The following is a 144,179-nucleotide window of genomic DNA, read 5'->3' on the forward strand; positions in this document are numbered from 1 at the left end:
ATCCGCTTTGTCTGGTTACCTGGGCATTCGGGCGTCTATTTCAACGAGGTGGCTGATTTATTGGCAAGGTCAGCTCTAAGCGCTCCTGTAACCTATCCCGTCCCTCACCTCATTCTGTTAGAAACATCACGTTTCCAGCCCTTCCAACATATTTCAGCCAACTTGAGTGATCCATTGCTCAATACCGCGGATTTTCACCACTTAAAGTACCCATGGAATATCCGGTGGCGTAAATCAAGGCTTTGTGAGGTGTCAGTGACGCTTCTGCGATGCAGAATCTCTCACTTAAATTTGTACTTATGCAGATGTGGGTTCGCTGCGACAAACCTTTCTGTAGCATGTTGGCTAGTTGAAACAATAGATCATTTTCTCCTCTCTTGCCGGCGGTTCGCAGTTCAGAGAAAACAGTATTTGGAGGTCCCTCTTTCGAGGTTAGGACTCCCTCTGTCTCTTCTAGTTCTTCTCTCGTTCGGTGCGAGCGCAAAGGGATTCCCGTTAAGCAGTGTGCGGCTACCTTCATGATTACATAAGTGCAACTGATCGATTACCTTGTTAGCTGTATACAAAATTTTGTCGCATGTCCATAAATGGTCTGTTCCATTCCTAGTAATTCATATTTCTTTAATTCATTAGACTATTCCAATTTATATCTTAAATCAGTCTTCTCACGCCTATTTTTCCCCGCGCAAATACCTCATTGGGATTATCTACTGAACCTTGGCCAATCCCCCTGCGTGGGTATGTGCCATGCTTACTAAGGAGAAGAAGAAGATCTTGATGTGCGCCTATGTGCCCTTGGATGCCCGGATAGCAACAACATAAACAGCTAACGAGTGGTGTGTTTTAGAATAACGCATCAAGTCCAGTGACACCACAAGATGGACGTCATCGGTGGCACAGTGTTCCGGCCCCAATACAGGGGGAGTTGCCGACCGGTGCTCACGGTGAGTCAAGCGGCACCAGTTGCCTTTTTGTGTTCCTTCTTGCCGACAACTATGTTCCAAGAAACAGAGGCAGAAAGGCTTTGTTTTCAAAGAAAGGCGAATACATTGTCTACGGCACATTCTTCAGACAAGGTTCTCCGGCCAAAGGAACAGGGCGAAAAAAACGAGAGACTATGATTGTAGTTGAGTAGAAGTGAGGCAAGACTAATTCTTCTGTTCAAACTCGAGACCGCCACTGGCTCGAGGTACTAAAGTAAGTCATGTGTACGCATCCCCCCCCCCCCTCCCCCAAAAAATATTGTTGTGTATTTCAGCTCTAGACACTCAGTTCTGTAGAACAGGCGACGCTCTGGAGCGGAAATTTTCAGCACTCTCTCCAAGGTTAACACCTCGCCTGTAACTAACAGTCTACGAAGAAATATGCCAGTGGCCTTTTGACCAGCTGGCCCTCGGACAGAGTAATGCAAATATTATATTCCAATTCTTGTCAGTTCTTATCATTTCAGCCGCTCCTCGTTGGCGCCAGCGGTGCCAAGCCTCCGCTATCACCGGGATCTGGCAGTCGGCACAAAGGACTACGGGATTGGAATAGATAGAGTGATAATGATGGTTAAATTATACGGTGCCAGGATAGGAAGCACCCGGACACCGTCTAACAGCAGTTACTCATGTAATACTAGAATCATTGCAGCCTCTGTCGGCATGAGGAAACCTCAATTTTTCAATGAAATCTGCGAAGTGGCGCAGTCATGTCAAGTCGTGTATACGATAGTAAGTTTGAACAGAATCGGCTTGAGCGCTGAGTTCAGCCTGGTCGTTAAACTCTCATTGCATTGGTGGATGGAAAGCGCGACGACCTGTAGAAGGCCACCGAAAATTGTTCTCGTATTACGCTGTTTTTAATTGTCAAGCGTTTTTGATGCGTCTGACATGGACTGTGATGAATGAAGGTTCCATGAGATAGCCTCTGCAAGAAAGGCTGAAGCCTCGGCGTCTACGACAGCGCTAAATGGGCTCACCTAATCGCGCAACAAACGGCACACAGATGTACATAGCATAGAAGACATGCGCGATTTTTTCCCCGCCGGTAAGCGGCTAGTGGCGTACGGAAAGTTATCAGTTATACCTACAAGGGGAACCGAAACGCATATGAAGCCGGAACACAATAAACTTCTCGTTTTGCTTTCAGGGTAAACCTTGGAAGTTAACTAAAGGTCGCAGTGTAAGCTCGAAGGGATCAGTTGAACCACTGACGATTCGGCATTGAGTAGGGACACGCTATAGATAATGGTGATCTGATTGCATATAGTGAACGAAGGGATGGCAAATCTTTTCGGATTGTCATCATGGCATAACCTTTTTATCGATCGTCAGCGCACCTTTTACGTCTATCTCTTATCCGCAACGCTCGATACAATCATGTTCAAAATTTTTGGACAAAAATTTCGAATAGTAGAAAACTGTAAGGTGTTGTTATGGAAATATTGAAGCTAATGGTTCATTCTTTCGATCTGTAGCAAAATCTTTCTTTTAAACTATTTTCATAGCTCGCATCGACCATTTCAGACTTCCATGAGGAATGCTTTTGATGGCAAAACTACGTTAATAAACAAATAAGAGTAAGCCTGCCAACGTGAGATCTGCGGATATATTGATTCGAATAGTGAAATATTTCAATATATGAAAAAATTGCGTCCATAAACTCTTTTCCGTTCAAAAATGTCCAGAATTGTTGAGTACGAACTGTTTGTGTTTTTGTTGGTGCATACTTATTACGGAGATTCTGGGGTTTCTCTGCGTCCCCTCACTGCACGTGTCCCTCCTCGCGCCACAATCTTCTCATCGGAGAACACCTGACCCCCCGTTTCATGTCGATTTCCTCCTTTTAGTCCCCTAATCCCTCTTCCCCAGTGCAGGGTAGCCAACCGGAACCCCTTTCTGGTTAACATACCTGCCTTTCCCTCCTCCTCTTTATCTATCTATTCGGTGGTTGGCTTCGCCGCATCAGCGTTGAGGACGGGGCCTTAAAAGGCGCCAAGTATACTCTTAGCCTTTTTCATTTTACCCAAATCTCAAGTGACGGCGACAGTTGTAACGTCTTCCGAGAATGCTTCATGAGCGTCAGACGTTCTTTACCTGAACACCCTTCATTCTCGTAAACGAGGTTGGGAGGGTATACCTGGAACCCGTACTGTCTGTGCACTATGATATGATTAGCATTTATTTCATTCTTGATAGAGGTGTCCCTATAAGTCACGGCACATGCCGCTTCTTTCATGTATGCCTTCTCGTTGTTGGACATAACGCAAATCATGACAAATGCCTTTTCTGTTTTACGCATGTAAGAGCAAGTGCTGCGTTGCCCAATTGTTCATGCATTAATGACTCTTGTATGGTTAGCTGTCAGACGATTCATAAGGCTGTGATTAGTAGCACAGCGCCAGTGGAATAACGAGTAGTGCCGGAGCACATGGCCTTGTCTATCGTGCGGTGGTTCCTGGAATTTACATAACCCCCGAAGAGCGCGGCGCTACTCGAGCCAGCGATGTATCTGCAGTGTGGGATCGCCGTTTCCTGAGCTCATGACGAGGCAACGGCGCTTGGTTGCACTTAGAGCAACCTTAGAGTTAGTCCGAGCTTGTAGCTAATCACGAATGAGGCCTCGCAAATCTAAGGTTCAGTACCTTCGTCAGCGTCTTGAGGAAGAGCAGTCCTGCCAGGGTTTACCCTTGGCTATTTTCCAATAAGCGTCTATTGTTCAATGTAGCGTGGATATAAGTGTTCAGTAGTAAGTATGTTAAACGGTTTTGCCTGTGAAGAAGTCACAGCGGCAATTGTACGTTCCCAGCCCTCCTCAGTTTCTATGTCGTGCACTGAATCCCACGCCCTTCACTGCCGCACGATCACAGATTGTAGTAGTCCTGATATCGCCACACCCTGGCCCACATGTCCTTAGTTCAGAGCTCGGCATGACCTAGAAAACATTGTCTTTTGCACTTAGTTGGATCGAGTAATTGGGTAACACATATGCGCCTCGCGTCCCACATAGAACACCATTTTTTTTTCTTGCACAGTAGCTTTAAAATTTATGGTGCAAAAGTTTGCGCCCGCTGGAGTAGGCTCTAGCGGATCTAAACTTTCCCTGTGCAAGGTTTGTGTTATGTGCGTTCATTTTTGCGCATTGTGTGCGTTCAGAAGGGTCCGCCAGTCTTCCCTGGACGCCATTTTTGAAACTCGACCTCATCGACTACATTTTAATTCTGCAATAAAAACAACCATTTTGCACATTGTCAGAAGACGCCCCCCCCCCCCTCCCCCACTCCCCATGTGATGAGAACTGTGATTTTAAGGTCGATTTCTAGTGTCTGAAGCTTTACCACACGTAACAGGTAGCGAACTTGCCTAGTATCCAACACTGTAGCACGGCTCAAAAGTTGGTGTTGCGAAAATTATTTCCATGAATAAAAGAATAATTCTGCACTGGCATGTGAAATAAACATTTTATATCGGAAAATATGATTTTTTCTCATTTTTTGAGATTTCGGCATATCCACCACCGAAATCCAATTCCAGCACCTACACTGTTTAACCCCGAAAATGTCCCTCACGAAACTGTCGTTGTAACATATATTGTGTCCGGGTGGATAATCCTGCCGGGAACCTTTGATTGGAAGCCCAATACTCTGCATTTCGTGTGTACAACTTTAACACGAGGCGAAAAAGGGCTGCCCAGTTTGTTTCTTCAATTGCAAAGTTACTGCGTTCAGGGCCTCGCTGACTTTCACAGTGGACGCTTCGCGTCAAGGCGCAGCTCTCGGAAGTCTTATGAGGGGTTACCTATATGTACTGTGATTCATACATGGCAAGAAACGCAGCGGATGCTGCAGACATAGTGTGTCCGCGAAACCATATTTCTCCGCCACGTATCATTTGAGCGTCTCCAAACCTCGGTGGCTGTATGGATGAAAACAAAGAGCGATATAAAACGAAGTGGTAGCATTGAGAATTACGGTCGAAGCTTTGAGGGAATCAGTGCTCGGACCCTCTGGCTATAATTTGCGACGAGTGCGAACTATTTTTTTAAGCGCGGTTCGACTAAGGGCGACTCGCCCTACCAACCGAGTATCAGACCTCCAAAGTAATTCTTACTTTTCGAAGTCTCGCTGAGTTGGAGGACGAAAAGTGGCAAGAGGTAAAACGAAGTCCAGGAGATTGTCATTCACGGCACTTAAGATCTGTCGCAACGAAATATGCTGGTGCTCATTTTTGTTGCATGGCGAAGTACTTTTTTGAGAGCGAGACTTAGCCTGCGCGAACAGGCAGGCCAGCTTTGGCAGCGTTGCCTGCTATGTATGAAACGGAATATAGAATGCCTTTGGAAGGTACCGCAGAAACAATAACCCCCCCCCCCCCCCCACCCGCACACTTTTTGGTCATGCACGCATGTCCAACCAATGAAGGATTTAAGGAAGAGAAACCGGAAGACACCCCCCTTCCCCTTCTCACAAACAAGAAATTGCCTGTGTGAAAACCGCACTTGCTTCCATTTTTATTTTGTGTTATTACGAAGACAGTTGAAAAAATGCATTGTGCAGTTAGGACCACCCCTTTCTCCACTCTCCCAACTGCTTGTTTCAAGAGTTGCACATAAATCTGCTTCAACATCTAACCGGCGTCGCTGATTTGCTATAGCCCTTGACAATTAGCCGCGACTGCTCGGTACTTGAAGACTCCAGGTGAATGCAGAAAATGCGGCGAAGGTTGATTTAGTGGCGCCATCTATCGTGCATGAGAGTAAATCTCCACCAGTGGAGTTTCCCGGCACAGGCTGATTAATTTGGTCGTGGTTGTCACAGCGAGGTTTTGGGCAGCCTGAATACGACGCGAGGCTTTAAAGGAAATCTTATTCTTCACCTGCTGCGGTGTCATTAAATGAACAGTGCTAATTTCTTACATACCGTCACTGGGCTGCTGCACGCCGCGTTGTCGAAAGCAAGTATTCACTTAAAAATAAGCAAGTGCTTCTGAAAAATATCAATGCCAGCCATTACATATTCCTTTCATGCCAATGTGGGCAAACATTCAGTGCAGAAACCAAAATGATGGGTTTGATCGACGTGTGCCTGCAGCAAACGAGCTCCTCACTTGTTTTTTTTTTTTCATTTACACGAGATCAGGAGAACTTAATATTACTCATTAATGCCAAAAATTGAGAAGGAATAATAAAACCATTGCATCCACGTTATTCTAGCTAATGTACCCACATTCAAAAGCCAACATCAAGAATTTGTCAGCGCGGTGAGGATTTGAGAAATCGGTACGCCGACAATTAGTACATTTTGTGCTGCTATTCAGATCGGTGTAAAAGATCAAATCGAAGGTCTCGAGCCAAATTGAAGGTCCAAAGATATTAAATGATGTTTTATCCGACAAATATATTTCTATTTTTCCTGCAACAGTTGCAATACAACTCTCTTTCTCACTCTCGCCAACTTATTTACTCCAAAAAGAAAAGATTAAAGTACGTGAAATTCAATTTTCGAAATCACGTTCTGACCGTAAAATGCTAGCAAAACGGTATCCTTGGCGAGCACGCCACAACTAGCGGTCTTACTGGTTAGATGTTACACTCAGTCAAAGGAGGAAATAAAGTACGGAAGTCAGAGGCGGGGTCAGATGGGTGTGGCTTAACTCAGTTAATAAGTAACTCAGTTGTGCATTCTGGGGCATGAACCGTTACCTTACGTCTTTGCAGAACGGGATGCTTCCTCTAGTAACCAAGCGCAGTCTTCCAATGTAACGCTATTCGTTAACAGCATAAGCGTCTCGAATGAAAGAGTGTCGTATTCTAGCTACCGCGACGATTTATCGACATTCCCATCGTTACAATCAATGCAGAGACCACGTGATGCGTCGCCCTCTTGATAATCCCAGCGCAACAACCCAAATAAAACATGAAAAATCAATCAGTCTTTAAAAGCAAACAGGGAATCGTTTTTTTTTGTTTTCTGTCGGTCACATAAGTGAACCCCCATTACTTTTTTAATGTTCATGTACAAGCACAGCTTTATGTACAAGTGGTTCTTCTTTTTTGACAGTTAATAACCGGTAAATATACTGCTCGTACTCATAAAAACGCTAAGCTAATCTCTAAATGACTTTTGACAGCACATGATGACAATATTATATCACTGAAAAACACAAATAATTCATCCATAGATAATAACCTATCTGGAAAAAAAGATCAAAGCTGCGGTCTGAAATAAACGCCGGAAAAAGTTGGCCGCATTTTCAAAACTCACAATCTGAAACGTCCAACCCCTAGACATACTCAAGCTTTGCGTCATACCGGCCTGTCATTCTGTCTTGAACAGATCAAGCATTTCGGAGCGGCCTTCTAGTGGGACAACCTCTATTTCTGGTTGCGTCACGAAGTGAGGTGAGCCCGCTGTTATGTACGCTCACGTCGCATCGTACTACGCGAGTGCCCCCAAACGCTGGTCATATGCCATAAACGTTTTGCCGTAAGTTCAGCGGCAGCTCAACCTTTATCTGTTCCTCGCGTCTTAGTGCATCACACTGTGTGCCTTGGCAACAGGGCCTCAAGAAGGAGGCCTTCTACTGCGCCCCGCTCTCCATTAAGACTTCACCTTGGTTCCAGAAACGCCATTCTAATAATGCCTCGGTTAGTTTTTCTTCCGTATCGTATCTCTCTCTGTGTTCACTTTTCGAGCAGGGTCGGCTGTTCAATGCGTATTATCTGCAAGGAGGCGGCTATACATTTTTCTTTTTTTTTTCTTTGAGGACAGGAGGTAGTAACTTCCTAGTCCACATGTTTGCCTGCCTTAAGTAACTGCACGACTTCTACGCCCGGGCCGGAGAAAGAATCGAAATGGTCATAAGCAGCCAGAACGCTGCGCTGCCATCTCCCAGGTCCCCTGTTTCTCCATTTCCGGATAGTTCAAGACCAAAGTAGGTCAATACGGTCTGCGTGGAGAGAAGTCCTCGTTGGCTTGGCTTCTCCTGTCGTATCTGTGCGCTGGGTGAAGCCAGCTTTAAGGATTGAAATGCGGGCCAGTTGGTTCATAGTAACTTGAAAAAAACCAGTCACAAAAGACAAGGGACAAGAGAAGGAGTGTACACGCCACGACTGGGGCTTTATCAGCCAGCCGGTGTACGGTGGCGAGCATCTCATGGCCCCTTAAGCTTGGTGTAAGGCTGTACTTAGGGTCATTTTTCAGCATGTCATCAGCAGCTTTTGGCACTGTCGCACCTTCCAAGTATATCACTGTGCCTTTGTTCACCTTCACCCTTTCTTTTTTTGGCAGATGTGCTCTGAGCTGATTCCAGAATACTTCCGTTGCCTGGCCTGCCAAACGTGGCGTGTATACTCCTTCTCTTGTCCCTTGTCTTTTGTGACTGTTTTTTTTTCAAGCCAGCTTTAAGTTTAAACGCTTACCGGGATGTTGTGGGAATCGCGTGTGAAGCCACTGGCTGGGCTCTCACGTTTCTGTGCATCCGGCTAATATCCTCCCCCTCCCCTCCCCTGCATCAGCGCGTGTAATATGAATTAGATTAGCGATACATTAGTTCGGCAGCGGCGCCCGTAATTTTGTCTAAATCTGTTTTATGTTTGTACGTGTTCGTTAGTTCGTAATTTGTCATCCTGTCATTTGTTAATTGGCTTGTCCAAACTCTGCAACCCGGTCAATTCTGATGACGCATAGCCGAAATTGCACACTCATTTTGCTCCGTTCACCACTAATGTCAACTGCTTCTTCAGGATTTGGTAGGTGGTTTACTCGTTCATTTCTTCTTTTTTTTGGGGGGGCGGGGGGGGGGGGGGGTATGGGTGTATGGGGGTTTAACGTGCCAAAAAAACTGAGGCTATGAGGGACGCCGTAGTGAAGGCCTCCGGAAATTTCGACCACCTGGGTTTCCGTAACGTGCACTGACATCGCACAGTACACGGTCCTTCTAGAATTTCGCCTCCATCGAAATTCGACCACCGCGGCCGGGATCGAACCCACGTCTTCCGGGCCAGCAGCCGAGCGCGGTAACCACTCGGCCACCGCGGCGTTTTCTCTCGTATTCTACTGCTGCGGTACCGGAATATTTGTCAATAAAATACAACAATCACCAAAAACGTTATCAGCACCGGACGGCTCGTTTTTTTTTTTAATACGAAGTTCGTTGCGAAGTGGATAGACGTGGGTTGTTATTTCCATGCGTACAGAAACGACAACTCTGTTGCTATTTTAAACGATAGCAAAAGGAGGGAATCGCTTTGGCTCTCTTCAGCGTTTTTTTCCTCGCCGTTTCATCTACGCTCAACCACCCGGTATTGTTTTCTTGCTACGATTAAATGTGAAGATTTTAAATTTTTGTACCGTTTTATTGACGCTCGGTAAATGGCCGTCGGAGGTGTCTTGCAGCGCAGCGAAGGTACTACTAACACCTTACCGGCTGCTTCCTGTCAAACACAGAGCACGCAAAGGCAGGTGGCAGAAAGATGTACTGCAAGTTGCCTCTGTCCTATCTCTCGAATTCGCAATGCCGTACCCTTACTCCTTACTCTGTGCATCGTTCCTCGAAAAGAGTTCATAGCCTCTTCAATAAATGGACTCCCAAATGCAGCAAAAAACTTGAGTGGGGATCAGTGGCTGAGAAGGACGGAAAGGGTAAGGTGATAGCCGAAACAGGATCTACAGATATATAGCCTCAAAAAAATTCCAGCGTTGTCTCCGGGGACCATCGGCTTCAGCAACCGTTGCAGGAGCTCTGCTGATTTGAGGATGGCTCCAACAACGCCCCGATACTGCATAATTACGGTAAAACCACGCTAACGCTATACTGCTTACCGGCTCGATGGGGCAAGGATTTCCTGTTCGGAGCTATCTACTTAAATCGAGTCATTCCGAAGCAACTTTCAAAAACCTGCTTGCCAGCGAACTCCACAGCATGCAGCGATTAGGGGCACTTTCGGAAGTCTTTGTAAGCAGCACTGGCCAGCGCGTCTTCCGGTGGCAGACGCCACTCTTGTTGTGGGGTGGGAGCTTCGGTTCGCTGTTCAGCGCCAACACCTCTCCGCTTCTTTCATTTGCCTTCGCCCACGGAACCTTACTTTCGCACTATTTGTGTGCTGCCGACATATTTCACTCCGCTTGTACGCCGGTCTCGAACGGCGCCGCTTTCGGTCACTCCTTCCCGGACACGCTCGTATCCAAGCTGATCCACACATCCGCTGCTCGTGTGTCCGAAACAGCCCCTTCACTTTTATTTTTCCTTTTTCCCTTTCTCGTTTTCGTACATCCGCCGGACACCATTTCGGGGAGCCATCCCCTCGCCTTACCACCCGAAACGCGTCACATGATCTAGAGCTCGCAGACGACGTTGTCGCCAGCAGACGACGCCGGCCCGTGGTGGCTAGGGGAGGGGGCTATCGATAGCCACAACGGCGTGTCGTCAGCGACGAGGCCCTTTTCAATTTGCCCGCCAAATGACGCTTGAAATGAAGACGCCGTCCGGCGTTTTTCTCCCACACACGAGCCACCGCAGTAACGGTCGTCGGCGGAAAAACCTGCAAGAGGAAGGGGAGGAGAGGGAGAGGGGTTATCTTCCGGAAAGTCGGTGACAAATCGCTCGACGTAAATATAGCCAAGACGAGCCGTGGCGCAGATTGTCTCTGCCGGCTGCGGGCATCCGTGGCGGCACGGGGCTACGACGAGGCCGTTTCGGTGGCATTTGAGGAAGGAGTGTGGGATAAAGAGGCGCGTCCCGCTCTTGACATCGTTCGCTTTTGTTTTTGACGCTACGCGCGTGCAACGTAGCCGGTCCTAATTGGCGCGGAAGGCCCGAGGGAGAGTGGATCGTGGCTCGAGCTCGGGCTTGGTGCGCTATAGCGTCAGATAGCAGCGAAGCTTTGGCTCTATAAGCGGGAGCATTTCCGCACGAGACAGGAAGGGATGCATAGCGCATAGCTCGCTGCAACTAATGGGCCGAGTGCGTGCACACGCTCGTCGCTTACTAGGCCGGCCATTGCACACACGCTGTATCACGACGCGTACGGCGTGGCTTTGGAAGCAAATATCTGTGGAAGAACTCATGCGAGTACGCCTCTCGCACGTGGTGTACAAAGGTAAACAGCAACGAGCGTTTAGAATGCTCAAGTCTGATGTACGAGGGCGCGGTATTTATGGAAACAACTTAGAGGAGCGCGTCGTAGTAGAAAGCACTAACAAGGCGCAACGTAAGCATTCGCTTTCTGATAAACCGGGTATTGCATGAAGAATGGCCCAGTGCTCAGAACCTCGTACTGTAAAGTGTTTTAGACGCGTTTGTGGCATCGATCAGTTTATACTGGGTGGCTAGATTTAAACCAAATTAAAGCAATTTTGAGGTGGAACTCAGCCCACGGTAATGCTGATACGAAAATAGGGCCAAATAGTCGTCTATTGTTCCCCCCGGCCATTCTCAGGTCATGCCCGCACAGGACAACATCAACGCGGGCATAACGTCAGACTGCAAGAGAGTAAGAGGAAAAATACTTCTTATTTGGACACCAGTTCGGGGCCTATTTCGTTTAACCCGTGAGCTCGTAGATAGCATGATAGCATCAGTCATGTAAAAGCTGTTTGACAGCAAACAGCCAAAGCAGAAATAGAAAGCACTCGGGATCGTTCTGAATCGTAAGTGTAAAAAACTCTCGAAGATGAAATGGCTCTCGTACTTCTAGCACCGTGCTCCCCCTGACAAAGTTCCAGACGTTCGGCTTAGACGCAGAGTCCTCAGGCTCTATACTTTTGAGGCTGCACATGCAGAAATGATCTCCCTCATTCAATTTCGCAGCGTGCCATCCCTTCAACCAGCCCCTGCGAAATAACCACCACAGTGTAAAGGCGGAATTTACCAAAATCGAGGGGTCGTGAATAAAATATAAAAATACAGACACAGAATTGCACGAATTCGACGTTCATTAGAAACAAAGCTTGCCATGAACAGTATTGCTCAATAACAATCGTAAGAGCAACTGCGCCTATTAATGTGGCATTGTGGATGCTAGTCGCTGTGCGGCAAAGCGGAGCGCTCAAATTTTCTTTGGAAGACTGATTCCGATAATAAATTTTGCCAAGAGAACAGGTAGGAAATTATTCTGTAATGAAAAAAAGTAAGGTATACTAAATTATATAGCTGCATGTACGATAAACTTGGGCGTGAGGGGTGCAGTCTCTTGAAGTATGAAATATGCGCAACAAATTGCAATAAGACTGAGCTCCCCGCTAGACATGCTTATTCTAGTCTTTATCGATCGGGTTATGCATTGTAGCTGACCGTTGCTGATGCTGCGTGGACTATAACGACTTTGCATCCGACTAATCTTCCTCCGCATGAGCGGCCCAGAAAGCATGGATCATCTCTGCAAAACTATCAGCACAATTAGATCCTATCTAAATTTTCTCTGTTATGATGTGCGAACAGCCTGCATCGACGCGTGCTTTGATAGCTCTTATGTATTTAGGTAACGTTTGCTTAAATTAGCAACGGTAAAACTGATTCAAAAGATCGCGCTGAGGAGACAGGGCCAAAAAGGCACATGAAAACAACGATTCCCGCTGTTTTCACGTTCCTTCTTTGTGCGTGTCTCTTTCGCGCAGTGTTTAGAATGAGTTTCAGCTATGAACCAACTAGCGTAAATTAAAGTACTACTTCAGCAATGTTAATGGGGTAAAATATAGGGGCACTGCTTCCGCACTCGTACCCTTAGAGTCCAACTATATACCGCGAGAGATAGCCTCAATTTTACCCATATTACATCAATCACGAAACAATGTCACACGATAAGATGGGACACAAAGAACGACTTAAGAGACAGGACGAGCACATGCTCTTCCTCGGAACCCTTCTTTACCACCTTGTAAAGAATTTTTTTGCTGTCCAAAGGTACCTTTTTTTTTCATTGAAGCTTGCGAGCTTTCCCAGGTGAAAATGCATGCTAACTGGTCAAAATGGCTTAAGGAACTATTTCCTGTTAATTCCACTTGATTCTCAGCTGAGCACCAGTTGAAATCAATTAACAAACTGGAAAATCAACTGGAAATTGCGCTTTAAACCTGTTCGAACAGTTAGGATTTTCGCACGGGTCCGTAATTCGTTATATATATATATATATATATATATATATATATATATATATATATATATATATATATATATATATATATATATATATATATATATATATATATCAATCAAGCCAACCGTCTCCGAAATCAAGGTTCAAAGGAGGGGAATGTTTCTATTTTTTTTGTAGTGCTCACCAGTGAGAGAATACGTCTATTAATCTGTCGCTTAAAGAAAATTACTTATAAAGCAGCAGAGCCAACGGCGCTGGTGAACACTCTCAAGGTTCGCTTACACGCAAAACATAAATACCCACGAGAGCAGCAGGTTGGACAGCCGTCGCCGTTGCTCAGTTGGTAGAGCACCGGACGCGATATTCGGAGGTCATGAGTTCGGATCCCACCGGCGGTATGGTTGTTTTTTCTGCTGCTTAATAAGTAATTTTCTTTAAGCGATAGATTAATTGAAGTATTACCCCATTGATGAGCACTAGAAATTAAAAAAAGATAGCAACATCTCCTGTGCACCTTGGTTTCGGTGACTGTTGGCGTGCTTCATATGTTTGTCAAGCCTGTCATTTCCTTTGCCTTGTCTGCTAATATATATATATATATATATATATATATATATATATATATATATATATATATATATATATATATATATATATATATGTATATATATATATATATATTCGGAGGTCGTGGGTTTGGATCCCACCGGCGGCATGGTTGTTTTTTCTGCTGCTTTATAAGTAATTTTCTTTAAGCGATTTATTAATCTAAGTATTATTATCCCACTGATAAGCATAACACATTAAAAAAAAATTAACGTTCCCCTATGCACCTTTGTTTCGGTGACTGTTGGCGCCCTTCATAAATTTGTCAAACGGGCCCCTCATTTCCTTTAACTTGTCTGCTAATAGCTTAACGAGGGTCTCGGTTCTGGCAGTCTTGATGCCATAGGTAGCATAAGAGGGCTCTCGCACAGTTTCCGCCCTCACCGTTAATTGACGTTCTACGTCACGCTCGCGGTATTACAGGATGTGCTACGTCCGCCGCTATGGTCGATGGTGGCGCTGGTGAACACTCTCAAGGCTCGCTTACACCCAGTAAACATGAATACCCACGAGAGCAGCAGATTGGACAGCCGTCGCCGTAGCTCAGTTGGTAAGAGCACCGGACGCGATATTCGGAGGTCGTGGGTTCGGATCCCACCGGCGGCATGGTTGTTTTTTCTGCTGCTTTATAAGTAATTTTCTTTAAGCGATTTATTAATCTAAGTATTATTATCCCACTGATAAGCATAACACATAAAAAAAAAAATGAACGTTCCCCTATGCACCTTCGTTTCGGTGACTGTTGGCGCCCTTCATATATATATATATGTATATATATATATATATATATATATATATATATATATATATATATATATATATATATATATATATATATATATATATATATATATATATATATATATATATATATTGGGGGTTTATTGAAAAGAGCCGGGAGGACGGAGGCAGCGGCGAGAACAGTCCGAGGGCGACCTGGTCGGGCACAGACTCTCGTGGCGATAGCAATACGACTGACGCGCAGGACCATCTTCTTTGTTGTCACGAGTGATCTACTTTGTATTTGTCGTCTTCTTCTTTACAATATATATTTATATATACACTAAAATTGATTTCTTGGCAGCTGTTTGATCAATATAATATATAGCCATAGAACTTGAAAAACATAACAGGATTCAATTAGCGACGTTGAGGACCAGCCTTCTTCGAAAAAGGCTGGTCCTCCAGCCGAAACGTCGTGAATTAAATCCTGTTATGTTTTTTCAAGTTCCGGTGACCATATATATATATATATATATATATATATATATATATATATATATATATATATATATATATATATATATATATATATATATATATATATATATATATATATATATATATATATATATATATATATAGCAATATCTAATAGAAAATCGAATATCCTCCCATTCGAGTCAGATGGTGAAGGTTTAAAAATATTCGAAACGAATCGAATACACGTTCAAGTTCTCGAATAGTTTTCGAATAATTTTCTTCGAAAATAAAGGAGCTCTGAATGGGGCTCTAATAAAGATGCGGCGTGCCTGGGATATTGAAGCACGCCGCTTCAGGAATATTGTCCAGCAAGAATTTTTTAATGTTTTTTGAGTTTTGTAGAAGCTGAATTACTTGTCAAAATTTGAATTTCAACGTCTTCGCGCCCTTCCCTCTCCTCTCATCACTTTTTGCACTCTGGAAGGTCGGCGCTCCACTGCCAGCTCCACTTCCGGGAGCGGAGCTTCCTTCCCTGTATGCTTATTGGCCGCGGCCTTGGTATCTGCCTGACGTCTCAAATAATCTCACCAATAGCCGCCTCTCGACTTGTTTACGCAGGTGCGAGCGTCGGAGGAGGGTGCGAGAATAGAGACTTTTAGTATAGCGTATGAGCACTTGCGTACGCTATACGCAAGCATTTAGCGGGAGGTAACAGAGGAGGCCGCACGACCACTTTTAGTTTATCGTATGCCAACCTGAACGCAACGATAGCGTAGGTTGCAGTGGCGCCATCTGGTGTTAAATTGTGAAAATATGTTGCGACAAAGATTTTTCTATTTAGCCAAGGCATGACCAATGTTATCCAAGTCGCATCACGCAGATAGCCGGTTGCGTGGCCAAATGGTTTCCAAACATTTCCTGAAGAATCCAAATCAAGGCAATCCACAGTCGGTTCTGTCTTGTTAGGGTTAAGAGCTGCGGAATTGTTACACAGAATCGTAAGTTGGGCAAGTTTATCCCTCTTTCTTTATGCTGTTGGCGAGGCGAGGCAAAGCAAATATCCCGTGTGCCATTTAAAGCAATGAATATGCCTAAAAACCCAATAACATTGACGAATTCTCTCCGAAGCGGGGGACGTGGGCGCCGCCATCTTGAAAACGCTATTTTTCCCAGCGTACGCAAGAGCACGCACGCTAAATTCGAGAAATAGCGTACGTAACGCGCACGTACGCTAAACCTCGGTTTGGAATAGCGTTTAGCGCATGCGCAGTACGAAGCACGCTATTTCATAGCGTACGCTATGTCTTTGCGTATGTCTGCGTACGCTATACTAAAAGTCTCTAATGAAAAAGTCGCCGGGAAGAGCTCGCCAACTTTCGCGCGTCATTGTGGGTTCTCTGCTGCGTGTAGAAGTGAATTGTTTGGCTCATGTTTTCAAGACAACAAAATACAGTGATTGAGCAAGTTGACGTGCTCTTCTCGGAAGGCGTTTCAGAGCCCCTTTAATAGGTCAGCGCCCGTATATGCACAAGTGGCAATTCTCAACTTTACATTCAGTGATCACTGGTAGTCCTCATACCACTCATGACGCAGTGGTTTTGTGGCCTCCATAGCAGTGGTGCAGCGAGCGGTTAAGCGGTGCGCCACTGCCCCGTGATGGCAGGTGCTGCTACCGGTGGGGTTTGTGAGACCCAGGTTGCTCTTCCCGAGCAACCTATCGCGCCCAATCATTAATTTAACTGCCACCTGCCACAGTGGTCAGTTTGCTCATAATCCAGTACGCAGGTTGTGATGACGTCACAAGTTCACGTGACATGCGTGGCCCTCCTAGGTTGCCCCAGCGGCCGGTTGCTCCGACCGTTGATGCTGCAAGGCTTGAAATGGTCGCCAATGCCGACGCCGGACAATTTTTTCTCACATAGTGGTACTGACGCTCTCGCGTTTAAATAGGGTCGACTCTGGCTGCGCACAGCATGCTGCAGCGATTGTTCTACGCTCCGCGACATGGTCCATTCGTGCGGTGGCATGTATAACTAATGCTCGTGTACATGGCCTACATGATTGGGTGAACTGGCAGTACTCCGGTAGGTTTGGCAAACCGCATACCTTGATACGGGACCTCAGAGACCTTGGTTCACCCCATCTCATCTACTGAAATCTGGCGCTAGTTTTCCCTTTCTCATCAGCAGAAAACTGTCCGATACTTATGTCATGACGGTCATTAATTAATGCGCAGACCAATAGCTACGAGGTCTGTAAATAAAGTAACGAGACCTTTTCAGTGAATAAGGAATTTATTAGTCCAGCCGCGGACCACCGAGACAGCGCGCGCTTCGGGACGGCCCATCGTGATCCTCCGGTCGATGGAATGTCGCAGTGCCCGGTGAACAAACTGTGTTCTGTTTTGTTTGCCTCTCTCCTGTGTTAGTGCACTTTAGGTAGCACGAACTGAGATATGAGACGTCTTCAAATGAAATATCTCAAACGAAAACAAAATTTGCTAGAAAACGTGTCTGGAAATGCGCTTTCAGCTGGTTAACGTCTTAAATCAATCATATAGCTCGACTAATGTCCGGGTCAAAAGACGTTTCAGAATCTGTATTCTGGGCGCAGTCAAGAAATTTCCAAAAATAGTCTACAGAATACCTCTTCCAAACGTCGTAAAAAACGCATAGAAATAAGCAACAGGAGGACCTTTTCTCGTTTATAAGAAGTTTGAAATACGATTTCTAGCTCGCATTTTGTTCCCGCGAATTTTGTTCGTTTTGTTCTGCAAAAGAGCAGGCGCACTGTGCGCCCACATCAAGCTTGTGCTGTACACTGCACAACCACCCTGCTGCACGCTGCAAGCTTGATGCTGGCGCCAACTGTTGCTATTCCGCGTAAATGAAGAGAAAAAAAAGTCAAAATAACGCCCTTTATTACTATGAATGAAATATTTTTTTTCGAAAACAAATGGCACAAGCAGCATCTAAGCTGGTTGCTTATACTAAATGGGGTAGCGGAGAAAAAAGAAGAAAGAGAGAAATAAATCATATCACCAGCATCTGGTGCAGACGAATGGCGCATCAGAAAAATAAACAAGCAGCATTACGACACAAGCAACTAAGATCCCATTCGGAATCTCCTGAGACGTGCTACTTAGTCGCGGTGACATGCACATGTATGCACGCGCTTGTTATGCCGCGAAACATTCGTTAGATGGTGGGCAGCACAAGAAAAAAATAAAAATGGTACTGACCGCACCATTCATGGCGCAACGGCCTAAATCAATTTAGTATAATAATGTGGCAACAGATCGTGAATTTCCCCGTCTCATTACACAGACTGCGTGGCGCATCGATTGTACTTTAAACCCGCAATAGCTTCTATACGCCGCAAAGTTATTGACCAACAGGCTGCAACTCAAAAACAGAACAGCTAAGCGAAACATGCGCATGGAAATGCGTCGACATTGTTTTAACTGAGATTTTGAATGCGCCCTCTGCTTGGCGTGCACATGGTTTTGGTCTATGAGCAAAAAAAAGTAATAGCGCTTTTGTACGGCTCCGGTTCAGTGTAAATAATGTGTCCGCACATTCTTCGCCCGTACGGAAAGCAAGGAGACTGCATAAGCACTGTGCATAAATTGTCTTAGCAAAAGCAAAATAGATTCTGTACACTAACTCGATAAAAGAAGCGAATCAGGCCATACCCACGCATGCGAACAAGACAGGAAGAGTACTGTGACAATATCAGGGCATAAAGACTCTGCTGGCCTTTAAAAGGAGCACTGCAGGGAACACGAGATTGGAGAACAAGATTGTGAGGGGACTGGGTGCGTAATGACACACAGACAGAGGGAGATGAAGAGCGAGTAGGAGGGAATGTAGTTCCAGAGTGCTAATCCAGGACACGTGGGAGATATGGGTCGAATGACACACTTTGCGCCGCGCACCCCAGCTGGTACAGAACAATGACAACGGGCAGCGAGACGGGTGGTGGCAGGTGAGTCCATATGACACCCGCATGAACAGAGGGGCCCCCAGGTCCTCACACCGCACCCGGTGGTGTCTGCTGCATTTGGCTGGCAACTTCATCGGTTGCAGCGACACCAGCCCTCGAAGACATTGTAGAGTCGCTGCCGCCAATCCGGGAACCTTGATCTACCACTACAGTCAGCACCACCAGCTTCTCCCAGGTAGCAGCAGAATGTGGAGGCACCGTAAGTCCAGTGAGGCGCTGCAGCTGCAACAGCTCCAGGGAAGGGGAGGTGAGGGACCATTGAAACGCGCGTAGAGGGGGTCACAGTTTCCTGAGGTCGGACGACAGCACTGGAAAATGGTTTACACTCAGAGGCACGCGAACTGGAAGCAGCACGGTGAACACTCCTCGCGAGCAGAGGAAGATCGCTGAGGAATTACCGCACAACGATGGTGCGAAGAGGTGGGCTATCTGGATGGTCGCTGCACGGTGGCGAGGTCGAACAGTGACAGAGAGTCCGCTGGATACCACCGCGCAGTGGTGGCGCGAAGGGAAGAACGCGCTTATCCATCGTGAGCGAGGACACCGCACGAAGGACAAAGGAACCACTGATATAAACTTGCTATGGTACATAGGCAGCGACGAGGATAGCGCTGCAGGCAGGCAAAGGTTCGCGCGAAGAATGCCAAAGGACGAGTATCGGCCGACGATGAGAGGTCCACTGGCGCTCACACACAGCGGTGGCGCGGAGAGCAGGGCGAGCGCACGAATTGGCACAAGCAATGGCTGCCGTGCAGCTGGGAGGCCGGACGAGCGACGAGGGATCCGCTGCTGAAAAATCGGCATAGTTGCGGCAAAGGTTGCGTGCGTTAGCACCCCGCGTTAGCACCCAGCGTTAGCACCACGATGAGGAACCTACACATCACGAATCAGGCTTCGTGCAGGAATTCAGAAGAGCGCGCTCCGCTTCAGGCGTGCATTACACTATAGCAGCGTCGAGACAGGCAACTGCCCACTGAGAATAGTGCTGAGCCGAAACAGTCCGCCGGAATTAGATGCGCCCTCCTGCAGACACATCTATCGTCTTTTGTCTTGCTTGAAGAGGGCAGCAATAGAACTCGTCTTCAACCCCTCACGCCATAAGACCGAAAAGCCCGCCAAAATTGAATGCTTTCCAGCAAAAACTTCTGTCGTCTATAAGATGTTTTAAATAGGGCTGACATAGAACCAGTTTTCTGCCGGCCGTTTCCATACCGAGGCGAAAAAACCCTCCAAATAAAGATGCCTTCCTCGCCAAAACTTCAATCGCGTTCAAGGCGCCTTTGAGAGGGCAGAGATAGGATAGGAGCTGCCTTCTTCTAAATTCCTCTTTTAAGGGTATCGTTAGCACAGATCGAATCCTAACAGTAAAAAAACATCCTGAAAGCGTTTCTTTTGGTCGAATATCCCTGTCATCCGTTTTATCCCTGAAATAAACATTTTGAGACCTTGCGTACCAGCTGGGGAGTGACTAGAAATTCCTCTATATCGTTTCTTTGCTGTATAAGCTTTGTTTTGTTTGTGAACTTTTGTTCGTGAACTTTTGGCTCCAACCCATTCTCTGGCTTGCGACCGGCGAAAGCTGGGCACCAAACGACCACCCCCCATGTCACTTGGTAGCTGGTCTCCGGCTGAGCTTGCCACGCTTTGTCGAGGGCATCTCCTTTGCGACGGAGACCGCTAAAGCACGCGACAAGTGCGCACAGGTGACAGGTGTTTCTGATGATGAATGCCAAGGTGCTGGTGCTATATTATTCTTAATGTGAAGCCCCTTGACTGAATGCGGTATGTTACGTAACGATGAAATACACTTAAACATGCCACGCGCAATTTTTCAATTCTGAAATGCTTTCTTGCTAAATTAATGTGGCGCAGGCTAATTAGGTTAATTTCTTCCACAATGGGCCTATACGTGAGGAGCCCAATTAAGAGATTCGCCTTAGATTATTGCTAAATACTTGCAATACGTTTTTGTTTTACACGAATATCCGCAACACTAGAAAGGCTACATGTTATTCAAGTTCGATTCGGTTGTGAAAAGTGCTATTCTCCCTACTAATTAAATTGTCTTCTTTTACGTTGTTGTCGAAAAAAGAGAGTTCAGAACACTCGACTCTATGTGCTGTGGACATCGTATTGTGTTTCTGTCATTTCTGTTTCTCGACGGAACGTAAAACGTGGCCTTGAGACATGACTATATAGGCATGAAGCGCGCGGATAATCTCACGTACTGGCAGCGTGCACATCAACTTGCCGCTCTACGTGTGCGGTCACTTTCTTTGCAGTTCTGGACTGTGTCTGTTTTCTGAGCGGACACTTTTCTCGCGACGAAGTTAAAAAAAAAAAACTCCCTGCTTTCTTTTCGCGATCCTGGTATATGCTGGTTCAAATAGTCGCGGTGAGCAGGCAGCCATGTACTTTTCTTGCGCTGCTGTCAACCGAAACGCTAACAGTGGCTCAGTGGTTAGGGCGCTCGACTACTGAACCGGAGTTCCAAGGTTCGAACCCGACCGCGGCGGCTGCGTTTTTATGGAGGAAAAACGCTAAGGCGCCCCTGTGCTGTGCGATGTCAGTGCACGTTAAAGATCCCCCAGGTGGTCGAAATTATTCCGGAGCCCTCCACTACGGCACCTCTTCTCCCTTTCTTCTTTCAGTCCCTCCTTTATCCCTTCCCTTACGGCGCGGTTCAGGTGTCCAACGATATATGAGACAGATACTGCGCCATTTCCTTTTCCCCCCCAAAAAACCAATTAAAAAATTGACTCATAAAAAAAATACCACATCCAATGTACAGAACAAGGCTGGCTTCGTCATGGATTCTGTCTTTCATGGATATGTATTTATACGAGTTTACCATGTATCCCACGATAAAGAAATAGCGTACCAATGAAAGAGCCGGTGTTCATGTTATATGTATTGTTTGCGTTTCATTTGGCGCGACGATGTTGTGGCTCCACGGCGAGACAAGCGTCACATAATTTCAACAAACCAGCTTTTGTATCCAACCAATCAGAAGGTTTTTATTTTTTCATAGACCGTATTGCACATGTACTAAAAAAAATGCAAAAACATATTTCCGACACCGGGAATCGAACCCGGGCCTCCTGGGTGAGAGCCAGGTATCCTAACCACTAGACCATGCCGGAACACGTGAAGTAGCATATTGCCCAGGCAGTTGTTCATAAGGGAGGTATTGTACTAATTTTGAGGCATTGTACAGTCGAAAGCAATAGTTTATGCTCGAAAACATACTGAGCATTATTATTATTATTATTACAGAAAAAAGTATTACAACAAATTATCACGGCCTAACATGCTGAAATTACGCACTGAGGTAGTATTTGGCGGTCAGCTTGTTTTTTGTCACGTTTGGATGGAGTTCTTGCCTGATTAGCTCAAACTCTCATCGAGTGCGGCGACGACGCTACAGTGCTCTCGAATACTGTAACGGCCAACGTTGGTAACCACGAACTACCACAATTTCTCGCAGAGTGGGACTGGTATTGCCATCTTACGTCGACTGAAGGAACGAATGCTCTACCGTGTTACAGTACCGTGGGCCGTGGACAGGGTCGTGAAGGAATAGTTTTGTAGAGGCGGTAGAGGCTGCGACAACCACCAACATTCTTCTACTCTAATTCTTCCAAGCCTGCAGTAATAAAGCGCTTGTTATTCCAGTTGGCAGGAGATGTCGCCACCTGTCCAAAACTGCGAATAATTATTGCAGACGATGGGCATTAAACGAATGATTCTAATAAAACAAGATTAAGTACCCCATACAAACAGAATGCAAAACAAAACTGGCCGCCAAAATCCACCTGTGCGATATTCTGAGCTCGAAGAAGAGAGTGGTGAGGCGGGATAATTTTTTTTTTGTCGATTCTCTCCGAGCGACGCATCATGCTGCCTCGCAACTCAGTATTGATACTAGCGAATGAAAGCTTTTCAGGCAATCTGCTTGTTTCACTTCATAAATATATTTTTTTCCGCACGCACACACTCATGCCGTTGGCCGACAATGACACTGCCTAGAGTCACTGCCAACTGAACTTTCCGGTTAGTCGACATCCAGAAGCGGGATCAGGTCGACTACACACTTAACTCAAAATGCACAATTAACCACTAATTATAACCATATAAATATAGTGATACTTCACTGTCACCAACCGCTTTCATAACGCACGACAAAAGCTTTAGCGAACTCTTAACTCATCCTGGCAACAATGTTTCAAACAACAAAACGCGCATAAACATCGCGATGGCGGGTACAGCTGGTAGTGCGGTACAGTTTTCGGTGAGTATTTCTCTTACTTTTGCCTCTTTACATAAACATGAGAGTCAAAGTTACATTGCAACAAATTCAAAATCGAACATTCAGCGATGAACCCACTTCAGCGCACCTTGCACAGTGTCATGCCGGTGTTTTTCGCCTCTATCACGTGTTTGGCAAGTAACGTGACAGCAGTTGTTCCTACAGTTTGAAAAAATGCCGTTACACGTTGCTCGACAATTTTATCTCGCTTATAGTGCGTATCGATCACGATAAACGGACAACGGTCGTAGCGCTGGACTAGAAGGCACTCGCGCGCGATTTAAACCTGCCGCTGGCGGCCGTAAAAGGAGGCTACCTTGGACGCAGCTGCGAGCCGCTTATCATTGGCCGTCGACTTGCGCTGACGGGGCTTCCGGCCCCGCAATCGGTAGGGGCACATTTGTTTGGAGCGCTGCACCTACGCTAACGTAATGCGGTATGTTTCGGCAATGCCCCCGCTACCCGCGGGCTTCGACGGTAAACTCTCAATGGTGCTGAGGAACGCCTTTAACTTGTTCTCCTTCAGCCCGCAGTCGCCCCTGCCCTACCAACAGTACCAGGTTTGTTTCGTTCCGGAAGGTGTTCCCGTTCCGTACTTGCCGCGCGCTAATTTTGCATTGGGGTGGAGCACCAGACGGAGCGCCGTGGCTTGAACCGCTGCTTGTCAGGTGCGCTGCCAGTGCAGACGCGCGCATTTGTTGCATGCGCATGCCTTGACTGCATGCGCTGTTCGCCTGCTGTATGAGCGCGGTGCTTTTTCTCGATTCTGCTTAGTTCTTGATTTCATTTCGCAATCTGCGCTCCGTATTTGCGGGCGCCCATTGCACGTGGTGAGCGATTGCACGCACGAGATGTGCTAGTTCCCACCAGCGTGCGGGCGGTCGGTATTGGTCACGTATGTCGCGCTGTCACCGCGGACGTGCGCTTAAAAAATAACTTGGAGGGCAGCGAGGGTTGTAACAGGTAAAACGAAGCCAGGCAATAACTTAACGCAGACGAGTCATGCCAGTAGTGGTCGTGCTGTTACCGGGTGTAACGTTATTTCGAACTGCATTTTGTTCTCGAGAAGCATTGGGATTTTAGACCACGCTCACAGGTCGCGTTATATTTTGCCTGATGTTGAGGCTTATCTGAGCAAAACTTTTTAATGGCGTCATCCCTGTAAAAATTATTTAATGTGCCCATAGTTTCCATTATCAAAATTCTGTGCTTCACCATGTTGCATGCAAGTCAGCATATTCTGAGCCTACTAAGTGCGTTTTTCTTGGTAAATGTGAATTAGTGAAAGTGCTGTGGGGATTATTTTCTTTTAGAAATTTTATGTGAGGTTATAATGGCCCTTCAAACTCTGTTGTTGCATGTTTTGTTTTGCCATCATATGATGAATAAATGTTTTCAAGTGTTCAGCTGCACATACAGGTTTTTGAGGATGCCCTTTATAATTCTATACTTTTAGTATGATAACAAGCAGTCCAAAAGCGAGATGTGGTGATTGCTTTTGTCCCATTCCCCGTGATTCACTAAGTCATCAGCCCATATTCTGCACTCATCGTTTAGTTGTGACTGTTTGTGCAAGCAAATGTCCAGTTGTGAGGTGGCACCAAACAAGGCAATAGCATGCCATAAACTAAACCCGTTTGTTGGGCAATAGCATGTCGTAAACTAAACCTGTTATTTTAATTGCTACACATCTATAGAGTCATTATTCAGTTGTAAACCTAACTGCAGCTGAGCTTATGCCCTCCTGTGCAGCCACAGGCCTTATGGTCTTGCCTATAATAAATGACTCGGGCCATGACCTGTTCTGTTAAGAGCCAGCCCAATTGCAGTGTCTGCTTTCAACCGTGATGCCTTTAGAGACACCTGAAGCTGGCGCATTGCATGGTCCAAGGCGCAGTTGTGAAAGATGCAGTGCCATGCTCTTTGTGACTTCCAAATTTTGTTGGAGGCACAGGGCAGATGGCATTGTGTGGGCTCATTTAGTATCAGTGCTCCAGGGAGTGTGAAAAAATTGAGACAGGTTCGCTGCCTCCCATTGCATTTACTCAAGGATGTTAGCGTGGAAGCTTCCTGGCATTTAAAAATAAGTATAAAAGAAAAAAAAATGATGGCTTCTTTAGTGGCACATGAAATGCATCTAAATATCACATTCATTAAAACCATGTTTTTGAAATCTGCTAGAAAGTGTGAGCTGTAGTGAGACATAGCAGACTGTTCTGAAATAACCTTCAGCCATTGATTTTAGCTTCCGGCATTGCTTGGGATGCTGTAGAAAGCTGGTTCACTTTGGTGAATCAGAACTGCATGTTAGCACACAGGCAAAGTGCAACCTGCATTGATACACAGACGAGTTTTCATGTGCGACACTGCAGGCGCGCTGTCTTTACTCAACATAATACTTCTGCCACTCAACACACTTTAAAATGCTATTGAGTTGAAAGCCTTCGAAATTTCTTAGTCGCTATTGAACCTCAAAGGAGTTGTGCCGCTGCCACACAGTAAACTTGATCACCGCCGAGACGTTGTCATCTCACACCAGGGTGTTTTAATGCCACCGATAATTTTACAGGGATGCTAGCAATTAGCCAACAAGTTAAACGTGAAAAGGTTAAAAGCAAAATCTTCAATTGTTAAATTAATATTAATCACTCTTCAAATGAACTTCGTTGTCTTGGACAGGCTATAGTATTAATCGTACACTTTTAAGGAAGCTGGTGTTGGTCGTTTTTGTATTGCTGGCAGCATTGGTACAATGCATACTGAAGTGTTTTCCTGCACAGTAAGTTGTATGTTTTGAAGTTTCATGATTTTCAAGAATTATACTGCTCTGATTTTATTCCCCCGCGCTTTGCTGCAAGCACTCAGAGTCTAAGAGTGCACGAGGCTGTTGCTCGAACACCCTGGAGATCTCAGTAAAGTTCTGTGCTGCTTCGTTGACTCAGTGGCCGTTGAAACCGCCCATGTAGCAGCACTAGGTGGCCTTTGATACGACAGAGGTATAAGAACTTTTATATTCACTTTGAAAAGCAAGTGGTACTTACTAGGGAATGCAATGAGGCTTGGGTAGCTGATACATCAGTATACTGTGAAAAAACAATATATATGGGCATGTTCAGATAAGAACGGTAATCAAGGTCCCAGGACCAGTTTTTGTTTTAAATGAAATTCATATATGTGATGGGTAAACGTGTCCACACAAAGGAATGAACCTCACTTTTGCAAAAAACTTCGTAGTTTTCCCGGGAAAAAATCGTGTGTCACAAGAGGTGAAAAATGTCGTTTTCGCCACTTCGCAAAGTTGCAAGTTTGGAGCCTTACTGCGTGCACAGTAAATTGTTTCCGCGCATCAGTATTTTTTCAGTACCTCTTTGCAACTTGTCCTATGCGAAAAAATAAAAAAAACGTTTTCTTGCTGTGTTAATCTTCTGAGTAAAAAATCGCAAACTTCGCTTCCGGAGCTATGCGATGCCAAAAAGGCACTTTTCAGGACAGCTTTAGGGCAAGATGCGTAAAGATCTCCCCACTGAATCTTTTTCTTTGTATTTTTCAGCCACTTTTAATCACTTCAGGCAAGCTTTGTAGCTCTACACTTGACAGATATTTTTCAATATGGCCTCAAAATTGGCAGAAGTTCAAAAGCGTAAAAAAAGTGACAACTTTGACTTGGATGTAAAAAAAAAAAATGTCGTCATCGAATTTTGTTAAAATTTGCCTGAATAATCCTCAATAATTTATAATTTCAAGGCACCAAAAAAGTGTTGCATTGTATTGTTTTAAAGTTTGAAAATAACTGCAAAACAGAATTCATGATTTTAATCCTTACAACTGCTCAGTATTCCCTCTTAGGATGCGCAATCGTCAGAAGCTGGATTTAGTATTGGTTTTTTGTGGGTAAGTTTTAAACGCTACAGTTGCTGAGTTCATGAGTGTAATTTGTAAGTGTTTTTTTCTGTTACAATCAAAGGTCTAAAGCTTCTATTCACTTTCGTACTGTTCTAACAGTGGGACTTAAATTACTGTAAGCCTATTTTAGCACGTTATTTTCGAGTGACGTGTGCTTAGGAATAGTTTATGCAAACAATTAATGCACCCGTCGCTACTCTCAAGATGCCTTTAATTGCTGCCGCCGCTCCAGGGATGAACCGCGCTTGGCAGCTGCTCCTATAGCTATATAACACCCGGCGCGACCCTGAATTTTATAGCACCATGTGTGCCGCCGCCGCTATCATCTTTCCATCGCAACGCGTCGAACGCCTGGCAGTTATGCCTCAGCCTTCGACCTTCCAACGAGATAGCCCTGGTGAGCGGATGTTGTTTGGATCTCGAGTTTCGCGTGTCGTTTTCCAGCCGTGGTAGACCCGGTGGGGTCATTTTCTGTACTCACGTGTTTTCTCTGCGCTGGAGGGCTCTCTCGACAAGCATACTTGTTATCTCAGTCTGTGCTTGTACGCCAGACCGAAACAGCATCAGTGTGGACGGTGGGCAGCCTGTGTTAAAAATCCATCCATCTGTCCATCTCCTTTTTTTTGGAAAAGCAGCCCTGGGCCCTGCATCTGTCACCTGCTCTTCTGTCCCGCGATAATCTTCGGAAGCGGTGAGCTTTTGCATTTGTGAAGAGATTTCCGCGGCGAACATTTTGTGCCGACTACTCAAAAAGGCAACAACAGAGAATTGATAAAGGATGTAATTTTCGTAGTGTAAAGACACTCAATGTCGCTGCTCTCAAAAAAATCCTACTTCCCGAAGAAGCTCTCCGAGTACGAGAAAGTGACTTCATCTATCAGAATTGCTACTGTCGGTTCAAGGAAGACATAGATAATAAGTAGGCAGAGTCAACCGAAACATTCGAAGAATTCCGCCGTGGGGAAGAAATCATAGAAAATTTAAACTTCAGTGTCAGCCTTGCCTCCGAAATCTCGCCCCTAAAGCCACCGAGCGCTCTAAAAAAACACCTCAGACTTTCCTATGCAAAGCGCAAGCAGGAAGAGGTGGCTAGAGCTATGGTGACGAAAATCCGATCGGGGATACAGGCAGCATATTGTAACAGTTGTTACACTGAAAAGGAGCTGCAGCGGCTGAACGAGGGCACCAGAGAAAACGGACCTACACTTCAGCGTCATCTACTTCTAGAGGCTGCGATCTCTTTCTTCTTCTACTTCCAATCCTCGTGTCAATATAATATCCCAGAGACTTCGCGTGCTTCAGAGGAAAAGTGTGCGCAATGCAGCAGCTGGGAAGACAACCTACATGCTGCCTACAATAGGTGTACGTCCTTTCAAAAGCGCTGCCAGCTGCTGACACTGCTACCACGCAACCTAACCGTGAAATATGTCCAGGAAGTTATTCCAGAGGCAACGAGGTACGTTATAAATAAATTGGAGAAGATGGTAGATGAAGGCGTATGGTCAACACAGAAAAGATATACAAGACGTAAACTACAATAGGAATACATTACCACCGTTTTAGAATATTACACCATGGATGAACTCGATTGCTCTAGACAGACTCCGAACAAAAAGGATGTTGTGAGAATCGAAAAGGAGGGAGAGAAAGAATGGATACCGAAACGCTTCATGACGCGGTCCTTGCGAGAAGCATTCCGCCTCTACAAGCAAGCTCACCCTGCCTCCTAGGTTGGCCTCACAAAATTCATATCCTTGCGTCCTAAGTGGGTGGAATGCTCGCCACTGTGGCAAGTGTATGTTTGTGTGTGCGGTGCAAACTTTCAGTTGTGCCTTGTGGGACTGCAGAACACGTCCGGAAGGTCGCTTTGTCCCGAAGATATGCAGAATCTCTGCGTATACCAAGAACCTACTGCATCATGTTTCCTCAGGAATTGTGAGCACTGTCCACAGGAGGGCATTTTCACTTCGGAAAATTTTGAAATGAGCAGCGAGGACGAGGTGTTGATTGCTTCATGGGAATACGGTGAGCTCGTTAAAAAAACTCTGACCGCTTCACCATTTATGAGAGAATTTCTAAGAATGACTATGAAATGGATTCCCCACAACTATATTAGATCTGTGCAAGCAAGAGCAATACATGAAAAACACAGCTGCAAGAGAGGTGCAATTGTTTTGCATTTTGATTTCGCCAAAAACTGGACAGTTGTGCTTCCAGATGCAGTACAAGCTTTCCATTGGCAGAAAAAGCAGGTCACCGTGTTTACCCGCGTTGTCACATCAAGAAAATCGACTCAGAACTAGTACGCCATTATTTCCGATGATATGTGTCGTGATTCAGCTCATGTATGCTTGACTCTGTCGAAAATCAAAGCACACCTCGAAGACAACACTCCAATCTACACCAACATAACATGTGAGTGACGGGGCTCCCGCTCACTTCAAGAATAAGCATGTTTCATGAGCTACAACGCAGTTTCAAGAAGCTACAACGCAATAGACGAAATGAATGTTTTCGGCCACTGGACACGGCAAAAATGCTTGAGACAGCATTGGTGGGCTTGTGAAACATCGAGCATCATGCCACAACTTGCGGAGGTCTGCAAGTGAGGCCATACAAACAGCCAGCGGCTTCGTAGACACAATTCAAGGAACGCTAAAGAACATCACCATTCTGGAGCTCCCACAGAGGGAGCTTGCAGACTTTCGCGAAACGAAGAAGGAAGAATGGAAAATGGCAAAGAAAGTGCCTGGAGTTCAGACGCTCCATATGTGGAAGTACGTTCAAACAAATGAAGGCAGTGCATCCTATGTTGCCTCCACCGCTGCTTCGGAATGGAAGAGACTGTGATCTGGTTTGTGCTTCGTGCTGAACAATATACTGTGCGCATGCCGAAATCAACTGCTGCCGTTTATTTCTTGTTACGATTTTGTGAATTGCAATCTGCACATAAAGCGGCATCTCGTTTGTCAATTGCGTCCCGATTAAAACTCCTCCTGATTAAAAACCTTGCAGATAATCTGTTCCTCTCGGAAGACGACGTTCTGTCTCGTGACAGTGCCCTGTAGAACCATTTGAACACAGAGGTAAGCAGATGCAGGTACGGAAACGTCAGCTTCAGAAACACATTAATATTAACTTTTATATATAAAAATTTTTCTAAGAACCGAGAAATGAACTAATATTTTTAAAGAATCGATTGGGTACCAATGTACCTTACGATGATAAATTAGAGAATTCAAAAAAACGTTGCACCGCCACCAGCCAGTTCTTGAGACATCAGGTGAAATAGCGAATTTGTTCCCATTTTGACGCATTAAGAAAGCCACTAACAAGCAAGTAGAAGCTGTACAAACATTCAAGATGGTTCGCATATTGTGGTAAATGAAATGTAACCACGTTCAGTGAGTGCTAAATCAAATTTCTGACAGTTACTATTTCTAAAAGGCAGTAATAAGCAATTCTAGATAACAAAAACATTAACTCAGTTTCGTATTTATTTTCATACTTTAAAACAATATAATGCAACACTTTTTTGATGCCTTAAAATTATCAAGTATTGAGGATTATTTAAACAAATTTTAATGAAATTTGATGATGATGTTTTTTTTTAAATCTAAGTCAAAGTTGTCACTTTTTTGACGTTTTTGAACCTCGGCCAATTTTGAGGCCATATTGAAAAATATCTGAAGTGTAGAGCTACCAAACTTGCCTGAAGTGATTAAAAGTAGCTGAAGAATACTGAGAAAAAGGTTCAGTGGGGAGATCTTTACGCATCTTTCCCTAAGGCTGCCCTGAAAAGTGCCTTTCTGGCATCGCATAGCTCCGGAAGCGAAGTTTGTGATTTTTTACTCGGAAGATTGACACAGCAAGAAAACGTTTTCTTATTTGTTCGGATAATCCAAGTTGTAATGAGGTACTGAAAAAATACTCATGTGCGGAAACAATTTATTGTGCATGCAGTGAGGCTCCAAACTTGCAACTTTGTGAAGTGGCAAAAATGACATTCTCCACCTCTTGTGACACGATTTTTTTTCCGAGAAAACTAGTGTTTTTTTGCAAAACTAAGGCTCGTTCCTTTGTGTGGACACATTTACCTATCACATAAAAATTTCACTGAAAACAAAAAATGGTCATGGGACCTCGATTACCGTTTTCTTATCTGAATGCGTGCGTGCGTGCGTGCGTGCGTGCGCGCGTGTGTGTGTGTGTGTGTGGGGGGGGGGGCTTCGGATTAATTTAGAGCACCTGGGGTCCTTCAACATGCTCTGACATAGTAGCGCACACAAGCACCTTTTGCGTTTCACCTCCATTGAAGCAATGGACATGCATAATGTAGATATGTGGAGTGCAAGGTACCTTGCAGTGCACGCCAATTGTGTTTACTACCATCGTTCACTTCTAATGCAGCCTGTATGGCTGCCATGGTGCCGCCTTGCAAGAGGCTGGCATCAATAGGACAGTAGGCTGTATTCTTATCAAAGCAGGTATAATAAAACAACAGCATGTATTATACAGCTGTACATGCACCACTAAGCCTTATACCTGTGCCAGTAATCGTGGCCCTTTCATGCTCATGTCTGCCAGAGACCATTGCCACATACACATGAAATCAGCGGTATTTATGACAGTGTGTTTTCATAATGCGCTGAGGCTCATAATGCTAAAACGTGTGAGGTGGGTGTGCTGAAACAACTTATACAGATCTTATGAGGCGTTGTCTAAGATTGACCATGGGCCAAGGAATAATTTGTTGTTCATAAGCAAGGGGTTGGAGATAACTGTTTGTATCATGAAAATGCTGCGGCAGAGAGAAGACTGTTCTCGCCGCATGGTACCCCGTGCTGAACCTCTGCCCCCCATGGCCTTGTCCGAGTGTGCTCCGCTTGTGTGGTGCGAAGCAGGAAATGCTGAAATTGTGTTTTACCGTGGCCGGCGTATACCTGAGGTCAGCACTTACAGGATTATAGACACCTAATTTTAGTTGCCTGTTTTCTTTCAAATGATTCGTTCTTTCAAATGATTCGTTAGACATTGGAATACGTGGATCACCATTTGCCTATGACTACTAAATAGTTTATAACTAAATTTCTTCTCTCATGCTGTTTTGGCTTCATTAATCAAATGATGGCTGCGACGTGTAGTAGTTGGCCCTTAGGTCAAGTGAGACCAGGGAATCTGCAGTATAAATGCTGATATGTGGTTTTAATTTAATATAACACTTAAACCAGCCTGCTTCATGAGTTGGAAGAACAACAAATGACATATCAGCAGTTATATTGTCGTTTTTTTTTAATGTGTCACTTGAACTGAAGGTTAACTACACATCATAGCCATCGTTCGGTTGATGAAACCAAAAGAGCGTCAAGAAGAAATTCAAGTAAAAATTATTTAGCGGTCCTAGGTGAATATCACATGGTGATCGGTGTATATTGATGTCTAATGCATTGTTCAAAAGAAGAAAACACGCTAGCAAAAATTGAGTATTTATAGTCCGTTAAGTAAAGCGTCAGCATCAGCTTACTTTATTGACCATGGCATTAGCTTGACAAAAGTCTGGCTGATGCATGGCCGGCATTGCTGAAGATGGGCACTCCAATGAAGCCTCAGTATGACTTTATCTCACTGTATCATCTTGACTGTAAACCATTGCATGTATAATCATGGTTGGCTTTGCCGAATATTAGCACTCCAGTAGAGCATGACTTTGCACCATTGAGCTCAAGGTCTGCTCCAAATAAATTCTCTGAAGGTGAGTTGTGGGGATGCTGAGGTCGCTGGTGAACATCATTTGTGCTCTACTCGAATAGCTAGACAGGTATTGGACATTCTCAGTCCAGTGCCTCAAGCCTTGAGTAAAACCATGGTTTCTCATTTCGGGAGGAATCCAGAAGCAGGGAAGATTCTCAAAAGCTGAGGGCTTGAGCAGACACCTGTAGACAAATTGTGGGCATTTTTTTTTTGTTTTGCCATGACTGGTCCACTGCCGTGGTCAAATGTCGCAGACATGATGAAGGGAACTTTTCTTCTTTATTCTTCTGTCTCTTTCTTGCTTGCCATATATTTGGTTTGCTAGGTCTTGTTGAAGTGTTACAAATTTCTCTGAACTCTTGTCTGTAAACCTGTATGGCAGAACATCTGGCCTGATGCATTATATATTATAGTTTGTCATTGCAGCCGTGGGCATCTGGGAGAAAGTTGATTAAATTGTTGAAGTAGCGCCAAGTGTTAAATTTATTACACAATGCTTATTGAGTGTTAGCATTGATCATGAAAAAAATTTTATTTATTCAAGTTGCATCGCGATTCGTGATTCAGAGCATTGCCTGAATTGGAGGGAGGTTACATAAATGGAGTCAATAAAGTTTGATGGCTACCTAAATGTTTGGAACAATGCCTAGTCTGTTCAATTCATTTTTTTTTTGCTTTTATCATACTCCTGAGCCTATATTTTGGCTTTTGTATTTGTTCACTTTTCATAATTTTGACAGGTCTCTTCGTGCATGAGCCTGTCATGAACTTATACAAAGGGTAGCAGGAACCTTTTATCTTGGCCACCTCTTGTGGACGATGCATCTGAAATGCACTTGAAAACAATTGACCAGTAGGCTTTAAAAGCTGAACTTATGTTGCATGAGTGCGTTGTGCACTCAATGCCATCAATTTTGCTCATGACAAGCTGAGCTGCCCAGGGTGGTGGCTTCACTGTAAATTTGTTTGCAGCTATGGGGCTCACCTCATTTCACTTAACCTCTGGACTTGCCTGGGCGTTTCGAAGAATGATCCCTTTGTCCCCTGGCACTGGTTCTTTAATGCAAAATTGCATAACCATTCCCATATGTAGGAGCTGAGGCTTTTCTGACATTCATCGTTTCCTGCTACTTCTGTATCACATGTCTGAACGTCTTCTTATTTTTGTTAGTATTTAATGCGTGCACGTTTTCGATGACACCTTTAATAATCGGTTTCTGCTTATTGCCATTAAAGGCGGGATTAACCTGTCAGATTCTACTGTACTTGGAATCAGTCAACTGAAATTCAGACATCTTGCTATGGCTGGTCTCAAAATCTCATAGAAAACCTGCTCATTTTACTCTTAAATTGCTCTTTAATTTACTAGGGCCTGTCATAAGCCTGTGTGTTCTTAGTCAGTTTTCATATGACCTGTCCTAGCTCATGCTTTGCCTGCACTGGGCCGTTAAGTGATGATAATTGGTTGTAATAAAGATGGTTACAGATATCCCTGCCCTGAATTTTACTGAGTTTACATTCTTTTTTTTAATAGGACATGCCATTTGGCATAATGTGTTGCTGCTCGCAGTTGGACAGGTTCAACATTTGGCACTTCAGTTTTGAAAAATACTAAGCTGCCTTCCTCTTGTACTTAATTAGAATGGAAGTATACCATTTTGCATAGATTTGTACATTAAAGGTGCACTAAAGAGGAATCTGAACTAGTCTTAGCGCGGGAACTCCATCTACACGTTCTGGGCATTCTCAGAAACTTTGAATTATTGTCCTGTGTGGCCGATTGCCCTAATTAAATCGGATTAAACGTCCCAGCTCCGGCCTTTGTTTTTAACTCAATGCGGTCAGTAGGAGGAGCCAACCAACGCTTCAGCCAGTCCTGTGGCGGCTTGCCACTCTGCCATCGGCAGAGTGATACGTAAATAAGAGTCCACGTGTATTTATTTCCGTTGGCCTAATTTGCGGCTATATTGTCAGTGACTGAAGCTGTTTATTCACAGAAACCTAAAAACAAAATAAAAGCGAAAGCGAAGCATGCACTGGACTGGCTGAAAGGCACTCCACGCGTTGGTTGACTCCGCCTACCTACCGCGTTCAGTTCAAGAAAAGGCAGGAGCCGAGACGTTTTAATTTGATTTATTTAGGGCAATCGGCCACACAGGACAATAATTCGAAGTTTCTAAGAATGCTCGGAACGTGTAGATAGAGTTGTCGCGTTTAAAAGACGAGTTCAGATTCCTTTTGGTGCACCTTTAATGTATACTTTCCTGTGGGAAAAAAAAAAAATATTGAGCCAGTTTTACAAGGGGTAAAAATGTTAAGAGAAGCATTTTACCTGCCGTAGTGACAGGTAGTGACTTTCTTGTTTAACAGTGAACTTGCCAAGATTTTGTTTGCTCTCACCAGGAGTAATGGGCCTTGATTTTGTTTTTGGACATACCAGAAAAATGGCATAACCAGAAATGCACAGAAAGAGCTGTACAGATAGTGCTGCCTAGCATGGTCTAGAGGTGATGTCAAACTTGCAACTTGCGCTGCTACAGCTGTTTTTCGAGCATGCTCATTCCCTGCCATTTCATCATTTATCATTTACTTTCACTGTGTAATATGCTGGGCTCGCTGTTTACTAAATGTGGCTGCAAAATCTAACAAATAAAAAGGCGCGTCCACAGGAGTGTTACATGCTGTGCATGTCTGGCAACAAGTATTGGTACCGTGTTTTGTTTTTTGTCATGCACCTAGAATGTCCTTCGTGGCCTTCAAACATCCCTGAACCAGCTGCACCCTTTCAAGTCTCTTGCACTCTACCAACGACATGGCGAGGTTGTGGTAGCTGAGGACTTTTGCGCTAGGGTAGCAGGACCATCCACTTCATCCACAAGGCTGCATTGCAGCGATGTTCCCGCTTCTCGGAATTCTTGGATGGACCTTCCCTTCTCACGGGAGGAACTTGATGCCGCGCTGGTTTGTTGCAGACTGTCATCATCGCCGAGACCCGATGGTGTGCCGTACTCTGCACTTGTAAATCTTGGACAAGAAGCTAGGCGTGTCCTTTTGGAGTATTACAACAAATCATGGAATAAGGGCACAGTTCCAGACGAGTGGAAGTCCAGTCATCTAGTTCCGCTCTTGAAACTAGGGAAATCACCTCTTGACCTGACATCATACCGTCCAATTGCACTGGCTAGCTGCGTTGGCCAAGTACTGAAAAGGATGGTGCTTACACATATTGAGTGGTACCTGGAGCGCTACCGTATATATCCGGCTGTAATGTCCTGGTTTCGACATGGACGCTCTTCAATTGACAATGTGGTTGACCTGGTGTCATCCGTCCAATGCCAAAAACATTTGAAGCGCTTGACCGTGGCATTTTTCCTGGGTATAAAGGGCACATACAACAATGTAACTCACCAGGCTATTTTGGACGCTCTGCAAGTTGCTGAACTTGGTGGTCACGTATTCTGCTGGATATGCAGTTTTTTATCCAAAAGATCTTTCTTTGTGCAGACTGAGGATGGCCCAACATCTCATTTCACTTCCCGCGGAGTCCTGCAGGGTGGAGTGCTTAGCCCAACGCTGTTCAGCCTTACACTTGTCGGGCTTGTCAACTTATTCCCACAGTCGGTGCAACTCTCAGTCTATGCAGATGACATCTGCATCTGGTCATCCGGAGTCACACGCCCTCAAGTTCGAGCGAGACTTCAAAAGCCGTCAAGTATTCTTGCGACCTACCTCCACCGGCAAGGCCTACAGATTTCAGCCGAAAAGTGCTCGCTTGTTGCCTTTACACACAAGAACATGTCTCGTAATACCGTATGTATAAACGGCACAGCAATGCCCTACGAAAAGGGTCATCGGTTTCTGGGAGTAATCATCTACTGAAATCTATCATGGACCCCCCATATTTCATATATGAAAAAGAGATTGACAGCGATTGCTCACGTTCTTGCCTTTCTAGGGGGAAAGTCGTGGGGAGCGTCAGTGCGGTCTGTGATGCAGCTGTTCATGGGATTTCTTTGTTACAGCCTCCCTGCACTTGGAAACATTCAAAAAACCAACATGCGAAGTCTACAAATCGTTCAAGCTCAAGCTTTCTGGGCCTACCTAGGATTGCCGAAATGTGCCTCTACGGCCACATCTGTAATCATCGCCCAGGAGCATCCAATCCCTACCTACCTAACAGTTATCACACTAGGGGCACATTTTCAACACATCTCCCGGGTTCCCTCTCACCATCTTGCTAGTCTTCCTATTACCAGGCCGTGCACATCGTTTACAAACACCATTGGTGCACATCACGCCATTCTGCCCTCCTAGTTTACAGACGCCTGTAGACCGTCCTCGCCACTTTGGAGCCTGCACAATCCCCGTGTACATTTTTCAGTACATGGCATCAGGAAAAAGATCGACTTATCACTGATAGAACTAAAACAAGTCACTCTTGATTATTTCCATGAGATTATTTCCATGAGCACCATGCAATCCGATTGCACGTCTGCACCTATGGCTCAGTGGACCCCATCAGTTCTTCGGGCTCTGTAGTCTTCCCCGCAAGGACTACAGAAATCAGTTAGGATAGCTCACCAGACTTCTTCGACGGGTGCAGAACTCTCCACTCTTCGTGTCACCCTTGAACACATCAATCAGCAGCGCCCTCAGCAGTGGTCCATTTTCACCGATTCCAGGGCTTACAAGCTGCTCTTCGTTATGGAGCCCATGAACAACTGGTCGCAGAAATCCGACAACTGCATCACTCTGCCATTAATAAAGGGCACGAAATTATCTACTAGTGACTACCCAGACACAGCGGCATAGCAGGCAATCACCTCTGAGACAAGGTCGCGCGAACTGCTTACCACAACGGCGATTATGTGGCGATCCCCATTTCGAGATCAGATGCAGCAGGTAGGCTTCGCGCACTTGCGCGGGACATCACGCTTGCCACGTGGAATTCTGGCCAAATTTTGAATTCACGTTTAAAATCCTTGGACACAGATCTGAAGCTCCGTCTTCCATCCGGCCTACCACGACGTGAATAAACTTTACTGTGTCGTCTGTGGCTTGGGATGGCTTTCACCAACTGTTACTCTTTCTTAATCGGCATGGCTGGTAGTCCTGCATGTGCCATCTGCGGGTGTGATGAGACTATAGCCCACATTCTTTGTGAATGGCCTGCCTACAGCGCCGAAAGGCAGTCTCTCTGCTGTGCGCTGGAACGCCTGGATCGTCGCTAGCTGACGGAAATGAACATTGTTGGCCGCTGGCCGCGTCGATCGTCAGCGGTGAAGGCCCCCAAGGCACTGCTCCGCTTCTTGAGAACTTCTGGCATGCACGATAGGCAGTGACTTTACCGAACACTGTGACTTTGCATAGTGACTTCAATTTTCTGCTACTCTCTTTTCTCCATTCTTTTGATTCCCCCGTGTAGGGTAGCAAATGGTTTGTTGGGGTAGCAAACCGATTATTCTTCCGGTTAACCTCCCTGCCTTTCCTCTTCCGCCTCCTCCTCACTCCGGTGAACACGTGTGTCTGAGATCCTGGCATTTTTGTAACATGAAGCGTCCTGCCTGGGTGGCTCAAAAGCGCCATACGATTATTGCTCTCGCCATGCATGCCAGTGTGACCAGACAGTCTTTCATGTCCCTGCCTTTGTCATCAGCAGGTGTAGCAGGTAGCCCATGTGTGCTGGCTGGGAGCATGTCCACTTGTGTTGCAGCCATAGCCGCACAAATCACTCGCATTACATCGCTCACAGTGCACGCTAGGCTGTGACTCTTTGTACAGAGGACATACTTTTTCGTGTTCATATTCATAAATCTCATGACTGTACGTACCTGTACGTACCAGAAAATGGACTGTTTCGCGCCACCTGTGCATGAAATCTAAGCACTTGTTTCCATGAGTGTTGCACGGTGGACTGTGCTTACGTTGGGTTCTTTCTATGTGAAAATTGCTGTCTCAAAGCATAAGCGTTTCTGTGGAGGCGAAATGCAAAGGCGCCCATGTGCTATGGGATGCCAGTGCACATTAAAGATCCTCAGGTGGTTTAAAATATTCAGGAAAATATTCACTACAGCACCTCTTTCTTCCTTCTCTCAGTACCTTTTTTATCCCTTCCCTTAAGGGCCAGTACTAGGCCATTTGCTTTCCCCAAAAACCAATTTTCAATTTTTTTTTTAAGCATAAATGTGATGAATTGTCTGGTGTCTTTTTTCTATGCAGGGCTGTCTAGTCACTGCGTTGGACACATATCCGTTGGAGAAGCGGTGCCATGAGTTGAACCACCTCTTTCAGGAGCTGCCCCTTAAAGTGAGTGAGAAAAAAAAATTGACATTTCACCCGAAGTTGATTTTCCACACTTTTTTTTCTTCACACTACTTCTAGGAAATTTTTGCGCTGGACTCTTATTGCACCAGTTTTATTTCTACAGGTGTGCTTTCAAAGCTGTGTGTGGACTGCTCATGCCTGAGGGGATTTTGGATCTGTAAACTGGTAGCCATTAGTGAAATGAGCAGTTCATAGCACAGGGCTTGCCCTGTCCTGTGTCATTCTCTTATTGTGCTGCAATGACCACATAGCACAGAATTCTGGCTGCAGCAGCTGCTTGTTGTTGATTTCCTCCATGTGGCGTTTTGAATGGGTACTGAGGACTATGCCATACAGTTATTGTTGTCAGTGAAAATTGATTTTCTGGTTCTTTCCAGCTATTTTGACGTTTATTCTGCAGCAAAAGGTGTATTTATTGGCAAGAATTGGATTTAGAAATCTTCCTGCAGTCGATCCAAACTCGTGACGTCCTTACCGGAAAGGATAGTTTGCCACCATTTTGAAGTGAATGATGGGGTAGCATGGCCTCTGGTATCTGCGTCCAAATATCTGTGTCGACGCCCGCATTTTACTTGTGTGATCTCTTCTAGCTTGTAAAAGCTCAGTTTTCGGTGAGAGTGGCCTCTCTGTGATTAGAACGCGGTACCCTTTGAATACAGGCCAACTTCTATTTTTCCTCAGTGTTCCTTACATAGGTGTTGGAAAATGTGGTCTGGCAGCGTACGAGTTTAAGCTAGCGTTCAACCCTTGTGACGTTCATGATGAAAGAAGAAACATTGATGAAAAAGGAAACGCACAAAATTTGTCTGAATTCCCCTTTGCAAATGTTTTAGTATCTCGTTGCTGGAGACATCCGCAGGGAAGTTTGTGGCATCAAAACTGAGGAAATGGCTGGACATGCATACTCTCGTTGTTGTTGTAGTGCTTGTTGCAGTAGCAGCTATCAAGCTCTAGCAAAATGTAGCGTTGCAACTCTGGCAGTGTTGTCATGTGTGTATTGCAGGAAAAAAAAACAGTGAATGAAATAATTTGTACTAACTTGCAGCAAACTAGCATGTGTTACGAAGAAATGAACAGTCGTGCATACCCAGTTTCATGGTATCTAAAATGTCGGAGGTAACAGGTGGAAGGCGCGAGGGGGCTGGGGAGATGGTTCTGGGGTCCTTTAACGGTTAACCCATAAGACTGCCACGTGCTGATGGCTGGCGTAATTTTTTTGATGTTTCAACTGTACTTAGTCATTGTGTTCACTTGAATGTTGAGCTTGCATAAGCCGACTTGAGGACAAGTGACGACTTACTAGAACGTAGTTGAACACATATTTTAGGGGAATAAATGAAAGCTTGATATGTTTTCCCATCCTGTGGGTCCCCCTGCTTTTAGTTTTCCTTCAAATGGTCCCATTTTGATGACAAGACTAGATCAATGGTGGAGCAGAAAAAAAGAGGGGGGGGGGGAATGCGGCAACTGTGACGCAATTGCAAGCATGGTTGCAAAGAAAGCAGCCCTTGCTTTATTATGCATGACATCTTGCTGCGAGGTGTCATGTTTATATTGTAAATTATACCACCACCTCAAATGGTGAAATAAAGTCATCCCCTAAAAATATCACGGGCCACATTGCATTGACTACCGCCATCAAGTAACAGCTAGGCTTGACATCCAAAGAAGTTCTCCAAACCATTTTAACATTTGTTTTGAAAAGTGCAACTGCCTTCTGCAAAGTGCTGGAACTATTGTGAACAATCATTTGTGAGGAGCATTAGTGAACATTTTTAATTAGCAGTTGCTGGTAACTTAGCTGCTTGTTGTACTTACTATGGTTGTTGTACTTACCAAGTGTTCTGTGTTATTTTTATGCATTGCTTTGTGTCCACTTTTATATGTGATGTTTCTGGCATCGAGTGTACTGTAATAAGTAACAATAACCTTCCAAAGGAGGTTAAATGTTCAGATGCTCTGTTGTGTCCAGAGCACGTTTAAAAACCCTCAGTTTGATTCATGAGCCCCCGTTGCCATCTCCAACCTTATAATGTGCCTGCTGTTATTCTGTATCTACCATTCCCATTGGATGGGTCATACTGGTTGCGAAGCCTGCACATGTGTTACTAAGGCCTTCATAATAAGTTCAGGCTGAAGTACATTGTCTCCTCCTTTCAAGGAGGGAATGTTCTATCTCAAAACATTTACTTTCGACCAGGAAGTTGACGAGTCGGCGAGTTTTTCTTTGTTCCCATAATGCACATCATTTGTTTGTTTCTGTGGCCAAATCCTGCAGGAGCTTCAGCACTACCTACCCACAGTGTTGGAGCATGTGTTTGGCTTTGGGACGAACCTTGGCTGGGGTCTGCAGTGTGTCCAGCATGGCCAGCAAGGGTTCGACACGATCCGCTACTTCCTCGGCCCAGAGGGTCCGCTTCTGCGGCTCGTCTATCGGCTGCTGTCGGATGCGGGCCTCAAGTATGACTTCCCCGTCTCCTGCCTACCTGTGAGTGTTAATTGATCACCTTTGTGGTTTATGATATTGCTGCAAAGCTTTTCACTGTTTACTTGTTCATCCTCAAAACTTCTGGTGCACATCTTTATTGCTCGGTGTCTGACGAGAGATGCTGCCAAATTTATTTGGAATGTTTGTAGCCCAGCACAACTGATTCTACGTTGTTCGCAGCTGTCGTGGGCGATTTCTGGGCCTTATTTGAAAGTTCTTTGTCAGCTTTGAATTGAGAGTGGCAAGGATTCTGCTCTTAAACAATTGCCGAGCACGTTTGTTGCTTTTGCTGCCGCCGAGTTGTTAGATTCTTTGTGGACGCAAATCAGCTCAATGAATTTTACCTATCATTACCTCTGTCTGCCGGTCCTTTTTTCATGGTGGTGTTGGCACCACCACATGACAGGGTGATGCTGTGCTTAGAAAGCTTTGAACAGCAGTTCTGCATAGAGCACACAGCGCCTACTATGAGCTCTTGATAAACAAAAGGAAGGCCGTGGAGCTTCAGCAAATCAACCGTTCTTACTGTATTTACTCGCTTAATTTGCACACTTTCTGAGGAGGAGCAATTTAATTTTTCGTTGGTTTATAGGGCGTCGTCAACAGAATGTGCGACCTACATAGGGCACTCACTTTGGTGGCGGGTCTTTGGCAGGACTGGGTCTGCCTGTGTGCTTTCCAGTGCCCTCCCTAAAAAAAAACACTTGCCTGGTTCTAAGGAAACTTTTAAAACACTTTTCGTGATACTTGTTGAGAATACAGATTAGGCACTCTGTCGGGCTGTTCACGGTTTGTTTATTTGTTTGAAATTGCAGTACCCTGAATTCTGACCTAGTGTGGTGAGTGTACGAATCTGCAGGCTGCCTTTGCAATTGTGGCCTTGGAGCAGAATATATTAAAAGAAAATATATTAAAGAATTAAAGAAAGAAGACATATTAAGAGAATGTATTAAAAGCTCATGCAGCAGAGCACAATATTGTGACAAAGAATTTCATCTTCTCAGCTGGCTGTGTGCAGATAGGAGGGCTGGCTTTTGGCTGCTTGTTTGACTGCCAGTTTGCTGTGTTTTTTTTTTCCTCCCTCTTCTGCCAGTCGGATGCTCGGCGCAGCCTGAGTTCAGGGCCAGTGCCACCCTTCTGGGCCGCAAAGATCCCATCGTACCCTGTCACCGGGGTCGGTTCTCAAGGACCCACCGCTCTACAGCTCAGTATCCTCTTTCGAAAAGCGTGAAATTGTCTTCCATTGCACCAAGGCCAAACTTTCTTATTGGCATGCCTTCTTGTTGGCATACGTGCAACTTGTCCTTTTAGCAGGGAGGGCGGTAAGATTTTCTGTTGAACATTACTATTGGGGAGGTGGTGGACCAATCGGCAGTGTGCCAGCGGTGTTTTGTAACTTTTGCTGCCCTATTTTGCTAACGCTGTCAATGATAAATGCGTTTCCTTGTGAAACTATGTTCACTCATGAAATAATGTGCCATGCAAACTGATTGCAGATTTAAAACTAAAGCGTGATGACAAGCGTAGCTCTCTTGCTTGCTGTATTTTGTTTTTATTCTGCTGTAAATTTAAGTCAGGCTTTGGACGTAAGTGCATGATTCTGATTTTTAGGTTACATGCTGGTAATATTCACGGCAAGGCTCAAGCACCATGCTCAGGGCCCGCTTTGGAAGTCAGTGCGCTCTGAGTGCAGTAGAACCCCTCTGTTACGTTCCTGGAGGCTGCGTTTTCTCAGCTGCTTTTCCTGGCTGGTACGTTTTTTTCGCGCAGTCTTGTAAAAAATTTAACAACGGAGTTCTGCTGTATAAGGGACATCAGTGACCCATTGTAATTGCTAACAAGCGTCGTTAGGAATTTAGGAATTATTCACACACTTTTGGATATTTCAGTGCACAATGGCAAGAATTAGGCACAGAAATTGGTGGCTCATTTTACATTTCTATAATTAATGCAAGCCACCTGAAAGTTTTTTCAGTTTCTTAGTTTGTTTGCAGGAACTGGGGAGTATTGCTGCAAATGAATGAAGGAAAAAGCAAAATGTTTTTTGCGAGTAAAGACTTTCTTTCAGTTTCTTGTTATGGGTTTGTCGAAGACTTTAGTTGGACCAAGATGAATTTCTTTTTTCCTGCGTCATATGCTGTTTCCCTTGACTGTGCTGTGTGTTTGTACCTCCCTAAGATGCATTCGAGCTCTACATGTTTCATTTTGCCTACCTTGTCGTCAATCCTTCTCAATCGGTGAGTCTGAAATTGCCTGCCTGAAATTAAGTTCTGCTGCATACTTCACACGAGAAGTTATCCTTTCCATACATGTTGCATGCAGTTTTCTGGCAGGTTTCTTTCACTTCTCTGTGTGAATACCTTTCAATGCCTCTGTCCATTGCACAGTTCATTAAAACCTTGATCATTCAAAATCTGTTCTCTTGGAATCCCAGGTAAGACAAACATTTTCGGGAGTCCCAAAATTTACTGTGCAGATTTTGTTTCCTGGTGACTTGTGCAGCCAGTGCATCGTGGGTTCGGTAGTTTGCTAACTGGGGTTGTGGTTCCCAAAACCGCGACGCAGAAGAGTGCTTGCCGCTCATCTCAGAGTCCGGCCGCCGCAGTGGATTAACGGTTATGGTGCTCGGCTGCTGACCCGAAAGACACAGGTTCAATCCTGACCACGGCGGTTGCGTTTCGGTGCAGGCAAAATGCTAGAAGTCCATGTGCTGTGCGATGTCGGTGCACGTTAAAGAATCCCAGGTGGTCGAAATTTGGAGCCCTCAACTATGGCATCCCTTATAGCCCGAGTCGCTGTGGGTCGTTAAAGCCCATAAAATCAAATCATTTCAGAGCCCCACAGTTCCACTTCCCTCAGCCCACAATTTGATTAATGCAAATGATGCTTCTGGTTTGCCGTGCACTGTAACGGAGACAATGGCTTTCCTCTGTGCAGTGCAAGCTAGGCACTGAGGTGTCACGGCAGCCAAAGCAAAACCTTCTACACTACAGCTGTGCTTGATTTTAAGCACAATGAGCAGCTCATGGTGTGCCCTGGCCGTCCTGAGAGCACTCTTTTGCATGCTGCGACACCTGTGTCGACGCGATGCATTGTGTTGGCTCTTGATTTCACAAATCGACATTGCTTGCACTCGTCTTGCGACGGCTTCATCTGACTTCCATCTGCTACCATGGGATTACATTGTGAGATTGATGGCAGTCGGCAAGCTAGCCACGGGATATTTTGCACATGCTCTTTGGTTCTTGTTTAGGAAAAGGTGCGGAGTGCATTGGTATGAACGGAAATTTGTCTGCCTTGGCTAGAGCCCTAAATTTTCGCTGGAAAAATTTTACACTCCACAGATTGAAAGCATGCCCGGAAGCGACCGGCAACCTTGCAAATGTTAGGCACCTGCCTGCTGTTGTCCACCTTCATTCTTGAATGGTCTGATAGGACGACCAGAGGAAGCCCACAGATCGCATGCTAGGCATTGCCGAAACGAGAAGCAGTTTTTGCCGCTACTATTAACCTTGCTTTGAAAGGCCACCAGTATCGTGACCCTTGCCGTAGAGGTGTAGAGTTAGCAAACACATTGAGGTATGAGCAAAGCTTCGTTTGTTACCTAATTCAAGCTTTCTGTGGCGTCCACCTAAATAACTGGTCACATTGCATTTGTTTTGCCATGCCTGCTGATCTTTTCAGCAACAAAACGTGAGGAAAAAAATGTGTCTGTTAAGTGAACATACAATTGCCTGAAAAACACCCAAGCAAGTAATTTTTTTCGACACGAAGCTAGGGGCCCGAGCCATGGCAATGTTTTTTGGTCACTGTTCAAAGGTGGTGTGAAGTTTTGGAGCCATATTTTCTTGTGTCCACTTCACACATTCTTTTCAGGTATTGCAAAGAACAAACTCGGACTTTCGTCCCCCTTCTTGCTGCTACTGCAACTACTACCTGTTTGCAAAGCGTTGTCACTTTGCAAAGTTCTTGGCAGCAGTTGTCACCCTGCTTTCGGGCAAAACACGTGCCTTTAGTTGACTGAACTTGTGGCCACTTGTGTCGCCCGCATTGCTTGCTTTACCTATCCAGAGAAATGCAAAAATTCTTACGTTTAATGAGTATTTTTTCCGAGAGAGGCAAAATAATCCAGGTGGCACTTTTGTAGCGAAAGCTACATTTTCCACGAACTCGCAGTCGCAGTTTCGCGGTGCCCGCATTCCCACCGTGGTCGCACTGCACCACGTGATTGGACACATGACCAACCAACCACGTGACGAACCACGTCACAACAGCTAGCCAGACAACCAGACTAACCTGGACTTGCAATCAAGATTAACCAAGGCTAACCAAGCTATGCCTTAGCTTTTGCTACATGCAGTCGAAACCTGCCATAGCGAAATCCCGAGGCAACAAAGTTCTCGCGGCAACAAAATATTTTCGAATCCCCGACGAACGCCCATAGGAGTCAATGCATTTCATATCTCGCGGCAGCGAAAGTTTTTTGAACACCAGTCTCTCAGTAACAAAATTATCTGAAACGGCAGTCCGCACATTATGTACTTACATAATGCTTTGTCCAAAAATAGGTTAAATGCTTTCCTTGCGCCCGTAAATTGCGTAAACTACCGCCACAGCACATTGCTGTGGCAGCCGCCATTATTGTTTACTTAAAAAAAGCTGCAGTGGAGACCCATAGTAGAGCAGTTGTATATCCTGCGCTGTATATCCTGACCAGAAATGCAATTAAATGTATATAAAGTATTTAAATTATGAAAATATACTTTAAAAAATCAGACAATGCGAAGGCGACATCGCAGTGGGCAGATATATTATTTAATGTGTGCCATCACGACATAAGCAAACGTGGAGCGGAGCGCCCGCATCACATGCCTACTGACTTGGTAATTGCTTGCTAGCCAAATCCACATCCACGCGTGAAGACAGGCTCCGACCATACTCCGACTGCCGACGCGCGACCTGTAGGGCCTGACGACATTTTGAGCTTTGTGCACCACCGCACGTTGTCGACGTTGGTGTGTGTGCTTCGTGGAATATATGCGCAAACCCACTTCGCGTTGTTTATCTTCGCATTGAACATCCACCGATTTCTCCCAGACGATAATCATAGCTCTCGGCGCTTTGTATGTGGACTGTGTAGCGCGCATATACTGTTTGGTGATCGGACCATCTGCTTAGCCAGCCCGCTAAGATACCGCCTCCAGCCAAGAAGTGGAAATTTATGACTTTACAAGATAAGGCTGCAATTATTGCCCAGGTTGAAAAGGGCAGGAAAAAAAAATGGATATCTCCGACGAATTTGGCGTTGCATGCAGCTCACTATCCACAATTTTGAAGAACAAGGCTTCTATTCTCAGCGCGCTCGGAAATGGTGAAAGTGGAAGTAACACAATGGTGATGGCTGCGGCGTTCCCAGATGTCGAACAGGCGGTGCTTGCATGGTTTTGCGAACAACGTGCAAATAAAGTGTCCCTGTCTGGCAGAATGCTTCAGCAGAAGGCGCTGGACTTCGCGTGCATGCTCGGGCACAATAACTTCAAGGCGAGCCCTGGCCGGTTAAGCCATTTCAAAGCTCGCCACGACATAGTCGCCAAAGTCATCTCCGGGGAGGCAGCAGCCGTCGACCGAGTGACAACGTTGTCGTGGCTGCTGGCCAACCAAGTATTGGACCTGTACAAGTCCTCAGACATTTACAGCGCGGATGAGACGGCTGCTACGAGATGCTTCCATCGAAGACCCTGGACTTAAAAGGACAGAAGTGTCACTGGGGAAATCACAGCAAGCGGCTTGTTAGGATTTTGCTGTGCGCAAACATGGACGGCTCAGACAAATGGCCGCTGCTAGTAATTGGCAGAAGCAAGAAGCCCTGCTGCTTCAAGGGAAATCGTAAGCTGCCTGTCCAATACACCGCAAACCTTAAGTCATTGATGACCAGGGCTATATTTGGCAGCTGGCTCGAGGCCTTCGATGCTGACATGCGGAAGGCCGGCAGGTCAGTTTGCCTTTTTCTAGACAATTATAGCGGCCATCACGTTGAGGTGGAGCTCACAAATGTGCGGATAATTTTTTTCCCCCCAAACTGCACTTCCGTGCTGCAGCCGCTGGATCAGGGCGTCATTCGTAGCGTGAAGTGTGCCTACAGGGAGAGGCTGATCCAGCGTCTGCTCCTGAACCTCCAGCTCAAGCGTCCCACCGACGTGGACATGTTCATGGCGCTTGAGATGGTGGCCACTGCATGGGTTGCGACACGTCCTGTCGTGATTGCCAATCCGCCTTTTTCACGACGCGACTGCGCATGCGCCCATCCCCTGGCGGCGGTGTCGCGAAACATATTGGAAGGGTCGCGCGCTCCACTCGAGACCGGCCGTGGAAGTGTAAACAAACCGGCTTCCTACGCGGGGTGCGTTGCTGCAGCCGTCGGGCGTTCAGCGCGACGCATTTGGCGATACCAACGAAATATGTTGCATACGGCTGCAATGCCCAATATGTAAAGGGACGCAAACTCGGATTTTCTCGCTTTCCGAGCGCTTCCCGGGACAGCCTTCGACGCGAAGCGTGGATAAAAGCAGTTCGCCGGCTCGACGATCGTGGCCGCCCTTGGGCACCGTCAAGCACGTCAAGACTGTGCGGGAATCACTTTGTGACAGATACCGGCGAGGTACTGTGTTTAAATGCGTGTGCAGTCTATCGCGAAGTGTTTTATTCATGGGCAGGAAGGCCTCGAATGTCACCGCAAACACCCAGACTTCGTTCCGACGTTTTTTGCTTTCTCAAGCAAGAAAGCCAAATGGGCTAGTGCTGTGAGCCGCTTTCAACGCGCGATGGAGCGGGCAACGAAAAAGAAGCTACGAGAGCATTCACGCATGGTGCTAAAATTTTGTCGTCTCCTATGGAAATTTCCTTGTTAATGCCACTACACCCTGGCCAATCCCCCCGTGTGGGTATGTGCCATGTATTAAGAGGCAGAAGAAGGTGCGTTATGCGTGTGTTCGAATCATATCCATGATGAAGAGCTCTGCGTGGTATTACCGGTATGGATCAATGTGCGCCCCTCACGCTCGTCTTTCTGGACGCGCATGCTTGTTTAACCTATGCAGCGGTGTGCTGTGGGAAAATACAGTGAAATGCTAGCAGATCTGCTTTGTTGCGAGTACGCTTGTGCTTTTATAGCTCGTGTAGCTATGCTGCAGCGCTTGAGCACAGTGATTGTTTGTGAAAACAGTTGTCCCCAGTCGTTTTCTGTACTACAGCGTGCACGATGTAGTATCCACCTTTCATGAATGGCAGGCATATACAGCGGAAAACGCCAACCTCACTGATCGGGGATATTTCATTGAACATTATGTTCCGAATGTAGCCTTCATCTCTGAAGCGGCGGCCCTTGCTCAGCTGGTGTTCGCATCGCATGCCGGATGATCGGAGATACTGAAGAATTTGCTCTTCGGTGGGCACTGCAGCCTGCCTCGGACTTCGCACCCAGCCATCAGTCAATCCTAGAAATTCTCCAGGTACCAGGTGCTGCCCCGGACACGCCATCGTCGACAGATTCCAACAAAACGTGCTCCGGAGCGGCACTCAGTCCGGCCGGGTTGGGCGCGCAGTACCCTACCAGTGAGCTTTCAGCGTTGTACGCGAGGTGGCAGCACAGGAAAATGAAAAAGGCGGATTGCTTCAAGCATGCCGGCTTGATTGTCGCACAGCAGGCATCATGCGCTGATCCAGCGGTGCCAGAAGATTTGCCCGAAGGCACACTCGATGATGGTGCTGACGGCGCAGTGCCGCCATCGCTGTTCAACGCATGGGATGAACTTTGCGGCGTGGCAAACGAAGTCCCAGGTGGCCTCAGCGTCGATGAATTCGTTGGCGCGGACGAAGTCGTTGTTGTGCACGAGGAGATGACCGATGAAGCCATCATAAGTAGCGTGTGTGAAACTGACAACACCAACGATCAAATACCAAAACATCAAAAGAAGACGAACCCACAGGATGTGTTAGATGCCTTAGACACACTGCGTTCGTTTTTCGGTGAGCACGACGACGACGTTGCTATGGATCACTTTTTGCAGTACGAAGGCAGAGCTTTCAAACTGCTGCAGGGCAAGGTTCGACAAAGCAAGCTTACTGACTTTTGGCAATAAATTTTTTTTTCCATTTTCTTGTCTTTTCTATCATTCTCGCATCAACAAAATTTCCACAGAAGTGAAATTATTTGATTTCCCCCGCGATTTCGTTTTTGCTGGTTTCAGCTGTATATCCTGGCATAGCTGAGCTAAGCCACTGCCAATTTTTTGCTACTGTCACAGGCTAGAAATCAGTTATTCCACTGAAAATTACCATTTTGAGTATCTAGTAACAACACAGGCAACCTTCATGGGTGTGGAAAGTGTAGGCAGCTTATATCGCAGAAATTTGCTTATAATCCTGGGAACGCTTCCCACAAAATGATGCGATCCACAAAATGATGCGATGAGCTGTTGAACATCATCCAACAGTCGTACGCATGCACCCCCTTTTGCTTTAAAGAGCTTGCTCACAGCGGCACCGTTTTTTTTTAAGTAGAAATTGCTGCATGCTTGGGAATGTAGTGACACTGATATTTTCTTCCAAGCTCCCTGTGTGAATGAGCATAAGGTGGGCATTTGCTACTTCCGGATTTCAGAACCGACCCACATTCCAAATGGTGAAGGCTTGCATAGAGATAGTGCAGTGAAGTCTTTTTTACGAAGAAATGCACCAATCATTAGTATACCGTATAAACGCGTGTAAGGGCCACACTTTTTTTTCCAAATTTGAGGGCCAATTTTCGGGGTGTGGCCCATGCATGCGATTTGCGAAAAAAAACTTTTTTAAGTAAACACACATGCTGAACGTAAAAGCGCAAAAAACAACGACGTAGAATAAGACACACAACACGAGCGCTCGTGTTGTGTGTCTTATTCTACGTCGTTGTTTTTTGCGCTTTTACGTTCAGCATGGTAAACCAACTCGCCCAAACTCGGCCTTTATTGTAAAAACACACTGACCAGGAAATCAGTGGCAGTAATTCTACGTTCAATCGCCACTCGCAGTGTGTTCTGACTCCGAGCTGGTGCTGTGCTCCGGTGCACGCTCATCCCACAAGGAGTCTCACAGCACGTCCACTGTCAACGCGTAGCCGTTATGTGCTTCCATCACTTAGCAGAGCAGCTCTTCTTCTGGTTTGGGAAACTTTCACGGCTTGCCCCAGAAAGTGCGCTGTTCGCAGCTTGTGTTCCTCAATGCATCCTTTTGGTTGCACCATCGTCGGACGCACGCCTGCCCGCCGCACGCTTGCCGTGTTCTACAGCAAACTCCCAGCCGTGTAGCTATTAAAGTGCTTGCCCATCGTGCTAAAACTGCTAAAACTAAAACGCTTGGCAGCAGCATGTGAAAGCCACAACTACAGGGACCACAACTCCCATGCCTTTGACAGCCACAAAATGATTTGGATGTGGGAGCTGGTGATACTGATGCCGATATGGATAGCGGGAGCTCGTGTCAGAGGAAAATGTTAACGATGATGAGCCGCGGCATCTGGCGCCATCCGTGGGCGGCACCTGGACGCCCCTGTGCGCATGCGTCACCTCTGCAATCAAGCGCGCCGTTGCTCGCAGCCAGAGCTGATCGCGGAGGCCACGGCACGTGCATTTCAAAGGCTATTCCCGCGTGGGTCGTGTGGAAAGTTCATGTGCGGCCCTTACTGGGTTATTATTTTTTTTCTAATATTTCCTTCTACAAAACAGGGTGCGGCCCTTACACGCATTTATATGGCAGACCGTTTACAGAGAGCAATTCGCTCTGTCCACGGCAGGTGGCGCAACTAGGACGGCCGCGATTCCTGGCCTTAGGAGCCATCATTAACAGCATCGGTGCGAAGTGCGGGCCACTACTGCGCAGCTTGTGTAGAAATGTCAAGTGTCTCTTAAGCAACCCGGCTGTGGTGTGGATGTCGTGTATTATTGAATTAATATGTAGGGCTGATCCCTGTGGTCCAGTGGTGTACAAAAAAAAAAGCCCTTATAGACATGGGGAACTTCACAGCACGAGCTGCCATTTTTTTTGAAGAGCTGTCTTGTGAGCTATTGCTGCTTTCTGGGAGGACAGAATGTTAATGTGTTGTAAGAAAAAAAAAAAAACTCCGCATATCACAAACCCCACACGGCAGTTTATTCTAGCGCCAGCAGTAGCTGCGGGAATGCCAGAACTAGCTTGTGATGTCCTCACAGCAGTAATATGTTATTTATTTTATTTATTTACTTATCGCGTACTGCGGACCTAATACGGTCCAAGAGGAAAATACAGGAAAGAAGAAAAGCACACATGACGACGAAACAAGTGCTAAAAATGGACGACCAGCACTTATACAACGCTAAATAGACACAGGAAGAAAGAAGCAACACGCAGTGTCAACAACATAGCGCGTCACAGGCAGTGCCAACTGACGTTTGAAATTACTCAGGGGAGGCAAGCAAAAGAAAATCATGAGGCAGTGCGTCCCAGTCAGTAATCGTATTAGGAAAAAATGAATACTTATAGGTATTCGTGGGGGCAAAAATGGGTTCAATGTAGTGTTCATGCATATGACGAGATTTCTTAGATATTGTACTGTTGTAATGTCACCACGTTATTTTCACAGCATAATTCTGTCTAGATTGTCTGGGCTAATGTGTCTGGACTAGGTTCTTCATCTAAACGATCACACAGCTAACGCAGCAGTTTTGTTTCGGTGCTTGGAGTCCCTGAGGTGGTGCTCTTGCCGCCACCCTCATCTCTGTCTCCTCGTCATCACCAGGGTACGCTGAACCAGCAGCTGCTGATGGACGTCGCTGGTGGTGAAGGCCAGAGGGCGAACAGCAGAACCATGGAGTGCTTGTACGTGGCCCTTCTCCAGGACTACCTGCACTATTTCCTGCCATTCATGCACAACCATCCCCCTGCCCTGGACGGGTACCACCCGCATCAGAGTGCCTTTGCTGGCACCTCAGCACCCAGGTGAGTGTGGCTGCTTTGCTGGGCCTCCTCACATTCTTCGTTCGCTTGATACTGTCGCTTGTTCGTCGGACTGTGCTGTGCATTTGTCAGTTGAGGCTTTGTAGTGAATGCAGCATCACTGCTGTGCAAAGGTAATTTTTATTTTTAAGAATGAGTCTTTACAGTCAAACTCAATTATAACGAACAGTGTGATTCAACGCGATTTGTTCGCTATATGGAATAATTCAATATACCGAACACACTTATAAAGAACTTTAGTACGATATCCATTGTATATGAGGTCGCAGGCAGTGGAGCGAAAATGCGCTGATGGAAGAAAAACCATTCCACTCATCATGAATGCTACTCCAACAGTAATTGATTCGCGAGAAATGTAACCTGTTTGCAGTAGGTAGTGATCTTTTTTCCTGAATTCTGTGTTTTCCAATGGCCAACCAAAGGTGCAGTGGAATCAAAGAGGGAAGAAGTTCGAAGGCAGGAGGAGAAGGATAAACATTTATTTCGTCAGCCTGTAGAGCCATTGTGGGTGGTCTAGAGTCCGTGCTAGGGGGCCGGAAGTCTTTGGTCCTCGGCAACATTGAGAGCCCACTCCATGGCCTGGAGTTTGGCCTCCGGGCTGGAGTGAGCGTTACGGCTGCCCATCGCTTGGAGGTTTGGCGCTGCATTTAGTCTGGAGGAGCCGTCCCCTGTGGACAGGCCGCCCGGAGCCTCCCTCCCTGTGTCAACTACGGAAGCACCGTCAAACTGGCGGACATTTTGTAGCGATAGCTACATTATAGTAGCATTTCGAGCCTTCAGTGAGGCGGCGCCATTGGCGGTGGCGGTGCCGCCACGCTGTCACGTGACCAAGTTCCACTCAGCCGGCTGTAGCTATCGCGTCACTCCAGGTTTAAGCAAAGCTAAACCACCGCCAATTTTTTTCTGCCATCCTATTTTAACGCGTTAGCGTTAAGGTTCTCATTGCACATAAAATCTCGCATCGTCAGCATTGTGAGTGAAAAATTCCTGGGAGAAGCAATCTAGGTGGGCAACCTAGGTGTCGTGACCTTGTGGTGTCATCACAACCTGCCCACCGGATTGTGAGCAAACTGAACACCATGGCAGTTGGGAGTGAAATTAATGATTGGTCGCACAAGACCTACCGATGCAGCACCTGCCATTGCAGGGCCATAGTTTAACCGCTGCACTACCGCGTGAGGAGTGGTGTACGTTTTGCTTGAATATTTCAATCAATCAAAGGAAGCTTTATTTCATAATTCAAGGAAAATTTGTACAAAATATTTGGACCGATAGCCTACGTAGCTAGTGTCCGGTCCAATACAAAACAAAACGTTTAGGCAACCGCAAAAATACGTAAACTAAGAAAAATAAAAAAAATGATAACAGCGAAATAAGACAGCAAAAGCATCCAGTGTCCGATTGGATGCAAAACAAGGCATTTGGGCAAACGTATAAGGAAGCTACACACCAGCATTTCAACGGTCTGTACGCATCGAAATCACATCATTACTTAATTATGCAATATAATCTCGAAGACAGTTTAAAATTTCTGGCAAGCTTAACTTTCTGTAGTAGCGAATATTGCATAAGTAATCTATTTGTATTTGATTCAGTCCTTTCACTATTTGATTCATATTTGATTTGAAGTTTCACTACACTATTCGTGCTTGATTCGGTAGCAAAGTTAGCTTGTTCATATTTCACTCGGTTCCACAGAAGTACTACAGTCGACGACAAAAATTCGGATGCCTGATTTTTTCGGACATGCTTGATTATTCCGATTTTTTTCGCGGCACCTCGACATGGCCCACAGAGCCAATGTATAAGAGCGCCTGAAATTTCGGACGCACCGCAACTGGCTGCTTGATTTTTCGGACCTCATTCGCACTCGCCGCCAATACGGAAGCCGCCATATAATGTGTACGGTGGAACCTCATTAATTCATAACTGCAGGACATCGAAAACTTTATCAAACAAAACGAAATTCAAGCTTAAAGGGAGCCTCTTAACTTGCGATGCTGAAATTCTGTGCGAGTCGGCACATTGCGCCCGCATGGTTTCGAATTCGTACTGTTCTTGAATGTCTTCCGCCACACAAACTTGAAGAGTAGTTAGACTTCGCAGAACTCATCTATGCCGAGCCTTGCGTCTCGAATATGAGAAGAGGTAGCAGCGAAGCACGTGGGAGGTGTATGGTTTCACGGAAGCTGCGAGCACAGGAGGAAATGGTGGTGCATTTCAAAGCGAGGTCAGCGTACCCGCGGCCAAACGCACTGCAAACCTCACTATTCTATTGTAAAACTGTAAACAACTGGTGTTTCGATGACAGCAAGCCACCGCAGAGTGCATATCGTCGGATACGATGCCGATTTTGGCTCTAGTCGCTAGGCCTAAGGACGAGGACAATGCCTACGGAGCGCTTGCTTAGGCTGTTTCTCAGTTCTTATTGTTTCACCATCTTCGCGTTCTCGTCCCGGTCCTATCGTATTTCGGGCGCAGCGCAGTTCCTGCAGCAGCATGTTTGTTTTCTTGTTTATATTTTATCCCAACCCGTACGTTCATCGGAGACATGCCAAGGGCAGCACAGCCAGGCCAAGCTCATGAAAGCGGTCGCCACCCGTTGTCTGTGTTCACGTCACGCAGCGAAATTTATTTAGTCATGAAAAGCTCTATATTGTGTGCAATACAACTGACCCCTTCCTCCGGCCTATTGGTAATAAGTTCGTAATTTTTTTAGTGAAATTTGATTTTCTGGACTGCCTGGTTTTTCGGTCGTTTTCGTGGTGCCTAGAGAATCCGAAAAATCTGTCGTCGACTGTATTTGCACGCACTTGAGAAAGTTTTGATGAATTGTAGTTACTAATGTACAGGGTACATCTGTAATGCGGACGTGCTAGTTATCTGGATAAATACAGGCTATATCAGCCACAGCAGTCACATTTCAATGATGAGGCTGAAATTTTATGTGCTAAGATTTTTGTGCTAGTGCATATTTGGTCATCGAAATTAATTCAGTGCCCTATAGTTCCCCTGTAGCCTTGACACGTACAGATGCATTAATTAATTGCCCACTCGCAATGCAGCTCACTGTGCCGAGATGCGGGCTCCAGCTTTTGGAACGGGTCACTGTCACTCCCCAACAGCGGCAGCCTCGGCTACTATGGTAGTCCCGGTGGTCTTCCACGCCACCAACTCTCCCTCTTCCGCAAAGATGTCGTGGACGACCTTCTGGGGAGCTCTCGGAGCGGTGGTGCGTTGACTGGTGCAGCATCGCCCGCCGTTGGCAGCCCGGCAGTTATGGGGGGGCACAGTGGTAGCAACCCATATGTGCGTGTCTCGGAGGCCTTCCTGGAGATCCTGCTCCAGTTTTGGCTGGGCCGGCAGCAGGCGGCACCAGCCGGACTAAGCATGCCTTCATCGACGCTGACATCAACAGCGTATGGGATGAGTCCGAGCGCCACAGCTGGATCCACGTCTTTCCACCACTCATTCAGCAGCATGGCTGAGGTGAGGCAGCTTGTTTTGCTGTTAGGCTTTTGAGAAGTTGCTGCGGTAATTGGTTGATTGAGGTAGAGTTTCAGGTGGTTGTGAAATGTTTTCGAGCAGGGGTGCTACCAGGTTGAACTCTGAGTCTGCGGAATCTTGTCGGCCACATACCGTATTTACACGATTGTAAAATGACTCGAATGTAAGTCGACCCCCCCAAATCACATTTTCGAAAAAAAAAAAAAAGCTTGGCCTTGAATAGATGAACGCGACAGCATTGTCCAACAGCCGCCGTTTATCACCAGCCGCTATCTGCTGCTGAGCGCAGGAGCACCCGTAGGCACATTCCAAAATGAAAATGTATTAGTCACTGGACTACTCGTCCACACTTGTGGCATCGTCCTCACTAGCGCTGCCGTCGTGATCACTGCTGCGGTCCCCACAGCATGTCCTTCTAACGTCGTCGTCCAGCCAAATTCCGCACTTCGCAAACAGCCACATCACGACATCGCGTGGAACAGCTGAAAATTTTCCTCGCTGCAGCTGCCACACCTGTATCACCCGTTACGAACGTCGAACTTGCGGCATGGCGTGCAGCTGTTCATTTCTTCGGCGTAAGAATGGCAGCCATCTTGAATGTAGCCGTGAAGGAGCGCCGGTTTCTTGCCAGACCTGTAGCAGAAATGACAACTGACAAAGCACTACATTAAAAACTTGGGAAACGCGGGCGGCAGTAGTCAAATGCATCAGAGCCAAAGAGAAACTGCGTTAATGGCGATGGCTCGTCCGTCGGCTACTGACACTCCCCGGCACCGCTACCGTTCAGAGTGGGGGTGCCGCCTAGATTGGAACAGCGGCCCTTCCATCAACTATCAACTCTCCCTTGAGCGCAGAGCGCGCATTTGGAAGTAAAAAGAGAACTTTGTTGGACGCTTGAGCTCCCCGTAGAATGCGATTGCGTTATTGGGCGATGCGACAGAGCCGCATGGCAAAAAGGCAACCACGCTGTAGCATGGCCGATATCTCGTTTCTCGCCTTTAAAATTGCAAATGCGATGTTTTCGTTTCGATTGTAAGTCTACCCCCCCCCCCCCCCCCCCACTTCGGATTTTAAAATTTTGAAAGATAGGTCGACTTACAATCATGTTAATACGGTGTGTTCATTCAGCAATGAAAACTTAGTCACCCAATGAAGATATTCCCTTCCGTCATGATGTCACCATAATGTGCACATAACCTTGGTGCCGGTTATGGTTGCTGTTGGGATGGAACAGGCCACGAATGGCTGGAGCTGATGTTTCGAACCATTTGTGACAAGCTGTATACGGCAAAACCTCGTTCAATCGGAATTCAAGGGAGTGGAAAGAATGTCCAAATTTATTCTGTGGGAACCTGTGCAATTTTCTCCTCTTAAGGGGAGATGCAGCTCCTGAAATGAGCAAAAAATGCGAAAATTGCGATTTTGCAAAAATGGCATATTCGGGATCAATACTGTCAAGTTCCTGCCTAAAAGTTTCCTCCAAGGTCTACAATCGGCCTGCAACTACTAAATTATGTATATATTTTGCGTCTATGAAGCCCAGAAATGGAGATTTCAGAGCGAAATGCAGCAGGAGTTCACTCCCGTCACTTCTCACAACTGCGTCTTCGATCGCTGCCATCTTAGTTTTGTTTGAAAGCTGGGTCCCTTCCCTGCCACCTGGTATTACTCACTGCTGTGAAATATTTTCGTGTCTGCATTCCGCTGTTTTTTGAGGCCTCTGCAACGACTTCCAAAAGGCTGGTGCGCACATTTCAAATGCGATTTTGATTTTCTCAGCTCCATATCTTTTGTCAACATGACTTACGGTAGTTTTTGTTTTTATGGCAATGTTTCAATTAATCTTATACCATTAAATTCAGAAAGAACTAAACTGTGCAGCTATGCTGTTTTTGTTTCGTAGAGTCAATTCCAAATTTTGGCCTGCCATCGACACTTTGACTCCGCCCCCCTTTGGCAGCTTCATTTGAAATTCTGCAAGAGGGTTTCCCACATACATAGTTGACCAAAACGAGGTGATGGAGCTCACGTTGGAAGAATTATAGAGGCGACACAATGACGGCCATATACAGTAAAAGCTCGTTAATTCGAACTCGATGGGGACCAGGAAATCGTTTGAATTAAGCGAAGTTCGAATTATCGAATGGGCACTAGAATGAGCGGTCATAGCGCCCTGCCACATGGGCAGAACCTGAAGCAGTCAAATCTAGACTCGTTATCACAAACTAGCCGCTACTACACGTTTGTGGCGGGCATATTCTGAGAATTTGATTCAACCGGTCCTAATGGCAAATGAAATAAATTGATTGGTCAGTTATGCACCAGAAACAAGTATCGGAATGCGTTCGTGTGAGCAGCGAGCTTTAGTGCTGGAATATACGACGCTATTTATGCTCCAAATCATGTTTATTTACGAGGAAGGGTTGTGAAAATTAAAAGTAATCGGTGAAGTGAATTTGCTTGCGTTTCTTCTGCCGAGACTCTATAAGCATCATCTGCAGCTTGTCCAAAGGTCCTGTGCAATGCCAGAGTTCTCAGTGGTAGAGAAGTGGCATGCTGCAACATTGAGCGCCGAAGCTACTTCATGTGCACTTGGCGGTGGCATAGTCTCGTCACCGCTGTCGGACTCGTTACTGTCGGCTGTGTTCACCGCATGTGAGCCCTGTGATGTCTGCTGGGAACATGCAGCCTCAATTATATTGGCGTCGCTCAAGCGCTCCAACATCTTCACGCTGCTGTCCACGTAGTTCACGGCACCAACAAAAGCCGTAGCCGCCTGAACCGCCATACTACATTGTTTACACCACATGATCGCGGCCCAGCGACCGCGGCACAACGAAAACCCGGAACGGCTCACGTCGAAGCATCAGCAGCGTGGGCGAGCGCTCCGGCAGCAAAAACCTGCTGCGGCATGCACCGGAACGCGGGCTCCGTGAAACTCTTGCACTCGGCGTTTTTTTTTTCTTTTTCATAGTTTTATATCTGGTAAATTTGGAGTGTATGGGTCAATTCTATCTACGAGGAGCGGTGTCAGGCAGTTGCTCCTAGCTCGAATTAACTGTAGCGAATGCCGACTTGTTCGCATTATCGGGAGTTTTCCTCCATTGAAATGCACAGGGCTGTGCCGGGGCCCAGGCGTCAGTTCAAATTGACGAGCTTTTACTGTAACACATTATTGATCGAACGAAACCACTCATTTTTGCGGTGATTGTTTAAAATTGGCCACTTGGTCAGCCACTTTGTACTCGTTACATTTGATATGCAGAAAGGCCCAGTTATAGAATTTCGCATAATGGTCAACTAGCGTCATGCAAATGTGACCAATTCACATTATCAACGACGGAGAAAAATGTAAAGGGGATGCCTTTGTAGTGTTTTTGATCCCTTGCACACAGGCCTCAACCTGTGTTAACTGTTTACCTTTTGCGTGGTGTTCTTTAGCCAGAGCTGCCCTTGTGCCATGAAAGTTTATCACTGTCGTCATCAATTGTATGATGACTACAGCTTTGAAGAACATAAAATTTTAAGGGTGGTGCGATACGGCCAGTAGCATAGTAATTGTAGCAGCTGTTCCTCGCAAGCTACTCGCATTAGGCTAGCTGATATTTAAAACTGTGCAAGATGTCATAGCTACTAATAAGACAGAAAAGAAAGGTGGCTAGAGATTGCTTTGCCACAATTTAATTTTCTGTATTACTCTGGGTCATGTTCGTAAAGCCATTTTGTGTATTAAAGCACGGTGTACTTAAAGGGGCTGTGAAAGGGGGTCTCAACAAAGATGTGATGTGCCTAGGATGCTAAAGGACGCCGCTTCACAAATATCCTCCAGCAAGAATTTTTTGGATGCGTTTTGTGGAAGCTCAGTTATCTGTAGTCAAAATTTGAATTTCGGCGTCTTCATGCCTTTCCCTCTCCTCTCGTCACTTTTTTCACGCTGAAATGTCGGCGCTCCTCCGCTGCCCCTTTGCACTCGCCCCCTCCACCGGCTGCTGACGCGAGCGAACCAATGCTAGCAGCCTACTGCTGACGTAACAAGTGCTACATGACGTAACGAGCACAGATTCGGGCGAAAGCCCAGCACCGCAAGTCGCCTCTAGGGGCACAAGCGGGATTGTTGAAAATTGTATTCTAAATTGTCGGCTCGCTCTTGAGTTCTTGTATGCAGTATGAACGCTTGTTGGCCTGCACTCCACATAATGCAAGCATTTTATAGACAACCTCAAACACCTTTTTCAGGGACCTTTTAATACGAGGAAAACTTAAAGGGGCCATGAAAATCATCTCCATCTTACAAGAAGTGCTCTTTAGAAGATGCGTTAGCATGCCAGTTGTGTTGAAATATCTCATTACAGCAGGGCTTCTCAAACTGGGTTCCACGTGCTGCTTTAATGGGTTCCGCAAGAATCCAAACTTGCCTGGCCCTCCTTTCCGGTACACTTCTGACAAGTGTGCACAAAGCAGACATGGTACTTCGTTTGTTAAAGCTCATTTCAGAACGCGATTACAGAAAAAAACCAGCAGAAAAGACGCAATCACAAGGACTAGACAGGACGACACCGGATACACAACAGAATTTTACTCGGTGAAAATTGCCACAACAGTGCCGGGTGCACTGCGCTATGAAGCCATCCTCTATGATGGCTATTATCGATCGCCTATCCTCTTGTGTGTGCATGCCCAAATTGCATATACATGCTCCTGTGACCATTGTTACATCAAATAGCCTCACAGTGCATCTTGCTGATGATCTCGTTGCATTTTCGCCTGTCCACCACAGGAGTCCTACATGCGGAGCGACTTCCACATGCTGATAGTGCGAGTGGTGGTGAAGTACCTGCACCAGTTCCGATACTCTATTCCGGACACAAGCAGTAAGAACGGGGGAGCCCTATACCAGTGTAATCACCATCATCCGCTGGATGACATCAAGATGTGAGCTCCCATCCTTCACTTACAGCTGTTGGTTTGCAGGGACGCCCCAAGAGAAATATACTATCCACTGTCCTGGCAAAATCTGTTATCTATTTCAGCTGCTGAGGCGTCCTCTTAGCTACTGTAGTAAGCCTCAAAGGCACTTAAGGGGGGACACTGGTCTTAAAGCTATTTTCATTATTTCTATGCCAATAATAATGAGATTTAACTACATTGCCCAGTTTTTTGTGCTGATTTCAAATATGCCTTTCTTTTTTTTCTAAGCTAGTTATTACCCAAGTTACATCACATTAATTAGTCATTAATTAGAACCTCACTACAATGAAAATGGCTCGGCAAAAATTAATTTTTTAAACATGGCTACATAGCCTAATGAATAGAGAATGCAATGTTCAAGGCAGTTTTTTCATTTTATCCATGTGTGTAATTTAATGAAACTTTGAACATCAACGTTCAAAATGTGCTTGTCAAGCATTCAAAAGTTTGCAAAATCATTAATTTTTGAAGCCTGATAGGGGAATTCTGTCTTGAACATTGCAACCCCTGCACCTTAAGCTTCCTTTAGCAAAAAAAAATTACGTCTCTATCTGCTCTAGATGCAGAGATATCATTGTCCCAAAACAGCCGGGTGGCAAAAATTTGCAAATTGAGAAAAATGAGAAAAACCCAAATGGGCCACAATTTATTGAATATTCATGATGATATCTGCATATTTATATTTCCTGGGGGCTAATAAGCACCAGGCATGTAGTCTGACTGCTGCTTGTGGGTAGAGTGCCGCTTTTGCAGTGCCCGTTGCACACTTGCAGAAGAGGCCCGTTTGCGCATAGACTCGGTTGTTCGTCGCCTATCCTTCTCAGCCATCCTCTTCCTGTTACTTAGGCCAAGGTTAATGTCCAGCTCGCTGAGTATTTGGGAAGACGCTTGAAGACTGCCTGCATTGAAACGGACAACAGCCTCTGCAACAGCGGCTTGAACCGCAAATAATGATGCATGGCGCTCCTTTGGTGCCAGTGACCATATTAGCGAGTGCAAACTCTCGTTGCTGTTTTGAGTTTTTCCTCGCTGGCAACGCTCCAGCAGCTTTCGGTCTGCCAAGCGCTGATATATTGGCAATAGTGCCTTGCACACATGCAATGGCAAGCTATATCTGTGCTTCGGAGTGGGCTCTCCCTTTGCTGCGGCAGCATTTTGGCGGCACCATGAGCTTTGGCCCGTTGGGCACAGGCTGTGATTTGACACATTATCATTTGATGTAACGTGGTGATACGTGGCCATCACTGCCTGCTGCATTGCTTCGACATCTCCGGTGTGAGACTTCAGAGCCCAGCTGTAGTATGCAGTCAACTTGTTCACAAGGTCGCCCGTGAGCTTGCCTTTGCCACTGAGGCTCTCTGTTCCCTCGCCTTTGTGCTTAGCAATCACATTGCGCAGGGCCGTGCCCATGCGCTTTTGCACATGGTTTGTGCAGTCCTCTTTCTGCACTTTTATAAAACCATACACATCAGCCTCCTGCAGTGCCAGAAATGTGCGGCTATCTCCATCACACAAAACTGTCGTGTATCGAAGGCCATGTTTCTCTAATGACCTTTGAAACATGACAAGTGCAGCCTGCACTTCCATCTCGCCAGATTTTTTTTCCGTGTTTTTCTGACACCTGTGGCTGCTCTTCCATGCCTCATACGATGGGTCACTTTCCGTAGGCCCGTGCTTGCACCCCGCACAGAAGTTGCTGAACACAACATAGTCTAGTACAAGCCCAGTGAACAGCTCAATCACTGCTGCCACACCGATGTGCGATGAATGACCCCGGGTCATCCACGAACCGTCGAACGAGACAGCGATATTTCCAGGGTTGTCCAAGTGCAACTCTGTGTAGAGCTCGCGAACGGAACGGGCGCTGTCCATCATCACTTTTTCGGCTGCGCGTGTTGTCGCGGGCGTCAGCTTGTTTTTCATGTAACCTTGCCAGGTTTTACTGTGAAGCCCTCTATGGGAGATATTCATTACTGCAAAGACATCGTTCAGTGCGGTTTGCCGATTTCCCGTACTTTGCATTGCCCGTGCAGCAAGAATATTAACAGTAAATGGACTTATTTTTTGGCTCCCTTGAGCGCGCGGCGAACTCCACGCAGATGAAATCTCGCCGCAGTTCACGCACAAGAGAGCGAGCCTCACGGCTAAACCGTATTCACGATCACCTTTAGAAACGTCCACGTTTCCGCCACACACCTTGCACTTGACGGCACTCAGCAGTTCGGTGAAAGATTCCAGATTCACAATAGTGAACGCAGTATCGTGTACACTGCCGTTGGCGTCTCGAAGCGGGCGATCGTCGCAGTTGCCGATGAAATCCTGTTTCCTCTGCGTTGCTGAAGTCGAATCGAGAGCTTGTAGCTTTTCTTTAGCTTTCCCTTCGATTTCGAGCAATTCCGAACGCTGTAGCATCCTGGTGTCGCAGCGTATGCGGCCGCTGTGCGTAGCTGTCGCCGAGCTCGTTAGGCTTACGTCGACGTCCGCTGACGCCGCTTCACCGGCCGCTGGCTCTTGCGCATTATCGGTGCTTTCCGATGATGCAGGACGTGAAGGAAGGTTGTTGACTCGCTTATTTCTTTTCCTCTGACCGAACTTGTGCCGCGAGTGGAATTTAATCGGCGACATCGTTGTGCGTCGGTCTCGCTTCTTTCAACAAAATGGCGCCGGGGACGCGTCTGCCAGCGACCAGCAGCAAGCCTAGCAGACGAAGCATGCTAGAATCCGCCAATGGGAGGGCTCGTTTCAGTCACGTGCTCATATCAGCGAATCGGACCTCGCGCTTTCTTTGTTGTTTGTGCTTCTTTTTCTCCGCGGCCATTCAGGGCATGCAAGCACAAGCGGCGGGAAATTGAAGCGTAGAGAGTCTTCTTTCAAACGAGACCAAGATGGCTGCGATCGGCGCGCTGAGACGAGCGTTCCGGGGAGTAGAAAATGCACCGTTTTTATCGTCTGCTCATGCACAAAATCAGGTGACGCGGTGATTTACATTTCGTAATACGGCAAAAATATTGATTTCTGGGAGACAAAAATTTGTGAAACTGGAGATTAATAGTTGTAGATTCCGAAAATGCCATTTTCGAAAATTCGACTTTTTGGTCATTTTTTGGTCCCAAAGACCCGTGTCCCCCCTTAAAGGGGCTGTGAAAGGGTGTCTCAACAAAGATGCGATGTGCCTAAGGTGCTAAAGGACGCCCCTTCACAAATATCCTCCAGCAAGAATTTTTTAGATGCGTTCTGTGGAAGCTGAGTTATCGGTAGTCAAAATTTGAGTTTTAGCGTCTTTGTGCCTTTCCCTCTCCTCTCGTCACTTTTTGCATGCTGAAATGTCTGCTCCTCCGCCGGCTGCCGACGCATGCGAACCAGTGCTAGCAGTCTGCTGCTGACGTAACGAGCATGGATTCGGGTGAAAACCCAGCACTGCAAGTCACCTCTAGGCGCACAAGTGGGGGATTGTCGAAAATTGTATGCTAAATTATCGGCTCGCTCTTGAGGTCTTGTATGCAGCATGAACGCTCATTGGCCTGTACTCTGCGTAATGCGAGCATTTTATAGACAACCTCAAACACCCTTTTCAGGGGCCTTTTAATTTATATACAATAAAACCTCGTTGATACGTTCCCAGTTCATACAATTTCCCAGTTCGTACGCTCAAAATCGCGGACATTAAAAATGTCCCAAATGTCTCGTCATGTGGCAGGGCTTAGAATTTTCCAGACTAGGTTTTTTTTCCCTAAAAAATTCACAATAAAATGGTCATTTGTTTTTTCCTCCAAATTTTTTATCGACAATGTATATGAGTTGTAATTTATATTTTATGTCAAGACATTGCCTGCAACCTTGGCGCCGTTCAGACTTCTCTCTTTCATGGTAAAAGAATGCAGCGCGAAAAAAACAAGGACGAACAGAAGTGGACAGGACAGGGCGCTGACTACCAACACATTTATTCAGAAAGATGAGCAGCTTATATAATGCAGTCCAACACCCACGTGACCAAGAAAATAGCAAACGCGTTCAAATATCTAATACAAAAAAACAAAACGAAGTACACAATATCAAAGTGATACATATCTGGGTAACGCAAAGTCAGCCAAGAACCGATAAAACCGAGAGGACCACGACGCATGGAAAATGATCAGTCAGCAACCTTTGCCGCCAATGCAGCACAAGGCAAAACGAAAACGAAAATAACAATATAGTCACCGAACACTAAGTAAAAGTCGAAGCTAAAAGCAGGGTCGGGGCCAAACGCATAACATAACAATACAAAACGCAACGCAAAAGCTGAGTCAACCGTTCATAGTCAAACTGAGTCAAAAAGTTGAAAGTTCTCTAGAACAAGAATTAAAAGCAGACGTGATTAAAAAAAGGACGTGTTCATAGTGGGCCTAGAAAACTGGACTCCTTGTCTGTAAGTAAAATTGAAGGCGTGCTGACGCACTTGTCTCCAGCTTTGGCTATCATCCTTGCCTCAATGATGACCCTTTCAATATCTGTCCGCGCCCGTGCTCTGACAGCCGTGCGCGTGTAACATGGTTCGCAACCAACAAGCCCAAACAGCCGCTTTAGTTCTCTCTTTCCATGCATTGACATGCTTTGGCATAGCACATCTGCTTTGAGCGAAGCATGCTGTGTTACGAAAGCGGTTACAAAAATAGGTCGTCTTACAATTGTGTAAACACGGTAGTTCGTAATGGTGACTGCTCATGCATTTCTGTCGTGTTGCTTAATGAGTGCCACTGAGTTTCTTGTTTTTTTGCTTGCTGTGCTTGCATCACGGAACATGAATTGTGGTCACCAGGGCATGCCATAATGTGATTGTACGTGTTGCTCTTCTGCCATCTTGCAGCAGGATGGTGCCGCAGCTGCTTCGCAAGAGGCTGTACGAGTTCCTCAAGCAGGCCCTCACCCACTGGCCGCTCGACAACTCTTTCAGGCTGGTGAGTGCCATCGCCATATCTCGCACTTCGACCCTTATCCTGGAACTGTTCCCTTTCCAGAAGTGGCACTTTCAGGTGGGTCAAAAATTGGAAGCCTTCTGCATAATTGTAACTTGCTGTGCAGACTCTACTATGGAAACCAGAAGGCTTAGTTAAAATGGGATGAGTTCTGTATAGTGGCACAGCGACCCGAGAATTGTAACCGACAAAGAAGAATGTGCGAGCTTTGGGTGCGCAGCAGTGTTGATTACATGGGGGCAGTCACGGCCACCATCATATAGGATGCAGCTACAGTGAAACCCCGATTATACGACTTTCTCGGGACCACGAAAAAGCGTCGTAAAATGCGGGCGTCGTAAAATCCGAACATAAATTGTGCCTAATAAAAATGCTACTTTTCTCACGCGAGGAATTTATGTTTAACTTCAATGTAAACTACTAACATAATCTGCAGGGCTTGGAAGCCGAAATTACCAAAAAAGTAAATGCGATAAGAATTAATGCTGCAGTACAGGTACCAATCATGCTTTATTCAAACGGACCTTTCCGGCACTCCACTGCCCACTGCCGCGATTGCCCATAGGAAGGTAAAAAAAAAACACCAAAATTCTGTTGATACCTGGCATTTCTTACTATGCAAGTAAAATTTAGTTTAACAGAGCTGTTTCAGAGTCTTGTAAGCACCTGAAGCTGTCCACATGGTAAAAAGGCCTTTTTAGCAACCCGCCGCTACATGTCGACCATCATGTCAGCTGCTTCGAATTCTCTGCTTGCGATTGGGTAATATGCATATGAAACTGGCTGCCATTAAAAAAAACTGTGATTCGGTAATATGCGTACGAAGCTGTGCTGCAGCAGGCTTGCGGAAAAGACGTGCAAAAGCTTGTGTACGTGCACTCGAATCTCAACATGGGCAAAGTTGCACAAGCAAAAGTTTCGTTACCCCGTACAGTAGGTGTTCGGCTGGACATTCTTAAGCAACTTGTCTGAGCGCTTTCAGAATACTGTAAAAGAGCAGCAAGCTGCATTCTTAGGTTCTCGCCTATGATGTTTATTAGGTTACCCATGCCTCGACTGCCCACTGTGGTGCCTGATTCCAGTTCTTTAGCAGGGAGACAAGGTACACACAAGACAGAGCTTGCATGTGAGGAGGTTCTCCGACTAAAACGTCTTTATAACCTCGAGTTACGAGGCAAATGTCTAGCAGAAAAAATCTATTCTCAGAAATTATTGTAAGTATTGTAGAGTGTACACAAGTGCTTTGAACTCTTGGCTCCTCAATTGAATTCCTAATGCTTCATGAAATCAGCAGCAGCCCATGGAAAACTATCGTGGCGGGCTCACTGTGGAGAGGCTGTTTTTGTCCGAGACCTACAACAAAGGATAGAGAGCATTGAACTTATTCCTTAGTTCCTGGTAGCTCTCGGTGAGAGCACTGATCCAGTACTCACCACCGAGACGGCTAATCTTTGTACCCATCTGCTTAGCCGAATCCAAGCCAGCTTCGCCATGGATAAAAAAAAAAAGAATAGTTCCAAGGATCAACCACTAAAATTTGCTTCTAATAACAAAAAAATTCCTAGAATTGAGTTGGCTATCTGTGCTTAGGTGGTCAACCGTGTCCACTGTGCTCTTTAAAATGAGTTTAAAATGTCTGCAGTACTGCTCTGAGTGCCTCTTCAACAGTTCTGTGCTTTTAAGAATAAAAGAACAGGAAAGCTCCTCGGCAAAAACTGCATTTGGCTAGCTCAACCCTGTCCAGAAATCGGTGCTTTTCGGTTTCAACCGATTCCCTATCTTTTCTTTTTTTTTAGCTGCAGATGTATATCCAAATTTTTCAGTGAAAACCGGAAGCTGCGCGGCCTAGTTCTGATAAGTCTTAGGGGATCACCGAGCATTGCATGAATTGTGAGAACTTTTTTTTTCTGTTGTAATGTTCTTTTTTTTTTTCTTTTTTTGCTCCGACTCTTTTGGCAGCCGTTGGAGACATGGCTGAGTTTCATCCAACCCTGGAGGTATGCCCCTGCCTATCAGAGCAAGCCTGCAGGAGGCCGTCAAGAGGCACACAACCAAGAAATTGAGGCACAATGGTCAGTACTGCCCTGCTGTTTTTGGATTTGGTCTTTGCTTTCGCACAGAAATGGGATGTTATCACCCTTCTGTTCTGGCGTGAAATACACTCGTTTTGTCGCTTTTCATAATCGGTGTTGCCGTGGTGCGTCGAGCAGTTGAGTCTGAAGTTTTTGTGACACCTGATCAATGAGATAAGATGTATGTAGTGGTATGTATGTGTAAATTACTGAAGTGGTCAGTAGCTGAAGTGATTCATGTACAGTGTCTGATGTCTGCACATAGAAAGGTTGCTGTCATGTAACTTGTGTGTCTGCTTGAATAAGGTTGGGTGAGACTGTTTTGTCTAACAAATTTTATTTCGAGGTTTTGCGATCATCTGGTCGAGAATTTCTTCATCATTCAGGAAATATATTGCACTGGGATATTTGAGATTTAAAAAATGATTTCTCATCCCTTTTTGCTGTCATACGAGTCAGCCGGAAAATTGGGGCATTTTCAGACAGTTTATTAGTGAATTTCTCAAAAAAAAAAACAAAACAGGTTTGGGTACCCTTTTTTCGGGAAATACAAGGCGAAAGCAAACAATTTTCTTGCAGATGTTAATCAATGCCGTTTACATAAATGGTGCCAGAATCAGTAACCTAAGTTCATTTATATTTTTCTGACTAAAAAAGCCACCTAAAGGCGGCAGATTATATTGCAGCAACAAAGAAAAATAATTAATCTAGTTTTTGTTCGAAGGCAATAATTAGTACCAGTTGTGTAGATAATGGTTGCTACTGTCATACAGGACACTCTGCATATAGTAGATTTTTAGAAAAGGGTGCATTTGTAGGACAAAAAGAAGAAAAAAATACTAGACAAAATTTCAACCTAGTTCTGAGCCCAAATGCAAGCTGTGTCTATCTTTAAGATTCCTTGCAAATTTTATTCCCATAGCTTTTATTACAATTGCTGTACAGGCAACTTTCGAAAACCACTTCCAAATCTCACTTTAAATGCCTTGCCACTTTTTGTGGGAACAGGTATTGTGGCAGTGTGCAGAAAGGTTCCTCTTTTGTCTGAAACTGTTAGTAAAGGCAGAACAGTAAATCGACAGCTTTTGTGTGTTTTTGTGTGTGTGCGTGCGCTTGTGCGTGTGTGTGCATGCTTGTGAATTGTGTGCTTATTAATAAGTATTTGTGGTGTTCGAAGTGTCAGATACCATTAATGGCTCAATGGCTTATACTAAACACTGACCTTTAATTTAAATCCAACGTTTTGAAGCCGGCTTGACCCAAAGCATTATCTGCAAAATTCCTTGTGCCGACCGCGACGCAAGCTGCGTCGGTGAAACCAAAAATCTAAGAGAAAGAACTCAGCAACTTAAAAACTATGTCCACAACTTCGCAACAGAGCGCAGTTCTGTAGCCGAACGTCCCGAAGACTCAGACCACAGATACAACTTCAACGAAACCAGCATCCTCGGAACTGAAACATATTACCGCTAAAGGCTCTTTCTCGAATCCTGGCACATTCAAACAACCCCGAACAACTGCAACCACACAAAGGAAAACCTGCCTGCAATGTATGCACAGGGACTTCGCTCTGCAGCTCAAAGAAGAAAAGTCTCTATTGACTGCTTCTGCACAATCCAAGACTTACTGCCTTAACCCCTCCACTCCCTACCCCTCCCCCGCACCTTTCACATCGTCGCTTTCCTCGTTTTTACCTCCTGCTCCCCTCCATGCATACTTAATGACGCTAGCTATTGCCCCCAATCGCCCCTGAAGAATTAGCAGGGCCGGCTTCGAATTGTTGGGTTTTAAATTAAAGTTTTTGGTTGGAGATGTGTCAGTTTGTTATAAGCCATCAAACCCAACCAGATGGCAAATCAGTCAACGTGTTTAGTTTTCACCCTCAGCGGTGCGTGCAGTCACACTTGGGAATCACAGGAGTTGTGGGACAGCATTGTTTGAAAAACGACTTGTGGGACATCCATGCACTGCCCCACAACTCTCTTTTCCAGCTGTACGGCTTGAGCCGCAGAGCTGTGAAGTCTGTCATTGACTCCTTGGATGTTTGGAAGTGGAGTAGCGATTTAGCTGCAGCCCCAATATAAGTGTTCCCAATGAGGCGCATTGGGGTGGCTTATCGAGGTTATACAGTAACAACTTGTCAATTCGAAGTTACGGTTAATTCGAACTGACGCCCGGGTCCCGGCATAGCCCTGTGTATTTCAATGGGGGGAAAACTCCCGATAATTCGAACAAGTCGGCATCCACTACGGTTAATTCGAACTCTGAGCCGCTGGCTGCCACCGGTCCTCGTAGATAGTTGACCCGTAGCGAGTAAAACCTGCTCAAAATTTACCAGAGATGTAAAACAATGGTAAAGAATAAAAAAAGTTGAGTGCACGAGGCTCACGAAGCTCGCGCTCCGGTGCATGCGGTAGCAGGTTTTTGCTGCCGGAGCACCCGCCCGTGCCACTGATGCTTTGGCGCGAGCCGTTCCAGGTTTTCGTTGCGCGACGGCCGCTGGGTCGCGATCACGTGGTGTAAACAACGTAGTATGGCGGTGCGGGCGATAACGGCTTTTGTTGGTGCCGCAAGCGTGCACGAGCTACGTGGATGGCAGCGTGGAGACGTTGGAGCCCTTGAGTGATGGCGATATAATTGAGGCTGCATGCTCCAAGCAGACGTCGCAGCGCTCACGTGCAGTGAGAACAGCCGACAGTGATGAGTCCGACGGCGGCGACGAGGCTATGCCACCGCCAAGTGCACGTGAAGTATCATCGGCGCTCGATGTTGCAGCACGCCACTTCTCTGTCATTGAGAGCTCTTGACGTTGCGCAGGAGCTTTGGGCAAGCTGCAGATGATGCTGATGGAGTCTCGGCAGAAGAAATGCAAGCAAATGCACTTCGCTGATTACTTTTAATTTTGACAACACTTCCCCATAAATAAACATGTTTTGTAGCATAAAGAGCGTCATATATTCCAGCACTAAACCTCACTGCTCATGCAGATGCATTCCAGTACTTTTTTCTGGTGCATAACTGGCCGATCAATTTATTCCATTTGCCACTAGGACAGAATGAATTTAATTCTCAGAATATGCCCGGCGCAAAACGTGCAGTAGCGCCTAACTCGCGATAACAAGTCTAGATGTGACTGCTTCGGGTTCTGCCCGCGCAGCGGGGCGCTATAACCGCTCATTCTAGCGCTCATTCGATAATTCGAACAATTTTCCAGTCCCCTTCAAGTTCGAATTAACGAGTTTTTACTGTATTTAGAGCCAACTTTCTGTTAGCCAGCACGGGCTGCAAGTTTAGGGGGTCAACTTATTCGCCGAAATATGCGGTACTTTACTGACCAGACGTTTGAAACAGTGTTGCAGGGTTAGTAGGTGAACACAGTCTTTCTCCTCCTCCACTGCATTGCAGGCAGCCCTTCGTGCAGGAGCACCTGCTCTTCTACACGGAGCTGCTGGGCATGCTGCTGCCCCGGTTGTGCCGCATGGAGCTCGCGAGCCGCCGCAACGCGTTCATGCTCTTCCGCGTTGCAAAGGTGTGTGGGGGGGTGTTCTCTGGGTTTTTTTAATTTTTTTTAAATCTTGTTTTGTTCCCCACCTTCTTGTGATTGGAGAATCAAGGTTCTGTGTTTTCCCTTCTAGACAGGACAAATAAAGTCAGCGTGCCTTTTTGTGGGGCCATTAGCAGCAGCTGGACTTTTCCAGTTTTCACTTTTTGAAATTTTAAGCATTTATTTCACAATGCAGTAATCGATTTTTCATTTTGCAATTGCTATTCTCTCTGGGCGAATTAATCGCTTCTTTTTAAGGTAAAATATGTGATGCTGCCCCTTTGTGATCAATAGTCATGTAAAGTTTATCTTGGGCCTTTTTTTTTTTTCGCGAGAACAGTTGATACACCAGTAATTGTTGCATAAATATATATATTTGGGGCTATCTTCAGAGAAGGAATTGTTAAAAGCCCAAGTGGGAGTTTCGTTTTAAAGACTTGGTTGTCATGTTATGGCTTAGCAAGACAGACACCTAACATCGGCGATGGAACTGCCACTGAGTCGTTGTGGAAGCCAAAACATGGCACTGTTTTGTCACTTATGTGTAGTTTCATGCTGACTGACTTGTAATGATTGTAACCCTTGCCAGTATCCTTTACATGCGGTGAATAAACTTAATTAACCAAGCAGCAGCCCTAAGTGGGTGATGACATTCTATGGGCTGTCAGCGCTGCACTAGCAGATGCTCACGGCCTGAAATGCGATGTCTGAGGCCATGCAGCAGGGCCTCAAATTGCTTACTTAACCAAACTGTACCATTGCTGATACCATGCCCCAGGTTCTTAATTTTGTCATTCCAAGTCCATAGCCAGCTAGTAGTGGCTTGAATGTCAAGGATACCTGTTCTTTTGGTTAAAGATGAATTTCAAAAAATGAATGCATCACACTTTTGCCAGTTTCTTTCAGTTTAAGCTGGAACGTCCAATCTCTAGTTAACAGCAGCTGTCAGTGTATTGGTCCATGTCGTTTATCAAGAAGCAGCTGGTTGACGTGTGGAGGGAAAGGTCATGTTGGGGATGAAAATTTTTTTGCATTAGTAGGAAGCGGTTTTAATGACCGCCAGATGATGGAACTGATGGTTGTTGTGCCTGGTAGTGAATTATCGAAGCTTGTAGAAATGAAAAATGGCTGGTGTTTTAGCATTGCAAAGCGAGAAATATTGTGCGAAAGCAGTTTTTTGTGGGTGGACACCACCTCCACATACCTGAAAGCGCGCTTGTGTCCACCCACTTGGGAGCCAGTTATGCTAGTCTTCAGCTTTTTCATCATCAGTGCCGTTTACCCAATGTGCGCTGCGTTTCTGCAACCGTGTTGTCAGCATTGCTTTAGTGCCATGTTTCTGCCACAGCGTTGTCCACGCCAAAGCAGGCAGTGCACACCTCTCTGTCACTACCGCCACATAGCTCTGAGCGCAAATATTAGTTTGATCGTAATATTAGCTGATGAAGAAGACTATGTGCAGTGCACAGCGCGAGAGTGTGTTGCAGTTTAACAGAGGCTTGTTCAGCTGTGACGATAGCCTAATGCTCTCTTGCAGTGGCCAGTAGAGTTGATTGGTTCGTTCTGCCATGGGTTCAAATCTGTCATGGATAGTTCCTTTCTTTTTATTTATTTATTTCACTTGGCACAACAAACATCGCAAGATCTTGCTCGGGCGTTTACCCTTCGGAATAGTGCTATCACACTAAAACATGTTCGCACCAAGGGCTGAGGTTTTGGACATTGCTTATTTAGAGTGGCACCAGGTTGTGCACTCTGAGTGCATTGTATTTTATTGGTTGCTTTTAAGTGAAAACAATGTTCTTTCTTTTGTAAATTGGTAATTCAAGCAGCATCGCTACTGGCAATAGTACAGCTTTTCCCGATTTATTTTTTTTTATGTGCTCTGCAATGTACCTCATTCTATGTTTTCTTTTGTCACTTGTTTGCAGGTTTTTAGCCAGCGTAACCTGTATTCGATGATTAAAGAAGGTGAGTTGATCATGTATGAATTTCACGTTGTTGGGTATATAGGGCTGAGCTCCACCACTGGAGCAAATGGCGCCAACATCAGTCTTGCTCTGCAGGAGCAGAGAGTGCTATTCTATTCGCACTAGTCTCTCCATTTTTCTCTGTTAGTGAATTCATGCATCGCTCATTCGGATCATATCATGCCACAGCAACAGTGGCACTTTATCAATATTTCTGCCATGGTGGTTCATTAGTGGCTCAGTGCCGGACATACGCAATGGAGCTCGGGGAAAACTCCAATTTACATTAGATGCCCTTTATCAAAAGTAACAAGCCCAAAACGTTTCGTTCTGGGGCTTGCTCTGTGGCGTGTTATGCATTTCAGCCAGCATTCCAAATCTCTTGAAGGTCAAAGGAACACTGGTCATCTTTCTGAAGTTTAGCTTGGGACTTTCTGAGATGCTACATAAATCCCATACACGGCTTGGAAACAAATCCTTTAAGCCAGGAGGTTTCAAACTTTTTTCCTCAAGGGACCCCAACAGCGTTCAGTATGTGCCAACACCCCCCCGATCACAATCAGTCATTACAAGCATCACCGTTAGTCACCGTTGGTTGTGAATGGACCTCCTTGTGTTTTTTTTTTTTGTTTGTTTGCGGTTTCATTCACTTTTGTAAGCATTTGTTTGTTTTCTTGCTTTAAGCAATCAAGTTTTTTATTAAATGATTATCTTTTACTCATGCTCAGACCTCCAACTCCAAGACGAGAATGCAGAAAGCTACAATCGCAATTGCACCAATTGTAATTGCTATTACAATCGCAGTTGAAGTTGCACCGCATTCGTGTGCTCGATCAGGTGGGCAGTACACAGTATCAGGCGACGGCTCGCCCAGCTTTCACTTCACGCTCTTGGCCTTTTCAACACTTATGCCGAAGACCAGGAAGCAGTCCTCGCATCACAAACAGTCCGATTCCAACAAACACAAGCCTGCCACGCCCTTCTCAGGCGTGTAGGCACGACGGCGAACATACGAGCCCTGGATTCTCAATCCTCCCTAGAGAAACTACAAAGAAATAAAATCAAAGTAGTTCGATACCGAAGCATATGTTCAAAGATGTCCACACCGGCAGGTGCAAAGCAAGAATTTCCTACCTACGCAAGCAACTTGTCATCTCAACCAACGTGGTGTATGTGGACGCCGCGTCATACCCGGAGCACAATAAATGCGCAGTTGTCGCGATAAATTCTGAATTCTTCCCGGTGCTTGCTGCCTCCGTCATAGCAAACTCTCCAGCGGCAGTGGAAACCGCTGCTGTTGTACTTGCCATATGGCACTGCGACGAGCAAAGGCGCAGCACTCATGTGATCACGTATTCACAGCAAGCCTGCCGAAACTTCCTGCGAGGACGCGTCCCAAGGCACATCGCTCGACTCATGGGTAGCCAACCCCTCAATAAACCCCACCTGATAACGTGGACCCCTGGTCACGAGGACCCCTGGTCATGAGGGACTAGAGGGAAATGAAAGGGCGCACGCTTTAGCTCGAGCAGGAATCAACTGAGCGGGGCCATCTAGCGCATTCCAATTCATCCCTATTTCCTCCACGTGCAACGAACGCTTAGAGTTCCAGCATCTCCAGCGCCGAAAATACCCTCCTCCTTACAAAAAATTAGACACCCAGGAAACTATTTCCTGGCGTTAGAACCAAATGAACACTTTCCCTCATCTGCACAAACTCCACCTCATGCACCCAACACTATACCCTGATACATGCCCGTGGTGCCAGGGCTCCCCAACACTCTTCCGCATTTCATGGGGATGTGGGCCGAAACCGAGCCACTTACAGACACAGTACACGTCATTTGAGCAGTGGGAGGCGATGCTGACCAGCGATCATATCGAGGACCAAAGAGCCCTCATAAAACAGGCCCGTCTGACAGCTCAAGCCAGTGGAGCCCTGGAATGAGGACCCCACCCACAAGCCTCAAGAAACATTCCCCTGATTTTAGCCTTTGAAGTTTACTTATTGCTCCTGTTCCCGCTTCTCGCTTCACTGGCAGCATGGCTTCGGCATTTTTTTTTTCCAGATGAAAATGAAAATTGGTTTTTGAGGAAAGAAAATGGCACAGTAACTGTCTGGCATATCTTGGTGGACACCTGAACCCTGCCCTAAGGAAGGTATAAAGGAGGGAGTGAAAGAAGAAAGAGGTGCTGTAGTGGAGGGCTCCATAATTTGGACCACCTGGGGATTGCCCAGCATGTGGTCACACGTTATGGATCCTCAGGTGGTCGAAATTATATGTACTGGCTTTTCGGCGCATACGGGCTGGCTGGCAGCAGTAGTTCGTCCTGGAGCTACCAACAGCATCGAATCGAATCGCCCATAAAAACACCCCATGCGCACTTTTTTTTCTTTTTTGTCTTGGCTTGGCTAGTGCGGTGGTGCGGCTCATGCCGTCAGTCACCATGCACATGAATACATGCACTCCAACACACGGTGCCTTGTGCACCGTGCCGCTCTTCACACTGTCTTGCTGGCATTCAAAACATACGTACACTGCCACAGCAGTGAACTTGGCAGTGCACCATTTGGCACGCTGCCATGTTTGCCAGGCAAGCCACTGTCGCTGGCTGTCCCGTCGTTAAACATGCCGTGCTATTACTGGCACGCAGCTTCTTCACATGCTGCCAATGTGTGTGCTGTGGACAACACCGATGCCGGTGGTGTGAAACTAAGGATCGAACTAAGCAAAGGTGACACTCTAAAACAAGTTTTAACAAACCAGGCGCGGTGTTTGGTGCACACACGCCCACAAAGAGTGTACCGGAAAGTGGGTATAAGCCAGTGGGGTGCTCGTGGAACTTCCAAAAGGAGCCTGCAGAACCCGGTTTGAGAACCCTGCCCTTAGGCTTTTAACTTTTGACTAAGGCTGTGCAGTAGGCACTGCTGGCTAGCAGACAGTGTGAAGAACTATCCGCCAGAGGGTTTTTCTGTTGTATCTGACAACTGATGAGCATTCTAGTTCACAGTAACGGTGCATTTGAATTGGTGCCATGGGTGATTCCTTGGGCGTTATTCTGCACACAAGTCGTAAAATGCAGCTCATTCTGCGATTAACTGGTGTGCAGTTATGAAACCTAATGTTTCCGTCCTTGTTCCACGTGTTCCATTTAGCTGAAACCAGCCTTACCAGTGGGGCTGGACAGTCGCCGTCACCCACAACTGGTCTTCGGCGGCAGGCAGTGGGCGCTACAGTGGCCAACCTTGTGAAGCAGCACATGGCCGATGTCGAGGAGCCTGGCTTTGTGCACCGCCCATTGACTGGGGATGACCGACGCAAGCAGGTTGGACGTCTTATCATTGCAAGCAGTTGGAAGTGTTTATCCTGTAATGCCCAACTTGCAGAAACTTGGGGGAAAAGTCATGAGCTCTTCATTCCTCACTAGCGGTCCCTACAGTGTGGAAATGAAACCTGGTAGATTTATTGAGGAAAACATGGTTACACGTACAGTAGAATCTTTAAGATGCGATAATGGTTGATACAAAATTTTTGGGATGATACAGTTTTCTCAGTAAAGCTGCAAATGGGTCTAGTTTGTGTATATCTGTGTGGTTCCCTTGTCCCTTTTAAGAGTAGAATGTCAATTCGTTATCGGTCCACCGCCGCTTATTAGCAGCCGCAATCTGCAGCCATGTGTGGGGAGTGGGGGGGGTGCGGTTTGCTGTTTATCGATGGCCGCCATCGGTTGCTGCGCGTGGGGAGGGGGGTGCCGGTTCTGCGAGTTGACATAGCAGCCAGCACCTGCTGGCCAGCACTAAGAGCGGTACAACAGAGCCGTGCAGCAAAAATGCTACCACGCTGTAGCATGCCTGATATATCGTTTGTCTCTCCTTTATTTATGGTGTCATGCTTAGGTTTTTATTGTAAGTCGACCAGCCCCCCCCCCCACACACACTTTGGATGTTCATACTTTGAAAAATAGGTTGACTTACAATTGTGTAAATACACTAACAGTGAATTTGCAAGGCCAGCAGAGATCAAAAGCGATATAATGACACATCTTCCCGCTTTCAACACTTGCATGTGGCCTTGCTGACTAGCCAAGTAAGCGGCAAACCAAACTGCTAGTGCTCTTGCAGTTTAGAATTCCAGCGTGGTGCATGCTCTGCTAGTTAGAAGTTTGCTCTCGCACTACCCATCGCTGGCCCGCTGAAGCAACTACCAGCCCAAGCGAGCCGGGTAAACGACTCGCAGTTCAAATTTTCGTCAGCAGATCTAATCTGCATACATAGGAAGGATTTTTATTTTTGGGACATGGAGCTCCGTGCGCCTTAGCAAGAGTGAGACTGCCTTGGGCCCTCACAAATGGGTCATCTTCACACATAGGTCGACTCCCCCAATTTCACACCATCATTTTTGAAAAAAAATGGTTTACTAATACGCAGGAATACACTGTAATTTGTTTTTCTGGGATCTAACATTTCTAAGCCCTGTGCTTTACTGTAAAGCCCTACGGGTGTATGCACTTAATTAAAATGCAAATGCTTAAATAATACACCTTTGGATGCAACATGTCTACAATCAAACCTGATTATATCGAACTCAGTTAGATTAATTTTCCTTTATATCAGATAATTTCTGAACAGTATAAAGTTACAGGATGAATGTATAGGAAAATGTACGGCTACATCGTACAAAAGTTGGCAATCACATCTGATAGATCATACTTCGGGTAACTCCAGTCGACTCAAGAAGGTGGCTTTCCCTAATCACATCTCTGGAAGTTAGTTTCCCTGCATGAACTTGCTGTTGCTGTTGGTGCTGTGGTACTACGTAGTTCGCACAGACAAATGGTGACATGGATTTTCCATGACATAGAAGGCAGGTGTATACCTAGCCAACCAGAATATGCGTTTTTAGCACGTAGCTTTAGTTTTTGCTTGCTTTGTTGCGCAGTTCGCACATGCGGCGTGTTGTTTTGCCATCGGCAATTTTGCATGGTTTTCGTTGTCTCTGTGTGCACGCGATGGCATCCATGAAACAACTGAACCTTGCCTTTTCCGTGAAACTGGAATTTATCAAGCGAGTTGAATGAGGTGAGATGAAATCCGGAGTCGCCACAGTGCACAAGATTCCAAGAACCAAGCTGAACACCATTTTGAAGAAAAGGCTGATGTTCGGGCTAAAGCGGAGAGGGAACCTGGCGGAAAAAACAAATATCTGCAATGCTTGTAGAATGCGCTTTCGGTTTGGTGACCTACACGTCCAGCTGAAGAGCTTGGACGACAGCGAACTTTTTGCCAAGTGGCTGAAGTCTTAGAACGACGACCCAGTATGCCAAGATAGTGGTGTCTACCGCATCATAGACAATGGTTGTGCCCACCGTTTAAGTGCTAGTTTCAGCAAGATTGAACTTCGCTTCCTGCCACCAAACCTGTGGACCTGCAGTGCTTCAATATATGGACCAGGGGATAATGCAGGCTTGAAGGTTGTTTGTAGGAAACGTCTGATTGAACGTTTCCTGCAGAGCTGAGGACTGGACAAGGTCCAAGAATCGACCTCTTAGGCGCCCTGACTACGCTGAGTAGTTCGTGGAATGCCAATAAAAACAAAACTACACAGAACCGCGGCTGACATTCTGGTGCCTGCTTTCCTGGAGAAGACCGAGCAAATTCTTTGTCAGGTGAGCTCTACGAAGCCGTTGCGGGTCTTGATGATTTGTGGAACCAGTTTTCTGAAATTCCTAGTGTAATTTATGATGGGTAGCCATAGGCGGCTTCGTCTTTCTGCAGATGACAACGTTGAGACTGTGGGAGAGCTTGAGAACGAAGACTTCATTTTCGACATCGCGGTTAACGTGGGAACCACTGTTGCGAATTGTGACGAAGATTTCAGAGAATCCGTGCCCACCTGCTTCGACGTGCTCCATGCACTCAACATGGTTTGTTGCTATTGCCTGTCAATAGAAGGCTGCAGTATCAGCTGTTTGGAGTACATTGATAACATTGAAAAAATTGGTTCTGAGGCAACGAAGATGAAAAGACATTAAAAATTCACTCTGCACGCAGTAAGTGGCTGTCGTAGAAATGAATTTTTTTTCCATCTCAATGTGTTTGTGTGTTGTTGATTTTGCTGCTATTTTTATATTGAATTACACATTGCATCGAATGTGTAGGCCTTTTTTGCTATTTGATATGTGCGGGTTCACCTGCATCTGCTTGTGCAAACGTCGCAGCGCATCAACGTACGGCCGTAAGATCTTGTTTGCTTTTGGTGCTTGCAGTTGGTCCAGTTGGTGCAGCTGGCATTGCAGGCACAGCGGGTAGTGAGGTGGCAGCTGCAGGGTTCAGGCCAGGAAGTCGACCTCACCGATAGTGGTGGCACTCAGCAGCGGCGAGATCAGCGTCCACCTGGCGCCGCCACTTCGTGGTGGGGGCGTCTCAAGGGGTCCTTGCGATCAGCGCTCAGCTCGCTCATGCCATCTGGGGTGCCCGATGAGGTGGCTGAGCGCAAGAAGACTCTCCTGTACCTGCGTGCCTCAGTGGATGAGCTCTGCGGCACCTTCAGGGTGGGTGCTGCCGGTTTGTTGCTCTGGCATTGGGTTTTGGTGTTAAACCAGTGACTTCACTTTTCTCTACTTGTCACACCCTGTCTTTCATAGTCCTTGAACATTGCTTTGGTCAACACTGGAAAAAGCAGACAGCTCCAGTTTTTTTGAAAGCAGTACTGAATCAACTCATCTTATGGAGTATATCGTATTTACACGATTGTAAGTCAACCCCCCCCCCCCCACTTCGGATTTTCAAATTTTGAAAGATAGGTCGACTTACAATCGTGTAAATACGGTAAATTAATATGTTAGGAATTTGGAGAATCGCTAGACACCTTTTAGCTTTGATTGTTATTGGAAAAGAAAAATAATTAACATCTATGCCTTCAGCACAGATTCATTTTTTCCTGTAATGCGCATTGAAAAGGTTGCACTTTTCTCTAGAAGAGGGGCTTAGAATTGCACATATGCCAAGTGCCCTTCATGGACCAGCAGGTAAGTGAAAGATTGGTGGAGGAGCCCGTGACCTCAGGCGGCTGAAGTGTGATTAGATCAGCTACTATTTTGTTAATTGCTGCTCTGAAATAAACAAGGCTTGTTGCACAAAAAAGGGCATTTCTATATTTTTGTCAGTTCTTTATTGTTTCTCCTGTTCTTCCTCCCTATCAGCTGAACTGACCTTGCAAAGCATGAAAATGTCTTTGCAGAATACTGACTTAAAGGGACTATGCAATGAATAAAAAGTCGCTTGTAAATGTTTTCAATGCTTAGAAATGATGCTAAGAAGCATTCACACCAAGTATGATTCTTCGGAACTGAGCCGGCAATTTATTATGAATTTCTAAAAACCGTGTTTTTAAAATTCGCGGGCCGATTGGTGTGCTTGTAGTGACCGATTTTGAAACTAAAATCGTAAAAAAAGACGTCACTATAGCCATGACGTCACCAGGCCACCACACGCTGTCATTTGCTGGAGCCACGGCAGCCACGACGTCACGGGCACACTTCCAGTAGCCGTGAAAATCGTCTGCTCATGCTGCCGCGCGACCCTCTCAGGCAAGCGCGAGCCAGGGCATTGCGTTCACGCATATGGTTTCAATTTTTCTCTGCCGCCTCCTTCTGTAGGGAGTTCCGGAGCCACTCGCCGTGGCTCGCCGAGTCGCTACTGTCGTCGCTGGCGTTCAGCCGGTACGGCATGAACACATAGGGCTCGATGCCCATCGCGGCCGTAAGAGCGAGCAGTCGCACCTCGAGGTCTGGGTCCATTACTGCTAACGACAACAGACGACAAGCAAAGAAACCCGGCGCGCGCCACAATCACGCTGCCGATGCTGCTGCTGGGGGGCTAGGAGCGACAACCGGAAGTTGCAAAGCGAACGTCATCTGATAAAACTTATTCATGGGCGGGGCGCAGTCCCAGAGCTGTTTTCTTTTTTTTTGTCTGGTGCCCCGCGTGTAAGAGTTGAGGGGGGAGAGGAGGAGCGTAATTTTTAATCGTCTATATCTTGGTTGTTATTGATGCTAGCTCAAAAATTCTTGCGTTGGGGTGACGAGTGATGAAATGACTATCTCTCGTCTGCTTTACGTAATCTCAATTAATTTATTGCATAGTCCCTTTAAGACCCATGCTATTTGGAAGTATCCATGTATCCTTGGAGTCAGCTTAAAACCTGGGTGGTGAACTTTATTTGTGTGATATGCACATTTCCAGCACGAATGCACTGTGATGCGATATTAGCAGTTGTCAGCGCCGTGCATGGTAGGGCTGTTCTTCACGCCTGCGCTTGCTCAGACTTGATGCTACTCTTTCCTTTGCAGCTAGAAAATATTCCAGATCCGTCTTCCGCCACCGTTCCTGCAGAGTTGATGAGGGAGCCGTCGTCTGCATTGTCGCACGACATCACCGACTTCCCTGGCAAGGGCTATGGCATGCACCGTGTCACCGACTTCTCTGGCAGGGCCTACGACACGCAGGATGTCACCGACTTCCCTGGCAGGGTCTACGACACTCAGCGCAGCATCTGCGGTGTCAATGCGTTCGGCTACCATGGCAACCCAGACACGGAACCCATCCGCAGCTATGAAGTTGTGTTCCTGGTGCGCATCCTGCACCTGCTGTCCTCCGCCTTCAATGCCAAGGTGAGCACTGCGCAGTGGTGGAAAATTTTCCTCTGGCCAGCGTGTAGCACGATGTGCTGCTGGTGTTGGCTTTTCAGGTACTTTCTATGCATATTCTGAGCGCAAATGGACAAGGACTGAGGCTTTTTGCAAAATCTGCCCGTTTGTTGTTGTGTGATGTTGTTGAGTGGAATATGGAGAGGAGGTGGGAAAATGGAGAGGGGTAACGTGGTGCCAATCACAGGGAGGGAGAGGAGGAAAGTGCAGTCTAAGCACTCTATAACATGTCAGTGGTGGTGCCCACTCCTCCTGTATGTCTGTCTATGTGAACCTTCTGGACATCCTCCTGGTGTTGCATGTCTGGACAGCTACTGGTAAAAAACTTGGCTGTGGTTTAGCTGTGGTTTAGGGGAAGGAGCGGTGAAGGAGTGAGTGAAAGCAGGGGTAGATTTCTCTATTCGTGCTGTATTTCAATGCTCTGGATAAATTTTGAGCACTTGGTGCTCCTGTGCATCAGCACAGCACATGCACCTAATGAATTTATGCACTGCAAATGTTCGTGATCGCTGCTGAAGGGCGGGCTACTGCCATGGCACTTCAAACAGCAAAAGTCGCCTTACGGATGCAGAGGGAGACGGGGAAGGCACTGTCTAGTACAAAAAGAATAAACTCCTCAATGTGGCTCTTGAAATGAAAAAAAAAAATGCGAAAATTTTGATTTTGCTTAAGTGGCATATTCGGGATCAGTATGCTTTAAAGTTCTTGCCTAAAAGGTTTCAAGGTCTTAATTCGTCCTCAAACTACGAAAATATTTATATATTTCGCACCTACAAAGCCCGGAAATGGCGATTTCAGAGTTAAATGTGGCAGGACTTCGCACCCGTCACTTCCCATGACTTTGTTTTGTTTTCTCTTAGTTTTGTTTGAAAGCTGGGACCCTTCTCCACTACCTGGTATTACTCATTACTGTGAAATATTTTTGGAATGTCCACGTTCTGCTGTTTCTTGAGGCCTCTGCAATGACCTCCAAATAGCTGGCGCGCACACCTCAGATGTCATTTTCTCAGCTTCTTGTTTTTTGCAAACAGGGAAAAACTTGCCTTGCGGTAGTTTTTATTAAGTTTTTATAAGTAGTACAATTTCAATTACCGTATATTGCCGATTATAAGTCGACCTTTTTATTTTATTTTTTCGAAAAAGGACCTTCTTAAGTTTGAGGGTTGACTTATATTCGGAGTCTACCTATATGCGGAGTCGTAATATGCAGGGTCAACAGTAGAGTTCTTGGCGCTCATCTACTGAGCCGGAGTACTCTGGTTCGAATCCGACCGGCCGCGTTTCGATGGAGGCGAAACGCAAAAGGCGCCTGCGTGCTGTGCAATGTCAGCTGGTGATGTCAGCTGGTGGTACAAATTATTCTGGAGCCCTCCACTACAGCACCTCTTTCTTCCTTCCATTCTTCTCTCACTCCCTCCTTCATCCCTTGCCTTAAGTGTCCACCCAGACATTTGAGACAGTTACTGTCATTTCCTCTCCTCGAAAATCAATTTTCAATTTTTAAATTTTTTTCAAGCAGCAGGTAATATCACATGCATTCAAGCGTAATTGTGTAATAGTTGTCGGACATGATACGAAAGCAGCTGCTTAAAAAACAGGAATTTATCTAAAGATATGCCCCAAATTTTTGCTTTCATATGACAGAAACACTTTGTAGACGAACCGTGGGCATTCCATGTAAAAACTGGCAATGCTGTCAATTCATTCCAAAACCATGTAACTGGTCACATGCTCTCAGAAGCGTCTTTGAATAACTTCGCGCGTTTTTTCATCCCTTGTCGCCATTTCTGCATTTGACTTCGTTGCCGCCGGACACCTTACCCTGGATCGTTGACCATCAGTGGTAAGCATGATCTGTGTGCCCGACAGACCCTAACATGCCGCTGCAAGCTCGGCAACAATATAGCGTGGCTTTCAAGTGGCAAGTGATCCTCTAAGCAGAATCTGAAACAACGTCGCAGCAGGGTGGAAGTTTGAAGTGTCTGAAAAGTGCGTGAGGGATTGGAGGAAGCAGAGAAGTAAGATTTTTGCATGTGCTGCTACATGCCATTCCTTTCGTGGACCGAAGTGCAGACGATACCCTGCCGTTGAAGGCGTTGTCAGAGACTATGTTCACAACCAAAGAAACAAGAGCTTGAGCGTTTGCTACAGTGACACTGAAGCGAAGGCACGTGCTGTCATGGAGGAGATGTGCATCCTGTGCACAGACTTTGAAGTGTCCAAGAAATGAGCAACAAATAATTTTATGAGGCGGTACGGCCTGAGCCTAAGGAGACGCACGACCGTATGCCAGAAGTTACCCGATGCATTCGAAGAGAAAAAGAGTGCGTTTTTGCACTACAGGAATGACCTGAGAGCAAAACATTCCTTTCCGCTTGGTCAAATTGGCAACGCGGACCAGACTCCAGTCTGATTGGATATGCCTAGTAGGAGAACAGTAGAACAGTGTCCGCGAAAGGGGAGCGCCAGGTTCGTCTGCTAACCACTGGAAACACGCAAAGCCGCTTTACAGTGATGTGCGGTACGGCCGGTGGGCACAAGTTGCCACCCTTTCTCCTGTTCAAGAGAAGAACGATCCTGGTGAAAGAAAAGATTCCACCCAAAAATATTGTGCGGGTGAACGAAAAGGGTTTTTTTTAACGATGAAACTCTACTCGAATGGTTTCGTCTAGTATGGTGCAGGCGCCCCGGTGCATTGGTGAGGTCAAGACCCACAGCATGCTCATCCTGGACTCTTTTCAAGGCCACATCACTGACTGAGTGAAGAAAGCAGTAGCGGAGGCTGGATGTGACTTGGTCATTACATCGGGCAGATTTACATCTACCTTCAGCTGCTGGACGTGGCGCTGAACAAGCCATTCAAAGACCGCATCGGTGCGTTCCCCAATGAATGGCTCCATCCGGAAAACTTGAAGACGCCAACTGGGCGGCTGAAGCACGCTTTTCTGAGCCAAGTAGCGCAGTGGGTAAGCGACGCTTGGTATGGACTGCCGACATGGTCTCCGGGGTGTTTTTCACGTGCGGCATCTCGTCACCGCTTCAGACGGCCGGCAGCAGTGGCTTAGGTGACCGCACCTGCATCCTTCTCGCGAGCAATGGCAAATCGTAAAAGGAGTTTTGTGCCTGAATCAACGTCTTTGAATGACTCGGTGTTCTGAAGAACTTATTGGCGAGCTATTGCCACGTCGCGATTTAGTGTCGACCTATATTCGGGGTCAAACTTCTTTTTGCTAAGGTTTTGCGAATTGGGGGGTTGACTTATAATCGGAATCGACTTATAATTGGCAATATATGTTAATCTTATACTGTTTGTTGAATGCAGAAAGAACTAAACTATGGAGCGATGCTGTTTTTGTTGGGCTGAGTAAAACATTTCAAATTTCTGAACCATAATGTCACCTAACTATACTTCATAATTATAATGCTTGGACAAAATTTAACATTTTTATATGATGGTATACTTCAACAACAATATAATTAGCATAGCTCCAGATGGCAGCTCTTTGGCTACAGCCTTATTTCAATCAAAACCAAAAAAGTGAGCTTGTGCCTTAACGATCCATTAGAATTTAATTAGGCTTCAGTTATTTTTCCATAATATGAAAATGATGAGATAAACACATATGCATGCCAAATTTCGTTATATCTTCAATAACAAAAATGTTCATTTCAAGACCTGCATCTCTTCTTAAGCATCCGTAGCAACTTCCGTGACCTGTGCCAAGGGGGAGGAGATGGTGCCAACATGTGTTGCCCGGCTGAGGCGAGGTTCTCAGCGTTCTGTTTAGTAAGTGTGCCACCGCCTCTTTCCCTTCAGCATGCAGAGGCTCTGGTGACTCGTTTCACTACACCCAAAAGCGGTGAATGAAGCTGAGCAGGCTCGCCAGCTAAGAGCAGCTGTTGATGGCGAAGGCTTTTCAAGACTCTAGTGCAGCTAAGAACAGCTGTTGATGGCGTAGGCTTTTCAAGGCTCTAGTGCAGCTAAGAACAGCTTTTGATGGCAAAGACTTTTCGAGACTCTAGTGCAGCTAAGTACAGCTGTTGATGGTGAAGACTTTTCAAGACTCTAGTGCAGCTAAGAACAGCTGTTGATAGCGAAGGCTTTTCAAGACTAGTGCAGCTAAGAACAGCTGTTGATGGCAAAGACTTTTCGAGACTCTAGTGCAGCTAAGAACGGCTGTTGATGGCGAAGACTTTTCAAGACTCTAGTGCAGCTAAGAACAGCTGTTGATGGCGAAGGCTTTTCAAGACTAGTGCAGCTAAGAACAGCTGTTGATGGCAAAGACTTTTCAAGACTCTAGTGCAGCTAAGAACAGCTGTTGATGGCGAAGACTTTTCAAGACTAGTGCAGCTAAGAACAGCTGTTGATGGCGTAGGCTTTTCAAGGCTCTAGTGCAGCTAAGAACAGCTTTTGATGGCAAAGACTTTTCGAGACTCTAGTGCAGCTAAGTACAGCTGTTGATGGTGAAGACTTTTCAAGACTCTAGTGCAGCTAAGAACAGCTGTTGATAGCGAAGGCTTTTCAAGACTAGTGCAGCTAAGAACAGCTGTTGATGGCAAAGACTTTTCGAGACTCTAGTGCAGCTAAGAACGGCTGTTGATGGCGAAGACTTTTCAAGACTCTAGTGCAGCTAAGAACAGCTGTTGATGGCGAAGGCTTTTCAAGACTAGTGCAGCTAAGAACAGCTGTTGATGGCAAAGACTTTTCAAGACTCTAGTGCAGCTAAGAACAGCTGTTGATGGCGAAGACTTTTCAAGACTAGTGCAGCTAAGAACGGCTGTTGATGGCGAAGACTTTTCAAGACTCTAGTGCAGCTAAGAACAGCTGTTGATGGCAAAGGCTTTTCAAGACTAGTGCAGCTAAGAACAGCTGTTGATGGCAAAGGCTTTTCAAGACTAGTGCAGCTTAGAACGGCTGTTGATGGCGAAGACTTTTCAAGACTCTAGTGCAGCTAAGAACAGCTGTTGATGGCAAAGGCTTTTCAAGACTTGTGCAGCTAAGAACAGCTGTTGATAGCGAAGGCTTTTCAAGACTAGTGCAGCTAAGAACAGCTGTTGATGGCAAAGACTTTTCGAGACTCTAGTGCAGCTAAGAACGGCTGTTGATGGCGAAGACTTTTCAAGACTCTAGTGCAGCTAAGAACAGCTGTTGATGGCGAAGGCTTTTCAAGACTAGTGCAACTAAGAACAGCTGTTGATGGCAAAGACTTTTCGAGACTCTAGTGCAGCTAAGAACGGCTGTTGATGGCGAAGACTTTTCAAGACTCTAGTGCAGCTAAGAACAGCTGTTGATGGCAAAGGCTTTTCAAGACTTGTGCAGCTAAGAACAGCTGTTGATGGCAAAGACTTTTCGAGACTCTAGTGCAGCTAAGAACGGCTGTTGATGGCGAAGACTTTTCAAGACTCTAGTGCAGCTAAGAACAGCTGTTGATGGCAAAGGCTTTTCAAGACTTGTGCAGCTAAGAACAGCTGTTGATAGCGAAGGCTTTTCAAGACTAGTGCAGCTAAGAACAGCTGTTGATGGCAAAGACTTTTCGAGACTCTAGTGCAGCTAAGAACGGCTGTTGATGGTGAAGACTTTTCAAGACTCTAGTGCAGCTAAGAACAGCTGTTGATGGCAAAGGCTTTTCAAGACTTGTGCAGCTAAGAACAGCTGTTGATGGCGAAGGCTTTTCAAGACTCTAGTGCAGCTAAGAACGTCTGTTGATGGCGAAGGCTTTTCAAGAGCCTAGTGCAGCTAAGAACAGCTGTTGATGGCAAAAGCTTTTCAAGTCTCTAGTGTAGCTACCACGATCTATGAGATGGCCTGGAAAATGCTATTTCTTTCCTACAATACATTTCATGCTTATATCTGCTCTTGATGACAAGGTCGACTGTTCATTTCTTTAGGCTAGGCTACATGGTGCATTTTTACGCAATGTGAGGGTGTCTCAATTGACATGGCGAAGCTCAGGCGCTGATTGCCACATTTTTTTGCCTCGCTTCACACGCGAATTTACTGTGGGCAGGAGGCAAAAAATCCAGTCTCCTAGCCCTTATCATGGTCAAAGAGGTGACAGGGATAGTCGTTCCACTCTCCATCCTTCGAGGTTATGCTACCCACTCCTCCAACCCACCGCATGACATTCTCATTGGCTGGCAAGTGAAGAATGCCAGAGCTTTTGTTAGTAAGGTACAGTAGCGAGGCCATTTACATCAGAGTTGTCCCATATACAGCTACAGTAGCCGGCAGGTAATTCGGACTCCAATAATTTGGACTTGTAGGATATTTCGGACCCCGATGAGGCACTGTCAGTCACCCCATAGGAGCGCATGCATATTCGCAACGGATATTTTGGACTTCAAAAGTCGAAAGCTCGATTTTTCGGACTAATTTCAGTATCCTGCAGGCCAAAATCGGCCATCTTATCAGCTTTTCGCTGGCGCAAAAGGCGCCATCTTGAATTGAGGTGGATTTACGCTGCAGTTGGATTGGCTTGACATATTTTCGGTACCTTATTGTTGCCAGTAGAGGTCCCTGCGATCTGACAATTCGAGGTGGTAGCCGGATTGTCATCGCCGTCAACTTGCTTTTGTCACCGACGTTGTCACGGGCAGTTATCGCTTGTCCCATAAGTTGAAAATTGGTTGTTGGGGAAAGTAAATTGTGCAGGAGCTATCTGACATCTCGGTGGGAAGGGATAAAAGAGGGATCTCGGCGGAAGGGATTAAGGAGGGACTGAGAGAAGAAAGGGAGAAAAGGTGCCGTAATGGAGGGCTCTGGAATAATTTTGACCACATGGGGATCTTTAACGTGTACTGACATCGCACAGCACACGGGCTCCTTTGCGTTTCGCCTCCATCGAAACGCGGCCACTGCAGTTGGGTTCCAACCCGGGTACTCCAGATCAGTAGCCGAGCGCCCTAACCACTGAGCCACCGTAGCGAGTCTCATAAGTTCGCCATTTGCCGTTTCATCACTTGGGTTTCTCTGACTGTGTCGACCGAGTGGCGCTCAGTCTTCACGAAGTTACATCCGTTCGCCGTTTTGTGATTGCGTCCGGCAGTTCCGCCGGTTTGAACGAAAAGTGCCTTATCTTTGTGTGTGTTTGACGAGCGGTGTGGTGCACACTCGGGTTGTGGACAACATGGCCCCGCCGGGTTCGTCAAAGAAGCGTGGGAAATATTCCAACTAAAAGCGGTGACCTTGCTGTCTAGCGTGTATAGTGAAAGCACAACTTAGGCGCAAATACAGGTGCAAATCGTCGCCAGCAAAAGAAATTTTCCGCAAGGTAAAGTCAGCGACATTTTTTAGCCGATTTCATCTCATTAAAGTGATTTTTTTGCATTTCACGGATTTTTCAAACTGTTCGATTATTCAGACCATTTTTCGGGTCCCTTCGAGTCCAAAAAAATCGGTCGGCGATTGTATGCACTTCACCGATTTTTCGGACTGTTCAATTATTCAGACCATTTTTCGTGTCCCTTCGAGTCCAAAAAATCGGTCGGCGATTGTATGCACTTCACAGATTTTTCGGACTGTTCAATTATTCAGACCATTTTTCGGGTTCCTTCGAGTCCAAAATATCGGTTGGCGATTGTATGCGCTTCACAGATTTTTCAAACTGTTCAATTATTCAGACCATTTTTCGGGTCCCTTCGAGTCCAAAAAATCGGTCAGCGACTGTATTCCTGGATTTGTGCCTTCCTGTGTTGCGACATCTGCTGTTAGCACCATGGTCATTGCAGGGGGTGCCCATGCCACATTGTGAAGGCATTCGTCATTTCAGACATACTCTTAAGTCGCGATATATGCAAGCAGTGCGCCTTGCATGCAGAAAAAAAAAATGACGATTTTCACTGCTCAGGTTGGTAACGACAGGTTTAAACAATCACTTTGAGAGGTAGGTGCCCATTATATTTAAAAGAAAAAGAGGAAGCTTTGTTATTCATATCATGCTGAGAAATATTAGGTTATTAATGCAGAAATGCATTCTTGGCCTCCACTTTGCACCTTCTGAGTTTGCAAAAAGCACATGGTCTTTGTCACGTAGGGGTGCGTGAATATTTGAAATTTCAATGGTTCGTGGATAATATAATTGCTTACCGATTTCGTTCGTGGTGCACTTTAACTGTGCAAAGTATTCGAACGACGTAATCATTCAGAAATCGCGAAATTTCACGTTGCTCTAAACTCGCGGCCAAATATCACGGCGTTTCAAAATCTGGCTGTTAATTGTCGCATCAGTAAACTTGTTCTTCCCGCTTACAATCGTCAGCCAGTATTCAGCCAAAGCATGCATGCAAATAATAATGTCAAACCTTACAGAAAGCCAATGCGCTGATGGCCATCATTGGGGGACTGCTGTGTGCAGCGCCACGTGGCACGTTATTGTGCTGGCCCGTGATGGAGCCAATGTCTGGCTGCAAATGTGCCACTGATGATAGAAAATGGGCGCCAGCCATCTCCTCGTTTTCACCGCTGCGATAAGAGACTCAGCGCGCAGGAAAACTTGGCTTGCAGGCAGTAGCAGAATGAGGAAAGCTGCAGTCCACGTGCGCTGCTGTGGCTGTTGCTCTGCGGCGAACACTGTCGTCCTTCACAATTTTGTTTTGTTAGAATCTTGAAACCATGTAGCTAGGGTTCCTACTATAAGGGCCAGTGCGGGTGGCACCATCAGGGGACATACAGGGACGGCTGACAACACTGGAGGGAGAGGGGAGGCGTGGTTGGCGATGGCGGGCATGTGCGTGAGGTGTGCGCGGGCAGCGCGCGAGTGATCCGAGTGGCGTGGTCGAAATGGGCTCAAGTGTGAGCTCGGTGCGCGTTGCATACGGTGCGCGAACTGCGGATGACTATTGGGGACTCCGGCACGAGGGACTCTGTGAGCGTGTGTAATAAATCATCCCTTGACACTATCAAAAGGAAGTTTCAAGTCTTAGACTATCGGAACAGGTGCACCGTTTCCAGATTCAGCTCAACAACATCCATATTTGGCAGGCTTGATTAAACAGGTTGCATTATGTGGAGTCATAGGTACTGCACACAGACGAGCGGTGGTTTTATGTACCAGCCTGTTGAGTGAAGAAGAAAAAAATGTGTGAACTTAAGAGAATTTGCTGTATGTTGAAAAATGCTTGAATTCACAATTTTTCAGGAGGTTCCTTAATACCAGTAGTTGTAATACAAATAATAGTCAAAAAAACGCCTTCAACAGGCCCCTCTGTTATTAAATATATCGATGGTATTTTTTCAAACGCTATATCTTTTTTTATGTAGACTTTCAATCAATCAATGAATTCGACCAGTTCAGTGGCGAAACAAATCCTTTATTGACTCGATCCAACAATGACTTTGATTACTTCGGAGCCGAGCACCAAAAAATATATTAACCTCGATCTCAAACCAACAGATCCTTTCTGAAATGCCCTTCACAAATGTATTGTGCGATTGTTCCTTGAGGAAGCTCTGTGCGGAGTTTACTGACTCGTCACCTTTTGAGCTGAACAGGGTGATTGCTCCTTGACAGAAAAGCTGTATCCTGCAGTGCAGTGGGGTATGAATGACTTCCTTCCCATTTCAAAGTCAAATAAATACAGCGACAGAAAAACTATTATGAAAAAAAATTCATGATCAAGCCTTGTGAGCAGTGTGATACTAGGCCTCTACTACTTCCATGACATCAGTCAGCAAGTAGCTGAAATATGCACACCCGGCGTGACACGCCCACACCATATCCAAGGCACGCAGTTCCGATGCCTGTCCTATCATTCCACCTTGGTCAGGAGGTATCTCGCCACCTCACAATGCTTCATGGCAGCATACAGTGAGCTCGTTTTTTATGTAATGTCGAAAGGTCACAGTTACATTATTCAGAACATTGTAAACAGTGTATTAGTCTGCAAAATGAAGTTTGTTACTGTTACGAATACATGATCAGGCCTCTTTTTATTTAATGACTGGTGGGTTTTATAGGTACAGTAAGTTATGGTGGCGATGGTGAGCACAATATTTGTTTGCAGTACACATATTTATAATATTCGAAAATACTCAGCTCACTACAGAAATGAAAATTGATACAGTAGAATTTCAGTGACACGAATATCACAGCGTCGCGAAAAAGTTCTTATCATCTGATATTTTATATGATGAAAAAACGTACTAAACGAACAAAACCTGTAAACGAACAAAACGAAAACCAGTTTACGGCTGGCAGGATTTATTTATGGCAGGCTGCAACTCGCTATTCGTGCTGTGCAAAACGCAACTGGCTGGCGCGATTGCGATGTCTGCAACATGTGGACCACGTGTCCACACTCCCTGCTCCCTGTGCGTAGAGAGTGACTGGCGATGTGCGGGTCACACACTTCCTTTCACTGCTCATGGTGTATATCGCATGACTGGCGATAGCGACTTCGCTAGTGTACGGGCCATGCTCAGTGCTCAAGATTGCAGTCGTGGCTGTCACGTCCGTATTAGAATGGTGGGCCAGTTGGTATGACATGTCGAACAATAATTTTTACCAGCCTAAAAAGACGAGGGACAAAAGGAGAACCTACACAGGACAAGACTGGACTAACAACTGACACCTTTATTGTGCACATTCCTTCGAGTAATGTCACGCATGCGCCAAGCCAAAACAGACAACCTACCGTTTAATCGCTCAAGAAGTCAATCTCTTTCGTTGTCAGCCCAATAGACGGGGAAGTGACGCAAGCATCACCATGTTTAGCTATCAGATAGGCCTCAAGAATTTCACTTGCCTTTCTTGTTTTTCCGTGGTCTAAAATGGTTACATGGTTGAAACGAGGGGAACACTTCCCGGGGCATCTACTACAATGCAAGGCAAGATTGCTATCTTCCCCACTACCAATTTTTGTTCGGTGCTTTCACAGCCTTTCATTCATACAATAACCAGTCTGTCCTATGTAACACTTTCCACACATCAGCGGGATCTTATATACGACTTCTGTTTTGCACCTCGCATTGTTCTATGCTTAGTGTTGCAGCGCTTCTTCTTATCGTCGGACATTATTCATGCACTGAGACCTGAAAGCTTAACAGGGGCAGAAATTATTGTCCGTATTAGTGACACAAGTGTTCGAAACTTCCGAAATTCTGTACATTGTACACAATGCATCCCGGCTGGAGAACGTTTTAATTCGTATCACTCCGAAATTCGTATCATCAAGGTCCTACTGTATTTGCATAACCCTGTGTTTGTGTTCTTCACAGCATGGAGTTTGACATGTCAGGAGCACACTAATTAGGCGGTTTATCTCTGAGCGCACTCAGCGGATGGTAGTACTGTTTATTTGCAAGTTTGCATGCAGTCTCTGGCGTAAGTTTCATTTTCGTCGTGGTGAAATGTGCGAATAAACAACAGTTACAGTCGAGCCCGCTTATAACGAACATGAGCGTCACGCGGTGTCCGTTCGTTATATCTCGAAGTTCGTAGTAAGTGGACTACAGCTTTAAAGACAGTTGCTTGTCAAAACACAAAACTTTTTCTTTGCGAAAAAGTCCGTGATGGACGTCTGTTTTTGCAACACAGATCCGATGTGGGAGGTTTCCAGTTTATTTGAAGCAGAAGCGCACTCTTCGCCGAGGCCCTTGGCATAGACAAGTTGTCTGAGGCTCTCTATGTAGCCCATTGCTACAGCCATGCTTATGGGCGCTGGCTCCAAAGTGTCGACCTCCTCCAATTCTTCCGTGTCATTCTCGTCCCGCACTTCAGAAACTATACCTTCGTTCGTGCAGGGTTCCGCGGTGTCGGTGTCGCCATCGACAGAAATAAAATCATTCTAACCAATGTCATGACCCCACATGTCGGAGTGGATGACGCGCTGCCACAAATTGCCGCCAGGCTGGTCATCTTCCGAAGCATCAGGCTTGGCATCAGACACTCGACAAAGCCGGCCTTGCGGAAGCAGTTCCGCTCGCCAGTGGCAGTCACCTCCGCCCAGGCCGCCTTCATCATCTCTACCGCTGAATACAATGGAAATGGGCACGGTGTTCCCGTTCGCCATCCTGAATTACAACCAGGGCCCGAGATTTGAACGAAGCCAACGAAACGTCCGCACCGCAACAAGAGTGACAAAAGCGCGCGATGGGGTAGACGTGCAACACACACAGGTGGCAATCAAGCTAAAGATACAGACGCCCAGCGCCAGCGGAGAGGCCGATGAGGGGCGTCCGTGAGCGTCAGTGCAGCCACCTCTTGGCTCCCATGCAAGGCCTGCTTCACAGGGCGTGGCCTCCATGATCGGCATCGGCGGCGGCGACGTGGTTGATCGTGGAGTCCACGCGCCGGTTTGTAAGAGTGAGGAGAGGGAAGCAGGGTTGCGAGGAGGGGCGGGAGGGCGATCTTGGAAGGCGCGTCGGCGGGGAAAGGGTAGCTCGCTTGAGAGCGGCACGAAACGGGGCGGGCAGTTCGCCTGCGATGAGGCTCGGCCCGAAAACATACCGCGCGCTGGGCGCATAAAGGGGTCGGAGGCAGGTTATCTCACATCGCGGTGCCGGGTTTACGCCGTTCGTTCGCTGTAACCAATCAGCAGGGCTTAATGACGTTCGTTATACGTGTGATTTTGTGCCATTGAAACAATGTATATTTTGACGGTCGCGCAGGTCTCGTTCGTTATAAGTGAAAGTTTGTCCTAAGTGGGGCCGTTATATGTGGGCTCGACTGTATTCTTTATTTGCATTTGCTAACAATCTTGTGCAAGATGTCTCCACACAGCATTTCTGCATCTGTAGAACTCGCCAAAACAAAGACCTGCTGTGTTCTTTTTTTCCCCATCTCGTCTGCATGCAGTATGGACACGAGCTGCAGCTGCTTTACGAAAGCCCTCACTTTGTGGGCTACGTGGCGCGGCAGTTGCTGCGGCCACCCACTGTGTACACGGAGACCATCAAGACTGGCGTGGGCCGGCCATATGTACGACACGAGCACACGCTTCACGCCCGACTCTGCCTGCGGCCGCTGGCTCACCGGCAAGTCCTTGGCTACCTGGCCTGCCTGTTCTTCCTGGGCTACACCTGGAACGTCGGCCCCATAGCAGTCTCCTTCATGGTGCTGCTCTGCTTCAGCTTGGCTGTGCTGATCAGGGCAGCCTGGTCTTGGGGTTTGCGGCGTGCATCACACAGCCACCAGGCTTCAAACTGATTTGTGCTATTTGTGCGAGAACGGTGACGGTCTTTCTGGCCTAGTGTGTCCAGGCTTCTGCTCACAAAAGACAGAATGACAGGCTGGGATGACTAGAAAGTGCGTGTAGTTGCTCGTGGTGCACTTCTTAAATGTCGTCAATTACATCTTGCAAGACCATCATCGAATTGCTGCGCAAGAATTGGTTACTGCATACAGAGGCCAAGTGGACTCCAGTTTTGGTGTTGGGCCAAGTGGTTAGGCTGTGAATTTTGGAAATGCACAGAAGGACTGGTTGCACACATTGCTTGCCCTCTACCTACTGGTAATTTGTACAGCTGACAATGCCGTCTCGTATTCATACATTACTCTGCATAGGTGGTAAAAATTGCACTTGTGAAACTGTCGACTACTCTTGTGAATAATTTTAGTTGAGTTTTGGAATAGTTGACACAACCAAATGTGAAATGTCCCTGCATGTGTGACCAGAGGAAGGCTCCTCATAGACAATCTGACATAATACGGCTTGCTTTTTTTGCAGCAGTTCATACCATTGAGTAAAGCTCCTAATTTATTGGTGGTGACAATGCATATGCAACTCGTGAGGCACCAAGCTCTGATGTCCTGGGATGAGCATGTAGCAATGGCAGATTTTTCAGTTTGAGTGGTTTCACTTGCTCGAGCTCTTTTAGTGTCTTAGGCCGCTCAGTGGGTTTTTTGGAGCCACTGTTTCACTGCCTGGGAATGCAGCATGAAGATTATGCATGAATGCAGGAGAGTTATTGGTGTTTATACAGGGTGTTTCGCCTAAGACTTCGCACAGTTTTTAATAGGAGGCTTTTTGAGTTGTGCTTATTTTGGCATAGCATTGTCAGCGGTGTAATACATCAGAGTACAGCTAAGACGTGTAACTAGAAGGCTGGTTGACTGATATTGAATAGTTAACTTTTTACCTATTATGTACTGTTAGCTTCCTTGATTATTGAGAGGCATGTCGCCCGCCGTAAATAATATCCATATCAGTCATTAGAATTTCGAAAACATTGTTACCCTTGACACTGTGGTGCAGCAAATTTTGACTATCTTGAAGAGTTGCATGCACTGGAGAGGTTGCTTTGCCGCAAGCTTCTCAAAAGCGCAGGTGTTTTGGCGCGATGTATCCAGAATTTGTTGGACCATGGCGTCGAGGTAACCACGTTTTCGATATTCTAATGACTGATATGGATATTACTTATGATGGGCTGCATGCCTTGCAATAATAAGGAGCCTAGCAGTAAGAGTTAGAAAGCTAACTATTCAATATTAGCTAACCAGCCTGCTAATTAGCATGCCTTAGCTGTATTCTTATGTACTGCATAGCTGACAATGCTGTTCTGAAAAAGAGCTTTTCTAGCTCAAAGCGTATTAGAAAAATTGTGGAAAGTCTTATAGGAAACACCTTGTATATAATGGCACTGCACTTATCACTTGAGTGTAACCAAAGGTGGCTATTGGCTGAAAAGTGCCTTGTGATTAGTACCTGCAAGAAGAAAAATAAATAAAATGCCTGTGTGGTCTTAGTTCTTGCTCAGTCCCTACTTTAGGCACATGACAAATTTTAAGTTGTGTGGATGTTTGCAAATCACGACATGAATCAAATAGTACATTTGTTGTGCAGTCCGTAGTAGATGCAGGAAATGGATATTATTAAAAAAACTGACAGGACAGTTACCACTGGTTAACACGAGACTCAGCTACAGCTGTTGAGGTATTTATACTTGGAACGTATTTGGTCCGCAGTTTGTGATAAATATGTTGTGATGTCAGCCTCATATTCTCTACGACATCTGTATAGTTCTAGGGTGCTGTTTAGTTTTCCACACGTGGTTGTTTTTCGCCTAGGTTTTCTCTCCAGCCCACCGTTCCGGAAGCACAGCGCTGCCGATTACCCTCTCCTTTGGCAGCACGTTTCATAGCAGCTGCCACAGATTGACCATGCTACATTCCTCCGTCACTCTATGGACGATTATAGCACCGTATCAAAGGGGCTGCCATGTTTGGTCACGTGGTCAAGCCGTCATTACATGCCTCCTGACTGCTCAGTGCCTGCCTCGCCGCGACGGCTCCTGCGTTTGGTGGTTCGGTTCTGGCAGCCAGTGTTCCGGCTAATACGGTTGTAAAGGAGCAGGAACCCTAATTTGATCACTTGAAGCATGCAAACATAATCAGGCTTCATGTCACAGAGAGCTGCTGAGCACTCCACCTCTTCGAACCACCGAATGGGTCGACTAAAGGCTTAGTTGAATTGCTTTTTGAAGGGGTAGCTTCACTACGCCATGTAAAGCTGAGGTCACCGGGCCAAGCCGGAGCCATTAATGCACGTGCGCCGAGGAACAGGTGCGCCACTAGCGGTACTGACTCCGCAGCCTCGCGCATGCGCAGTAGCTACGGACTTCCTCCCGGATCAGCACATTGTCTTCAGAGTTATCCAAGGAAACACTTTCTGCTCAAAAAGAGCTTCACCACATGTAACATGTGTATGAAGCTATCGCATACACTCTAGGTTTAACCGAAGCTAAACCATCAGCATTTTTTTAAATTGTTATTATCTAAAACCGCAAGATTTAATGCTCCTGCGTCAGTGTAGGTCATTGTCGTATTTGATACTTGCATGCATACATCGCTCTGAAACATTCGCATACACATTGTATGCATTTGTTTACCACCTGCTAACTGTGCTTCAGCAGTGTAAAATATGTTTTACTGATTTGTTAATCACAGAAAGTCTACAAATAAATATGTACCTAGATGTTAACTATCATGGCAGCAACACCATGCATCAAGCAGCCTTCACTAGCTGGCGTGCAATTGTTTCAAAGGATTCCCCTTATTGAATGTAATAATGCACGTATGGAAACGCGTTTATACTACACAACGGTCACAATTGCGATAGTCTCGCGTAAAAATTGGAGTACGCTCCATGCTCGATATGTGGACATAACAATGCTCGAGGTCTCGTTTGGTGGTAAGTAATTAGCTTCACTGTAAGTGTTGGCCTGCGAGGTCAGTTTTAGCGACTGTCTCGCATGGACCGTGAGGAAACGACAACCAGCCAGCACAGCAGCCGTAACGCAATTGCTTTATTTTGAATACGGTTCACAAAAACCGTGCTTCCCGGAGTGAAGTTCAGCAGTAGCACCAAGACTGCATGTAATGCGTACACGGATTGATGGTAAGCGTCTCTCCACTCGTACGGCTGTGCACTGCATAATGTACAGTAACGGTATGAAGGGGTGAAAGTCTTCCTTCGTTTCCGTTCCCAATTCGGCCTCGGGTGCTACTGTTAATCCCCACACGCCTTACCTGATAAGCAATGCGGTTTTGCTACACACGCAGACGCAACCGCCAGCAGCGGGCAGCACACTGCCATGGTTTCGCCGGTGGAACAGCTTGTTCATGCGGCTATGTTGTGCACTTACCTTCGCAGACTTTCCAAGATCAAACCCTTTCTTTCAAGATCAGCCTCTAGCGCTGGCAGACATGTTTGCTGCATTCACCCATTCGGAAAGGTTGCATGGCGAACGAGTGTGAACAAGGGCAGTACGCCCTTGCGCACTTCAGGGCCATGAAACTCGCTATCCCATACCACACCTTTAACTTCGTTGCAATTTTTGCTATCGACAACACAGCCCGTATTTCTTCTGCAATTTTGCGTCTTTGTAGAAGGATAACATTCGGCAGCTACCCTCGATATTTCTACTGCGGCATCGCTGCGTTCACGCCGGGGACTCACGAGGCCCGTAATGGCGCTGAGTTCCAAGCGCACCTGTGGCGCCGTCTGGTCTCAAACGGAACAATTGCGCACTGTAAACGGTCTATACCTTTCCTCCACCCTCTACGGTAACCATGTTCCATATGGTTACCGTGATACACCTTCTTGCACTCCCTATAATCTCCTCCTGTCACCGTGCCACCATTCTAAGGTAACCACCCTCCAGTTGGTTCCCATGCACAGTGTAAGAATAAATTTAGGTGCTGACACTGCGCCCGGATCTTGTTTGCTGCTGCTTGCGCTGCTCTCGAATGCGGACAGATGGCTCTACACAATGGGAGCTTGTCATCTTGAAAGTAGGAGCTTGCCTTCTTGACAGCCGGTGCGGACGCTTGTTTCGGTGCTGTTCGGATTATGCGTGGTGACTGGGACCGGACGGACGGATGACTGCGGGAGTTTCGTGACTATGACAAATAGAGAGTTCTTTTTGAGTTTAGATCTAGGCTAGTTAGGTGAAGTGCTCGTGAAAGAGCAGGTCAGTGACCTAACGGCTTGGTCTTTTCCGGCCGGCAGCTATAGATTTGCAGGGCCCATTTGTGAGTTAGCTAGTTTAGACAGGTTGTTAGTATTTCTTTTCTACGTGATTGGCTTTTGTGGTAAGCAGAATTTTATTTGAAAACGTGGTTGCAAGTGGTTTTTTCTTTTCTAGCATTTTGTGGTAGTAATAATAGAGTGCTGCTAAGATGGTCAAGCAACCGAAGGTGAAATGCAAGGAGTGCGAGGCGTCGGTGAATTTGAAGAAAACTCGGCTCGAATCTGTAGAGGAGGCCGAAGGTGCAGATTTTACGTGTAAATGCTGCATATTAAGTGCGCGGCTGGACAGGGCTGACGAAGTGAACACCAGCCTAGCGTTACAAATGGATGCTCTAGAAAAAGCTACAGGTAGAGAGGGCAGAGAAGCGCAAACTCCAAGAGCAGCTTAGTGAATTGTAGGACGCAAAAATGGCTGACACTGCCATGCGAAGTCACATTGGCGGACATTCCAGCGCCAGCCGCGTAGATGGGGCCTGCACTGGCATGGACAGCAATAGGAAAGTAGGTCAGGCAGGTTCAGACAGGAACAGCTATGCACATGTGACAGCTAGGAAGTCTGGAGGCGATGGAGAGGAGGGGAACAAGCTGACCCCAAGGAATGAGGTCACAGACAATGATAAGAAGCAGCATAATCCAGAAGTTAGGAGGGAGGAAGGGAATAGCCAAGTGCTTATCGGTGGTGACTCAAATATGAGTAGGTGCAAGGGAACTATAATGGAGCGTGTAAAGGGTGGTAAACGGGTAGCATTCGGGGCGTTCCCAGGCAGGACAATGGACGCAGTTCTGAGAGAGACAAAAAGCGAACTGTCTAAGAATGTTACAAAGCGCAATTTGGTGGTTGTAGCAGCGGGACTAAGTGATGTCCTGAATGGTGAAGCTGCAAAAGTAGTGGAAAGATTAGCGGAGGGAATTGACGATTTAAGGGCAATAGCACAGCAAGTCCAGATCGTGGTTTGCACAGTGCCGGAGGTGCAAGGACGTAACGGAGAAGTCGCCAAGGACGTTGTGGTTGTTAATTGGGAGATACGGAAGTTAAGCCAGGAGAAAGGCTTTGAAGTGGTAGGCATAAACAGGGAAGTGCATAGAGCAGGCTTTGGCGGAAGCTTTACACAAGATGGCACCCACTTTAATGGAAGGCTAGCAGCCGAGATCGGCTGCCGCCTGGTAGGCCGGGCAGTAGCTTTTTTAGGGGGTCCACTGCAGCTCAGGGCGTAGGGGTAGGCGGAAGCAAATTAGAAAGTGTAACAATGGAGGCTGATGCCAATAAAATGGCCACTAGGAGGTCCAAGAAGAAAACTACAAAAAAAAAATTTAACACCAGGGTCAGGTACATAAACATGCAAGGCAGTAGAAAGAGAGCGAAGTGGTTAGAAATAGAACGGCAGTTTAAGGACGAAGAAGTAGGTGTATACGCGCTATGTGAGACACATCTCAGGGATCTAGAAGATCTACCGTTTATTGATGGCTGCGTCTGGGAAGGGAGCAACAGAACAACACAGAGGAAGGGAGGAGTAGTTGGTATGCTGATACATCAAGGAACAAATTGGCAAAGAATAAAGTCAACTTGCAAGGAACATGTTTGGGTGTCAGGTACAATTGCCGGTAAAAGGACATGGCTATGAGTAGTTTATTTAGGGACAGGGGACAAACACAGGCAAGAGAACAAGGATCTCAATGATGATATAAAGCAGTTTGGAGAAGGCGCCAATATTATTCTGCTGGGGGACATCAATGGCCGCATCGAGGATCTGGATGGATACATAGATACACGGTTAGTTGATGCTAGACTTCTGTGAGCAATACAACCTAGTTATTGTAATTAGTAGTTAATTAATAATTAGTTAATTAGTAGTTATTAATTAATTATTGTAATTGTATTGTAGTTATTGTTATTGAGAAACTAAGTGTGATCGACAAATCACGTGGGAATTCCGTAACAGGCAAACAACCATTGACTACAGCTTAATGCCGCAGGGGATGTATAGCAAGCTCGCAATAAAGGAAATAGACGAATAGGGGAAGTACAGCGTCGGAAGTGATCATAAGCGTATTAGTGTACAGTTGGGAGCCCTGCTCAAAAGAGAAATGCAGGGAGGTCAAAAAGAGTAAGCAAAATTAAATGTCAAACAAATAGCACAAATAGTGGCCGGCATAGAGGAAGCAATAGAGAGACATCCCATGGAAAAGTGAAATTATAATCAGAACTACTCATTAGTACAAAAAATAAAAAGTAAAAGGAGTAAACTGCTGGAGAGAAAAGAGGAAGCCACAAAGTTGGTGGAATAAAGATATTAGGGTGGCCATCGAACAACGACGGTTGGCATCACGGGAACAAGGGAACACAGAGAAGCAGAGAGGGCGCAGTTATCTGAAGAAATAGGCCAAAAATGGGAATCTTATCGACAAAAGAAACAAGTGTAGGTCCTCGTCCAGGCTAAAATAAAGCAGTGCTCAGATCGATGGCTGGCTGAAGTTTGCGATACAACTAAAGGGGGGTCAAGAAAATTCTGGAACCATATAAGCTGGCTGGGTAAAGCGAATCACAGAAAGCAGGAACAGAGTCATGATGCCGAGGGAAAATGTTTAGAGGGAGATGACGCTGTGAACTACATTGCGTCAGTTATAGCTGAGTCATTTAGGAAAGACGATAGGGTAATCGTCCCAAATGAGGGAGCAACAGAGGATAGCACAATACAAAACAGCTTAGAAGTGACCAATCTTCCAAAATGCACATCCACAGGGATAGATGAAATCCCAATCAAGATAATGGCCTTGGCCCTAGAGGCAAGGAAATGCTGATAAAAGCATTGGAGGAAGTCATAACAAATAAGCAAATTGCGCGCAGCTGGGAACATAAAATCCTTCAGACCGCTTACGATAACATCAGTTATATACAGGCTGGCGATGCAGGCGATGAAATTAAAGATGCAGACATGAGTAGAAAGTAATAGAATATTCGGAGAACTTCAGAACGGGTTCAGAGGTGGTAGGCGCTTAGATAATAGCCTGTTCGTGCTTACCCACTGCATAGAAATAGCTAAGGCGGAAAACAGGCCTCTGTATTTAGCCTTCCTGGACATAAGCGGTGCATACGACAATGTGAACAGGGAACTCCTTTGGAACATATTAAAAGAAGGTATCGGTCATGATGTAAGTGATTTTCTACAGGAAATATATCGAGAAAATAAAGTTGAAATAACATGGGAAGGAATTAGGAGTACGACAACTGTCGAGGTACACAAAAGATTAAGGCAAGGTTGTCCTCTATCACCGCTGCTGTTCATGCTTTATATGATAAGTATGGAAAGAAGGCTACAAGGAACTCTGGTTAAAGGGACCCAGAAAGGGGGTATCAATAAAGGAGCGATATGTCTGGGATGTTAAAACACGACAGTTCATAATTATCCCCCAGCAGGAATTATTTTAATGCGTTTTGTGGAAGCTGAGACATGCAGACAAAATTTGAACTTCCGCGTCTTCGCGCCTTTCATTCTTTCGCACGCCAAAACGGCGGCGCTCCTCCGCCGGCCCCACTCTCTCGGCCCCTCCTACCTCCGCCGCCGGTGGCACGCGCGGAGTGGCCGCGGCCGCTGTAGCGCGTGGCGTCTGAAAGAGTTTGGCGCTGTGAACCAATGATAACCCCCGGCTGCTGGCGTCATTTGCAAGACGTGACATCGTCTGCCAGGTTTTCGTCTGAAAGCCCGGCACCGCGCGTCGCCGCGAGGTGCGAAAGCGGGAATTTTTAAAAATGTATTGTAAATTTCCCGCCCGCTTCTGAGGTCTCGTACGCGGCATGGACGCTCGGTGGCCTGTACTCTACATAGTGCAAGCATTTTAAAGCCAAGCTCAAACACCCCTTTCTGTGGCCCTTTAATTATTGTGGAGATGAAGGAGACCAGTCTAGGTTTCAGTTCTACCCCGGCTAAGTCCGGTGTGATGATTTTTAACGATACAACTGATCAGGAGCTTACAATACAAGGTTCATGGTGGGTGAATAGTGCAACAAAGGCAAGACAAGCGCTGACTAGCAACTGAGCGCTTGTCTTGCCTTTGTTGCTCTGTTCACCCACCATGAATGCTTACCAACTCGCCCAAATTTCAGCTTTACTCTTACAATACAATGCCATAAAATACCCCTAGTTACCGAATACAAATATCTCGGAGTATGGGTAAGCGAAGGGCAGGTGTACACAGAAAATCATGAGCAGTTTCTCATAGCAAAAGGGCGAAGAGATGCCGGGATAATAAAACATAGGGCATTGGGGGGGTACAGCAGGTATGAAGTACTGAGAGGTATTTGGAAAGGAATAATGGTACCGGGGCTTACTTTTGGGAATGCGGTTCTGTGCGTAAAGGGCCACATAAATGGGTGTTTGAGCTTGGCTTTAAAATGCTTGCACTATGTAGAGTACAGGCCACCGAGCGTCCAGAACGAGACCTCAGAAGCGGGCGGGAAATTTACAATACATTTTTTTAAAAATTCCCGCTTTTGAACCTCGCGGCGACGCGCGCTGCCGGGCTTTCGCACGAAGCCCTGGCAGACGACGTCACGGCTTGCAAATGACGCCAGCAGCCGGAGGTTATCATTAGTGTTCCTCTATATGCTATATACAGGAACACTAGTTATCATTGGTTCTCAGCGCCAAACTCAGACGTCAAGCGCTACCGCGGCCGCGGCCACTCCGCGCGCGCCGCAGCCGGCGGAGGTAGGGGAGGGGCCGAGTGAGAGGGGCCGGCGGAGGAGCGCTGCCGTTTTGGCGTGCAAGAGAGGGAAAGGCGCGAAGACACGGAAGTTCAAATTTTGTCTGCATATAACTCAGCTTCCACAAAACGCAATAAAATAATTCTTTCTGGGGGATAATTATGAACCGCCGTCTTTTAGATCCCAGACTTAGCGCACCTTTATTGAGACACCTAACCCCTTTTCTGGGGATCTCAATAAAGACAGAATGTCTCAATAAGGACAGAAGCTCAGTCGAGATTAGAAGTAAATCAGAGAGCTATTGGAAGATTAGCACTAAATGCCCACGGGAAAACCACAAACGAGGCAGTACAGGGGGATATGCGCTGGGCATCGTTCGAAGTACGGGAAGCTCATAGTAAAATACTATACGAAGAATGCCTGAGGAAATTGGACGATAACAGGTGAGCAGTTAAGGTATTTAAATACCTATACAGAAAGGGCATTGACTCAAATTGGCGGAAAAGAACTAGGAAGTTTACCAGTAAGTATGCCAGACACGAGGACGGAGAAAGAGGGCATTAAACGACAGGTTAAAAACGCGAAAGGTAAAAATTGGATCAATTCAATGGAAAAGAAGCATAGTGTAGAGCTATATCGATACTGGAAAGAGTTGAACAGGAATGAAGCGTTTTCTAATAACTCAAGAGGCAGTGCCCTACTCTTTGAAGCTAGGTCAGGGTGTCTTAGAACGTGCAGGTATAAAAAGAAATTTAACGAAGATGATGACGCATGTGCTGTGTGTGGTAAATCTGTAGAAACAATAGAACACCTCATATTAAAATGTGGTGGTATCCATCCCGATGTCGATGCAGGTACAGTCGCTCTTCCTGAGGCCCTAGGGTTGAGAGATAACAATAGTCATGTAAATAAATCTGCGGTGGAAATTAGCAAAAGGCGATTGGAGGATCGGTGGTTCAATAGCAGAGAGGTGACATAAGGTTAAAAGTGTAGGAAGACGTATTTAAAGATAATGGCGAAATTTAATAGCTTACAACACAGTTAAACAAAAATAAAGAAAAAAAAACTGAGCATGGTGGCAACTGCCATCACCCCGTTCCAAAGTGGACGCTTCTACCTTCCATCCATCCGTGTTGTCGCCGAGCTGCGGCTGCTGTAATGCAGGTGTGGCGCAATTGTTCGGTGCTGCGGCGTGTACGTGCGCTTTGTTAACCCTTTATTGACGAGACTACAAATAATGCATTTATTTGTTTATTTTTGTGAAATCCACATAAAATGAATAAAGGAGAACGCAAAGAACCAAAAACAAAAACATTTCTTTCGGTTGACTTTGAGATAGCGCTTTGTTGCCTGTATGCAACATCAGGCAAAATTCCAGAAGTTGGCTTTGTCACACATTCTTGAGCGATTCACGCATGAGTGTGAAGTTATAAAGGAAGTTTTTTCCGGCGTGAAGCATAAGTGTACGTGGCATGTTGTGAAAAACACGCGTGTGATCCCAGAGCAGTTTGGGTACTTGCAGCGCCGTTTCTTATCAACAAACTTCATAAAGTGGCCGACTGCATCGAGGCGTACCTCTTTGCATGAGGCAGGCGCAGCCGGTCCCCTGCACTTCTTAGCTTGAAGGCTGTTCTCAACTTGCGAAGCTGCAGTGGTCGCCTCCTTGAAGGTGTCAACACTTTTCCTTGTCTGAGCGCACAGGCGATATCAGCCTTGAGGCTAGCAAGAGGCATCTGCTCTTTCTTGGGAATGTCGGCAGCTGTGGCATCTCTCCTTTAGATTAGCCAGCAGTTTACTGCCACAACATCTAAAAAATGAAAAAAATTGTGGTACGTACCATTTCTTTGATCTCAGTGATATCCTGTAGAGAGCCACCAACATATCTGTAAGGTCCACACCACCCATGGACTCGTTGTACACCGCAACCATGGAGGGACAAGGAATAATGACACTTGTCTTCATTTTCTTGTCATAACGCTTCACAGGCTGGGTTGGCGAAGCAGTAGCGAAAGTTGACAAGAGTGTAGCATGGCGGTTATCGAACCACTTTACGGCTCTGAGCTTGATGTCGTCCACACCTGCTTCCTTCTCGCTGTATGCTTCACGACCTCTCTTTTTCAGTTCATTGTCAGATGGGAGAGCGCAGCCCTTCAGACGGACTTCGCGGACTGTACGATGGAGCTGATTCCGACCTTTTCCAGCACCACTGGTCTAGGCTTGTAAGCCAGTTGTCGAAATACAAGATATAGCCCTTGTTTTGCGGCACTTCATTTGCCATGCGGAGGACAACATTGCCACTGGCACCTATGTCTGTCATGCCTGGCTGTGGTGCAATCTTATCCGTGAACGCTTAAATGTTGTACACGATCCCGCTAGCGTCGCAGAGCAAAAATAACTTGTATCCCCCACTTTTTGTTTTTTTTTGGGCAATACTGCTTTAGAGAGCTGCACCCTTTGAAAGGCACCAGCAGCTCGTCTACACAGCTTCTGATTTTTTGGAATATCGCGGCATTTCTCAACGAGGTGGTCAACAGGCGGTCGAATTTTGTATATACGATTCCGACCTATGTCGCTTAGATCTGGTGCCTCCATGTTGACATTGAAGTGCAGAGACCTTTTTATGAACTCTCAGCAGTCCCTGGGCATAGTGTCTGCTACTTGTTTTACTCTGAACTCTACAGACCAATACATTTATGTCTGAGGCAGTTTCATTATAGACATAGTAAGTATGGTGCCAATAAACTGCTCGAGCTCTTTAGTTGTCAGTGCCAAGAATAAGTACCAACATCTGTATCTTACGGTACTCACCTACGGGGCGGAAATGTGGAGGCTAACGAAAAGGGTTCAGCTTAAGAACAACGCAGCGAGCTATGGAAAGAAAAAATGATAGTGCAACGTTAAGAGACCGGAAGCGGGCAGAGTGGGTGAGGGAACAAACGCGTGTTAGACATCGAAATTGAGAGGAAGAAATGGGCTTGCGCAGTGCATGTAATTTGAAGGCAAGATTATAACCACTGGAGTGGATCCCAAAAGAAGGCAAGCGTAGCAGGGGGCGGCGAAAGTTAGGTGGGCGGATGAGATTAAGAATTAAGTTTTCGGGGACACTGTGACCACAGCTGGTAAAGGATAGGGTTAATTGGAGAGCATGAAGAGGCATTTTGCCTGCAGTGGGCGTAGTCAAGCTGAAGATGATGATGATGAATCGGGTGGAACAGCAGCGAGGACGCTGCAAGCTTGTGATCCTTCCGGGCTCGTTATCGAAATGCGTTCACTGCCAATTTTTTTAGCTCATTTGTATGAATGCTGACAGCATATTTAACTATACCGACTATCTAAATATAGAAGGTCAGCCGTAGCGCGCATGCTCCCAGATTTGGGCTAAAGAGCCTATACGCGTTAATTCTGACATTGCTTGGAGACAGACAGAAAAACTATCTCGCAAGTGGGTTTTAGACCTGCTGGGTCCCTGGGCCACTGCGCAGTCCCGCACTGCATCGAGTAGGTCGTGTCGGGACATGACGTCGGCAGCCCGAGTCACCGCAGCAAGCTGCGGTGTCGGGTCTGCAGACGTGAGCAGGACCTCTCAGTTCTCCCAGCTCGAGACGGCGTGCTGTCCCTGCGGGGGAGGGTCAGCAGGGCAGCCGAAAAGGATGTGGGAGAGTGTGGCGTGAGGCTCGCCGCATAGGGAGCATGCAGCGGATGTGCCACAATAGTTGGATAACAGCTGAGGGGATGACAGAGAGCGGGTCTGGAGGCATCTGAAGAGGATCTGTTGGGAGTGCGTAAGAGAGGGGTGGAGGAGGGTAAGTCCGACGGTCCAAATGGGCTATTTGCGTGAGCTCCGCAAAGGTGTGCGCCCGCTCCCTCGAGAATCCTGGATCGAGGCTTTCCTGAGCCCGGCAAATGAGACCTCGTGCCAATTTATCGGCAGCCTCGTTTCCAGTGTTCCCAGAGTGAGCCGGCACCCACTGGAGCTCTACCCTGCGCGGTAAATTTTGGGTAGGGGTGTTCAACAATTGCCAGGCAGGGGTGTGAATCCTGCCCTGGCAAAGTTGGACAGAGCCGTTTTGGAGTCGCTGAAGATGTATTGGGCGTCAGAATGTGCAAGGGCTAGGGCGATGGCGGTCTGCTCTGCCTCCTCGGGCGTAGAGCCCGAGGGAAGGACGGTGAGTTAGGGGGTGGGTAGGGTTTGATTGTAGGCAACTGCTACCGCTTCATGCGCTGTACATGCGGCGTCTACCCAAACAGCATCGCGGACTTGCCCGTAATACTTATGGAGGGCATTAGCGCGAGCTACGCGGCGAGGGATATTGATATTGGGGATGGACGTTTCGAGGAAGGGGTTTCACAACCATCGAGAGGTTTATGGATGTGTCGGGGGATGGCTATAGGAGGTATTCACATGACGTCATTCGCAAGGGGCGCTAGCGGCCGGCGCGGCATTCGCCATGTTGGTGGTCATGCGAGCGGCAGCCGCAGCATTTACCTCGCTTGTTATGGCGTTAAATGTGAGTGTATTTAGCGTCTCGCCGCAGATCATTTCTGTCCGACCCGTAACACCGTGTGACTGAGTGGATACACGCCGTGAACTGCGCGAAGCAGAAAAGAGCGGGCACGCTGAAAATGTTACACTTTGTGAAAACGTCGACCCGTAGGAATGTGCAGGTGCCGGCGCGGTGTGCGACGTACTACAAGACGGCTGCCGTGCGTTGAATTCACCGATATTGAGGTCCGCCTTGTGCACGGCGTAAGTTTGCCGTCAGCCGAGGAATTAAAGCATGCAAATCTATTAGAGGGTGCAATTGCTTGACAAGCGGTCGAGGCCAACATCCGTGCTGAGGGTGCCGACGGCCGAAGTGCCGTTTTTCACCTACGTGAGTAGTTAAACGTGTCTGTTCGTTTAGCTAGCTTAACTTGTCATTTCTGTGTGCTGAAAGTGACGTGTACTACTGAACGTAACGGAATCGCTGCACATCGCGTTGCTGCGAACCGGCCTACAGGTTCCAGGTCTTGTGCGCTGGAAACAACGAAACCTGTCTACAATCAAACCTGTTGATGTCTGCCATTCGTGCTGCGAGTGCTTGACAATATTTGCTCGACCATTTTGTCGCGTAAATAAAGCAGCTATGACGCAATATGCCTTTTTGCTGAAACAATGAGGCTTCGGCAGTTCGCAGACTACAGCCGCTCGAAATATGAGTTTCTGCAGCGTCAGTTCAGGAATATGGGTAATTAATCACGTGCTGTGTTATCCACGATGTGTCCCGCATGAGTAACTGACAGTTATGAACTGATATTAAAAACTGCAAGTCGTGTACATTCTTGCGTGCAATGCAGCCGGCCTGTTTTGCTGCCCGAGTTGCGGCACGGCAGCTCGGTTAAATTACGGCACAGAATTCTGCTGCAAACTTTATACACAATAAGCGTTCCACAAAGAAAATTTGACGTTGACGCATTTAACAAACGTGCAAAGATGTTACGGATCACTAACAATTCTGGTCGATACCTCACGGCGTACCGTGACACTGCGCGAGCTTTCGTGAAACGACCGCGAACATGGCGCCGTTTGCCTCGGCGACGCTCGCGCCGCCTGGTAGCGCGGCCTCGGTGAATTTGCTGGTTAGCCGGTATGTTGATGCGAAGGGAGGAGAGTATATTGCGGCCAGTGGCGCTCGTGGTCTAAGGTACTATGTCTGTATTAAGGTGCGCTTCAACTAGTCCCTGAATGGTGTTATGCATGCCTAGTGCAAGGAGTTTGGCTGTGCTAGTGCTACGAGGTAGGTTTAGGGCTGCCTTCGTCGCAAGGCGGACCATGGCGTTCACGCGTTCGGTTTCCTACGTGCGGTTCAATTGAGATATGGGGTAGCGTATAGAATGCGGCTAAGCGTAAATGCGTGCACTACTTTCATGTTGTCCGCTTCGTTTAAACCCTCGTTAAGGGAGGACACTTGGCTTAGAAGGTGCAACATGGATTGCGTGGAGGCCTTGAGTCTTTTAAGGGTGTGTTCATTTCGTCAGAATCCTGCAAGTGGAGGCCAAGAATGCGGAGGGCGGGTGTGATGGGGATAGGGGATCCTTTTAAATTGATTTGGATGGGTGAGCTAGCGCCAGATTTTGGCCTAACTAGGAAGAGCGCGGACTTAGATGGGGAACATTCGATCCCGATGGATGACGCGTGAGAGGAGATGGTGTCTGCTGCTAACTGAAAGTTCCCTCAATTTATCCGCCACAGCCGTGAGTGGTCCATGTGGTACTATCATCAGCGTACAGGGTATGCTTTAGGTGTGGGATTAGAGCCAGTTTGTGAGCTAGGGGTATGAGCAACATTAAAGAAAAGGGGAGAAAGGATCGCCCCTTGAGGGGTTCCGAGCTCTCCGAGTGTATAAGGGGATGTGGTAATCTGATCTATGTGCAGGGAGGCAGTGCGGCCCGAGAGAAACGCGCGAGCGTAGTTGTAGGTTTTAGGGCATACCTTTAGAGCCTGCAGTTCCCGTAAGATGGCATCGTGTCGAATTCTGTCAAATGCCTTGGTGAGGTCAACTGCCAGGATAGCTTTAGTGTGGTGGGGGATGGTATCATCAAGCACGTCATGCGTAATTTGAAGTAGGGCGTCCTGCGCAGATAGTTGCGCACGAAAGCCGAGCACTACTTTGGGGTGAAAAGGTGGTTGTCTTCCATGTACGTTGTTAGCCGAGAAAGAATTATTGTGCTCGAAGACCTTGCCTAGACAGGATGTAAGAGAAATGGGGTGGATGTTGTCTAGGGTGATAGGCTTGTGGGGTTTTAGAATAAAAATAATTTTTCCATGTTTCCACGAGGCAGGGGAGAGTGCCTCCCTTCCAACATTCGTTAAAGTAGTTGACTAAGTCACAGATAAAAGCATTGTCAAGATTTCTGATAGCTGCATTGGTAATTTAACATCTCCGGGAGCGGTATTCCGTAATTTCAATAGGCGGGCGCGAAATTTTGATTCTGTAATAAGGGCGTCAAGCTCGGGCAGGGGTGGGCCTGCATAATCAGGATACTTGTAAGGGAGACCGGGGGTTGTATAGGTGCATTTCACCTGGGCGAGGAAGGCGTCGGTGTCCTGTCGATGGTTTTGAGCGAGGCGGCGAATGCTAAGGCGCGTCTGAGACATCGATTGAGTAGGGTCTAGCATGTGCCGTAACAGATGCCAAGCGCGGGTTGTGGAGAGATTGGCCGCGGAGACCGTCACAAAACCTGAGTCCAGTTAGCTTTTCAAAGGGTTGCAGTACATTGTACTATTCGGGATTGAATCTGGGCAAGTTTGAGCTTTAGTCTCCTATTGTGCTTCTGAGTCTTCCACCTTTGCGTTATGTTGTCCTGTGCTTGGAGGAGGTGGGCGAGCTTGCTGTCAATAAGAGGGGTGTCTGGCGTAGATTCTAGTGTTTGAGTGTGTTGGCGAATGCCTTTTTGCAACTGAATAATCCAGGTGTCTAGGTCGAAGGGGGCCTGTGTTGGCTGTGCTTGTCTAAATTTGCGGAGCGCGTCCCAATTAGTGTGCTAAACGGTAAATTTGCGCTGAGATCGGCGATAGTTTAGCGTTATTAGAAATAGGTGACGATCACTGCCTAGTGTGGAAAGCATTCTTTCCCACTGCAGGTGGCCAAGTTTCTACCAAGCGTGAGGTCTGGGCTAGTATCGGCAGTAACACTGTTACCAATCCGCGTAGGTAAGCTGGAATCATTAAAGGTGGTCAGGTGGAGCGCCAGCGTCTTCTTGTATAAAACTGTGCCTCTGTGGTTGGTGCGCCGATAGCCCCAGTCCACCTGAGCTCAATTAAAATCTCCGGCAATAAGTAGGGGCTTTGATCCGGCAAACTGGGTTGCGGATTTGAGAAGTGAGCGGAGTAAGTTAATTGGCTGACGTGGGAGAAGGTAGCAGTTAAGAAAGAACAGTCTTGATTTTTCAGGGGTTGGCAGTAAAACTTCAATAAGGCTGTTAGCGATAGTGGAGGTAATTACGTGCCCCAAGTAATGGAAGGATTTACTGACATGTGACCACCCGAGGAAGATCAGTGGGGTCTGAGGGGATAAAAACGTATCCTGGCAGCTGCCTGCCAACATTGGCGTCCTGAATGGCGATAATGTGTGGTGGGGATGACGAACTTGCGATAATTTGCTGCAGAGGATCGAGCTTTCGCCGAAAGTTCCTGCAATTCCACTGAATAATCTGTAAAGAATTAAGGCCCGTCGGAGAAGCCATGTTGTTGGGTAGTGAGGGGAAGGAGGGGTGTGGAGAGTGGGACTGTGGGAGGATAGTCCGTTGAGAGTCCAGGAGTGAGGCGAGTTAAGCGCTCCTCTACCTTGGTCATGATGCTACTGATATGCTTGGGTATCGGGACCGAGGTCTTCACCGCATGACAATGAACTCTGCAGACGACGGAGGGAAGCCTTCAGGAGGGTTGGTAAACTTGAATGTTTATTTACATATTTACAACAGAAGCAGGGAGACCAAAATTCAGAGATGAATCCGTGAAACCAGCCAAATCGCGGCTTAAATACAGTGGATATTCCCTAGGCACCTAGCTAGGGAAACCGGTGGCTGATCAAGCGTCCAATGGGCAGACACACTCTTCATAGTCTCTTCCCTAACCCCGTGATCGCTCCGCTGTCACAAACACGTGCACAGGCGATAAGGAATCCTGGCGCCTTGAGGTCCTGTAATGCTGTTTCCGACGGGTTGACCAGGTGCATAAGGTCGTTGGCTTTGCAGGCGGTGATCCCCTCCGTGGGAAAGATGCGTCCTGGCGGCCCCGTGAATTCCAGAGGGTAAGATGAATCAGCCGTGTCCGCCCCCGCTTTGTCTGGCCGCGCAGGTGCAAGTGAGCGAGGAGGGTCCGGCGCCTTTGTTCGGGTCTTTCTGCCGGTCCACGTGAGGGCGCAGTTCGGGAGAAATGCCGCATTCCATACTCCGGACGAAGGGATGAGAGGCCTTTCGTCACAGCTCACCGTCGCCAGGAGCCGTACCTAATCCTCTTCTCAGGACGACAGCACCTTTGGTCAAACATAGTTCGATGGCGCCTGCCGGGCTCGTCTGTTACCGCTGTCGGGGCCTCGGATCACAACAATCCGTCCGCCGCCAAGATGCCACGAAGTGGTTGCAGCTGGTCGGTGCACCACAAATGGGCGTCAGAGTCCCAGTCGGCCTCGTAGTAGTCAGCCCACTTGACCTGCACAGCTGGCAAGGGTCCTCAACGGAGCATTAGCGATCAGATCTGAGCTCAGCCCCTACCTCCGGCTAGGCAGTACGCGGCCAGCCTCAGAACATTGCCAGGTCTTTAATACGGAGCAATATGGCTGCAAATTTTGGATGACTTAACCCTCGCCAACAGCTCACGCCTGGAAGTCTGCTGAACCAAAACAAGTTCCTCTTTTTGTTTTTCCTTTTTTCGCAAAGACATGCGTCGAAATCTCGGGTGGCTCCTGGGAACTTTACAGTGCAAGGGTGTTGGACAGGGCCGCTTCCTCCTCTCTCTCTTTCTTTCATGTTGTGTCCCCCTCCGACACCCGCGCGTTCTGTGGCGCCCTTTTGTGTGGCAGCTGCGCGCCCTTCTGCGCAGCATGCCGCACGCGTAACCTGTCTCGCGACAACTCCTGTCGTGGTCCCACAATGGAACAGGTGGCTTTCGCCCTGCACGCTTAGTTGGTTGGTATTGCACGCGACGCTTTTCTGATTTCCTGTGCCGCGGCGAAGATGTCGGGCCGTTACACTGCTGATTAGTTTTCACACTTCCGGTGCTTTTTACCCGCACATCTTTCTTTGCCTGCAGGCGCCTTCGGGAAACTACCATTGTTGATTTTCGCTTTCTGCCATCAGTTCTCGCGGTGCCCGTGTTGTTAAGCTGCCGGCCTTCGCCTCAACACCAGCAGCCGACGTAGCATTTGGCAAATGCTTGTCGCGTTCTCTGTTTTTCTCGCGCAGCGAAGCCACTCGAGCTTTGCTCTCAGTACCAGGTGACGGTTTCCCTGACGAGCCTGTCGCTGCTCTTTCTTCTAAACAAGGTAGCTCATTTTCTTGCGGTCGGTCACTAGCCGCTGTGATTTCCTCATCACTGAGCTTCTCTTTGTTTCGATGCAGCGCTGAGCCGCATTCTGCGCTTACAATCAAACTGTCAGTGGGCGCTATCCGTGGGCCACTACCGTCGGCAACTCAAAACAGTCTGCCCGCATTTGCATCTCCGCAGAGCGTAACACTTCGCTGTCCATAATTCTGGATATCGGAGCTGCGTCATTGCCATTCCGGGTTACAGGGACATCGCACTTTTCAACTAAGGCTGCGCTCTGTCTGGGCGCTTCAACGCTGCTGTCAAGTGACTCTGCGTTACGCTCTTCGACGGAAAGCTCTCTTTCCGTGCGGTGACATACAAGATCGCCGCAGTCTTTCTGGCGCGGAATCTGTGCCTCACTTGCCATAGCGGCATCTGTATCAGGGCTAGAACCGGCCCTTTCTCTGCTCTTCCGAGCAACAATTGTGTCCCTAGCTGACCAAGCGGGGTTCGTGGGCTGGTCGCTGACACTGTGATGTGAGCGCGGCCCGCTGCCATCACTACGATCTTTAGAGTGCGCCTCTAAAAGTGGAAGAGGGCTCTCTTTGCCATTTCGTAGTTGTCGGCATCCTCGTCGGACAGCCGCGCTAATACGGCGCCGACATCACAAGGGAGGATGGCCGTCAACATCCGTGGCCAGTCGCCCTGGTCTACCTGCTCATCTGCGCAAATGTTTTCAAAATTTGCGAGAAAATTTTGGAACTTTTCTCCTCTTCTAAAAATTCTCAGACGCGCTCTCGCTCTTTGCCATCTGAGCAATTTAACTTTACGCCTGATCTCTTCCAGTTCTCGTTCGCGTTGATTCTCTATCTCTGCCTGGCTTGACACTGTGTTCGGCACCTCTAGCCTAGTGCATTCTGCCTGTGCGGCCTGAGCTATCTGTAGATCGAGCCGTTTTTTCTCGATCTCTCTTTCATGCTCTCTGCGCTTCATTTCGTGCTCCCTTTCCTGCTCTTCGCGCTTTCTTTCGTGCTCTTCGCGCTTCCTTTTTTCTTCATCCTCTCGCTTCTTTTGTTCATCCTCTCGCTTTCTTTGTTCCCTTTCCTTCTCCAACTCCTCCTTAATTAGCTCCCAACATTCTACTATCTCCTCCTCGTCCGCACCGAAATCCTCAATTGCCCTAATCAATTCAGGTTTTCTACGGATCGACCCACAACCAATGCCCAATTCTCCGCATACGAGAACTAGGTCTGGTTTGCGCAGCTTCTTCCAGTCCATGACTATTTAAGCAACGGCAAGTCTCTACTCACGTGGTCAGAGGAGCCCCGGCTGCCTCTGATACCAACCTTCGATTACCTAGGCTAACAATTTTCCAAAGTTGTAAAACCTGGCAATGCTCCAAGAGAAAGACCGCGCACTTACCATACCAGAGTCAGGACCAGGCGCAGACCATCCCACCGCTGCCAACCAGTTGATATGCTTGGGTATCGGGACCGAGGTCTTCACCGCATGACGATGAACTCTGCAGACGACGGAGGGAAGCCTTCAGGAGTGTTGGTAAACTTGAAGGTTTATTTACATATTTACAACAGAAGCAGGGAGACCAAAAGTCAGAGATGAAGCCGTTAAACCAGCCAAATCGCGGCTTAAATACAGTGGATATTCCCTAGGCACCTAGCTAGGGAAACCGGAGGCTGATCAAGCGTCGAATGGGCAGACACACTCTTCATAGTCTCTTCCCTAACCCCGTGACCGCTCCGCCCTCACAAACACGTGCACAGGCGATAAGGAATCCTGGCGCCTTGAGGTCCTGGAATGCTGTTTCCGACGGGTTGACCAGGTGCATAAGGTCGTTGGCTTTGCAGGCGGTGATCCCCTCCGTGGGAAAGATGGGTCCTGACGGCCCCGTGAATTCCAGAGGGTAAGATGAATCAGCCGTGTCCGCCACCGCTTTGTCTGACCGCGCAGGTGCAAGCGAGCGAGGAGGGTCCGGCGCCTTTGTTCGGGTCTTTCTGCCGGTCCATGTGAGGGCGCAGTTCGGGAGAAATGCCGCATTCTATACTCCGGACGAAGGGATGAGAGGCCTTTCGTCACAGCTCACCGTCGCCAGGAGCCGTTCCTAATCCTCTCCTCAGGACGACAGCACCTTTGGTCAAACATAGTTCGATGGCGCCTGCCGGGCTCATCTGTTCCCGCTGTCGGGGCCTCCGATCACAACACTACATATGACACTATCCATTAGACGGGTAGTGGTGGATTCAATCATAAGCTGGCACTGTGTAATGAGCTGCGCAGTAAGGCGCTCTGTGAGCCTGGCTTCCAAGTTCTGGGCGAATGCCTGAAATTTGGCGTCTAGATCTATTGGTTTGGCTGGGCTCTCATTAGGCCTTCTTTTTTTGGGGGGAGATTGGGCGGGTTGGGTGGGTGAAGGGGAGGGGGTGGTGGATGGAGAGATACAGCAGAGGTGGCGGTAGAGAGGACTGCCCTGAGCTGCTCTACCTCCTCTCGCAGAGCCTTAACGTCCGGGTCCTGGGAGGTCCTGGTGTTCGTCCCGGCAGCCTTGGAGGCCGATGTTGCAGTAGACGGGAGGGTCGTTTTCAGCGGAGGAAAGTCGTTCTTGTTCGTTTGCAGTGGAGGAAAGTCATCCTTGTTAGGGGGCTTTGCCTTCTGGGGCGATGGGTTGCGTGGTTGGGCGGTGCGATTTCTAGCCATGCACGAGCCGGTGGCCGTCAGGTGCTGGCCTCCACAGAGAATGCAGGAGAACACATCTTGCGGTTCATGCTTGCCTCGGCACCGCGGGCAGAGACCAGTCTTGGGGTGTGGGCACACGTTATGCCTATGGCCGGCCGAAGACAGTTCGTGCACGCGTCTGGACTTCCCTTGTACGGCGTGCATCTGTACACAACACTCATGTAACATATGGTATGGGGGACTGGTCCGTGCGCAAAGGTGATCAGTACGGAATGAGTCCTACCCACTATGCGGGCTGAAATGATATCAGCGTACAAGTTACGGGTCTGGAGGCCCCGTAGCATCTGCTCCGGCGTCTCTTCCCAGTAGGCTTGCGAGATGACTCCACGCACAGCAGCCGCCGGCGGTGCAATGTAGGCTGCGACAGGGTAAGCGGTCTCTTGGAGGACCACTTCCCTGAGCTGGACGAGGTGAAGGGCGGTTGTCTCGTGCGGGGTAGCGACCGTGAAGGTGTTATTCGTAGGGTGGATACTCAGGTGAATATCCCCGAGGTCACGGCCAGCAGTGCTAACTTGCAGGGCTTGCAGGAGTGGCTGCGCCATGGTGACTTTCAAAGCGAGGCCTCCTCTTGGTAGGTAAACGACCCGTGTAGTGCCGGGAGGGAGCGAAGCAAGTTGTTTGCTTCGGTGTGCGACTGCGTGCGTCGCGCGCAGCTGTTCTTGTTGAGGCCTGTATGTAGGCTTGAAAGTCGCAGGGGTAGCGGACTCGGACGCCGTAGGCTTAGATGGAACAGACGCTGCTTGATGGAATATGGCCAGCGTTTCCGCGCTTGAGATTTCACCCTTGTACGCGCGGAGTATCGGGATCCACTCACTGGGACGAAGGTCTTCCCTCTGCGCTTGCACCTCCATGGCTGCTGGGGGTAGGTGCGCTGCCGGCTAGTGCAGAATGCAGCGCGCCGGCGAGGCTCGCCTCGATGAGGCGAGGCTTAGCGCCGCGGCACAGCAGGCGGAGACGTTTTCACTTGCTAGTTCTTGTGAATCATCGGGCACATCCAAAAGATGATAACGGTTAGGGCCTGTGTACCTTCCTGGATCCGTTGAGGGTCTTGATGGGTACTTGGGAAGATTTAGCTGGGCACAAGAGTCAGAAATTGGCGGAGTCGATGCGAGACGCGTCCGCTCACTCGGGCCCCTAGCGGCGATCAAACAAGCGCCGTATAAGAACCTGTTTGTCGAGATAAATAAGCTGGCTACCCTAATCAAACTGCCCCAGCTTTTAGAAAGTGACATATTGGCCGCTCTCGCCTCCCCTTAAAGCAAGATAAGATACCTGGCATAATCTGTCGCTTCGCCAAGCAACCGGTCCGAGGCCAATGGTGCAACATCGGAAAATGCTGACTGAAAGAAATGAAGGTTTCTTCATATCGGAAAATCTGATAAAAAGGACACGTGCGTTGTTGAGCGAAACTAAACTCTGGGCAAAGGCAAAAGAACAAAAGGCATGTTTGGCGCACGTACAACAAGGTGCTTGTCCAGGATGCTGATGGCGCGAACGCCGTGGTCATTACGCTCACAGAAACTTGATGTGTGGATGACGTGAATATCTTTCGGCTACCAATGCACACCACATTCTACCTTAGTCGATCGACTGGTTGTGGAGGTGGGATATGTATCTTGGTTAAAAAGCAGTTTTCATTGGAAATACTTAATCAGTTCTCAATAATAACGCTCGACTAGGAAACTTTGTCATTCAAACAAAAGAACATTGTTATTTCTGTTTGCTATCATCCGCCGAATGGCTCAGCAACATCATTCCTGGATTTTATAGACACCTTTCTTGCCTTTGTACACAACAACAAACTGAACTTTGTTTGTGGAGGAGACATCAAAGTCAGTATGATGAAAAAAGATTCAGTACAACTTAGCATAAGTACTATTTTAAAGATGAATGCATAATGGAATACTATCAGTGCTCCTACGAGAGTGATTGAAAATTCAACATCCCTAATTGATGTATTCATTAAAAAATTGCGTTCTGGGGCCATTAAAGCTGGCACCTTCGCATCGAGTTTGAGCGACCACTTGCCGATTTACATGTTTCACGGGACATGGACAGATAAATAATGCACCCCAAGCCAAACAATTCAGCTTATAACAGAGCATATTCTTCTTTTTTTTTTGTGAGAAAATAGCAGACATTTCTTTGGCACCTGTATATGGCCTGAAAAACGCAAATTTCGCGTATGAAGTTTTTTGCAAGCTATTAAAAGTTTGTTACGAACCAAGTTTTCAGATCAAGTGCTGTAAACGAAAAAAAGAAAAAAGCCATGGATAAGTATAAAGCTTTTATACGTAGAAAAAATGTCATATTCGACGAATTGATAAGGACTGAAGACACAGTGCTATTTCAGTCCTTCAAGACATTTATAAATTGTTTAGACAAAGATATAGAAAAGTCAAGGCGAGATTACTATATACGTGCCTTCAACTCATCAATTCCTAGCACGGCTCAGTCGTGGAAGAAACTAAATTCATTGTTGAATTACCATGCCCATGGGGAACAAATATGCCGTTTAAAAAAATGACGTTGAGGTACAGGATAAAAACTTGCTGACGCATTTAATGACCATTTTGTCAACTTAGGAAGTAACACTACACCAGGCGCTGATTTTGAAGGCGTATTATACAATTCGAGATCTATACTCTTTATGTCCAGTAGATGAGGAAGAGATAGTTAATATAATTCTTAGCCTAAACAATAGTAGTGCTAAAGATATTGATGGCTTTCAAATAAAACCCAATAAATATGTGGCAGATCTTCTGTCTCCTTGCATTACCTATATCTTTAATCCCTGCTCATACACAGGAATCTTTCCCCAAAGAATGCAGATAGCGTGAGTCACTGCAATTTTTAAAAAAGGGGATCGAAACGACCTGGGAAATTATCGATCCGCATGAATACTACCAGTATTTTCAAAACCTTTGGAGAAAGTGATCCTAAAGCGATTAACAAATTTCGAGAAAAAACATAGCTTTTTCTCTGATTCTCAATATGGCTTTCGTAAAGGTTTAGGCACATAGCTCGCTTTACAAGAACAAAAAGAATACGCCTTAAATCAGGTTGAAAGAGGTATACTTGTATTGGGGATATTCATTGATATCTCTAAAGCGTTTGACTCTATCAATCATCACATCTTAAGTCACTTCAACGCTACGGCTTTCGTGGAAAAGCAGCTTCTATTATAAGCTCCTATTTCGAAAACCGGAAACAAATCGTCGTCATAAACGACCACCTCTCTAACTCATTACGCGTCTTGTCTGGTGTCCCTCAGGAAAGTATATTAAGACCTTTTTAATTTACCATGTATGTAAATGACTGTGAATATTGATACAACCGCTAAATTTATCATGTACGCTGATGATACCAGCATACTACGAACAGGTAGCACTGGCGATGAACTTGTCCATGCTGCAAATGTATTGTTGGCAAAATTGGATGTGTGGACGGGTAAAAATAGTTACAAATCAATGCAAGCAAAAGAAAAGTTGTTTTCTTTCGAAGCTGGCTCAGGTAATAGGGTTAGTATACCGTAATCGTTATGTACTGCCCCAGAGGTTCTCATGTTAATTTATAATGCCTTGTTTGCACCTCGACTTAATTATTTTCATTTGGTTTGGGCTACAACAACCTATGGAAATTTGCAGAAGCTTCACAAATTATAGAAAAAAAATATTTGAGAGCAACGGAAAATCTGCCTTTTAATTCACATACATATCACTTGTTCAGCAAATATAACATGTTCTCTGCTACTAAATACTTTTATTATGTTCTCTGTAAGGCTTTTAAGAATGAAAAGGCAAATAATGATACACGTATACATCATCTAGCCAGGTTACAAGAAAATACTGCTACACGCAAAACACTCCACACAGAACTTTGGAAAGTGGGAACCTTTAAAACAACATTTGGCTTACAAACTTTACAAAACAATTTACCCAGACTGCTAAACACATTACATTTTGCGCATATTCAGTTTGAAAAGATGACATTTAAAGAACTTCTCAAGTATTTTATTACACAGAAAAGTATCTCTGCCATTTATATGTTTTCCTTGTCGTGCTTCTGATTCTAGATTTACTTATTTCTTTGAATATAGTTCGAACAAGCAAATAATATAATTTATTCATTACTTAACTCATGTCCATTCCATTCCTGCTTTCTGTTATTTAAACTGCCTGAGTGACCTCTTGCTTGCTCCTTTTTTATTGTTTTGTTTGTTTGTTGATACAAAAAATGAAATGAATCATGCATTCGTGTGTATAAACTTGCGTTTCTTTTATGTAGTTATTTATCTGAAGTTTCTTGGTACCTGCAGTTTCTTCCTGTTTTGTGTGTAACGTGCCATGCCTTCCTGTAAAGTGTATAGGGGGGCCGGCGGCCTTGCCAAGCTGCCCTATGGGGCAGCTTTTAGTGCCGGTCTCCCGTGTCATATCATATGGCGAAAATAAAAATTATTATTATTACCATTCGGGGTGAAATGCTTGGGATATGGGTTTGTGACCCCCCCCCCCCCCCCCCCCCCTTGAGCAAACGAAAAATACCGAAAATACCTCGGGGGGGAGGGTCCTCCTTTCAGGGATAGGTGGGTGACCCGGAAGCCCCCAGGGCCATGGTCCTGACCAGAGTTCTTCCAAATGCTGTTCGCTCACTCCTTTACATGGGCCCCACCCCTCGTCGTATGTACCACGAGTCACAGGCCCCGCGCCGTCAGGCCAGTCTTCGCAGCCTCCGTAAGCAATACGGCCAGGACACCGCGGCTATGTATGTGGATGTGGCTTCCTATGCACAGCCCCACAGATATGCTTGCGCTGCTCTCAACCACGCCAACACCCCTTATCTTGAGCGTCCTTCACGGCACCGGATGCGGCGGACGCAGTAGCCATTGCAATAGCCATCGCCATCAAAAGAAGCGACACCCAACACCACGGCACCCACATTTTTACAGACTCCCAAGCCGCCTGTAGAACCTATACGAGTGGATGTGTCCCGCGCATGGGTCCACGCGTACTTGGCGGACATCTTCAGTATGAACACATGATCACCTGGGTCCCAGGACATGCAGGACGCGATGGCAATATTAGGGCATATGCCCTAGCTCGAGATTATACCAACCGAGCGGGGCACACTGACTCTACTCTCTGCCCTCTCACAACCCATTTTTCAACCTGTCTAGAGATCCTCTGCCTAAATAGGCATCTCAACTCCCCGCCACATAAGAAACATTCCCCGGAGGACTCCTACCACCTAAGACGTAATCCAAACACTTTCCCCAATCTCTACCACCTACACCGCATTCACCCAACATTATACGCAGATCCATCTACTTGTGGTGAAATTCCGACATTCACGGACATTACACACACATCACTCGTCGCGATTCCGTGACGCACCCGTCGTTCCCCGGGCCACACGAAGCCAATGCTCGCGCGAAGAATCATTGCACGTAGTGACCATTTCTAAAAAGGAGACGGGAGCGGATTGTGGGTGGCGTCCTCAGTCCAAAACTCCAATGGCCGCCCACTGGTCTTCAGGGTGCCGCTGGCCAGCGTCAGATCCCACTGCTCCAGCGCCGGGTTGTACGGATTTAAGTGGTTCGGTTTAACTGAGCATGTCCATGCATGGACATAGACCGCCGGCGATCTTTGTGTTTATTGGCGTTAGCGTTGACTGCGCTCTAGACACCGATGATTGTGAGGAAAGGAAGGCGCATAACTAGCTCCCCATTGCATCGCCCCACACCATCGCGCTTTGAGGTATGTGACGATGATGAGGGAGAGATGTGGCAGGCATTAACGCTGACAACGTTGTGGCAGACACGGGGCACTGCAGCAAAGGCCGCAGCGTTCATTGGGTCACGAACCTCTCGCTATTAAATATTAACTACCACTGGGCGCGCTACCTATGAAGTATGCGGAACGCACTCAACGTTACAGACGCCAAGCCGTGTCTATTTGCCCGATACGCAACAGTTTTCGGTATCTAATCAGGCTCAGAAGCAGTTATAACGCAGCTATTTTTTTTACTATCCTCCGACAAAGGTCTCTTGAACGTTAAACATTAACTTGAAGAGTAACGCCAGACATGCGATACAGTGATGATGATGATGATGATGATAACAACTTTAATAATCCACCAGATAAGGAGGCCCCCTACTCCCCGACCCCGGCACGCAGGTTTAGAGGACGGGGGCGGGGACCTCCGCGATCACAACCAGGCAAAGAGGTCGTGACTCTTCGCGGCTTCTGTCGCCAGGCGGATGGCTTGTTGCTGTTGAGCAGAGACCTCGCTCCGCAGCAGGGCTTCCCAGGCTTCTCTACAATTTATGTTTGCTTTAGCCCCTGGGGAGCTAGCGCATTCCCAGATTATGTGGTCGAGGGTCCTTCTCTCCCCACAGTGCTTGTACTTATCGTTTTTTCTGTCACCAGTCGAATATGATAAGCCCAGACCGGGTTTACGAAGTTCCCAGCATGAAGGCTCCGCCATGCGACTGCTTCCCTATTGTTCAGATTTTTGTCCGGTAGTGGCACCAGTATCCTGCATAACCTATAATTTTCAACAATCTCCGTGTAATTTTGCAGACGCTCGTCCATATTCCGGCAGTCGGGCGGCTCCACAGCCACGCGGAAGTAGAGATCTCGGGCTAACTCGTGGGCCGCCTCGTTGCCAGGAACGGAGGCGTGTGCTGGGGTCCAAATTAGACTGATTTTTCTGTTGAGGCGTCTACCGGCCAGAATTCTTGCCGCTTCCGGCGTGATCCTACCCTTTCCAAAATTACAGATGGCTGTTTTCTTATCGCTGATTATGAAATTAGCTTCCGTTCCAACGCAAGCCAGCGCTATCGCAACTTCTTCCGCCGGGGTGGCGGTGGTAGTGGTTTTATTAAAAATAATAGTAAAAAGGAAGGAAAAGATTTTTGCTAGCCCCGGCATCTGCCATCGATACTGAAGCATCTGAGCTGGGGCAGCGGAAATAAAGTATAGCTTCAGAATGGAGAAATGAAATGAAAGAGGTGAGGGGACAGGAACAGAGGATAGGGGGAGAAGTCATATGTACAAACTATTCACACAATAAGAAATGTGTCCAGGTTGTGCGCGTGATTAGTTCATTTTAGAGGAATTAAATCACACATGCGCACAGCACTGTGTTGGTTACAACTGGAGTGGGGCGTCCAGTTATTAATCGTTCAAGTTAGAACTCGCGGAGCGTTCGGTCACTGCGTGTAGCTACCTGACGGAGAACAGACGGGACGTCAAGCCCGTGTGTTCGAGGAATGCACAGAGGCTCACCAAAGTTCGCTCACGAGTGCGCGCACTGCCCTGCGGCCACAATAGCGTCTTGATGGAGTCTGGTATAGTATGCCCTGCGCCCTATAGGCCGCGAGCATATCGCGACGAGCATCGGCGAACGCGGAACAGCGAAGGAGCAGGTGTTCTAGTGTTTCCACTGCACCGCATCCGTCACACACATCACTCGTCGCGATTCCGTGACGCACCCGTCGTTCCCCGGGCCACACGCTGCCAATGCGCGCGCGGAGGATTATTGCACGTTGTGACCGTGTAAGTGCGCGACAGCCGGTGACACTGTCGATGCGCTCACCTCCCGCGATGCGTGGGTCGGGGTGCTGCTTTCGGAGGTGGTCGTGGATGGCCGCACGCACGTCCTCCAGCGCAAGGGGCAGATCGCTGGCAGGTAGTTGGTGTGCAGCGGTCGCGAGGTCGTCAGCTCCTTCGTTGCCGGCGATGCCGCAGTGACCGGGCACCCACTGTGCACGCACGGCACAACCTCTCTGCGCGAGGCGCTCGATGCGCGAGCGAATTTCCCCGCACTAGTGGGGTACTGCGGCCGTTAGATTGCAGGCGGCTGAGGGCGGCGCGGTAGTCGCACGGCAGCGGAGGGCCGAGGGTGAGAAGCAGGTCCAGCCCGAGCCGGATCCCCATCAACTCCGCCGTGGTGGAGGAGCCCAGGAAGGCTGCGTGTTGCTGGCTGTGCAGTCGCAGGGCGGGGATGGTGGCCGCCGCAGCAAGGGAGCAGCTGTCGCGGGCCACTGAGCCGTCGGTGTACACGAGGAGATGGTCCTGCAGCTCCTCGTGTATGACGGCTCTGGCCAGCTGCTGCACAGCACAGAGGGGTGTGCTCCGCTTTCCCGCAATGCCGACGATCTCTCGCTGTACCTCCGAGGCAGCAGGCCAGGGCGCGCAGGAGCCGTAGGGGGGTGGGCCTTGGGTAAATTGCTCATACTCGAGCAGCGCCGCGCCCATTCGTGAGCGCGGGTGCGAGCGCATACGCTGTAGCAGCGAGCCGCCGTCCGGTGCGCGGTGAATCCGGTCGATGTGATTCAATGCCCTACGCGCTGCTTGGAGCTCAAGGGGCCACGCTCCTGCCTCGGCCAACGTTGCGGCGCACTGCGAGTTTTTGGGCAGGCCTAGGCACACGCGCAGGGACTTGCGGTGCTGACGCTCGAGTTTCTTCCAGCACGGCTTGCGCACCGTGACGAGCGGCAGCGCATAGAGCACCGCCCCCAAAGCTGCGGCATTGTATAGACGCAGCGCGGCTTGCTGGGAGATGCCCTGGCCTCGAGCGGTGAGCTTGTGCACGGCGGCGGTGATCCTCTTCATCTGCAGACAGGCCTTGGTCGCCGCGGGGCGGAAGGAAAGACGCCAGTCGATGTCCAGGCCAAGGTACCGCACCGATTTACGCCAAGGAATCGGAGTCCCGTCCAGTTACAGTGGCGCAAGGTGCGCGCGCGAGCGCGAAACGCAGGCCATGACCACCTATTTGTCCGCGCTCAGCGACAGAGCAAGGTCGCGCAAGCTGGCATCGATTGCGGTCAGGGCTTCCTGAAGGCACCCCCGCACGCGGAACGCCTCGCCCGGTGGTCCTCAGCACCACAGAGCTATGTCGTCTGCATATATGGACATGTACACCGGGTGTCGGCCGCTCGTAGGTGGGAGGCCGGCACCACAGACATGGGTACATTAAACAGAAATGGTGATAGGACAGAGCCCTGCGGCACGCCCATGTCGACCGGGCGAGGCTTGGAGAGCTTACCCCTACTCGTACGCGCATGGTGCGCCCGCTCAGGAAGCCATGAACGTATCGCAAAAGGCGTCCGCTCACACCGGCCCCCTCAAGCATTGCGAGAATTGGTGCTCGGTGTACGTTGTCAAAAGCGCCCGAGACGTCCAGTAGGAGCAGCAGCGCAACCTGGCGTGCTGCCCTGGCATGCTCCAGCGCTGTAACAACGTCCGATATAGAATCAGCCGTGCACCGCATCCCACATCCCGCATCCCTTACCTCTGCTCTTTGGGTGGCTGCGAGAGCGCTTCGGAATAGACTTGAAATCTGCGCCAGTTGCCGCCGCCTCGTCGACCGCCCGCCGGAACGCACTCCAGTTGGTAATGGAGTCGGCACGTTTGGGGCGCGCCTCCAACGCAGTGGGTTCGATTAGGATGGAGTAATGATCCGAGCCCCAGAGAGATGGTGATCGGCGCCATGTCGCCTCGATGCCTCTGGATGCGAAGGCAACGTCGATGCAGGAGCCGGTTGTTCCGCGTCGTCGAAAGGTGGGCTCGCTGGTGTTCAAGGGGGAGAGTCCCATCTGCGTTGCTGCGTCGTGCAGGTCGTCTCCACGCGCGGAGTGGCGCGCACTGCCCCACGCACTAGGGTGGGCGTTAAAATCACCACAGATGATTTGGCGCGGGGCACAGCACGAAGAAACAGCACGAAAACACAGCGCGTTCCACGCGACAGCTGAACGCACATAAACACTGGCCACCGACGTGTTAACACCACCGACGCGCACTGTCACCACCACGCACTCCTGGTCGTCAGATGTCGCCGCCGCCGAGCCGACGAGGGTGTGCTGGACGTCCTGCCGCACGTATATCGCGCACCTTGATTTCCCGGGCGATGAGATGTGACACAACAGGGCACTGCAGCACAGGTGGGTTCCTCGCACGTGGTGGCTGAGTGGTAGCCAATGTAGCCAGGTAGCCGCATCTGGGGCTCCCCGTCATGTGAACGTACGTACGTCTCCTGCAGCGCGATAACTTCCGGCGAATCCTGTGCGATGCGAACTCGCATTTCTGCGTACAGCGCCGCAAGTGAGCGCACGTTCCACTGCAGGATGGATGGTATGCGGGAGGGAGTCCGGCGGTTAGCCATCATGCTGGCTTATCTGTGCGGTAGCACCCGCTGCTTCTAAGCAAGCCCGGTGTCCATCGGTGCCCTCCAGGAAAAGTGCGCTGAGGGCGCGCAACGCCAGCTTTAGGCGCGCGATCTCCGCGTCCCGTGCGTCAGGGGGCTGGACATGAGACGCGGCCGCAGGCTCGGGCCGCGCTGTACGGGACGCCGGGCAACCGGATCGCCGCTGCCGCTGCCGGCGCTGCCGTTGCTTCTGTGACTGCTGCTGCTGCTGGGGTGTTCCCCTGACGGCCTGCGCATAAGAGCGCGCGGCGTCTGCTGATGTTGCTGGGCTGGGGCCGCTGTCTCAGCCTGGACGACGGCTCGGACAACCCGCCTGGACATCGGTGCCATGGATGTGGCCATTATAGTGGCCACGTGACGCTCTCGCTGCCAGTGCGGGCACGCTGGGTCAATGGCTGCGTGCCGCCCCCCGCAGTTAATGCAGCGGGGCTTGCTCGCGCAGGTACCAGGCTCGTGTGGCCCGCCGCAGCGCGTGCATCGGGCAGGAGCACGACACACCTCAGTGGCATGCCCCAGGCTGGCGCACTTGGCACACTGGAGCGGCCGGGGACGGCAGGGGCGGACCGCGAGCCTGCGCTTGAATATGATGATGAACGCCGGGGGTGTCGGCGCCGCAAAACGGAGAGCGAGTGTGCTGCCCGACAGAGACGCCGACACCATCGGTACCGTTGACTCCGACGCCGCTAGCAAGTCCTCCGCCGTCCTGCGCCCGTCCAGGCCGGAGGTTTGATTCCGAGGAGGAAGCTCCTTGGCGCAGACCGGCACGCCGCGGATTACGGCCGTGGCTAGCAGGGCCTGGAGAGCATCGCTGCTCCCCGCGTCCACTGCCACCACATTCCGCCGCATGTTTTCCCGGACGGCGAGGACGCCCGGGCGGGATCCGCTCTCCTCGGCCAACTCCCAGCCCTGTTCCCTGGTGAAGGCGGTGCCCCGGTTCGCCGGCCGAAACAGCACCGTCCCCACCAGGCTGGACGGGACCTCCACGGCAGCCGCGGCTCGCTCCAGGGCAGCTCTCCGACGCCGCTGCGCCTTGGTAGTGATAATGCGCCACGGGACCAGGCTGGCCCCAGCATCAGCGTCGCCGCTGCCTGCGGCGCATTGCTGCGGCGCGCCGCGGAGTTGGGCGCGCTCGCTGCCAGCAGACGAAGCCCCAGCCGCAGCCTGGTCTCGTGCGGCGGGATTTGGTGAGGTCGCACCCGGTTTTCTTCCGGACGCCGTCGCCCCACCAGCAACAGCAGCAGCATCAGCAGCAAGCTGGGGGTGGGCTCCATAGGGCTCGTGCTGGGAAGGCCCTGCTCCTTCGAGTGTGGAGGGAGAGGGAACAGTGACGGTGGGGGGCCTTCGAGCTTCCCGCTTGGCCACCGCGATGTCCCTTTTGGTTTCCGAGTCCCTCTCCTCCTCGGACGCCGTTGAGCGTCGCCGTTTCCCGGAGAGCAGACTCGTCCATTGGGGTGCACATGCTCTCCTCGGCTGCAGGTGTCCGCGGTGAGTCCGCAGCAGCAGCATCAGGGGGAGAGGGCATCACAGCCGGTTCCCCAGGTGTAGCAATGGCGGCAGGAAGCGCAGGGGTGGCCAGAAATGGCGGGAAGGGAGCCGCCATGGAGTTCTGCGTCTGGTGAGCGAGCGCCATGGCGTCCCTCAAGGCTAGAACGCGTGGGTCCGCCGGCGACACGTCCAAGGTCCCGATGACGGACTCAAGGTTCTCCGAGGTGGTGATGAGCGCCGCCGTCAGGCACCTCACCGTGTCCCGCAGATCAGCGATCTCGGCCTGCATTCGCCGAATGGTGCTGGACGACTTTCCTCTGGATGGCGTTCGTCTCCGTGATCGTGAGCGTGATCGGCCTGCCCTGCGTTGCTGATTGTCACCGCCGAACACAGGCCTTCGCTCGTTCACGGTGTCTGTGGCCTCCATGGGGAGACCCCGCAACGCCGCGAAGCCTTAGGCCCAGCGTCCGAAGGAGCAGAGGGCTAAAAACACGTCCGCTCGCTTCGAACGCCCACCGATGAATCCCTTCCGCCGTTTCCGTGTTTCGGCTTTTAATGGCGGCAGCCGATACGGGGGCACATCGGCCGTCGACCACCGAGGCGACCGCCGCACCCGACTTGCCACTTGCCGCGTCCACGTACGCAACTGACTTGCTGTCCATCGAATCGAAGCGTCTGATTAGTGCTTCTGCTCTCTTCTCTCTCCTCTCCGTGTTGAATATGGGATGCATGTTACGAGGGAGGGGGGAAATGATTAGATTTGCTCGGCAGTCCTGCGGGATGCTCGATTTGCCTCGTAGTCCCCTATCTGCTTGCAGGCCTACCATTTCGAGGATAGCTCTGCCCGTGGTCGTTCGGCTTAATCTTTCGAGCGGCGAAATTCTGACAGCCTCTGCTATTTCGTCCCAGGTATTGTGCACTCCCACAGAGTGGAGCTTCTCTGTGGGGGTGCTAATTGGTAAGCCCAGGGCCCTCTTTATGCACCGCCGAATGAGTGAGTCTGATTTCCTCCTCTCCTCCGACCTGATTTTTAAGTAAGGCGTGGCATAGCTCACGCGGCTTATTACGTATGCTTGGGTTAGTTTAAGCAAGCTTCTTCCCTTCAGACCTCGTCCTTTCAGTGCGACCCTTCTAAAAATGCCAAGGGCTTGGGTGGCAAATCCCTCTTGCTTCTTGATTGCCTCATCATTATGTCCATTCTTCTGAATGAATAGTCCTAAGATTCTGATTTTATCTACCTTGGGAACTGGTTTCCCCTCTACTTTAATGTTAAATTCCCAGCTGCGCTTGCATCGGAGCGATGTTGGGATATAGACGAGTAATACCGATTTTATCACGGAGGCGGAGGTCAGGGCTAAAAATGAAATCGGCCCCGGGCCCTGACGAGATGACTAACAAAATTTTACGATACAGTGATATTTAATCTAACGTGTGGGGAAGCGCTGATTGAGCTGTGAGAAAAATTGGCACAATTAGCTCCAAAAGGAGCTAATCTTTTAGCGTTACCAGCAGTAGCATGAATTGTACAGAGACTATGATTCAACTTTTTAAGCACTATCTTGGAGGGCTGTATTCATATGGAGGTTGTGAATTGTCAAGTAAGCTCTTTCTAATCAGGGGAAAAGACGTGCAGCCGCGAACTGCTTTGATTATCAGATGAAGAGTGAGACTTGTATTTAGAAAGGAAGGCTCGATGCCGTCCCTGACATATTGCGTCGGAAAACTGATAGAACATGTGATACAGGGAAGACAATGACTTAAACCCGCTTCGATGATAGGTTTTAGATCTCATTTGTCCACGCAAGATGTGATGATACAACTCATACCTGACATATTAGACACTAAGCCACTCAATGAGAAAGTTATAGAGGATATTTGCCTCATCAAAGCTTTCGATATTGTAAAACATGAGGCGATACTAGAAAACCTGCCTCTTTTAAACGTCGGGTATCGCACATAAAACTACATTGCCAATTTCCTTTCGGGCAGTATAGCGCGCATCCACTTTCGTGAAAGTCAGTATCAGGACATACACTTGGCAGCATAGGCACCCTGCAGGGTTCGGTACTTTCCCCCTCTTCTCTTCAACGTGGCCATGATACGGCTACCGATGAGGCTGGAGGGGATAGATGGCTTGAACTTCTGCATGCATGCGGACGACATCAACATGTGGATGACCCGTGGAAACGACGCGCACATCGAACGTACGCTACACAAGGCCATAGATGAGGTTGAAAACTATGTCAGCTTTAGGGGCTTGCAGTGCTCGCCGCAGAAGTCCGATTTTTTTTTTCGACCTCTGCATCAAAGACAACTACTACCATTCTTAACGTAAAATGAAACGGGCGGAAATCTCTCAAATTGAAAAAAAAACAGAATTCTCGGCATGATTACAAAAAGCAACGGGTATAACGGTGATGAATCAACAAAGATGGATAACTGCGCACAACAAACGATGCACCTCATACAGCGGTTTTCCAACAGGAGACACGGCATGAAAGAGCAGAATCTCCAGCGGCTAGTACAGGGCCCGAATTACGGAACTCGCTCTAAAGTTGTAGAGCGTTACGTCAAAATGACGACAGCATGACGACAAGGCTAGACGTCAACGCGTGACGGAACGCGGAATCAACCAATGGCTAGTAGGGTGCCGCCCCGGAAGCGCTTATTTGAACGACAAGAGGCCAATTTGCACGGCAAGGGGCCGTATGCTAACTTTTTTATAAGAATACGCAGTGAATAAAATAAACATTGTTTTATTCTTTCATAAAAGTGTATTTCACTCTCACTGCCATGAAGTAAAACAAGAAGGACATTCACTTTTGCAAATAACTGCTTTCGTGGGTAAGTTTTGTTGCCATGAGGGCGCGCTGGCAGATGTAAACACTGAACATGGCGGCCTTCTAAAAAACAGCTGATCCCACGGCTAGTTCCTGCTTTTTTAGGCGTCGTCTGAAATCAAGGTTCTATTTGGTTGTCCAAAGTGAGCGGATAACAATTATCGAAGCCAGTGAAGGTCACGGGCCTCCAGAAAGGAACCTGCACGAAACGTCGGGCCCGAAAATCGACGAAGACAACTTGAGGTAAGCCTGTGTTATTGGTTTAAAGATGCCACATGCCAAGCATATGATTTGGGTTCTGTTTCTTTCACTTTAGCAAATACAAGACGTCCACGAAGCACGGCTTGTTGGATAAAATCAACTTTTTTGGCTTCATAAACGTCTGGCACAAATGATTCAGTTGGGAAGGAGCAAGAACCAAGCAAGGCGGTTGGGCGCACGCTAACAACCTTGCTCGTTTTCGGTCGTTCTTGGCTGTGCTATAAGTTGCTGCAGCGCAGCACACGCATATGTTCCTGTAAAAACATATTAGCCTGAACTCAGAGCAAAGGTTTTTCCCTGTTATTCCCTGCTTTCGAAAAGCGGAACAGAAACTATTCCCTTTTTGTTTTCCCCGCTGTGTTCGCTGCTGCAATTCTCTAAGCGGGAATTATAGTCTCGAAATGGCGCCAACACGAAGAATACCGAGCGAGCAAGAGCTAATCGTAATAGAGTCTATGAAGAGCCATCCGCTCTTGGCTCGGGCTTCTGCCGACCTAACAAACTCATACACAGCTGTTGAAAAGCGCGAGCTGTGGATCCAGCTTGCGTCGATTCTCAACAACAAGGGGTCGGCCGTTTAAAAACATGATGTCTTTGCTTTGCGCCTTGCTAGCACTGTTTATTCCATCTGTGGTGTATTTTAGTCTCGGAGGAGGTGCAGGAATGCATAGACAAGTGGTTGAGCATTATTGATTGCTTCTCTTTTGCTAGTGCTCTTTTAGTTTCATGGTTTGCCAGTACCAATCAGCCGCACCTTTTACCCTGTTACCGCAGAGGAGATGAACGGGGAGCCTCAGCAAGTTGTCGACAAGACACACGGAGCCCCACAGACCGTGAGTTGGCTTTCCATTATTCAAGCTCCATACTACCCTTTCTGGCAGCTGATTGAAAGTAATAGCACTATACTCTCTGGCAGCATTTGCAGCAGTAGCCAAAATACTGCAGAGATTCTACAGTACACACAAAACTATCTCTCTCTGGCTTTGCCACGCAGTGCAGAATGTTTATTTCTCTTGCAGTGAGGCTGTGACATCTCCTAGCAGTCTAGCAAATGTGCACATGAAATATGCTACTACAATGCTGCCCAAGATTGCTGTCCTGTATATTTATGTCAAGTCCTCTAACACATTGTACCAAATGTTTTGCGTATTCCACCACGTGATGAGCACATTTTCTTTCCCGACAGCTACACCGGTGCAATCGCCGCAGCCCTCACAGCAGCACACACCAGAGCCCCCACTGCAGCCCTCAACACGTGCCACGCCTAGCCTTCTTGGGAAGCGACGGCGAGACGATGGGGCCAATAAGGTGCTGCGCCAGATGCTGTATGAATCGCATCGTTTGGATTCCCTTACTGACGCCCGGAACCGCCAGGACGCTGCTTTTCAGCAAAGCATGCTGGAGGTGTGTACTCGCTGCGCACGCTGCACTTTGAAGAGTCGAAGCCGTCACCTGAAGCATAAATATCAGTGCTCTCTTTTGAGCACCTCTACTTCTGTTTTGACGCCTCTTGTGGGAGGTGGTTGGGACAGCTGAGTTTATGAAACTGACACGAGTCTTCTACAGCCATACTTTGTCCAAAATACCTCAGCACCTGAAATTTTACATAAAGCTTAAGCGAGATCTCAAAATTGGTTGTCAGTAATAATTTGTAATTGGAAGTATTTTTACATGCAGGCCATATGGGAGGTGACAGATGCTGTGCAGGCGTCAAATGGTCAGCAAGAGCTGCTCATCCAGAATGTGAACCTACTGACGCTAATCTTACAAAAGCAGCTTGAGCCACCTGCACCACATTGAATTGTTCATATTTATGTCATTATTTGCTTGTTTTTATTTTTATGAAAGAACCTCTTCATATGTTTATATTTATTCAAGAACATTATTTACTTCTCTGCCAGGTGCAGACTCATTGAACTATTTTTAGTTTGCTTGTTAAAATTTCTGTTTTATGTGTTTGTTTATTTACATTGTCTGCTTCTCTGTCAGGTTTCTGTTTTTGTATTCAAGATCATCTCTGTCATGTGCCATAGCATCATTTTTTTATTTCTTGTAAGCTCTGCAGGCCCGGATGCTTCACACTGTTTATTTTCTTCCAGTTATGTAATTTAAGCTCTGCCAGGTGTGAAAGCCTCCTATACTCTTTTATTTTCCATTCCTTTCAAATGTTTACCTGCAGCTGTGGCAGGTGCACAAGGTGCAATTTCTAGTGCTTGTTTTCTTTCATTGCAATATGTGGGGCAAAGTTGTTCTGAAGTGACTGTAGTTATGAAGGGCACCATAATATGGGGATTCTGGATAAATTTTGAACACTTCGATTTTGTGTCTGTTAAGGTTGTTTGCATGTTCCTGAGTCGTTTTTTTTTTCGCATTACTTTTCCTGCTTTTCCGTAAAGTGTCCATTGTGTGCATTGTAACATGTTCTATCCTCAGTAGACCCGAGGAAAAATGAGGCTTGCCAGCATTCGTCCAAAGTCGCTTCTGAACTAGTGTTGAATGCAGGCAAAAAAAATTTGGGGGATGCTTGAGCTCCGCCTTTAAAGGTATGATGCAACAATGTTAATATCTCTCGTTTGTGGATCCCTTTACAACTTCAAACGCAGCCATGTTGGCATCATCGTCTGTGATACTCGTGTGTCTTGTACACGTGACATGGTTTTTTAGTCCAGTAAAACCTACAAAGAGGAATGTCTTGTGTAGCACTTGCTGTGCATTCCACCAGTTATGAAATGTGTTTCAGCAAAGTGCAAACCAGGGCTGCATCGGGCCTACAAGTATGCACAACATGCCAAACCTGTGATTACTAGCATTCAAGCTGGCAGTCAGGATGAAGCTTTTTTTTTAAGGGCAAACAGCGCGTAAGACTTAGACGGAAAGCAAAGAAAACATAGGACGCGTGCTCATCCTGTGTTTCCTCTGCTTTCCGGCTATGTCTTTCGCACTGTTCGCTTTAAAAATGTACAGCCAACTCACCCGTTTGGCCACAGTGTAAGATACAACTGTTCTAGTGCAATCTCTGCGCAGCACTCGACAAGGCATATGCAAATCACTGTTGATGCTGCATGCTTTTGTTTCCCTGCTGTGTGTTACAGTTGGGAAACTAGTATGAACAGCTGTGGCGAAAAAAATTATTGTGACCAATGAATAAACGTGGTGGAAAAACAAACGCTTTACTGGTGCCTAGCAGTCTCCACACCACACTTTTTCCTCGTGCACATTCAACAAACACATAGTGACCACAAGCAACTGTTTGCCTAAGTGGGCACGTCGACGTAAGCAACGGCGAAAGACGGCGTACAAGGATGCATTTCACTTGTTGGACGAGCTGTTTCGGCGTGTATTTCGACTTGAGAAGGAGAAAGTGCAGTAGCTGTGCGGCAAGCTTGCTGATGCACTGAAAGGCGTACTGGTGACCACTGCCGGTGGAGCAGCAGTTGGTGTGCGCACTTCATATCTTGACACTGGAGGCTTTCAAGCACACGTAAGAAAAAGTAATTTACAAATGCTGGAATGTGGCTACCAGTGGCCAAGGGCATCATATCACACAGGGGCTCACGCACTAACAGAGGGCAATGGCACTGCCCGTAGCAAGAGTGGCTACGACAACTCGCCACGCCAGCACGGCGAGTCATTGCAGCCACAGCTGCCAGATGGTCTAGGGCTTACTGCCGGTGGTGCTGCTGTTGCCGCTGCTGCTGCCGCTGCTGCTGTCGCCGCACCATCTGCAGGTGTGCTTGCCTCTGCGGACGGATTGTGCCAAAGAGGCCAATTATACGGTCTCGCATGGCTCTACCACGCAGGTAGGTCATGCGGGATCCTGTCCCCGCCAAGTACCCGGCAAGCAGAGGTGGTCCATTGTTGTCAGGGTCATCAGTAGTGTCGTCTTCGTCTGCAGCCAGGGCTTCTTCAAGACAGATGTTGTGCAACGCAGCACACGCTGCAATGATGACCACCGCCCGCTCCGGCTCGTAGTGGAGTGTCCGGTACCTTTGAAGGCATCGGAAGCGGCTTTTGAGAACACCAATGCAGCGTTCCACAACACATCGCATTTAGGCGTGTGCTGCGTTGTACTGCCCTTCTGCAGTGTTTGCACCAGGATGCCCTGACATTGGTGTGAGCAGCCACGGCTCCAGAGGATATCCACTGTCTCCTGCACGACCAAAATTTGCAGTGAAGTGTGTTGTTGCCTATGTAATAAATGATTCATATCAAGCAGCTCAAAGCCAGTATGCTGAACCAGAATTCATAGGCATGCAGAATATTCATGACTAAGGGGTACCTCTGTAAGCACAGCCTTCTAGGTTAATGATGTACTGTGATATCTTACACGACAATAACGATGTGCACACCTCTTCTGCCTTGATGTTTTACGCTTGAAATACGATTCACTTTATAACAATGTTTCTTGTGCCTCTGCACCAGCAGTAACAGTAAATACACAAAAATAAATACGATACATCATATTGTTGCATGTCATCCATGTTATAACCCGCCTCTTTTAGGTATGAGCCACTGCTGTAGCTTAATACGTGCTGTCGAAGTGCTGCTTACCCAGAAGAAACTCTCCATCCTCCAGCAGCCCGTGCTCCACCTTCCGACGCAGCCGTGAGTAGCGCCAAGAAAAGGCATCGTGACAAGACCCCGGGCAGCGAGGGTCGACCGCAAGGATCTTCATGTCTGCGTCGCAGATCTGCGAGAAACACAGGCAGACAATCTTGGACGTGAACTTCCACTGTCGAGGTCGCGGCTTTCGAACCCATGCGGTCAGAAAGCCAGTCTACTCACGATCATGGTGTTCATCGCGTCGTATCCTTTGCGGCTCCAGAATGCTGCCCGGTTTGCTGGGTCTCCCCGCGGCGCTTTTATGGCAATCAGCGGGCCGTCGACGCAGCCGACGACGCCTGGGATGGTGCCGCGGGGAAGGAAGGTCGCCTTCGCTGCCGCTTTTTCCTCGGGGTGCGCCGGGAAACGCACCCATCCCTTCTGTGCGCCGACTTTGCAGATGGCCTCAGCCACACGCCGCACGCACTTGCTCACTGTCGGTTGTGCGAGGCCGACGGTCTGCTCGTTGCCGACGCACACTTGAAAGCCCCCGGAGGCAAAAAAAAAAAACGGAGAGCGCACAGCACTTGCCGCCGCACCGACAAAACGCTCGTCCGTACGCCTCGCAGTTCGTCTGCAAGTTCGCCGCACAACCACTCCACTTTCTCCTTATCGAGTCGAAATAACCGACGGAACAGCTCGTCCTCGTACACCATCCTTCGTCGTAGCTGGCGCCGACGTTACCGCCTCCGCCACCAATAAACAGCAGACGACGCCGCCGCCATTTTCCCTCTAAAACTCTGTAGACCGACTCTTCGCGGTCGCAAAAAACAGTCTAAAACCGCGGGCATAATTAGGTGTTCAACGTCATGCGTTTTTTCTTGTCCGTGACGCCATTGCAGCTTCCCGTGACGCAACTTTTCAAAATGGCGCCGGCGACCAATAGGAGCGGGCATTTTAGAGCGCTCTCAATTGTAGAGCGGTCGGAGCGAGTTCCGTAATCCGGGCCCAGGCCTTCGTAGTTAGCCGTATATCGTATTCTGCCCCGTTCCTCGATCTTGAAGTTTCAAAAAAAGAAAAGATGTAATTATCAGGCGGAGCACGAAGCAAGCTTTAGAATTGCCCATCCGTACATCCACTCACTGCCTCCTAAAGCTAGGCATGCACAACACCCTAGAGGAAATTACGGCACGGTTCGGGTGTCCACCGATATTTCAAAGCAATTGAAGGGCGCATAACTGGCCCTCTGAAACGGTGGACACCCCAGTCGCGCTCTAAGCTACGTGATTGATGTGCGCTGCATGCGTTGGCATTCACAACGTTGTAGGAGAAACGCGACATTGAAGCTATAGACCGTCGGCGTCTTCGTGTTCATTGGCGTTAGCTTTCACAGCGTTCTATACTCCAATGATTTTGAGGAAAAGAAGGCGCATAACTGGCTCCCTGGGGCAGTGGACGCCTCAAACGTGCTTTGAGGTACGTGGCGATGATGAGAGAGAGATGTGGCTGTACGCATTAGCGCTGACAACGTTCTGGTGCACACGCGCCACTGCAGCAATAAGCCCCAGCGTTCATTGGGTGAAAAGCCTCTCGCGGTCAAGCATTAATTTAACCGCCACCTGCCACAGTAGGCGCGTTGCGTATCCAGTGTGCGGAACGCACTGAACGTCATAGGCCAAGCCGTGTCTACTTACCCGATACACCACAGCTTTCGCTCTCTAACCGGGTTCTGCAGTAGTTGAACCGCCACAAATTTTTTGACGAAAGGAAAGGGCGCACTTCTCAGATCTCTATATCTCTTAGTTTTGCTTTCACAATTCGGACACCTTTCCGCCGACATAGCCTAGTAATGATTGAGTAGGAATAGCAACAGGCGGCAGCGTGATGCCCGAGCACCATTGCTCGAACCTAAACGATGTCGCTGTTGTCGTCGTTGTTGCGACGGCAGGAAGGATGGGAAGTGCACTGGCCGGCCCACTGGCTCAAGCTGAGGCACAATATCTGTTTCGCACAGAACGCAGGAGAGTTGAAATTTAGGAAAGATTGAAATAAAAGACGCGCGTCGTAACAACCGCTTCATCAGAAGCCACGACCACTGTTTATCGGGATATCCCAGGTGGCAAGGAGCCCTCGCCACATGGGGCTCTTGCACTCAGTCCCGACATTCGTATAAAATTTATGGCCACCCGTTTGCCGCAGAATGTTTCGGATGGTGTCATACAATTCAGCGTTTCTGGTAGCATGAACGTACTACTTAAGTTAGAGTCTAGCTCGCAGCAGGGATTCTAACTGGCCACCTCTGTACCCCTAATTCCACGTCTTTGCGAATCACCATAGAACACTGCTTTTCAGCCGTTCGTCTCAGAGTGTTCGGTGTGGTGGCATACGGTTTCGCATTTTTTTGCAGGATAACTTGCCAGTTAAAGTAAGAGCCTAGCTTGCGGGAGGGACTAGAACCTGGGTTTTATGTGAGGTGGTAGGTGGTGGTGTAAACTTTATTACATACAGGGGAGTTTAGGACGCACATGTCCTTGGGCCCGCGCACGGCCCCACTGCACTCAAACGTTCATGTCCCGGAGGCTCATGACGCTGGCAGCCCGGCCTGTGGCGATGGCTTGCTTGGCCGGGTCCTCGGAGCGCAGTAGGGTCTCCCAATCCTCCCAAGTGGTAAAGTGCTCCAGGCCCCGCGGGGGAGGATCCGCCGGGCAAAGGAAAAGGATATGATCGAGAGTGGCTTTGGGACGGTGGCAGAGGGTACAGGAGGGGCTTGTGTGGACTTGGTGATAGCGCGAGCGTATATAAGCGGAGGGTAAGGTGCGTGTTTGGAGCCGCCTCCAAAGTGTCTAATGATAATTGTCGAGGGAGGGATGGGGTGGGGGTACAGCCGACGCTCGGCTTTGCGGGCCTGCGTCAGTTCACTGAAGGAATGCATGCGCTCCCGTGAGAAACCCAGATCGGAGGCCGCCGGTGCCCGGTTGAGAGAACCTCGGGCTAAAGTGTTGGCAGCCTCGTTTCCGGGATTCCCGGAGTGGGCAGGCACCAATATGAGCTCCATGTGGCGGGGCGAGTGTGCGGCGAGGGAGTTGAATATGCGAAATGCTGGGACGTGAACTCTTCAGTATCGATAGATACCGGGGCTAGCGAAAATCTTTTCCTTCCTTTTTACTATTATTTTAATAAAACCACTACCACCACTACTACCACCTCTCCCGCGGGCAAAATTTTAGTATGGCAGTGTTAGAGTCCGATAGTATATACCGGGCCTCCGTGCGCGTGATGTCTAGGGCAATAATGGCCTCTTCAGCCTCCTCCGAAGTGGCAGTGAGGGATATGTGAAGGGTAGCAATCGGTTGTAGGGAGTTGTTCGTGATGGCTACAACCGCGTCCTCGCCTGTGCATGCGGCATCCACCCAAACGGCATCCGATTCCATGCCATAGTTTTTGTGGAGCGCCCATGCGCGAGCTCTGCGGCGGGGTTCGTGGTAGGTGGGGTGCATGTTTTTAGGGAGAGATTTAATAAGTAGTTCGCGTTGAATGTGGTGGGGGACCGGGAGCTGTGTGGGATCCGTGGCTGGTATCCTGATGCCGAGGGTGTGTAGGATATGTCTGCCGGTGGTGGTTCTCGCGAGACGTATGTATTGTGTCTGTCGGTGGGCCTCGATAAGCTCACCTATCGTGTTGTGTAGGCCTAGCTGGAGGAGTTTTTCGGTTGGTGTATTTAGGGGTAGGTGTAGTGCTGTCTTAAATGCTGTTCGGATCATGGCATCCAGGGCGGAGATTTCTGTGGCCTGGAGTTTCAGGTAGGGGAGCGTGAAGAGAAAGCGGCTGAGGACGAAGGCATTAACTTTTTCGTTTCGACGGCAATGAAACGCAGCCGCCGCGGCCGGTTTCAAACCTGGATACTCGGGCTCAGTTGCCGAGCGCCCTAACCACTGAGATTACCCCGCTGCGGAAATGCGTGCGTGCTATTCAATGTTTGATCTTGTGCGTGCGCAAGGAAAAACACGAGGAATGCTGTCACTTATGAAATCTTTATGCCTTTGCTTGTGTACGTCCGTTGTATGTAACCCCTAATGACATAGCGTGTACGACATGTCTGCTTAGAATCATCACCTCTTATCGACGTCTCGGAGCAAAAACTTAAGAGCGTTAGCTTTTACTAGCTCTCTCCACAATTTCGCGCCGTGATCATCGTCGGTGTTGGCGTCCGCAGCGCCGCAATTTTTCAGGTGGTAAACTGCAAAGAAAGAAAAATCTCTTCTTCTTCTAGGGGAGAGGCACAGAGGGTGGGAGGCGACGGGTGGCCTAGTGGCGTGGGTGCCCGCCTTGGTTGCGGGAGGTGGTTTGTTCGAACCTCACCACCGGACCAGGATGGGTAGAAGCGTATTCCGCCCCGCTTTTCTTTGCTGTCACACCTGGGATAACGCTCAAAGATTAGCTTTACACACTCTTAACCAATCTGTGGTTTTAAGCCGAGAGCCTTAAGGCATATAGCTCAATAGGAAAGAAGCCCGACGTCTCTTTCGGCGTCCAGCAAAAGTGGTCCACAGTACTTCCGATGACTTTTTCAGCATTGGAAAAAATTGTGTTTTTTTATTAACTCGCACAGCAGAACAATTACAGAGAATGGTGGGTAAAAAAAATCGGAATTAGTAGAGTGTCACAACGTTATATAATCGCTAACGGCAATCTTAACAGCTAGGCGTCAGCAATGCAGGCGATGGAATTGTGAACGTGGCTCCTTTTAGATGCCTTGGGGATGAAAAAATATTGGAAATTGGTTTTTGGTGAAAGGAAATGGCCCACGAATCTGTCGCACATATCGGCGGACACCTGAACCGCGCTGTAAGAGAAGGGATGTAGGAGGGACTAAGAGAAGAAAAGAAGAAAATAAACCTGGCGTGACGCGACAGGCACATCGCGCCGAGTGGAACTAGCTCAGGCGAATTGCAAAGGCAGTCTTTGTTGTTTGGTTACCCTCATACAATGACACATGCCCGCATAGAGCGATTGGCCAAAAATTGGGGGGCACCGAGAGTTATGCATGTAAATATTTCTGGACTAAGATATAATTAATGCTGAGGAAGGAAGGAGTAAACAAAAATGAACAGCGAAATGAAATGGGAAATGCATAACGCACGCAGGAAATCGAGACTGATGTTTAAGCCGAGTGGTTAAATGAGAATGATAATACTAAGAATAAAAATAATTTTGAAAACATAATGAAATTACCAAGGTAGCCGATTTTATTTCATTAAAAAATTTTGGACGGCGGTAAAAACATACTTGTGGCTGTTCGCAAGTCTGGTGGCTCAAACAAAGGCGAAGCTGTTAATGTTGTTTCTCTAACAACCGTCTTCTGATCATGGTGTACCGGCGACAAAACAACAAAAAATGGTCTATGGTTTTGTGCTCAGCACAGAATACGCAGACGGGATTAAGCGCCAACCCAGACTGGTGCAAATAAAAATTTTGGGGCGGATCGGGCAGCGGAGCCTTGATAGAGATACCTCAAGCTGCCGTGAATGGCATGATTGGCTGCTCCATGGAGACCTCAGGTTCTTTTAATCATCAGATCTTAAGCAGATCACGTTGTTATTCTTAACAAATTATGCTTTCGAAACCTCGCTGCTGTGATGTACGCTGTAGCTGGAACGATAGGTAGCACGGGGCCATTGAGGGACGCCTTTGCCAGGCAGTCCGTAACTTCACTGGCTGTCACACCGCTATGACCTGGCACCCATATCATGTGAACAAGGTGAAGATGCGGAGGGAGTGATGAATGGAAGGTGTTTAAGATTGTCGAATCTACAGCCGAATCATGGGACGAACACAAAGAAAGAGTCTGTAATGACGACCAATGAAGAGAAAGCTGGCTCTAGTTCTCGAAGAGCAAGCACCACCGCCAGAAACTCCGCTTGGAAAATTGGGGTCTAGTCGGGAAGCTGCAAAGAAAACGACCAGTCTAGAAGCGGGCAATATATACCCGCCCCTGCCTTTTCATCAGATAGGGAGGCGTCAGTAGCTATCGCTAAGCTAATATATATGCTTTGTAAATGGTCTTCTAACGATCCATTTAAAATGCGGGGTGTTAAATGCTTAGCATTTTTCGGCAAAATGTCATCATAGACAATTTCTACAGAGCACTCACTGAGGGATGTTATACAAAAGAGCATTTAAAGGATCAAGCAAATTTTGTACCATAACTACCTGCGGGCTATGAAAGCTAGGCCAGTGGACTCGAAGAAATGAAGTCGGCTGGCAACAAAAAACAGACAGGAAGTGGTGTAAATCTGACCTTAGGTACGTCTGAAAAGTTAGGAATTGAAATATAGATAATGAAGGACGAATACGGGCTCCAAGATAAAGCACGTTATTGACCACTAATTTGGGGAGGCCAAGGCACAGCCGAAGCGCTTCCCGCTCCAAAAGAACGAGCAGGCGAATTTTTTACGCAGCCGCCCCAGAAAACCGCACAGATCTAAATTCTAAAATTGGTCGGACATACAAAACATAAATCAGCAAAAGTGGACCTCTCCGCATTCCAGACCGCCGATTACTTAATCTACGCTACATGTCCACGGCACGAGCCCCTTTCGCTGCGACATGGTCAATGTGAGAGCGCCATGTGAGGCTGTCTTCATAAATTACACCAAGATATTTTAATGACTTAACTTGAGAACTATTTTGTCACTGGAAAATGAGAGACCGATGAACAGGATCATTCATTTGAAAAATAAGTACAGCGCACTTGTTTACATTTACGGTGAGGCGTAAGTCACACAACAAATTTCAAGCAAAATCAGGTACGCTTTCAGACGCACATAGAGAGATTGAATGTCAGCTGAAGCAGTGAAAAATGCAATGTGGTCCGAATAGACGTACGTGGGAATGTGTTGATGGCTGGGAATAGAGGTGTTAGAATATTAAAGAGCACAGGCGACTGGACTGTCCCATGTGGAACACCTCTGGATTGTTTATATCTTCCAGAATTGACACCCTTTAGTATACAAAAAAAGTCTGTCTTCAAGGAACGCAGATATCTACGCAAGTAATTCGGAAACTACACAGTATGTAATATTTGCAATAATAACTAGTGTTCTACGCTGTCATAAGATTTGGCTACATCTAATGTCACCAACGCAGCATGCATTTTTTGGTGCCGCGCAAGAAGAATACGACTCTCAACATCGGTGTGATCATTCCATACGGAACATTTTTGACGGATGCCAATTTGACAGGAATAAGGATTTTATTGCGGTCCACAAACTCCGAAAAACGTAGGAGTATGACTGTTTCAATTAACTTAACGAAGTTTGATGCCAATGAAATGGGTCTAATATTATGCAGAGAATAGCCACCACCATTGTTTTTAGGTAAAGGGATCACTCTGGCGATTTTTCACTCAGGAGGAATTCATGCATGTCTGATTGGAAAATTGACCAGCTGCAATAAGGAAGTAGGGGACTCCTCAAAGAGGAACCTTAACATT

The 144,179-nt window shown here is 47.5% G+C and overlaps 2 protein-coding genes and 1 non-coding gene across 7 annotated transcripts; 2 read left to right on the top strand and 1 right to left on the bottom strand.

The window, feature by feature from the left end:
* Window positions 1–21,962: 21,962 nt before the first annotated feature.
* TRNAE-CUC (transfer RNA glutamic acid (anticodon CUC)) lies at window positions 21,963–22,034 on the bottom strand. The gene has a single exon. It is a non-coding gene; the product is annotated as a tRNA-Glu (tRNA).
* A 1,094-nt stretch (window positions 22,035–23,128) lies between these two features.
* LOC144121673 (sphingomyelin phosphodiesterase 4) lies at window positions 23,129–97,102 on the top strand. 5 transcript variants are annotated; one of them, XM_077655012.1, is made up of 16 exons: window positions 23,129–23,182; window positions 39,074–39,160; window positions 41,457–41,666; window positions 42,760–42,874; window positions 43,845–43,903; window positions 52,477–52,676; window positions 55,760–56,183; window positions 60,979–61,133; window positions 66,016–66,106; window positions 68,084–68,196; window positions 71,602–71,725; window positions 73,672–73,711; window positions 76,868–77,037; window positions 79,978–80,262; window positions 82,063–82,383; window positions 95,214–97,102. In XM_077655012.1, the coding sequence occupies exons 1-16, from the start codon at window positions 23,147–23,149 to the stop codon at window positions 95,562–95,564; spliced, it is 2,781 nt and encodes a 926-aa protein (XP_077511138.1). In that variant the 5' UTR covers window positions 23,129–23,146; the 3' UTR covers window positions 95,565–97,102. The 5 variants fall into 5 exon arrangements, with proteins under 5 accessions (XP_077511138.1, XP_077511139.1, XP_077511136.1 ...); XM_077655013.1 differs by having other exon boundaries at window positions 55,820–56,183; XM_077655010.1 differs by lacking the exon at window positions 23,129–23,182 and adding an exon at window positions 23,567–23,760.
* A 34,475-nt stretch (window positions 97,103–131,577) lies between these two features.
* On the top strand, window positions 131,578–134,774 carry LOC144121675 (uncharacterized). The gene is made up of 3 exons (XM_077655015.1): window positions 131,578–132,127; window positions 132,920–133,549; window positions 133,823–134,774. The coding sequence occupies exons 2-3, from the start codon at window positions 133,205–133,207 to the stop codon at window positions 133,943–133,945; spliced, it is 468 nt and encodes a 155-aa protein (XP_077511141.1). The 5' UTR covers window positions 131,578–132,127; window positions 132,920–133,204; the 3' UTR covers window positions 133,946–134,774.
* Window positions 134,775–144,179: the final 9,405 nt, after the last annotated feature.

The sequence above is a fragment of the Amblyomma americanum genome, chromosome 2, assembly GCF_052857255.1.
Source record: "Amblyomma americanum isolate KBUSLIRL-KWMA chromosome 2, ASM5285725v1, whole genome shotgun sequence".
In the NCBI taxonomy this organism is placed as follows: Eukaryota; Metazoa; Arthropoda; class Arachnida; order Ixodida; family Ixodidae; genus Amblyomma; species Amblyomma americanum.

Coding starts and splice junctions, on each gene's coding strand:
- LOC144121675 (XM_077655015.1), top strand. CDS start 133,205: ATGAAATATGCTACTACAATGCTGCCCAAGATTGCTGTCCTGTATATT. Junction 133,550..133,822: donor TTCAGCAAAGCATGCTGGAG/GTGTGTACTCGC, acceptor TTTTACATGCAG/GCCATATGGGAGGTGACAGA.
- LOC144121673 (XM_077655010.1), top strand. CDS start 23,632: ATGCGGTATGTTTCGGCAATGCCCCCGCTACCCGCGGGCTTCGACGGT. Junction 23,761..39,073: donor TGCCCTACCAACAGTACCAG/GTTTGTTTCGTT, acceptor TTTTCTATGCAG/GGCTGTCTAGTCACTGCGTT. Junction 68,197..71,601: donor CAAGAAATTGAGGCACAATG/GTCAGTACTGCC, acceptor ACTGCATTGCAG/GCAGCCCTTCGTGCAGGAGC.